Raw genomic sequence first — 141,919 nt, forward strand, 5'->3', positions numbered from 1 at the left:
CTACTCTACTATGCTGTACTGTACTCTACTCTACTATGCTGTACTGTACTCTATTCTACTATGCTGTACTGTACTCTACTCTACTATGCTGTACTGTACTATATTCTACTGTACTGTACTCTACTATATTCTACTATGCTGTACTGTACTATACTCTACTATGCTGTACTGTACTCTATTCTACTATGCTGTACTGTACTCTACTCTACTATGCTGTACTGTACTATATTCTACTGTACTGTACTCTACTATACTCTACTATGCTGTACTGTACTGTACTCTACTATGCTGTACTGTACTATATTCTACTGTACTGTACTGTACTATATTCTATTATGCTGTACTGTACTCTACTATATTCTATTGTACTCTATTCTACTATAATCTACTGTTCTGTACTGTACTCTACTATATTCTACTATACTCTATTCTACTATAATCTACTGTACTCTACTCTACTATATTCTACTGTACTGTTCTGTACTCTACCCTACTACACTGCTCAAAAAAATAAAAGGAACACTTAAATAACACATCCTAGATCTGAATGAATGAAATAATCTTATTAAATACTTTTTTTTTTACATAGTTGAATGTGCTGACAACAAAATCACACAAAAATAATCAATGGAAATCCAATTTATCAACCCATGGAGGTCTGGATTTGGAGTCGCACTCAAAATTATGCTCAATTGGATTCAGGTCTGGGGAACGGGCGGGCCAGTCCATAGCATCAATGCCTTCCTCTTGCAGGAACTGCTGACACACTCCAACCACATGAGGTCTAGCATTGTCTTGTATTAGGAGAAACCCAGGGCCAACCGCACCAGCATATGCTCTCACAAGGGGTCTGAGGATCTCATCTCGGTACCTAATGGCAGTCAGGCTACCTCTGGCGAGCACATGGAGGGCTGTGAAATGCCACCCCACACCATGACTGACCCACCGCCAAACCGGTCATGCTGAAGGATGTTGCAGGCAGCAGAACGTTCTCCACGGCGTCTCCAGACTCTGTCACGTCTGTCACATGTGTTCAGTGTGAACCTGCTTTCATCTGTGAAGAGCACAGGGCGCCAGTGGCGAATTTGCCAATCTTGGTGTTCTCTGGCAAATGCCAAACGTCCTGCACGGTGTTGGGCTGTAAGCACAACCCCCACCTGTGGACGTCGGGCCCTCATACCACCCTCATGGAGTCTGTTTCTGACCGTTTGAGCAGACACATGCACATTTGTGGCCTGCTGGAGGTCATTTTGCAGGGCTCTGGCAGTGCTCCTCCTCTGCTCCTCCTTGCACAAAGGCGGAGGTAGCGGTCCTGCTGCTGGGTTGTTGCCCTCCTACGGCCTCCTCCACGTCTCCTGATGTACTGGCCTGTCTCCTGGTAGCGCCTCCATGCTCTGGACACTACGCTGACAGACACAGCAAACCTTCTTGCCACAGCTCGCATTGATGTGCCATCCTGGATGAGCTGCACTACCTGAGCCACTTGTTTGGGTTGTAGACTCCGTCTCATGCAACCACTAGAGTGAAAGCACCGCCAGCATTCAAAAGTGACCAAAACATCAGCCAGGAAGCATAGGAACTGAGAAGTGGTCTGTGGTCACCACCTGCAGAACCACTCCTTTATTGGGGGTGTCTTGCTAATTGCCTATAATTTCCACCTGTTGTCTATTCCATTTGCACAACAGCATGTGAAATTGATTGTCAATCAGTGTTGCTTCCTAAGTGGACAGTTTGATTTCACAGAGGTGTGATTGACTTGGAGTTACATTGTGTTGTTTAAGTGTTCCCTTTATTTTTTTGAGCAGTGTATATTCTACTGTGCTGTACTGTACTCTACTCTACTATATTATACTGTGATGTACTGTACTATATTCTACTATACTCTACTGTGCTGTATTGTACCCTACACTACTATATTCTACTGTAATCTACTCTACTATATTCTACTGTACTCTACACTACTATAGGAGTCTACAGTCATGTCTCAGGGTAACAGTCAGACTTACCATTAGATACTATAGGAGTCTACAGTCATGTCTCAGGGTAACAGTCAGACTTACCATTAGATACTATAGGAGTCTACAGTCATGTCTCAGGGTAGAAAGCTAAAGGTCCTGCACTGCAGGAAATGCAAGCTTGTAGTAAAGCTTTAAAAAGGCTTTTTATTTTCCACTTAAAAATGTCAGACTTGATTTGCCATGACAAAAAAATGTATGTTAATTATATTCCAGAAAATAATTAGAATTTCCTGTTGCTGCAGGATTATTTTCCTGCTGTAGAAAATGAAGACACTACATCCATATGAGTCTACAGCCATGTCTCAGACTAGCTGATCATTAATGAGATGGCATCAGCATTGGCGGCATGGATGTTACATCATAACGTGTCTGTGTTTCCTCAGAACAGCTCTGGGACACCGTGGAGATCCATGAGAGCTGGGATTCCAACCCCATGGGTTGAAAGAGTATTTATATTCCTGCAAATCTTTGCTTGATTGGGCTTGTCTGGTGCAATGGAACTGAGAGAGCAAACCCTGTCCCTCCCTGACACTACTGGCAGGAGTAACCAAACACTAAAGTATTCTGAAGTAAACAGATACTATTTTAACCCAGGTCTGGTGTGAGGCGCTGTAGAAGGGTCATACATGGATCACTGTCATTAGGAGTGGACATCGGTGAAGTCAGTGTCAATATTAGCTTTACTGACGCAGAGGAGAACCCATTCACCCTGTCTGCACACTCTCTATCTCAGATCAGATCTTATCAAACCAGGATTGGGGTCAATTCGAATTGAAGGCTGTCAATTCAGTATGTGATTGGAATTTACATTTTAAAATTGGAAAAACATTTGAAATAAATAGCATTTGCTTTTAAGTTTATTGAGAAATCATTGAAAATATATGTTTTATTTTCTTCAATTATTGAATATGAATTTCAGTTTACTTCCTGAATGGACTGCCTTCAGATGTAGGATGTGGCACAGCGGTCTGAGCCACTGCCTCTCAGTGCTAGAGGTGTCACTACAGACCCTGGTTTGATTCCAAGCTGTTTCACAACTGACTGTAATTGGCAGTCCCATAGAGTGGTGCACAATTGGCCAAGTGTCGTTCGGCCGGGGTAGGATGTCATTGTAAATAAAAATGTGGTCTTAACTGACTGTTTAAATAAAGGTTAAATAAAACATTTTTGGAATTGGCCCGGCTGTAATAGACATGTGTAGTTTGAGAGAGAGAGAGAGAGAGAGAGAGAGAGAGAGAGAGAGAGAGAGAGGAGAGAGAGAGAGAGAGAGAGAGATGAGGCAGAGGAGAGAGAGAGAGAGAGAGGGAGAGAGAGAGAGAGAGAGAGAGAGAGAGGAGAGAGAGAGAGAGAGAGAGAGAGAGAGTGTCCAGCCGGGAAAAAGAAACAAAGCTAGTTAGCCATCCACTCCCTAGTAGAATTCTCCCCAGCACCTCCCCACAGCTACCAACCAGACATGGGTTTAAATAGTATCTAATTTATTTCAAATCATTTGAGTTGTTTGATTGATCCAGTCTGGACTGTTGGGACTATTCCCTTGGTTCCGTTGAGCCAGGCAAGCTCAATCAATCACAGATAAGTGTATAAATGTAAACCAGTACTAATTGAACCCATGTCTGCTACCGACCAACCAATCAGCCCCATCATGAAGAAGTCTGAGGCCACCAACGAGGTTGAAATAACATGGCCACTGTCTGTGTGTGTCCACTGTCTGACCCCTCATTGGCCCACAACAGTCATCCTTCATTTAATCAGCCAGTAGATGGATATCAGATCAGCCCAGTGTGTGTGTGTGTGTGTGTGTGTGGTAAACCGTTTGAGGAATAGAGTCAATCAAATCTCCCCCCATTACATGAAGACACCAGTCCTTCCTCACTGACCTCCTGACCCTGTGTACCCTCTCTAACCCCTCTCTAAGTGACAGTCTGACTGATGCATCCTGGGAACCATCCGTCCTGGCTCCTTTCAATGGGGACTGAGCGTTGAGCCAGAGTTAACAGTACTGCTATATTGTCATGAGAATGTGCTGTAGAAACAATGTAGATGTCACAGGTGGGATCTGATCCACGGTCTCCCACAGGTGGGATCTGATCCACGGTCTCCCACAGGTGGGATCTGATCCACGGTCTCCCACAGGTGGGATCTGATCCACGGTCTCCCACAGGTGGGATCTGATCCACGGTCTCCCACAGGTGGGATCTGATCCACAGTCTCCCACAGGTGGGATCTGAACCACGGTCTCCCACAGGTGGGATCTGAACCACGGTCTCCCACAGGTGGGATCTGATCCACGGTCTCCCACAGGTGGGATCTGATCCACGGTCTCCCACAAGGGGGATCTGATCCACGGTCTAACACAAGTGGGATCTGAACCACGGTCTCCCACAGGTGGGATCTGATCCACGGTCTCCCACCGGTGGGATCTGAACCACGGTCTCCCACAGGTGGGATCTGATTCACGGTCTCCCACAGGTGGGATCTGATCCACGGTCTCCCACAAGTGGGATCTAATCCACGGTCTCCCACAAATGGGATCTGAACCACGGTCTCCCACAGGTGGGATCTGATCCACGGTCTCCCACCGGTGGGATCTGAACCACGGTCTCCCACAGGTGGGATCTGATTCACGGTCTCCCACAGGTGGGATCTGATTCACGGTCTCCCACAGGTGGGATCTGATCCACAGTCTCCCACAGGTGGGATCTGATCCGCGGTCTCCCACAGGTGGGATCTGATCCGCGGTCTCCCACAGGTGGGATCTGATCCACGGTCTCCCACAGGTGGGATCTGATCAACGGTCTCCCACTGGTGGGATCTGATCAACGGTCTCCCACTGGTGGGATCTAAAGGAGAGGAGGAGGAAGAGAGACTGGAGAGGAGGAGGAGAAGGAGGAGATTGAGAGACTGGAGGAGAGGAGGAGGAGAGGGAGAGACTGGAGGGGAGGAGGAGGAGGAGAGGGAGACACTGGAGGAGAGGGGGAGGAGGAGAGGGAGACACTGGAGAGGAGGAGGAGGAGGAGAGGGAGACACTGGAGGAGAGGGGGAGGAGGAGAGGGAGACACTGGAGGAGAGGAGGAGGAGGAGAGGGAGACACTGGAGGAGAGGGGAGGAGGAGAGGGAGACACTGGAGGAGAGGAGGAGGAGGAGAGGGAGACACTGGAGGAGAGGGGGAGGAGGAGAGGGAGACACTGGAGGAGAGGAGGAGGAGGAGAGGGAGACACTGGAGGAGAGGGGGAGGAGGAGAGGGAGACACTGGAGGAGAGGAGGAGGAGGAGAGGGAGACACTGGAGGAGAGGGGGAGGAGGAGAGGGAGAGACTGGAGGAGAGGAGGAGGAGGAGAGGGAGACACTGGAGAGGAGGAGGAGGAGGAGGAGAGGGAGACACTGGAGGAGAGGGGGAGGAGGAGAGGGAGACACTGGAGAGGAGGAGGAGGAGGAGAGGGAGACACTGGAGGAGAGGGGGAGGAGGAGAGGGAGACACTGGAGGAGAGGAGGAGGAGGAGAGGGAGACACTGGAGAGGAGGAGGAGGAGGAGAGGGAGACACTGGAGGAGAGGAGGGAAATACTGGAGGAGGAAAGGAAGAGAGGGACACAGAGGAGAAGAAGCCCGTCTCATCAACCTGGACACACTAGCAAAGAAGCCCTTGTTAGCCCCCATGGTGACGATTAGAGAGAGGGCTCTGATGATCGGTTAGCGACAGAAGGACACAGAGGATTTTGACATTCCTTCACTGCTTTACTGTGTGTTAGAGGATATCTTGTTCTTTTTTAAGTGAAAAACATGGGTGAACATTTTATTTCATTTTCTTTCCCTCTCATTCGCTCCAGTTAAGCTCCGGATACAGAGGCATGGAACAACTGTTGCAGAAGCTCATCTGGAGCGACTGAGTGGGAAAGACAATGAAATAAAGAAAATATTCACCCTGGAGTCACTCCTGGTACTGAATAATTAATGAACACGTTGCTTCATCTTTTATACGATCAGGTTACTGTAACGACGATGCACCTCTGCTTCCTGATACACTGTTGGATCTGCATTCCAAATGGCAGCCTATTTCCTTTGTAGTGCACTACTTTCCCAGGGCTCTGGTCAAAATTTAGGACCTAGGATCACATGAGATGGACTGCATTATAAACACACACTGATCCAGCTTCATTGTTTTAAGATCAACATTTTTTAGGAGTTTGAACCTTGATGTGTTTTTTCTCACAGACTCAACCTTTACCACTGCTGTGACTAAACGTCACTGATTGTGTTCTAGCCACAGTGAGCGAGACTATAGTTGTCTTTGATGTGTGGTGAGGCTGGGGAGCTTTACTAGTCTTTGTGATTTATTAAATCCTGTTGACTGAGGATTGCTGAGGGTGTTAATATCACTTCATCACTCGTGGTGACAGACAGACTGAGTGTAAAAGGAAACATTATCTCCTCTCTGCCTTGCTCTATTCTACATGTCAACTAAACCCCAAAGAGGACTCAGAAACTATACGGCCCTGAATGGTACTGGTACTGTATATATATATATATATATATATATATATATATATATATATATATATATATACTGCTCCAAAAAATAAAGGGAACACTTAAACAACACATCCTAGATCTGAATGAAAGAAATAATCTTATTAAATACTTTTTTCTTTACATAGCTGAATGTGCTGACAACAAAATCACACAAAAATAATCAATGGAAATCCAATTTATCAACCCATGGAGGTCTGTATTTGGAGTCACACTCAAAATTAAAGTGGAAAACCACACTACAGGCTGATCCAACTTTGATGTAATGTCCTTAAAACAAGTCAAAATGAGGCTCAGTAGTGTGTGTGGCCTCCACGTGCCTGTATGACCTCCCTACAACGCCTGGGCAGGCTCCTGATGAGGTGGCGGATGGTCTCTTGAGGGATCTCCTCCCAGACCTGGACTAAAGCATCCGCCAACTCCTGGACAGTCTGTGGTGCAACGTGGCGTTGGTGGATGGAGCGAGACATGATGTCCCAGATGTGCACAATTGGATTCAGGTCTGGGGAACGGGCGGGCCAGTCCATAGCATCAATGCCTTCCTCTTGCAGGAACTGCTGACACACTCCAGCCACATGAGGTCTAGCATTGTCTTGCATTAGGAGGAACCCAGGGCCAACCGCACCAGCATATGGTCTCACAAGGGGTCTGAGGATCTCATCTCGGTACCAAATGGCAGTCAGGCTACCTCTGGTGAGCACATGGAGGGCTGTGCGGCCCCCCCAAAGAAATGCCACCCCACACCATGACTGACCCACCGCCAAACCGGTCATGCTGGAGGATGTTGCAGGCAGCAGAACGTTCTCCACGGCGTCTCCAGACTCTGTCACGTCTGTCACGTGCTCAGTGTGAACCTGCTTTCATCTGTGAAGAGCACAGGGCGCCAGTGGCGAATTTGCCAATCTTGGTGTTCTCTGGCAAATGCCAAACGTCTTGCACGGTGTTGGGCTGTAAGCACAACCCCCACCTGTGGACGTCGGGCCCTCATATCACCCTCATGGAGTCTGTTTCTGACCGTTTGAGCAGACACATGCACATTTGTGGCCTGCTGGAGGTCATTTTGCAGGGCTCTGGCAGTGCTTCTCCTGCTCCTCCTTGCACAAAGGCGGAGGTAGCGGTCCTGCTGCTGGGTTGTTGCCCTCCTACGGCCTCCTCCACGTCTCCTGATGTACTGGCCTGTCTCCTGGTAGCGCCTCCATGCTCTGGACACTACGCTGACAGACACAGCAAACCTTCTTGCCACAGCTCGCATTGATGTGCCATCCTGGATGAGCTGCACTACCTGAGCCACTTGTGTGGGTTGTAGACTCCGTCTCATGCTACCACTAGAGTGAAAGCCTCGCCAGCATTCAAAAGTGACCAAAACATCAGCCAGGAAGCATAGGAACTGAGAAGTGGTCTGTGGTTCCCACCTGCAGAACCACTCCTTTATTGGGGGTGTCTTGCTAATTGCCTATAATTTCCAGCTGTTGTCTATTCCATTTGCACAACAGCATGTGACATTTATTGTCAATCAGTGTTGCTTCCTAAGTGGACAGTTTGATTTCACAGAAGTGTGATTGACTTGGAGTTACATTGTGTTGTTTAAGTGTTCCCTTTATTTTTTTGAGCAGTGTATATGTATATATATATATTTGAATATATTTTGCTTTAATATTTTCCCCTAACCCTACCATCCCTCCCGAAATTGGGGAAAACCAATGGACAAAAACACTTAGGCTTCTACTTCCAGCTCATACATACTTTATACATTTTACAGAGACAGTATATGTTGCTATAGTTATCATTTGTTTGTTTTTATCCCATACTTCAGCTGCACTCAACCCCTCCCATCTATATCTGAACACTCTCCAGTTTTGATTTCTATTTGCCATATAATGTTCAACTGTGCTGTAATGTTTCACAAAAGTTCTGAACCTTTCCAATTCTCATAGATTATACATATTGTAAATTAACGACAAACATGTTTGATAAGAGTATTATCATATTACTCATCGATTGACTATGACTTTTTAACCTCTAGGGGCTAGGGGGCAGTATTTTCACGGCCGGATGAAAAACTTACCCAATTTAAACAGGTTACTACTCTGGCCCAGAAAATTGAATATGCATATTATTAGATTTGAATAGAAAACACTCTGAAGTTTCTAAAACTGTTTGAATGGTGTCTGTGAGTATAACAGAACTCATATGGCAGGCAAAAAACCTGAGAAAAATTGAATCAGGAAGTGGGAGAATTTAGAAATGTAGCTTTTGTTTAGAATCCCTTGGAAAACTACAGTGACATAGGATTTACGTTACACCTCCTAACTCTTCCATTGGCTGTCAACAATCTTTATGAACAGGTTTCAACCGTCATCTGTTACCGGACAGATCATTTTGGCTCAGTCAATCATTGGCCAGTCTGATGTCATCGTTTTTATATTTTTCTTCTGGGATGAATAGCTATTGCCCGGTTGTAAAATTATCGCAATTTTACGTAAAAAAATACCCTAAAGGATTATTTGTAAACATCGTTTGACGTGTTTCTACAAACGGTAATGGAACTTTGAACATTTCATCTATGGATTTGCGTCCACGCCACATGGCATTGTAAAGTGTTCTTGATGGGTCAACAAAACGGACGTATTTGGACATAAATTATGGACTTTGCAGAACAAATGAACATTTCTTGTGGAAGTGGGTGCCCATCCGAGTGCATTCCGCCGAAGATCAGCAAAGGTAAGTAAATATTTCGAACATATTGTTAGAGATTTGTTGATGCCGTGGTTGTAGGCTAACTGTATAGCTTAGCATTGAAGGCTAAGTTCTGTACTCAGAATATTGAACAATGTGCTTTTTCCGTAACGTTATTTTGAAATCTGACAAAGTGGTTGCATAAAGGAGTAGATTATCTCTAATTCTTTGAATAATTGTTCTAACATTTTTCAACGTTTATGAGTTCTTCCGTAAATTAAATGTGCCTTTTCACCGGAGTGTTATGGGGAGAAAACATTTTCTGAAAGTCACGCGCCAATGTAAAAATTGGGTTTTTGGATATAAATATAAACTTGATCGAACAACAAATGCATGTATTGTCTAACATGATGTCCTAGGAGTGTCATCTGATGAAGATTGTCAAAGGTTAGTGCTTAATTTTAGCTGTATATCTGGTTTTGTGTTGGCTATCGTGCTTGGAAAATTGCTTTTTTTTTTTTTTTTTTGCTGAGGTGCTATGCTAAAATAATCTAATGTTTTTCTTTCACTGTAAAGCCTTTTTGAAATAAGACAATGTGATTGGATTAACGAGTAGAGTATCTTTAAAATGCCGTATAATACTTGAATTTTAATTTTGAGATTATTTTGTTTTGAATATTGCGCCGTGCTATCTCACTGGTTGTTGTCCAACCAATCCCGTATCCTCGAGAGGTTTTAAATCACCCAGCAGAGCTATTTGCAGAGTTAGCTCAGGGTAAATGTTGTAATTCTTCAGCCATTTCTGAACCTGTGACTAAAAACAAGCTACATATGGGCAGCACCAAAACAAATCATCCAATTATTCTGTCTCTTTGCAGCAAAATCGGCAGAGCTTTTTTATGCTCATGCATTCCTATCCTTGCCGACTACTGTTTGTGTGAGTGTGTGAGTGTGTGAGATAGAGAATGCATGCCTGCATATATGAAAACAGAAAACAAAATCATAAAACGAATTGTCCCTATTTCCATTCTGTTTATGTCTCCCTTTCTCCCTCTCTTCTTCTCTTACTCTTAGTGACTATCAGATAACAACCCAGTGATCTGGGACAGGAGAGGAGGAGGAGAGGGGAGAGGAGGAGAGGAAGGGAGAAGAGGGGAGAGGAGGGGGGAGGGTTGGGAGAGGAGGGGAGATGAGAAGAGGAGAGCATTCCTTTCTCCCTCTCTCTCTCTTCTATCGTCTGTCATCCTCTACAACACCTATATACCTCTATATCTTGTCTGTAACAGGAAGCTGAGAAGTGGTGACATCCTGTGAGTTTCAGTGGGTTCCGGGGATCTGCATGCGGCAGGCAGGATGCTAGTGGCAGATTTAACTCCATTCCTGTGCGTTTTGGGGGTCGTCGGCTGTGTGTGTGTTTTGTGTGTGTGTGTGTGTGTGTGTGTGTGTGTGTGTGTGTGTGTGTGTGTGTGTGTGTGTGTGTGTGTGTGTGTGTGTGTGTGTGTGTGTGTGTGTGTGTGTGTGTGTGCAGGATGCTAGTGTTGGTTTTAACTCCAGGGTTCAAAGGTGCCTCCGGGTTCCGTGGGGTTCCACATCTGCAGCTCCTCAGCGCTCCTGTCCTGACTCCCGCAGACCCATCAAAGTGGCCAGTCAGCTGCACCCTAATGGGTATTACCAAGACAAAGGAGGAGTGGAGGGGCAGGGGAGGGGAAGAGTGGAGGAGAGGAGGAGGGGAGGGAAGGAGGGTTTAGGGCGTAAGACAGGCTTTGATATCTAGGAGATTTATGGGCGTGATGAAATCAGGTCTGAATACCCCCAGCTTCCCCTACCTCTCTATAGTTCAGCAACATCTAAAGGCCCGGGTTTGTTCCGGGAGGACAGACGCCTGGGATGAAAAAATAATAAATAGCAACAAATCTAAGAAGAGAAGAGAGGAGGGCGGTTCTGTCTCCTGGAGTAGGGGCTCTGAAGTCTCCTAATGTTCCATTCAACTGTCAGTCATCTGGCTTGGGCTATTGACTGTTACTACTGCTGCAGCAGAGAGAGAGGGGGAGAGTTATTCACTTCAGATTTACACACACACACACTGCACCCCCCCCCCCCCCGCACACACACACACACTCTCCACCACCACCCCCTTCCTTCATGTCCTGCAGTAAATATTAAGACCCATGACCTGTTTAGTGACAAATAACCCCAGAATGTTTACAGTGTCTGAAGTTGAGCTGGGGGACTCTGGCCCTCTGGAACTCCCCTCTCCTGACATCACCAATATGTTATCAGCACGTCCCTCAGGGCTTGACCAGACCAGACAAGATCAGGGCAGATCAGGGCAGACCAGACCAGACAAGCTCAGGGGCAGACCAGACAAGATCAGGGCAGATCAGGGCAGACCAGACCAGACCATGGCAAAGCTGACTGCAGGTATGTCTGTGTTGGAAACTAGGAAGTCCTAAAGTCAGGAAGAGGGGGTCTTTTAAACTATGGACCTGGGTTTGGCATATAAATGTGTTTGTTTGTTAGCTGTGTGTGCATGGCGACAACCCATTGATGGAATGCAGATATATCAGCCTATCAGCCGATGCCACCTCAATCCAAGACGGCATCACAAGACCCATTGAGTAAGGTAGTGGATCCTAATTCCCAACCTATTCAATAAATAATGTAGTGCACTACTTTCGACTTGCCCTATATACTGAATAGGGTGCCATTTGTGACTTGTTTCAGGAAATGAGGCGTATGGCGCATGCCACAACTCCACAGGAGTGGCATTTGAATGTCTTTAAAAACATTTTTTATCTAAATGCGTTTTTTGGGGGGGCAGAAATGTCTTCGGGACATATGAACTTTCATGTGCCTTAATAAAAAAATGGTATTTCATCCATAAATACAAATAAAATTGTTAAATTACGAGCCTAGTTGGTTTAGCCATGGAAAAAGTTAGGAACCTTCCCGCTAGCCATGATTGGCTGAGATAATGAATGGGCTGGACATTTAAAAAAAAAAATATATATATATATTTCACCTTTATTTAACCAGGTAGGCTAGTTGAGAACAAGTTCTCATTTGCAACTGCGACCTGGCCAAGATAAAGCATAGCAGTGTGACACATACAACAACACAGAGTTACACATGGAATAAACAAACATACAATCCATAATACAGTTGAAAAAAAAGTATATATATATATAGCGGGTGCAAATGAGGTGAGATAAGGGAGGTAAGGCAATAAATAGGCCATGGTGGTGAAATAATTACAAAATCGCAATTAAACACTGGAATGGTAGAATGTGCAGAAGATGAATGTGCAAGTAGAGATAGTGGGGTGCAAAGGAGCAAGATAAATAAATAAATACAGTATGGGGAGGAGGAAGTTGGATGGGCTATTTACAGATGGGCTATGCACAGGTGCAATGATCTGTGAGCTGCTCTGACAGCTGGTGCTTAGAGCTAGTGAGGGAGATAAGAGTCTCCAGCTGATTTTTGCAGTTTGTTCCAGTCATTGGCAGCAGAGAACTGGAAGGAGAGGTGGCCAAAGGAAGAATTGGCTTTGGGGGTGACCAGTGAGATATACCTGCTGGAGCGCGTGCTACGGGTGGGTGCTGCTATGGTGACCAGTGAGCTGAGATAAGGCTTGGCTTTACCTAGCAGAGACTTTTAAATGACCTGGAACCAGTGGGTTTGGCGACGAGTATGAAGCGAGGACCAGCCATCGAGAGCGTACAGGTCGCAGTGGTGGGTAGTATATGGGGCTTTGGTGACAAAACGGATGGCACTGTGATAGACTGCATCCAATTTGTTGAGTAGAGTGTTGGAGGCTATTTTATAAATTACATCGCCGAAGTCGAGGATCAGTAGAATGGTCAGTTTTACGAGGGTATGTTTGGCAGCATGAGTGAAGGAGGCTTGGTTGCGAAATAGAAAGCCGATTCTAGATTTAATTTTGGATTGGAGATGCTTAATATGAATCTGGAAGGAGAGTTTACAGTCTAACCAGACACCTAGGTATTTATAGTTGTCCACATATTCTAAGTCAGAACCGTCCAGAGTAGTGATGCTGGACGGGTGGGCAGGTGCGGGCAGCGATCGGTTGAAGAGCATGCATTTAGTTTCACTTGCATTTAAGAGCAGTTGGAGGCCACGGAAGGAGAGTTGTATGGAATTGAAGCTCGTCTGGAGGTTGCCGGGAGATGAGTTTGGATTGGTCTGGTCTGCCATGAAGCATGCTCCTGTCTATAACGTGAGCTGTGATTACGGCCATCTATTGTGTTTCATGTGTACATGTCTAGACAATAGTGAACCATCCACTTAGCAGGAGTTGGCTGGAGGTTGGTTGTAGCATTTCCTTCATATGACACATCAATTTAGACAAGTGTGTCGGGTAAGAGTCATCTAATAAAGATGAAATATTTATTAAATATTTGTATCTGGGCACTTTCTGTTTTTGTTGTTGGCCTTCCCTGTAGCTCAGTTGGTAGAGCATGGTGTTTGCAACACCAGGGTTGTGGGTTTGATTCCCACGGGGGGCCAGCACAGAAAAAAATGTATGAAATGTATGCATTCACTACTGTAAGTCGCTCTGGATAAGAGTGTCTGCTAAATGACTAAAATGTAAATGTAAAATGTTGTTGTTACTATGCAAGTAACTACTTCACTGTACCGTTTACACCTTTTGTATCCTGTGCATGTGACAAATAAACGTAGATTTGATTTAATATAGGATGTGTTTACCACATGGCCTCACGTGAATTCTGTTGAGGCCAGGGGGCAGGATCTTATCCCGGTATTGGGATTCATTGTCATGTGACCATGGCAGGGAATTCAAAACTGCAAGAGTAATCATTTCAAATAATCAAATAATCAACTATTTTCCTCCATTTGAAAGATATATCTCCTAAATCTAACCACGCTGTCCGATTTTCAGAGGCTTTACGGAGAATGCATAAAGTTAGGTTATGTGAGGAGAGTACATTGACAATAGCTGCATGTAATGTTTAGCCAATTCAAAGAAGGGCATCAACAGACAGAAAACTAGCTAGAATTATGCACTTACCTTTGACAATCTGCATCAGATGACACTCATAGGACATTATGTTAGACAATACATGCATTTTTAGTTCCATCAAGTTCCTATTTATATCCAAAAACAGCATTTACAGTCACGGTGAAATTCAGAATTTTTTTCGGCTCGAATGCTCCCAGTGAATCCAGCATTACAAATCACGGAATTACTATTCGAAAACATTGGTAAATTATAATATTGTCATTCAAAGAATAATATATTATCATCTCGTAATTGCTACCGAATGGCCAGATCTCAAAATAACTTTACTGGGAAATCACATTTTGCTATAAACTGGGTACTATGCTAACAACATAAGCTAAGCTATAAGCTAAGCTAAGCTATACCGTTAGCATTAGCATCATCTAATATCGATAATAACATTCTAAATATCCCCTTACCTTTGATTATCTCCATCAGAAGGCGCTGCCAGCGATCCCAGGTCCAGAACAAATGTGGTTTCTTTTGATAAAGTTCATAATTTATGTCCAAATAGTTAGCGTTCAGTAGGCTCCCACAAAATGAGGTGGGCAGTGTAAAGTCACGCCGAAAAGCTAAAAAAAACCTAGTAAATAATCTATTTATGTTTGTTCAAACATGTCAAACGTTGTTCAGCATTAATCTTTTGGTCCATTTTTAACGTGAAACATCAGTAAACATCAGTAATATTTTCACACAACCTATCAAGTGTCTAGAATAAACGATTATGACAAAGACACTCTTCTCAGATTCATGCGCAGGCGCAAAAAATGAAGTGATGACGTGTCAACTTGTAAGCATTCTAATTCGGTCTGTATTCATCACAGATGCTTCAAACAACTTTCTAAAGATCGTTGACATCTAGTGGAAGCAGTAGGAGTTGCGAACTGAATCCTTTCTCACTGTGGTATCTTTAAAACAATGACACTAAATAGTACAGTCACAAAATTCTCATTTTTTTTAAATCTATTTTTCACAGGTTTTTGCCTGCAATATGAGTTTTGTTATACTTACAGACACCATTCAAACTGTTTTAGAAAATTCAGAGTGTTTTCTATCCGAATGTGTTAATAATATGCATATCCTAGCTTCTGAGTTGGTGTAGGAGGCAGTTAAAAATGGGCACATATTTTTTTCAAAATTCTCAATACTGCCCCCGTGGCCCGTAGAGGTTAAAAACATGGGTGAGGCTAAAGCTTAAGAAGGCGTGAACGATGCTGAATGGGTGTAGACAATGAAGAGCTCTCCAGTAGGTCCCAAAACATTCAAGGATCATTTTCTCAAAAGTGCGGTTACAAGTTTATCAACTTTCAAAGCAGAAATACTTTCCCATTGTTCCTCAACTGCAGTGTGTGATATACCATTTTCTAGCTCTGAGTCTCTACATTTATCCATTGTAAAAAACACTTTCAAATGTTGCTACGTGAGACAACTAGAAAGTGTGGTGGGAGCATTCTAGAAGGCTACAGCAAGGTGTTATGTCACTTACACATTCCTACCCCTGCCCTCTATTTCCCATGGTTACAGTGTCATAAATCTGATCTCAACAGCACATAAAACTCTGCCCTCGGAGAGTAACAGAGATACTCATACATGCACATGCAGGAACAGAGAAACACAAACATCATGCAGGCACAGAACCTCACACATCCCACACAACAATAGACCAACTGTTTGTATTTTGCCACATGGTGTTTGACAATCTCTCTCTCTCTCTCTCTCTCTCTCTCTCTCTCTCTCTCTCTCTCTCTTTCTCTCCCTCTCTCTGTGTGTCTGGTAAAAATGGATGTGGGATTGTCAGTGGTGGCTGGTGGCACTTTTATTTGGAGGAGGAGCACAAAGTAATGGCTGGAACTGCAGGTACATCAAAAACATGGTTTACAGCCTCCTCTGGTGATTGGGCTGTTGCTGGGTTCTCCAGGACACCCAGCTGGAGTCAAGCCTCGAGATGCACTGATCCTTTAAGCACCAGCTGTCAGAGCAGCTCACAGATCACTGCACCTGTACATAGCCCATCTGTAAACAGCCCATCTATCTACCTACCTCATCCCCATACTGTATTTATTTATTTATCTTGCTCCTTTGCACCCCACTATCTCTACTTGCACATTCATCTTCTGCACATCTACCATTCCAGTGTTTAATTGCTATTTTGTAATTACTTCGCCACCATATCCTATTTATTGCCTTAACTTACCTCATTTGCACTGACTGTATTTAGACTTTTTGTTTTCTTTTGTTCTACTGTATTTTTGACTGTATGTTTGTTTATTCCATGTGTAACTCTGTGTTGTTGTATGTGTCGAATTGCTACGCTTTATCTTGGCCAGGTTGCAGTTGCAAATGAGAACTTGTTCTCAACTGTCCTACCTGGTTAAATAAAGGTGAAATAAATAAATAAATCCACAGCAGACCCACAGAGGAACGTACCACTACAGACCCACAGAGGAACGTACCACTACAGACAGACCCACAGAGGAACGTACCACTACAGACAGAACCACAGAGGAACGCACCACTACAGACAGACCCACAGAGGAACATACCACTACAGACCCACAGAGAAACGTACCACTACAGACCCACAGAGGAACGTACCACTACAGACCCACAGAGGAACGTACCACTACAGACCCACAGAGGAAAGTACCACTACAGACCCACAGAGGAACGTACCACTACAGACCCACAGAGGAACGTACCACTACAGACAGACCCACAGAGGAACATACCACTACAGACCCACAGAGGAACGTACCACTACAGACCCACAGAGGAATATACCACTACAGACCCACAGAGGAACATACCACTACAGACCCACAGAGGAACGTACCACTACAGACAGACCCACAGAGGAACGTACCACTACAGACAGACCCACAGAGGAACGTACCACTACGGACCCACAGAGGAACGTACCACTACAGACAGACCCACAGGGGAACGTACCACTACAGACCCACAGAGGAACATACCACTACAGACCCACAGAGGAACGTACCACTACAGACCCACAGAGGAATATACCACTACAGACCCACAGAGGAACATACCACTACAGACCCACAGAGGAACGTACCACTACAGACAGACCCACAGAGGAACGTACCACTACAGACAGACCCACAGAGGAACGTACCACTACGGACCCACAGAGGAACGTACCACTACAGACAGACCCACAGAGGAACGTACCACTACAGACCCACAGAGGAACATACCACTACAGACCCACAGAGGAACATACCACTACAGACCCACAGAGGAACGTACCACTACAGACCCACAGAGGAATGTACCACTACAGACCCACAGAGGAACTTACCACTACAGACCCACAGAGGAACGTACCACTACAGACAGACCCACAGAGGAACGTACCACTACAGACAGACCCACAGAGGAACGTACCACTACGGACCCACAGAGGAACGTACCACTACAGACAGACCCACAGAGGAACGTACCACTACAGACCCACAGAGGAACATACCACTACAGACCCACAGAGGAACATACCACTACAGACCCACAGAGGAACGTACCACTACAGACCCACAGAGGAATGTACCACTACAGATCCACAGAGGAACTTACCACTACAGACCCACAGAGGAACGTACCACTACAGACAGACCCATAGAGGAACGTACCACTACAGACAGACCCACAGAGGAACGTACCACTACAGACCCACAGAGGAACGTAGAACTACAGACAGACCCACAGAGGAACGTACCACTACAGACAGACCCACAGAGGAACGTACCACTACAGACAGACCCACAGAGGAACGCACCACTACAGACAGACCCACAGAGGAACGTACAACTACAGACGCACAGAGGAACGTACAACTACAGACAGACCCACAGAGGAACGTACCACTCCTCTCATGAATTGGTTGGGTCGGGTTTGGCACTAGTGAAGTCTCTCTTTCTCGCTCGGTGCATTCTTGTGGAGGGAAACAAGACAGTATAAAGGAAACAACACCGTATAAAGTTAGTCAGGTTTGTGTATTTTTTGAGTGTATGACCTGGAGTGTTCCTATTACAATGTGATAATTAGCTTCAACTCAGTTCAGAGGTCATATAGCCAGTCTCTATGCCCATCTACCACACAGACTAATACAGACACTTTTAGAGTCAGATTTGTATTATAGATCGTTGAATTAGCGTGGCAGCTACTTTTCCTAGCGCCACTGACTCCAATATGGGCTTTCACGGTGCCTGTCCTCCCCAGGGCCATGGGTCAGTGTGTGTGTGAGTGAGTGTGTGTGTGTGTGTGTGTGTGTGTGTGTGTGTGTGTGTGTGTGTGTGTGTGTGTGTGTGTGTGTGTGTGTGTGTGTGTGTGTGTGTGCATGCCAACGTGATGTGTCAGCCAAACTGACCCTGCCCTGTCCTGTATAATGACTGATGGTTGTCACCAAGTTAGCTTCATCAAATCTGGTTTCCGTGCTGCCCTGTACCCTGACATGGTCTCAAACTGGCGGGAAGAGAAGACATCAGAAGGAATAAGGTTTTGAAGTGTCTGTCCCATATCTAGGAGATGTAAGGAAGCTCAGGAAATATAAAACATTTTGTTAACGGTTTACCTTCAGATGAGTCCCGTGACACTTGTGAGGGTCGTAGAGCAAAAACGGACAACATCTAGTTGGTGAGAGTCTTCCCTTTCCAAAGTGGCAGCATATTAGTTTGTAGGCCAAACTGTTCGGACGCTACAGACGCTTGTGTGAGAAGACAGATTTTCGGCCTGTCTCTTGGTCTGACCAACAGGGCTATAGCTCTGTCACTTTCCACCGCTGATGCGGAAGGCCGACGGGGGGTGTGGTGGATTGAGACGAAGCCCATACTAAAAAAGATTAGTAAAGGTGATACACATTAGATTTTGGGGGATTTTTTGTATTGTAACTTCAGAAAATCCATGATATACCTGCTGTAACAATTGAATGATAGTGTTGTGATTGGCTGTGATATTGGTCTATTGATTTCTCCCGCTGGCGTAGCATCTGTTGTCTAAACCGGAAATCTGTTTGACTTTGTGGCTGTGTTATCTAGCGGAAATCAGGTCAAGCTGCCAATTTAGAAATCTCTCATTTCCTACACTGTTTCACTCAACTTCAATTTCTGTGAGAAAAAAAGCAGTGAATAGAGTAGGGAATCATTGTACCATCTAAACTGCTTTGAAATATATTTTCAATAACATAAAATATAGTTTTTTCAGCTGTTTGAAGCTGGTGGACCAAAGCCGAAAGTAAAAGGCTCAGGCATGAGTGTGTGCCATGTTAAGGGGAAATGGGATGCGGGGGAGAGGGAGATTTATTTTAAATGCAGCCTAGTGCTGTTTCAATTCACCTAGCTTCCACATCGGGGAGAAATTCGGAGAAATATGTGTAGCACCTTTAAACAGACAGATTTTGACAGGTGGCGTCAATCGACTCTTAAGGATTCTCAACGGGCTTAGATGGCTCCTTCTCAAAATGTGAAACTAGGGAAGTCAACACATCAACACCATCAACACCAAACAACTCACAGACAGGTAACATGGGCCTCGACGAATGGGAGGAAAAATCTACAGAAGACAGGAGAAGGTCTTTTCTACTGTATCTGTGATCACCGTGACCTAGATACAACAACTCTCCTGTGACAAAGAGATTAGATAGATGGAGCTTAAAGTATGATTCCTATCCAGACAGTCTTATCCCACTGAACTAAACTAAAGTATGATTCCTATCCAGACAGTCTTATCCCACTGAACTAAACTAAAGGATGATTCCTATCCAGACAGTCTTATCCCACTGAACTAAACTAAAGGATGATTCCTATCCATGACTGTCTTATCCCACTGAACTAAACTAAAGGATGATTCCTATCCAGACAGTCTTATCCCACTGAACTAAAGCATGATTCCTGGTCTCCTGAGTGGCGCAGTGATCTAAGACACTGCATCTCAGTGCAAGGGCTGTCACTGCAGTACCTGGTTCAAATCCAGGCTGCATCACATTTCGTGTTTGCAATGCTGTCATCAAGGCAAAGGGTGGCTATTTGAAGAAACTCAAATATTTTTTGGTTACTATATGTGTTGTTTCATAGTTTTGATGTCTTCACTATTATTCTACAATGTAGAAAATAGTAAAAATAAAGAACAACCCTTGAATGAGTAGGTGTTCTAAAACTTTTGATTGGTAGTGTAGATCTATTAATGATATAGATCTATTAATGATATAGATCTGTTAATTATATAGATCTGTTAATGATATAGATATGTTAATTATATAGATATGTTAGTGATATAGGTATGTTAATGATATAGATATGATATTGATCTGTTAATGATATAGATCTGTTAATGATATAAATCTGTTAATAATATTGATCTGTTAAAAACCTCTTAAGGATCGGCCCTTCTTTTTCAATTTTTGCCTAAAACGACAAAACAAAATCTAACTGCCTGTAGCTCAGGCCCTGAAGCAAGGATATGCATATTCTTGGTATCATTTGAACGGAATCACTTCGAAGTTTGTGGAAATGTGAAAGGAATGTATGAGAATATAACACATTCGATCTGGTAAAAGATAATACAAAGAAAAAAACCAAACTTTTTTTGTATTTTCTTTGTACCATCATTATTGAAATGCAAGAGAAAGGCCATAATGTATTATTCCAGCCCAGGTGAAATTTTGAATTTGGCCACTAGATGGCAGCAGTGTATGTGCAAAGTTTTAGACTGATCCAATGAACCATTGCATTTTGGCTCAAGCTTTTGTGTCAAGACTGCAAAAATGTGACTAATTTGTTTATTAATAACTTGTCATGTTCAAACTGTGCACTCTCCTCAAACAATAGCATGGTGAATACACCAACTTGTAAGTCGCTCTGGATAAGAGCGTCTGCTAAATGACGTAAATGTAAATGTAATGGTATTCCCTCACTGTAATAGCTACTGTAAATTGGACAGTGCATTTAGATTAACAAGAATTTAAGCTTTCTGCCAATGTAATATTTGTCTATGTCCTGGGAAACGTTCTTGTTACTTACAACCTCATGCTAATCACATTAGCCTACGTTAGCTCAACCGTCCCACAGGGGACCCACCAATCCTGAAGAAGTTTTTTAATTTTAAGAATATATTCATTATGGTCACAATCTAAGAATGAGAAAACATAACATTTAAGGCTCATGAAGCTTTATATCAAATCAAATCAAAAATCATATTTGTCACATGCGCCGAATACAACAGGTAGACCTTACAGTGAAATGCTTACTTAAGGGCTGTATAGATGCTTCATAAATCCTTCATTACCAATTATCATGCTATACAAAGGGTGGCAAAAGGGTTGAATTAATTTGTCTTATTATGAACTTTGGTCAATCCAGAGTGTGATGGAACACAGTCCCAGAGGTGAGGAGGAGTTGTGATTGTGATCAGATCTCTGTACACATGGTTCTATTTGGAGACCCCTGTCAACATGTTTGGAAGCTCATTGCCGTGGATACATATCACTTCGACAACAACAACAGAAAGAACAACAACCAACAAGAGCTACATCTTGAGATACAAAATGCAACAGAACGTAAGCTTTGATATGCTGCTTTACAGTGTGCTGTTTTGGGCCAAGGTCCAACCCTGTCAGAAGAAAACAGAGAAAGGACATGTGGAATATTCCAGGGGAAGATAGGGGTGTCTGGTGAATATGAATATGAGATGAACAGAGAGTAGAGAGGCATCTTGGGAAATCTGCCTGCTTGTCTCTGGCATGGCTTTAATTTCCCTTTAATCCCAGGAGCAGACATTTAACCAACCAATTAATTGCATCATCAGATTAAATCCTTTGGAGACTTGAAATTATCTTGGTGTATGCATCCCAAATTGCCCTATTGGCCCTGGTCAAAAGTAGTGCACTATATAGGGAATAGGGTGCCATTGGTAACGCTCACTGTGTTAAGTGTTTGGGGTCGCCCCAGGCACATATGAATATTATCTGCTAGGACTTTAGTTGTTACTGTACGATTTTGGTACGGTGTCCATATTAGGAAAGCCTAACTTCTGCTGAGACCGTCCCAGCAAGACAAAGGAGCTGATCGTGGGCTACAGGAAACATTCACATTGACAGGGTTGTAGTGGTGCGGGTCGAGAGCTTCAAGTTCTTAAGTGTGCACATCACTAAAGATCTATCATGGTCCAAACACACCAAAAAGTTGATAAGAGGGTACGACAATGCCTCATCCCCCTCAGGAGGCTGAAAAAAATTGGCATGGGCCCTCAGATGCTCAAAAAGGTTCTACAGCTGCACCATTGAGTGCATCTTGTCTGGCTGCATCACTGCATCTGACCGCAAGGCGCTACAGAGGGTAGTGCATACGGCCAAGTGTGGGTAGTGCGTATGGCCCAGAACATCACTGGGGACATGCTTCCTGCCTTCCAGAACCTCTATACCAGGTGGTGTCAGAGGAAGGCCCTAAAAATTGTCAAAGACTCCAGCCAAGACTGCTTCATAGTTAGTAAAATAGTTAACCTAGCCATAAGACTGCTTCATATTTTATTAAATAGTTAACCTAGCCATAAGACTGCTTCATAGTTAGTTAAATAGTTAACCTAGCCATAAGACTGCTTCATATTTTATTAAATAGTTAACCTAGCCATAAGACTGCTTCATAGTTAGTTAAATAGTTAACCTAGCCATAAGACTGCTTCATAGTTAGTTAAATAGTTAACCTAGCCATAAGACTGCTTCATAGTTAGTTAAATAGTTAACCTAGCCATAAGACTGCTTCATAGTTCATTAAACAGTTAACCTAGCCATAAGACTGCTTCCTAGTTAGTTAAATAGTTAACCTAGCCATAAGACTGCTTCCTAGTTAGTTAAATAGTTAACCTAGCCATAAGACTGCTTCCTAGTTAGTTAAATAGTTAACCTAGCCATAAGACTGCTTCATAGTTCATTAAATAGTTAACCTAGCCATAAGACTGCTTCATAGTTAGTTAAATAGTTAACCTAGCCATAAGACTGCTTCATAGTTAGTTAAATAGTTAACCTAGCCATAAGACTGCTTCATAGTTAGTTAAATAGTTAACCTAGCCATAAGACTGCTTCATAGTTAGTTAAATAGTTAACCTAGCCATTAGACTTCTTCATAGTTAGTTAAATAGTTAACCTAGCCATAAGACTGCTTCATATATTTAGTTAAACAAACAATTAAACAATTAGCAACATACTTAGTTAAACAACTAGCAACACATTTAGTTAAACAACTAGCAACTGCATTTAGTAAAACAACTAGCAACCATATTTAGGTAAACAATTAGCAACACATTTAGTTAAACAACTAGCAACATATTTAGTTAAACAAAAAGCAACTAGATGTAACTAAATAACTAGCAACTACCTCAGTTAAACAACTAGCAACTACATGTATTTAAACAAATAACAACACATTTAGTTGTAAACCAAGCAACTATATTAAGTTAAACAACTAGCAACTGCATTTAGTCAAACAACTAGAAATTACATTTAGTTAAACAACTAGCATCACGTTTTGTTATACAACTTGCAACATATTTAGTTAAACAACTAGCAACTATATTTAGTTAAACAACTAGCAACTACATTTAGCTAAACAACTAGCAACACATTTTGCTAAACAAAAAACAACACATTTAGTTATAAAACAAAAAGCAACTAGATTTCATTAAACAACTAGCAACTACTTTAGTTAAACAACTACCAAGTACATTTATTTAAACAAAAAACAACACGTTTAGTTATACAACTAGCAACTACATTTAGTTAAACAACTAGCAACTACATTTATGTACAAAACACTTTGATCAATGTTGAAATAAAAATAATTGCTTTGTGGTCATTCATGTATTGTCATTAATAACTGCTTCATGGTCGTTGGTCATTTATGTATTGTTTTTCACAGCAGCACACAGTAGTTTTATCTAAAAAAAAAAAAGAAATTCGCAAAATCACATTATATTTCAATTCCTCTTAGCAACACACATACAAGCAAAGATATGCGTTAGTGATTAGGTGTTGAAAAATACAAAAAGGATCTGATAAAAGTTTGGGAAGTAAAAAAAATGTAAATAGAATCGTTTCTTAGTAATTTATTTCTAATTATTTCTAAGTGATTTAAATACAACTATTTCTAAGTCATTTAAATAGGAATATTTCTAAACATGTTAAATAGTATTATTTCTAAGTAATTTAAATAGGGTTAATCTATGTAATTTAAATAGGATATTTCTAAGTAGTTGAAATAGGGTTATTTCTAAGTCATTTCAGACTAATCAGAAAAAGACACTCCAGATAAAGCATTTACAAGGACTTCATCAGAATTGTCTAAACGAATCTCAAATACAGGTAGACATTTTGTACCACAAGTTCAACACCTCAACATATGTGACCGACCGGCTCGATTCGGTCTTATGTAGCAAGTAATGCTAAAACAGGGACATAGAGCCTTTAACTTCAAAACAGAAACAGAAGCCAGTTGTCACGCCCTGACCAGGTGAACTCTTCTATTTTGGTCAGGGTGTGGCATTTCTATAGTTTATTTTTCTATGTTTTTGGTATAGCCTTGCTTTGGGGCGTAATTCTATGTTGGGTTCTGTTGATTCCCAATCAGAGACAGCTGTCGCTAGTTGCCTCTGATTGGGGAATCATATTTAAGTTCCTTTTCCCCCCACGATGTTTGTGGGTTGTTGTCTCTTTTTGTTTGAGCAGTAGCGATACGTTTATTCTCTGTTTTGACCGTGTTATTTCAGTCTGAAATAAATAACATGTGTTCGCTCCCAGCTGCGCCTTGGTCCACTTCTTCCTTCATGCACGACGATCGTTACAGAACAACCCACCAAACCAGGACCAAGCAGCGGGAGGAAAAGGAGCGCGAGAGATGGGCTCGCGAGGGGAAGGAGTTCTGGACCTGGGAGGAGATCATGTCGGGGAAAGGACCCTGGCGGACGGATTCCCAGGTCGAGGAGGAAAAGCCAGCCGGTAGACGGAGTCGCAGGCGGCGGTCGAGGAGGCCCGGAAAACAGCCCCAAGAATTTTTTTTGGGGGGGCTAATGGGGTGGTCCGGAAGGGCAGAGGAAGAGCCCAGACCACTGCTCTCGTGGGGGATGACGGCGGAGGAAGAGACGAAGATGATGAGGCAGTTGATTGAGGACCTGCAGAGGGAAGATCTGGAGGAGGAGCCATGGTATGCGGAGTTGCGCGCTGTGTCGCCAGTGCGCCCGCACAGCCCGGTGCGTCCGGTGGACATGCCCAGCACATGCCGTGCTAGGATGGGCATCCAGCCAGGACGAGTGGCTAAACCGGCTCCACGCTTCAGGTCACCAGTACGTGTTCACAGTCCTGTCTGGCCCGTCCCTGCTCCCCGCACCAGGTTAGTGGTGCGTGTCCCCAGTCCTGTCCGGCCCGTCCCTGCTCCCCGCACCAGGTTAGTGGTGCGTGTCCCCAGTCCTGTCCGGCCCGTCCTTGCTCCCCGCACCAGGTTAGTGGTGCGTGTCCCCAGTCCGGCCCGGCCCGTCCCTGCTCCCCGCACCAGGTTAGTGGTGCGTGTCCCCAGTCCTGTCCGGCCCGTCCCTGCTTGCCGCACCAGGTTAGTGGTGCGTGTCCCCAGTCCAGTCCGGCCCGTCCCTGCTCCCGGCACCAGGCCAGTGGTGCGTGTCCCCAGTCCAGTCCGGCCCGTCCCGGCTCCCCGCACCAGGTTAGTGGTGCGTGTCCCCAGTCCTGTCCGGCCCATTCCTGCTCCCCGCACCAGGTTAGTGGTGCGTGTCCCCAGTCCAGTCCGGCCCGTCCCTGCTCCCCGCACCAAGCCGGTGGTGCGTGTCCCCAGTCCAGTCCGGCCCGTCCCTGCTCCCCGCACCAGGTTGGTGGTGCGTGTCCCCAGGCCAGTCCGGCCCGTCCCTGCTCCCTGCACCAGGTTGGTGGTGCGTGTTCCCGGTCCTGTCCGGCCCGTCCCTGTTCCCCGCACCAGGCCCACGACGCGTGTCCACAGTCCGGCACGGCCTGTGTCCGGTCCACCGGTGACCAGTCCTGTTCCGGTCGGCGGCTCCGCTCCGGAGCCTGAGCATACCGCTCCACCGTGGTCCAGTCCGGGCCAGAGGGGTAGGGCTAGGGTGGAGGCAGGGGGAGAAACACGCCCGGGGCCAGAGCCTCCACCGAGGGTGAGGCGCCCACCCGGGTCCCCCCCCTAATAGACTTTAGGTTGGTGCGCCGGGAGTACGCACCGTTGGAGGGGGGTACTGTCACGCCCTGACCAGGTGAACTCTTCTATTTTGGTCAGGGTGTGGCATTTCTATAGTTTATTTTTCTATGTTTTTGGTATAGCCTTGCTTTGGGGCGTAATTCTATGTTGGGTTCTGTTGATTCCCAATCAGAGACAGCTGTCGCTAGTTGCCTCTGATTGGGGAATCATATTTAAGTTCCTTTTCCCCCCACGATGTTTGTGGGTTGTTGTCTCTTTTTGTTTGAGCAGTAGTGATACGTTTATTCTCTGTTTTGACCGTGTTATTTCAGTCTGAAATAAATAACATGTGTTCGCTCCCAGCTGCGCCTTGGTCCACTTCTTCCTTCATGCACGACGATCGTTACACCAGTTTCCAACATTTCAGCTGGATGCCTTTTTCAAGAGCATAAACAATTACCAAATAATACAACTAGGTTCGCTCCAACTCACAAATATTGTGCATTAATAAATTAATAAATTACTTTATTGGCCTGAAAGGGAGACACCTTCCCACGCCCATGAGTTAAAAAATGTGTAAGACACTATATACAGGCTACACTCAAGCAACATATTTAGTTAAACAACTAGCAACTCATTTAGTTCTAAAATATGGTAACTGCCTTCTGTTTCTGTTTTTAAATAAAATGTTATATGTCCCTGGTTTGTTTAGACAATTCTGATGAAATCCTTTTAAATGCTCTGTACTTTTTCTGGTTAATCTTCAACTACTTATATGTATATATATTCCTATTTAAATTGCTTAGAAATAATCCTATTAAATTTACTGAGGTAAAATCCAATTTTTTCGAATTCCAATTATTTATAATCCTATTTAAATGACTTGGAAAAAAGCCTACAATTTTTTTTTCTTTGCCAAATTTGATCATATCTTGTTTGTATTTTTCAACACCTAATCGCTAACATATATTTTTGCTTGTATATTTGTTGCTATGAGTAACTGAAATAGGGTTTGAATTTGCCAATTTCTGTTTTATTTCAGATACCAACTATCTGAATGCTGCTGTGGAAGACAATACATGAATGACCAATGACCATGAAGCAGTTAACAAATCAAATCAAATTCTACTGGTCACATACACATGATTAGCAGATGTTATTGCGAGTGTTATGAAATGCTTATGCTTCTAGATCTGACAATGCAGCAGTATCTAACAGGTAATATCTAACAATTCCACAACAAAACCTAATATCTAACACATTCCACAACAAAACCTTATACACCCAATCTAGTAAAGGAATGGGATGAGAATATATAAGTATAAAATATATGGATGAGCAGTGACAGAGCGGCTAAGATGCAATAGATAGTGCAGTATACAGTATTTTTTATTTAACCTTTAAGCCAGTTAAGAACAAATTCTTATTTACAATGACGGCCTACCAGGGAACAGTGATACAGACGTGACTGTACTGCCTTGTTCAGGGGCAGAATGGCAGATTTTTTCTTGTCAGCTGAGGGATTCAATCCAGCAACCTTTCGGTTACTGCCCCAACGCTCTAACCACTAGGCTACCTGCCGCACTATATGAGATGAGTAATGCGAGATATGTAAACATTTTTAAAGTGGCATTATTAAAGTGACTACTGTTCCATTTATTAAAGTGGTCAATGATATCAAGTCTGTAGTCAACCACCTTTTTGTGCTATTGGTGGCTGTTTAACAATCTGATGGCCTTGAGATAGAAGCTGTTTTTCAATCTCTCTGTCCCAGCATTGATGCACCTGTACTGACCTCGCCTTCTGGATGGAAGCGGGGTAAACAGGTAGTGGCTCGGGTGGTTATTGTCGTTGATGATCTTTTTGCGTTTTTGTCATGGACGGCAGGTAGTTTGTCCCCGGTGATGCATTGTGCAGACCGCACCACCCTCTGGAGAGCCCTGATGTTGTGGGCGGTGCAGTTGCTGCACCAGGCGGTGATACAGCCTGACAGGATGCTCTCAATTGTGCACCTGTAAAAGTTAGTGAGGGTTTTTGTTGACAAGACACATTTCTTCAGCCTCCTGAGGTTGAAGAGGCGCTGTTGCGCCTTCTTCACCATTCTGTCTGTGTGTGTGGACCATTTCAGTTTGTCGGTGATATGTACACCGAGGAACTTAAAACTTTCCACCTTCTCCTCTGCTGTCCCGTCGATCTGGATAGGGGGATGCTCCCTTTGCTGTTTCCTGAATCCACGATCATCTCTTTTGTTTTGCTGACATTGAGTGAGAGGTTATTTTCCTGAAACCACACTCTGAGGGCCCTCACCTCCTCTCTGTAAGCTGTCTCGTTGTTGTTAGTAATCAAGCTGTCGTCTGCAAACTTGATGATTGAGTTGGAGGTGTGCATGGCCACACAGTCGTGGGTGAACAGGGAGTAAAGGAAAGGGCTGAGAATGCACCCTTGTGGGGACCCAGTGTTGAGTATCAGCGGAGTGGAGATGTTTTTTCCTACCCTCACCACCTGGGGGCGGCCCGTCAGGAAGTCCAGGACCAAGTTGCACAGAGTGGGGTCGAGACCCAGGGTCTCAAGCTTAATTATGAGTTTGGAGGGTACTATGGTGTTGAATGCTGAGCTGTAGTCAACGAACAGGATTATTACATAGGTATTCCTCTTGTCCAGACGGGATAGGGCAATGCTCAGTGTGAAGGTGATTGCATCGTCTGTGGACATATTGGGGCGGTAAGCAAATTGGAGTAGGTCTAGGGTAACAGGTAGGGTGGAGGTGATATGATCCTAGTCTCTCAAATCACTTCATGATGACAGAAGTGAGTGCTACGGAGCGATAGTCATTTAGTTCAGTTACCTTAGCTTTCTTGGGAACAGGAACAATGGTGGCCATCTTGAAGCATGTGGGAACAGCAGACTGGGAAGGGGATTGATTGAATTTATCCGTAAACACACCAGCCAGCTGGTCTGCACATGCTCTGAGGACGCGGCTAGTGATGCCGTCTGGGCAGGCAGCCTTAACACATTTAAATGTTTTACTCACGTCGGCCACGGAGAAGGAGAGCTCACAGTCTTTGGTAGCAGGACGTGTCGGTGGCACTGTATTGTCCACAAAGCACGCAAAGAAGTTGTATAACTTGTCTGGGAGCAAGACGTTGATGTCCGTGACGGGGCTGGTTTTCTATTTGAAATATATGATTGTCAGTAGACCCTGCCACATACGTCTCGTGTTTGAGCCGTTGAATTGCGACTCCACTTTGTCTCTATACTAACACTTTGCATGTTTGATTGCTTTACAGAGGGAATACCTACACTGTTTGTTTGTATTTGGTCATGTTTCCATTCGCCTTGCCATGATTAAATGCGGTGGTACGTGCTTTCAGTTTTGCACGAATGCTGCCATCAATCCACGGTTTCTGGTTAGGGAAGGTTTTAATAGTCACAGTTGGTACAACATCTCCTATACACTTCCTTATAAACTCGCTCACCGAGTCAGAGTACACGTAAATGTTATTGTCTAGGGCTACCCGGAAAATATCCCAGTCCACGTGATTGAAGCAATCTTGAAGCGTGGAATCCGATTGGTCAGTCCAGCATTGGATAGACCTAAGCACGGGTGCTTCCTGTTTTAGTTTCTGCCTATAGGACGGGAGCAACAAGACAGAGTCATGGTCAGATTTGCCAAAGGGAGGGTGGGGGAGGGCCTTGTATGCATCGTGGAAGTTAGAGTAGCAGTGGTCGAGAGTGTTACTCGCTCGTGTACTGCAATCGATATGCTGATACAATTTAGGTTGCATTGTTCTCAGATAAGCTTTGTTAAAATACCCAGCTACAATAAATGCAGCCTCAGGATATATGGTTTCAAGTTTGCATAAGGTCCAGTGAAGTACTTGATGGCCGTCTTGGTATCCGCTTGACGGGGAATATGCACGACTGTGACGACAACCAAGCAGCGTTCTCTTGGGAGATAATACGGGCGGCATTTGATTGTGAGGAGTTCTAGGTCAGGTGAACAAAAGGAATTGATTTTTTTTACGTTGTTACAATTACTCCATGAGTCGTTAATCATGAACATACATCCCGCCCTTCTTCTTACCAGAGAGATGTTTTTTCCTGTCGGTGCCATGCACTGAAAATCTCGTTGGCTGTGCAGACTCCGACAGCACGTCCTCAGCTAGCCATGTCTCCGTGAAACAGAGTATGTTAACATCCAGGATATCTCTTTGGAAAGCAACTCTTTCCCTAATTTCGTTGACTTTGTTAACTAGGGAGTGGACATTAGCAAGTAATATACTCAGAAGCGGTGGGAGGTGTGCGCGCATCCAAAGCCTCACTGGAAGACCACTCCAGCACCCTCTCCTCCGACGCCGTTGTTTTGGGTCGGCCTCTGGAATCTGGAATTTCATTTCAACTTTGATCAAAGTGTTTTGTACAGCAATGTAGTTGCTAGTTGTTTAACTAAATGTGTTGCTAGTTTCTTTTAAGGATCCAGCCCTTCTTTTCATTTCCCCTCATAAAATGACATACCTAAATCTAACTGCCTGTATCTCAGGACTTGAAGCAAGGATATGCATATTCTTGATACCATTTGAAAGGAAACACTTTGAGGTTTGTGGAAATATGAAATTAATGCAGGACAGCACAACACAGTAGCTCTGGTAAAATATAATACAATGAAAAAAACATATGTTTTCTATTTTTATTTTTGTTGCACTATTTTTGACATGAAAAAGAAAAAAGCCACACATTCAGCTAGGAAGCTGGAGGTAATTTAGATGGTGTCCACAAGAGGGCAACAGTGTATGTGCAAAGTTTCAGACTGATAATTTCAAGATTGAGCAAGCTACATGACATTTAATATGGCACCAAAGAAGAAGGCTGACATTCTACGAGTCCCCAACCGATTGTGTTTTTTTGTTTGTTTGTAAGTTATTTTTAAACTTATTTTGTATATAATGTTGACGCTACCATCTCTTATGACCAAAAATAACTTCTGGACAACAGGACTGCGATTACTCACAACGGACTGGCAGAATCCTTTTTTTCCTTTAACCTCACTAGGGCAGGGGGTAGCTTTGCGATTTTGGATGAAAAGCATGCCCAAAGTAAACTGCCTGCTACTCAGGTCCAGAAGCTAGGACATGTATATAATTGGTAGATTTGGATAGAAAACACTCTAAAGTTTCGAACAAAACGAACATTTATTGTGTAACATGGAGTCTTCAGAGTGTAACCATATGAAGATCATCAAAGTAAGTGATACATTTTATTGCTATTCCTGACTTTTGTTACTCGTCTACTTGGCTGGTTACTGTTTGTAATGATTTGTTTGCTGGGCGCTGTTCTCAGATAATCGCATGGTTTGCTTTCGCCGTAAAGTCTTTTTGAAATCTGACTGTGGTTGGATTAACAAGAAGTTAATCTTTAAACCGATGTATAACACTTGTATGTTTCATTCATTTTTATAATGCAATTTCACTGGATGTTGGCCAGGTGGGACACTAGCGTCCCACACCCCCTAGACAGGTTAACGAGTCTGACGAGCCTGACGAGAATGATATATTGCTTTCTCGGGAACAGGCCCAGATCTCCGTGATTTGCGTGAAGAGGAGGCGGAGAAAAAGGGGCCAGAGGGCTGCCTTCTGAGAATTTGTAGGCGATTGAATAAACCTCCACTTTCTTCTATTCTGCTAGCAAACGTGCAATCTTTGGAGAATAAAATCGATGACCTACGCAGAAGATTAAACTACAAATGGGACATTCAAAACTGTAACAGTTTATGCTTCACGGAGTCATGACTGAACGACGACACTATCAACATACAGCTGGCTGGTTATACACTGTACCGGCAGGATAGAACAGCGGCATCTGGTAAGACGATGGGCAGCGGATTTTTTTTTATATATATAACAACTGGTGCACGATATCTGAGGAAGTCTCAAGCTATTGCTCACCTGAGGTAGAGGATCTCATGATACGCTGTAGACCACACTATCTACCTAGAGAGATTTCATCTGTATTTTTCGTAGCTATTTATATTCCACCACAGACAGAGGCTGGCACTTACACAGCATTGAATGAGCTGTATTCCACCAAAAGCAAAAAAGAAAACAAATTTACAGTTTAAGTCGGAAGTTTACATACACTTAGGTTGGAGTCATGAAAACTCATTTTTCAACCACCCCACAAATTTCTTGTTAACAAACTAGAGTTTTGGCAAGTTGGTTAGGAAATCTACTTTGTGCATGACACACGTAATTTTTCCAACAATTGTTTACACACAGATTATTTCACTTATAATTCACTGTATCACAATTCCAGTGGGTCAGCAGTTTACATACACTAAGTTGACTGTGCCTTTAAACAGCTTGGAAAATTCCAGAAAATTATGTCATGGCTTTAGAAGCTTCTGATAGGCTAATTGACATCATTTGTCAGTTGGAGGCGTACCTGTGGATGTATTTCAAGGCCTACCTTCAAACTCAGTGCCTCTTTGCTTGACATCATGGGAAAATCAAAAGAAATCAGCCAAGACTTCAGAAAAAAAATTGATGTCCTCCACAAGTCTTGTTCCACCTTGGGAGCAATTTCCAAACACCTGAAGGTATCACGTTCATCTGTACAAACAATAGTACGCAAGTATAAACACCATGGGACCACGCAGTAATCATATACCGCTCAGGAAGGAGACACATTCTGTCTCCTAGAGATTAAAATACTTTGGTGCGAAAAGTGCAAATCAATCCCAGAACAATAGCAAAGGACCTTGTGTAGATGCTGGAAGAAAAAGGTACAAAAGTATCTATATCCACTGTAGAACGAGTCCTATATCGACATAACCTGAAAGGCCGCTCAGCAAGGAAGAAGCCACTGCTCCAAAACTGCCATAAAAAGCCAGACTACGGTTTGCAACCTCACACGGGGACAAAGTTCATACTTTTTGGAGAAATGTCCTCTGGTCTGATGAAACAAAAATAGAACTGTTTGGTCATAATGACCATCGTCATGTTTGGTAGAAAAAGGGGGATGCTTGCAAGCTGAAGAACACCATTCCAACCGTGAAGCATGGGGGTGGCAGCATCATATTGTGGGAGAGCTTTGCTGCAGGAGGGACTGGTGCACTTCACAAAATAGATGACATCATGATGATGGAAAATTATGTGGATATATTGAAGCAACATCTCAAGACATCAGTCAGGAAGTTAAAGCTTGGTCGCAAATCGATCTTCCAAATGGACAATGACCCCAAGCATACTTCCAAAGTTGTGGCAAAATGGCTTAAGGACAACAATGTCAAGGTATTGGAGTGGCCATCACAAAGCCCTGACCTCAATCCTATAGAAAATGCATGGGCAGAACTGAAAAAGCGTGTGCGAGCAAGGAGGCCTACAAACCCAACTCAGTTACACCAGCTCTGTCAGGAGGAATGGGCCAAAACTCACCCAACTTATTGTGGGAAGCTTGTGGAAGGCTACCCAAAACATTTGACCCAAGTTAAATCATTTAAAGGCAATGTTACAAAATACTTATTGAGTGTATGTAAACTTCTGACCCACTGGGAATGTGATGAAAGAAATAAAAGCTGAAATAAATCATTCTCTCTACTATTATTCTGACATTTCACATTCTTAAAATAAAGTGGTGATCCTAACTGACCTGAAACAGGGAATTTTTACTGGGATTAAATGTCAGGAATTGTGAAAACTGAGTTTAAATGTATTCGGCTAAGGTGTATGTAAACTTCCGACTTCAACTGTACAAGCAAAGATATGTGTTAGCGGTTAGTTGTTGAAAAATACAAAAAGGATCTGATAAAATTTGGGAAGTAAAAAATGTATAGGCTTTTTTCTAAGTAATTTAAATATTAATAATAATAATAATTTAAATAAGATTATTTATATGTAATTTAAATAGGATTATTTATAAGTAGTTGAAATAGGATTATTTATAAGTAATTTCAGATGAATCAGAAAAAAATACACTCCCTATAAAGCATTTACAAGAACTTCATCAGAATTGTCAAAACAAATCTGTAATACTGGTAGACATTTCGAATGACAAATTTAATACCTCAACATATGTGACCGACCGGCTCGATTCGGTCTTATGTAGCAAGTAATGCTGAAACATGGACCAGGGATCTATAGTGTTTAACTTAAAAACAGAAACAGAAGTCAGTTTCCATATTTCGGCTGGATGCCTTGGTCAAGAGCATAAACAATTACCAAATCAAATCAAACTTTATTTGTCATGTACAAGTGTAGACCTTACCATGAAATGCTTACTTACAAGCCCTTAACCAACAGCGCAGTTCAAGAAGAGTTAAGTAAATATAAAAATGTAAAAAAGAAAGTAACACAATAACATAACAATAACGAGGCTGTACACAGGGTACCAAGACAGTGTGCAGGGGTACAGGTTAGTTAAGGTAATTTGTACATGTAGGTGGGGGTGAAGTGACTATGCATAGATAATAAACAGCGAGTAGCAGCAATGTACAAAACAAATGCCCCCCCCCATTTGGGGGGGGGGGGGTCAACATAATAGTCCGGTGGCCATTTGATTAATTGTTCAGCAGTCTTATGGCTTGGGGGTAGAAGCTGTTAAGGAGCCTTTTGGTCCTAGACTTGGCACTCTGGTACCGCTTGCCGTGCGGAAGCAGAGAAAGCATTCTATGACTTGGGTGACTGTAGTCTCTTACAATTTTATGGGCTTTCCTCTGACACAGCCTATTATATAGGTCCTGCATTGCAGGAAACTTGGCCCAAGTGATGTACTGGGCCGTATGCACTACCCTCTGTAGCGCCTTACAGTCAGATGCCGAGCAGTTGCCATATCAGGCAGTGATACAACCGGTCAGGATGCTCTCGATGGTACAGCTGTAGAACTAAAATTGGGGACCTATGCAACATCTTTTCAGTCTCCAGAAGGGGAAAAGGTTTTGTCGTGCCCTCTTCACGACTGACTTGGTGTATTTGGACCATCATAGATTGTTTATAATGCAGACACCAAGGAACTTTAAACTCTCGACCTGCTCCACTACAGCCCAGTTGATATTAACGGGGGCCTGTTCGGCCCGCCTTTTCCTGTAGTCCACGATCAGCTCCTTTGTCTTGCTCACATTAAGGGAGAGGCTGTTTTCCTGGCACCACACTGCCAGTTCTCTTACCTTCTCTTACCTTACCTCCCTATAGGCTGTCTTATTGTTGCTGGTGATCAGGCCTACCACTGTTGTGTCATCAGCAAACTTAATGATGGTGTTGGAGTCGTGTTTGGCCACGCAGTCGTGGGTGAACAGGGAATACAGGAGGGGACTAAGTACACACCCCTGAGGGCCCCAGTGTTCAGGATCAGCATGGCAGACGTGATGTTGCCTACCCTTACCACCTGTGGGCAGCCCATCAAGAAGTCCAGGATCCAGTTATAGAGGGAGGTGTTTAGTCCCAGGGTCCTTAGCTTAGTGATGACCTTCGTGGGCACTATTGTGTTGAACGCTAAGCTGTAGTCAATGAACAGCATTCTCACATATGTGTTCCTTTTGTCCAGGTGGGAAAGGGCCGTGTGGAGTGCGATTGAGATTGCGTCATCTGTGGATCTATTTGGGCGGTATGCTAATTTATCTGGGAGGATGCTGTTGATGTGAGCCATGACCTGCCTTTCAAAGCACTTCATGGCTACCAACGTGAGTGCTATGGGGTGGTAATTATTTCGGCAGGTTTCTTTTGCTTCTTTGGGCACCAGGGACTATGGTGGTCTGCTTGAAACATTACAGACTCAGCCAGGGGAGAGGTTGAAAATGTCAGTGAAGACGCTTGCCAGTTGGTCCGCACATGCTTTGAGTACACTTCCTGGTAATCCATCTGCCCCCGCTGCTTTGTGGATGTTGCCCTGTTTAACGCCACAGAAGGGAATTATGATGTGGGGAATCGATAACTGCACGTGGTGAAGATGGCATTATAGGAGTGGAGACACTGATTAGAGGGCGCGGAACTTCCGTTCATAGTGTGGACGGACCACAAGAACCTGGAATATTATCGCATCGCCAAGCGTCTCAACTCCAGGCAAGCTCAATGGGCCGGTTCAAATTCACCATCTCATGGACACAATTTCATTCCACTATAGCCCCGCATCTACACCCTCGGACCCAGAGACCATTCTTCCTACCTCAGATGCTGCCCGCTCCACGATCCTGGAATGGGCTCTTTCCTCCAGGCTTGCCTGTCACCCTGGTTCCCATCGGACCCTGGCCTTTGTGCGACAACGCTTCTGGCGGCCCACCATGGTCCCTGATGTCTCCGTGTTCGTCGCCGTCTTCACTGCCAGTGCTCAGAACAAGACTGATCCCGAGCATTTCTTCAGTTCTGTACCTTATGGACTCTGCCATGGATTACTGACCTCTGCCTGCCCTTGACCTTTCGTTTGCCTGCCCCCTGTTTTTGTAATAAACGTTTGTTATTATGAACTGTCTGCATCTGGGTCTTATCCTGAGGTCTGATAACTACAGCCCCAGAGTAATAATGTCATAATAGAAGCATGTCACAGGGCTCTGAAGAGGACTACAGCCCCAGAATAATAATGTCAATATAGAGGCATGTCACAGGGCTCTGAAGAGGACTACAGCCCCAGAGTAATAATGTAATTATAGAGACATGGGCTTTGAAGAGGACTACAGCCCCAGAGTAATAATGTAATTATAGAGACATGGGATCTGAAGAGGACAACAGCCCCAGAGTAATAATGTCATTATAGAGACATGTCACAGGGCTCTGAAGAGGACTACAGCCCCAGAGTAATAATGTCATTATAGAGACATGGGCTTTGAAGAGGACTACAGCCCCAGAGTAATAATGTAATTATAGAGACATGGGCTCTGAAGAGGACTACAGCCCCAGAGTAATAATGTCATTATAGAGACATGTCACAGGGCTCTGAAGAGGACTACAGCCCCAGAGTAATAATGTCATTATAGAGGCATGTCATAGGGCTCTGAAGAGGACAACAGCCCCAGAGTAATAATGTCATTATAGAGGCATGTCACAGGGCTCTGAAGAGGACTACAGCCCCAGAGTAATAATGTCATTATAGAGGCATGTCACAGGGCTCTGAAGAGGACTACAGCCCCAGAGTAATAATGTCATTATAGAGGCATGAGCTCTGAAGAGGACTACAGCCCCAGAGTAATAATGTCATTATAGAGTTTTGTCACAGGGCTCTGAAGAGGACTATAGCCCCAGAGTAATACAACTAATAATAATAATAATAATTAAAATAAAAAAAATAATAGTTAATAATGTTAACAGCACAAATACATTAAAGAGTTTACCCACCTCCTCTTTTGATATTTATATTTACATGTACAAGAGAATTCAATAAAGTTAAACTAAAATGAAGTACTGTACTCTAATTCATATTTCATTACAAACTGCTGATATTTTAGTGAGACTCAACAGTCTTCTGAAATCTATCATGTCCAAACAGGTCCTTCATGTAAATTATTTTTTTTATTGACTGTAAGTTTCTTTTCAGGAACTGAAAGAGAGACATGTAGAAACAGGTAAAAATAGACTTTCACAAGCTGTTTAACATACAGTGTGACTGTGCTGTACAAACAGGATGCTTCTCCTTCGATGCATTCAGACATCAACTGTGGCGGTCAGAGAACACGTTGCAGCTCTGCATTCTTTTCTTCATTGTCTGTGGGACATTTTATTGTTTCTTTACTTTTGGAACCAAACTAACCATTAAATATTTACTCCTGTTACCTTGAGATACAATTCAACTGCAGGGTGAAAGGGCAGACATTGGAACAACCAAAAGATATGAGCTGCTGTTAGTTACCAAGGAGGAACCCATCTGACAAACAACAAGAAGAAGAAAGACTCCATACTGTTTGCCATATTCCCAAGGATGTTACAATATCAAACCAATGCTCTACCGATATCCACCGGAACAAAACTATTCTGACAATTATCTCAGTAAATTGTACTGACGTTGGAAGAGATTAGAGCTAGGTTTTCCCACCCTGCCGTCCTGTTCCTGTGCATTCAGAGTACTAGTGGATGGATGCATCCTAAATGCCAGATTTATGACAGTGGTGAAGACTTGGGACACTTTCCCACCTGGATCTGCAGCTACCTACCTCGTCATGTAGAACATTACACTGCTGCCTGTGAAGATGTCACAGCCATCGAGGAGGATCTACTTGGACTTCCCCCTAATATCAATACCCTCTGCGTATGTATGACAGATGGCAAAAATAATTTGATGTCTCTGGGTTTTTTCTCTCAGTTTCAGGATCTGGACTACCTGTACATTAAGGGCTGTTTTACTCAAATCCTTCCATCTGGGAAAAGCCACCTTCCAAATCTGCAACATTTACATTTGGATGGAATGGGCTCTGGGTGCTGTGATTGTCATACTGGGCCTCATACATTCAGAGATCTAGTCAAGCTGAGTCATTTGACCATATGGGGTTATAGACTATCAGCAATGGCCCCAGATGTTTTCCATGGCATGACTCAGTTACAAAGTTTCATCATTATTGAACCCTGTGTACATGATTTGTCAGAGATACAATGCAGAGTAATGAATATAAAGTCACTTATAAAGCTAAATATAGAAGCACCAGAGATACAATCGTTAAACCAATCAAACTGCTCCATCTTAAACACCAACGAAAGCATGACACCTGTTTTTAACAATCTAGCAATCTCTGACTTGTCATTTGGTGAAATAACACATGTAGAGGAAGGTGCACTGGCTTGGCTCCAGAATGTGACAAGGTTAACAGGGGCTTTCAGCCAGGAAGTCCTACAGCGCCTTCCCCTGTCTGGGATTCAGCAAATCCGGTACTTCAGTTGCTCTGGTAGCAATGAAATAGATATTGAAAGTATCTGTAATGTGGTGTTTTTGCTTTCAATCAAGACATTATATTTATACAATGGCAATACAAGCAGCCTCTCCATGTCCAGTGTTGAATTGTGCATTGGGCTAGAATATATGTATTTAGGTGGACCTGGCTTTTTCCATTCAACTCTATATTTGGAATGGCATTTTATTTCCAGTCTAAAAAACCTTATTCAATTAACAATAGACGGCCTGAAAGACAACAGACTTGATATTTGCTCCTTCCAAAAACAACCAATAAAATCGTTAACAAAACTGACTTTAGAGTTGAACAATATAGAAATGCTTTTTGCAAAACAATTTATCTGTTTTGGTAACCTGCAGTATTTGGATTTAGCAGATAATTCAATTTCAAACATTGAAGACTTTGCTTTCCTGGGATTGACAAATCTGGAATCCTTAGACATTTCAAGAAATAAGATTACACAGATAAATACAAACACATTTTTTGGTTTACAACTGACCAAACTGACTTTAAGGTTGAACAAGCTACACATGCTTTTTGCTAAACAATTTAGCTGTCTTGTTAAGCTGCAGCATCTGGATTTAACACAGAATTTAATTTCAAACATTGAAGACTTTGCTTTCCATGGATTGACAAATCTGGTGTCCTTAGATATTACAAAAAATAAGATAACGCAGATAAATGCAAACACATTTTTTGGTTTACATAGTTTGACATGGTTAGACCTCAGGAACAATCCACTTATTCACAACATTGAGGCGATGTCTTTCACACACCTCACGTCTCTTAGACAAGTGTTTCTCGGGCAAGTGCACAATCCACTAACAGAACCTGTGATCAAGCTGAATCTGACACTTATATTTGGTGGCATTCTGAGTCAGCTGACCCATCTGTACATTAGTTCAGCTATGAGGCCAATGCAGCTGATTATCGGCAGTAACATCACATCTAAACAGAACCTGAGTCTCCAGCTCAAAGGCCAGACGGTGTCATTTCAGGACTGTGACAGACCCTTCTTTCAGTCTGTAACCCATCTTCATGCTGATGCTGAAGAATTCCTTTGTGGATCTGAATTCATGGGAAAGTACTTCACGTCTGTGGAGACATTTGACTACAGATCTAAGCTTTCAGCTACAAGTGTTGATTTAACATCAATTAATCAGCTGATTCACCTGAGGAAACTGACTCTACGACAGGTGGATCTTTTAATACAGCGTTCTGCCGACAACATTTTTCACAACTTGACCAAACTGGAGGTTTTGGAAATGTACCACTGCAGGATTTATTCTTTAGAGGGGAGTTTAACTAAAGACTTGAAATCTTTGAAAACATTGTATTTGCATATAGAGAACATTTATAATGTCTTCTACAGCTTTACTGAACCTCTCTCTAGCCTTAAGTATTTGATACTTCCTCAGATCCAGATCTTTTGCAGTTGTGACAATGCTTGGATCATTACATGGGCCAAAGTGTACAGGCAGGTTGAAGTGATCATGCTTACTCCGTATACTAATCCCGTTATGTATGCTTTGGAGGACTTGATATGCTTGTCGGACAATGGAATAGACACACCTAATTTTGTCAGGTACACAGAAGCCAACTGCACAACAGAGGTTGGCTTTGTGCTCTTTGCTGCGACTGGCCTGGGAGTCCTGTTCTTCATGCTGGTGGTGTTGGTCCATAACCTGGCCGGCCCCTACCTCCTCCCCCTCTACCACATCACCCTTGGCTGGCTGTCGGAGGCCATGCGATCCAATACCAGGGGGCGCTACCACTACGATGCGTTTGTCTCCTATAGCGGGAAGGACGAAAGTTGGGTGGTGGAGGAGCTGCTTCCCAATGTGGAGCAGAGGGGTCCTCCTTTCCTGCGCCTCTGTCTGCACAGCAGGGACTTCCAGCTGGGGAAGGACATTGTGGAGAACATCACAGACAGCCTCTACCGGAGCCGACACACCCTCTGCCTAGTCAGCCGCCACTACCTGCGCAGTAACTGGTGCTCCCTGGAGATGAAGCTGGCCACCTCCAGGCTGCAGGTGGAGCAAAGGGACATCCTCCTCCTTGTCTTCCTGGAGAAGATCCCCCCTCGCCGGCTGTCTGCACACCACAGGCTGGCTCGCCTGGTGAAGACCAGGACCTATCTGGACTGGCCCCAGGACCCTGATCAGCACCAGGCATTCTGGGACAGACTGTGGGCTAAACTGTCTGAAGCGTGAGATCAGAGGTTGACGTAGGACCTAGTGGACCAAAATGTGACATCAGAGGTTGATGTAGGACCTTGTAGAGTGAATTATGACATCAGAGGTTGATATAGGACCTTGTGGACTGAAGCTTGAGATCAGAGGTTGATGTAGGACCATGTGGACTGAAATGTGACATCAGAGGATGATGTAGGACCCTGTGGACTGAAATGTGAGATCAGAGGTTGATGTAGAACCTTATGGACTGAAATGTGACGTCAGAGGTTGATGTAGGACTATGTGGACTGAAATATGACATCAGAAGTTGATGTAGAACCTTGTGGACTGAAATGTGAGATCAGAGGTTGATGTAGAACCTTGTGCTAATGAAACTGTAATGTTGACACATATGTTGAGGTATTGAATTTGTCGTTAAAAGTCCTCCTTACAAAATGTCTTCCAGAATTTTAGATGTGTTTAGACAATTCTGATGAAGTCATTTTAAATGCTCTGTACTTTTTCTGATTAATCTTCAACTACTTATATGTATATATATTCCTATTTAAATTACATAGAAATAATCATATTTAAATTACTTAAAAATAACCCTTTTTAAATTTCATAAAATAATAATATTTAAATTACTTAGAAAAAATGTAATACATTTTTTTCCTTCCACGATTTTTATGATATCCGTTTTGTACTTTTTTTTATCACCAAATCGCTAACACATATCTTTGCTTGTATATTTCTTGCTGAGAGTAACTGAAAAAGGGTGTGAACGACAATACATGAATGAATGAAATACATACAATGAAATACATGAATGAAAGACCATGAAGCAGTAATTAATGACAATATGTGAATGACCACAAAGCATTCTTTTTATTTCAATATTGATCAAAGGGCTTTGTATTGAAATGTCGTTTTCAGTTGTTTAACTAAATGTAGACGCTTGTTGTTTAACTAAATGTAGTTACTAGTTGTTTAACTAAATGTGTTACTAGTTGTTTAACTAAATGTAGACGCTTGTTGTTTAACTAAATGTGTTACTAGTTGTTTAACTAAATGTAGACGCTTGTTGTTTAACTAAATGTGTTACTAGTTGTTTAACTAAATGTAGTTGTTAGTTGTTTAACTAAATAAAGTTGCTAGTTGTTTAACTAAATATAGTTGCTAATTGTTTAACTAAATGTGATGTTAGTTGTTGTAACGGCCGTCGTTGAAGAGAGAAGGGGACCAAGGCGCAGCGTGGTGAGTGTTCATATTAATGTTTTAATAATAAGAAACACTTCGAAACAAACAAGAAAATGAACGACAGCCAACAGTTCTGTCAGGTCACAAAATATTAAACAAAAAACATCTACCCACCAAACCCAAAAGGAAAAACATGCTGCCTAAGTATGACTCACAATCAGCAACAACGATGTACAGCTGTTCCTGATTGGGAGCCATACCCGGCCAAAACAAAGCAATCCCCAACATAGAAATACAGACATAGAGTGCCCACCCAAATCACACCCTGACCAAACCTAAATAGAGACATAAAAAGGCTCTCTCAGGTCAGGGCGTGACAGTTGTTTAATTAAATGTGTTGCTAGTTGTTTAACTACATGTCATGCTAGTTGTTTAACTAAATATAGTTGCTAGTTGTTTAACTAAATATAGTTGCTAGTTGTTTAACTAAATATAGTTGCTCGTTGTTTAACTAAATGTGTTGCTAGTTGTTTAACTAAATATAGTTGCTAGTTGTTTAACTAAATCTAGTTGCTCGTTGTATAACTAAATGTGATGTTAGTTGTTTAACTAAATGTGTTGCTAGTTGTTTAACTAAATGTATTGCTAGTTGTTTAACTTAAGGTGTTGCTTAACTGAAGGTGCTGCTTGAGTGTTGCCTGTATATGTTTCGTGACACATGCATTTGATACATGTCTTAACTCCTGGGCTCGGGGAGGTGTACCCCTTTCTGGACAATTAAGTAATTTCTGCGCAATATTGGAGGTAACATAGTTTAATTGTATTATTTCATTATGGTTTGTGCTCTTGACAAAGGCATACAGCCGAAATGTTGGAAACTGGCTTCTGTTTCTGTTTTTAGATAAAATGCTATATGTCCCTGGTCCCTGTCTTAGCATTACTCAGAACAAGTAATTTATATTTTCATATAAATTAATTGTATTTTCTAGAATGCTCCCATATTCTGTATTCTATATGTTCTTAGATCTGACACATGCTGAGCAGATAACTGTCCCTAACTGAGGCCAGCTTTCAGCATCTTGCCCAGGCTAGAAATGATCTATCTACAGTAGACCACAGAGTAGACCACAGAGTAGACCTGGTATGGCTGGTTAACCTCCATTATCATGGTGTCTGATGGAGACTACAGCCTTCTCAGTACCATCCACAAAGAAGCATCATCCCTCCAGCTAAATATCAGGTCTTCCCCGGTGGTAACCTTGCCCGACCCCTGAAGAATTCTGCTGCTTGAGGCCTACAGTAGGCTTGAGTTTTGTTTTTATTTAACACTTATTTTACCAGGTAAGTTGACAGAGAACACATTCTCTTTTAAAGCAACGACCTGGGGAATAGTTACCAGGGAGAGGATGGATGAGCTTGGTACGATTAGGTGGCCTTGATGGTACGAGGGTGGTAGGGGAGGGAGGGGGGTATGGGATTCAGGGTGGTATGGGATGAAGGGTGTAATGGGATGCAGGGTGGTATGGGATAGAGGGTGTGGATTGCAGGGTGGTATGGGATACAGGGTTATATGGGATGTAGGGTGGTATGGGATGCAGGGTGTGGATTGTAGGGTGGTATGGGATACAGGGTTATATGGGATGTAGGGTGGTATGGGATGCAGGGTGTGGATTGTAGGGTGGTATGGGATGCAGGGTGGTATGGGATGCAGGGTGGTTTTCTGCAGGCAACAAATGAAGGAGACCAGGGTACAAACCCAATGGCTGAAAGAACATCTCTCTAGGTCAAAGGTCAAGGCCTCCCAAGGTCTTCTGAACAGGTCAATGTAGGAGTAGGTGAAGGTCCCATACAGACAGCAGACAGACCAGTCTATAATCCCGCAGGGGTCACAGTCATTATCAAGGTGACTACGGGCTCCATAGAGAGCAGGGGGTACACAAACATGACATTGTCACAGGGAAAGCCAGGGGGGAGGAGACTGGAGATATCTGAGCTTCCTGGTTGGGTGGGTTTACAGCGGTGAGGGTGCGGAAGAAGAATCACAAGACTTCTGCTGTGTTTTCAACCACACAGTGTAGCTCTGTCATACTATACATTCCTATAGAGTGGAAGAGATAGCTTTTAGTGAGTACAGTAGGATATCTAACCAGAGTGGATAAGATAGCTTTTAGTGAGTACAGTAGGATATCGGACCAGAGTGGGTTCTCAAAGCATGCAGCCTCAGAGTAATAACCTTTTGGGGATAGGGGGCAGTATTGAGAATTTTGGAAAAAATATGTTCCCATTTTTAACTGCCTCCTACACCAACTCAGAAGCTAGAATATGCATATTATTGTTCAGGTTTGGATAGAAAACACTCTGAATTTTCTAAAACTGTTTGAATGGTGTCTGTGAGTATAACAGAACTCCTATGGCAGGCAAAAACCTGACAAGGTTTCAAGCAGGAAGTACCCTGTCTGACAAGGAGTCGTGCGTCTTGCATCTTTTTATTGAAAAGTAAGGATCTTAGCTGTAACGTGACAATTCCCAGGGCTCCAATAGGCTCTCAGAGCCCGGGAAATAACTGAAGGTTTACGAGGGAGCCTCAGGCTGAAACACATTATCACCTTTTGTAAGTGGCTGCTCAGAGGACCTTTGAATGAGGCGCGTGCACGATTCGCTCCTGAGGATAAATTTTATTCGGCTGTTTAGGCTCAATGCATATTCCCGGTCGGAATATTATCACTTATCTACGAGATAAATGGCATAAAAATTGGTTTTAAACAGCGGTTGACATGCTTCGAAGTACGGTAATGGAATATTTAGACATTTTTGACACGCCAATGCGCCATGCGCGACACCGTGATGAAGCATTCTGATAGTGTCTAGAACTCACGAACAAAACGTCGCTGTTTGGATATAACGATGGATTATTTGGGACCAAACCAACATTTGTTATTGAAGTAGAAGTCCTGGCAGTGTATTCTGACGAAGAACAAGCAAGGTAAGAACATTTTTCTTATAGGAAATGGGATTTTGGTGGAGGCTGACCTGGGTGGGTATCTAAATAGCTAGCCCTGTGATGCCGGGCTATGTACTTAGATTATTGCAAAATGTGCTTCATCCGAAAAGCTATTTTAAAATCGGACATATCGAGTGCATAGAGGAGTAATGTATCTATAATTCTTAAAATAATTGTTATGCTTTTTGTGAACGTTTATTGTGAGTAATTTAGCAAACTGTTAGTAAATTCCCCGGAAGTTTGCGGGGGTTATACTTTTTCTGAACGTCACATGCTAATGTAAAAAGCTGTTTTTTGATATAAATATGAACTTGATTGAACAGACATGCATGTATTGTATAACACAATGTCCTAGGTGTGTCATCTGATGAAGATCATAAAAGGTTAGTGCTGCATTTAGCTGTGGTTTGGGTTTATGTGACATGATATGCTAGCTTGAAAAATGGGTGTCTGATTTTTTCTGGCTGGGCACTCTGCTGACATAATCTAATGTTTTGCTTTCGTTGTAAAGCCTTTTTGAAATCGGACAGTGGGGTTAGATTAACGAGATTCTTGTCTTTAAATAGCTGTAAAATAGTCATATGTTTGAGAAATTGAAGTAATAGTATTTCTAACGATTCAAAAATCGCGCCACTGGATTTCAGTGGCTGTTACGTAGGTGGGACGAGTTCGTCCCACATGCGCCAGAGAGGATAACATCATTATAGAGGCATGTCACAGGGCTCTGAAGAGGACTACATCCCCAGAGTAATAATGTCATTATAGAGGCATGTGCTCTGAAGAGGACTACAGCCCCAGAGTAATAATGTCATTATAGAGGCATGTCACAGGGCTCTGAAGAGGACTACAGCCCCAGAGTAATAATGTCATAATAGAGGCATGGGCTCTGAAGAGGACTACATCCCAAGATAATGGTGACATACTGTAAGACAACAGAGGTACAAGGCAGGCGGGTCACGCCAGCAAACAGTCATGGTAGTTGTGGGACTGAGAACACAGAATAATATTAGTAATGGAACTGCCTTGACTGGTGGACACACACTCTGTCTCCTCCATTTTCACATGCGGTGTGTGTGTGTGTTTATTTGTTTTGTTTTATTTATTAACTAGGCAAGTCAGTCTTATTTACAATTGACTCCCAATCACGGCCGGATGTGATACAGCCTGGATGTTTTTGTGTCTGTGCAGAATTTTCAATGCACAGATGATTTCAAAGAACTTCCTCTATTTACAGCTTTCCTGTAGCTTTCCTGTAACGCTCTATTTATGTTGAAATGAATAAAAATCTGTTGAAATAATGTGTGTTCCGTAGGTGGGAAGCTGAGTTTAATCAGCGATGGAGATGGCAACACATTGGAAAGAAGAAGAAAAAATCAGAAAACTTTCCAACTTAAGGACCATTGAGTACCATATGTGAAGTCCTCTAAGCTCATTTGGCAAAGCCCCCAGACCTCAGCCCCCAGACCTCAGCCCTCAACCCCCAACCCCCAGCCCTCAACCCCCAACCCCCAGCCCTCAACCCCCAACCCCCAACCCCCAACCCCCAGCCCTCAGCCCTCAACCCCCAACCCCAGCCCTCAACCCTCAGCCCTCAGCCCCCAACCCCCAACCCCCAGCCCTCAGCCCTCAATCTCCAGACCTCAGCCCCCAGACCTCAGCCCTCAACCCCCAATCCCCAGCCCTCAGCCCTCAGCCCCAGACCTTAGCCCTCAGCCCCCAACCCCCAACCCTCAACCCTCAGCCCTCAACCCTCAGCCCCCAGACCTCAGCCCTCAGCCCCCAGCCCTCAGCCCTCAGCCCTCCCTTAGCCCTCAGCCCCCAACCCCCAACCCCCAACCCTCAACCCCCAATCCCCAGCCCTCAACCCTCAGCCCTCCCTTAGCCCTCAGCCCTCAGCCCCCAGCCCTCAGCCCTCCCTTAGCCCTCAGCCCCCAACCCCCAACCCTCAACCCTCAGCCCTTATCCCTCAGCCCCCAGCCCTCAACCCTCAACCCTCAGCCCTTATCCCTCAGTCCTCAACCCTCAGCCCTCCCTCAACCCTCAGCCCTTATCCCTCAACCCTCAGCCCTTATCCCTCAGCCCCCAGCCCTCAGCCCTCAGCCCCCAGACCTCAGCCCTCAGCCCCCAGCCCTCAGCCCTCAACCCTCAGCCCTCCCTCAGCCCTTATCCCTCAGCCCCAGCCCTTAGCCCTCAGCCCTCAGCCCCCAGCCCTCAACCCTCAACCCTCAGCCCTCAGCCCCCAGCCCTCAACCCTCAACCCTCAGCCCTCAGCCCCCAGCCCTCAGCCCCCAGCCCTCAGCCTTCATCTCTCAGCCCTCAGCCCTCCCTCAGCCCTTAGCACAACCCTGGCATGGCTACCATTAAAGACATGCAGTATACATTTTGGACTGAACAGTTAAAAGACAAAGAACAAAAGAGGAGATTTGTCTCATGGACAATGTGTTCCAGTAGGCGTGGCCTTGACACATGTATGGATCCTGTTGGATATCCTGAACTCATGATGATGATGATGATGTACATCCCAGATTAATGATATGTACTGTACATAGATACACTGTGCACTCTAATCTTCATCCAGATATGTAATAGGTATTTATTTCAGACGTTGACATAAGTTTATGAAAATGGTTATGTGCCACTTATCAATGTGCTATGCCTGGGTTATGAATGTGGTATCATGTGGGCCTAGGTACCCATCAAGTGTGAACCTAGGTACCCATCAAGTGTGGGCCTAGGCACCCATCAAGTGTGGGCCTAGGTACCCATCAAGTGTGGACCTAGGTACACATCAAGTGTGGGCCTAGGTACCCATCAAGTGTGGGCCTAGGTACCCATCAAGTGTGGACCTAGGTACCCATCAAGTGTGGGCCTAGGTACCCATCAAGTGTGGACCTAGGTACCCATCAAGTGTGGGCCTAGGTACCCATCAAGTGTGGGCCTAGGTACCCATCAAGTATGGGCCTAGGTACCCATCAAGTGAAGTATGACCTGCTGATTTTAAATATAATGGATGTTGGAATAACTCCCTGACATCAACAGCTTTAATAGAACTGTTGAATATTCACCTTATAAGGAGCGTAGGAGTAGTCTCAGTTTCTCACAGACATATTAAACAGATTTAATCACTCAAACACTAGCTTGTCTGTTGTAATGGTGTAAAACTCGATTGTAAAAAAGATTGTAACAGTCATCTTAAAAAGTAATATTATAAACCCAGTTATTAAATCTGTATGTCTGCACTCCGTAAACGGGAAGGAATCTCAAAGTACATTATTCACTTTGAGATTCCTTCCTGTTTAAGGAGTGCAGCCATACAGCTGTAATAACTGAGATTCCTTCCTGTTTAAGGAGTGCAGCCATACAGCTGTAATAACTGAGATTCCTTCCTGTTTAAGGAGTGCAGCCATACAGCTGTAATAACTGAGATTCCTTCCTGTTTAAAGAGTGCAGCCATACAGCTGTAATAACTGGCTTTAGGAAGTGTTGAATAGGAGGGCTGTGAGCTCATACGTGTTGTTAATTCAATGAGGACGACTTGTTGGGAACTCTTTCTATTATATGACACTTTTCCCTCACATTAGTGGCTGTCACATGACTTTTCTGGCAGGCTGAAGAACTGTCTGCACATCCAGGATCTACAAGGATAAAATGCTCAAACTTGACCAATAGAAAGGTGAGGTGGAGGGACTTGGTTCAACCATCCACCATGACAAAAACAATGAAAATATGGTGGGTGTTGTGTTCTCCCTGTTAGGCTAATTCACCTGCCAATCACTTATCATTCCTCCAGTGTATAACCCAGGGACTGTAAATTTAAATGTTAAAACCCCCTCGGGAAGTGAACATTCCAATCCCAAACCCTGCTGGTCCTAGACAATGGGCCTACTGGTCCTAGACAATGGGCCTACTGGTCCTAGACAATGGGCCTGCTGGTCCTAGACAATGGGCCTGCTGGTCCTAGACAATGGGCCTGCTGGTCCTAGACAATGGGCCTACTGGTCCTAGACAATGGGCCTGCTGGTGTTAGACAATGGGCCTGCTGGTCCTAGACAATGGGCCTACTGGTCCTAGACAATGGGCCTGCTGGTCCTAGACAATGGGCCTGCTGGTCCTAGACAATGGGCCTGCTGGTCCTAGACAATGGGCCTACTGGTCCTAGACAATGGGCCTACTGGTCCTAGACAATGGGCCTGCTGGTGTTAGACAATGGGCCTGCTGGTCCTAGACAATGGGCCTACTGGTCCTAGACAATGGGCCTGCTGGTCCTAGACAATGGGCCTACTGGTCCTAGACAATGGGCCTACTGGTCCTAGACAATGGGCCTGCTGGTGATAGACAATGTCAGCGGTCTGGCAGGATTAACAGGGATTAGGGCATGGCTATTCTCATTGGTTCAGCCATCAATCTTCAGTCACGTGATTCATTTAAAACCCAGAAGATTGTACATTTACATTTTAAAACCCATGTGCCTTGTCTTCTGAGGGAGTTACAGTAACATCCCAATCCCATTTCGTGCTAGTCCTAGACAATGTCTGCATCCCAAATGGCACCCCATTCCCTACATAGTGCACTGTGGCACTATGGGCCTTTTCAAACTATATAGGGAATAGGTTGTAATTTAATGCCAATGGGCCTGATGAATGAACAAGGATTAGGATTGGGATTAGCCTTGTCAGCACATATGTTACTGACACCCCCAGCGCACAACCCCTACTCAGATTAACACGGCATGGCCTTTCCTTCCAGATTAGGATTAGACCATTTAAACAATGGCAAGGACAAAAGAGGTGGAAGACAAAGCCCACAACACTGGGAGACAATGTCGAATTACTGTAACACTTGAAACTGTGTGTTCCTTTACCAGAGGGGGATGCATTTCTCTGTGTGAGAGAGTGAGTGATCATATCAGCCTCTCCTTGAAGAAATATGTGTTTTTCATTATAGAAAATGGGGGTGGGGGGTATAAACATTAAAAGTGGGTCATTCACCTGAGTTATTTTTTTCTATTATCTTTCCATTTACTTAAGATTCACCAGCTGATGAGTAAGATGAGGGGGTCTGGAAAGAGAACAGTCCTTTACTCTGTCTGGCTGATCAGTAAGATGAGGAGGTCTGGAAAGAGAACAGTCCTTTACTCTGCCTGGCTGATGAATAAAATGATGAGGGGGTGTGGAAAGAGAACAGTCCTTTATAGTACATTCTGAAAGTGATGGTTTGAGAGGGTTTTCAACACGTTCATGTCAGAAGAAAACCAGTGTTCCCTGGGCCAAGGACTCAAGACCTCCAGACTGAACCATGTAATCCTGCTCTCAGCTATTTTGTTCACGCTTAAGATTCTGTAGGAGAAGTGCACATTGAAGGTCATCAGCAAGCCTTACCTAACCTGTTGAATTGAGCAATAGAGTAGTTCTCAAAAGGACAAAGAGCGTTCATAAAACAGTTGTCAATACTTAACTCTGTTCAAGTTCTGCAGAAAACATGTATATCAAACATCTTCACCAACCCTTAACCTTACCTAACCTATTGATTCCATTGAATCAATATCTACAGATGTAGGATCTTAATTTCAGCCAGTTTGCTACAGCATGAAAATAATCCTGCAGCAACAAGAAATGTGAATTATTTTGTGGATTATAATGAATGGACATTTTAGTAGGGGGTGATACATTTTACGTTAGGTTAAATCAAGTCTGACACTTTAAAGTGAAAATTGCAAACTTTAGAAGCCACCTTAAACCTTGAATACACCTCAAGTTTTCAGCAACAAAAAAGTTATCAAATTATGATCCTACATCTGTGTAAAGCTGCACAGTGGCTCTTAAAGGGATGAAAACCGCAATAGAGCAGTCCTCAAAAGGTCAACAATGACAAGTACTTGAATGTGTCCATGAGCATCTACCAAAGCACTCAAGTATTCCCATTGCAGAATACTGTACATTGACCCAGCGAGCAAAGACAGGTTGCGATGACGTTATTCTGAGGTATTTGGTGAAATCATGGTCATGTTGTATAATAGTTGTATGAGGATGTTTTTTTTTTGTCACGTTGACAATGTCCAGGGATGTTCCACTCAAAATACAAACTCTGAACAATATCAGAGGTCCCCAGTATATTGATCTGTCTCTGCCTGTTATTAGTCAGCCACACACTACAAACCTTGTCAAGTCCTAAAGCACTGACAGACTACATGACATACTCCTGAAGACCACTGATCTCTCTCATCTCATTTCCTCTATCTTCTTTACTACTTACTTACTCTAAATCAGCTTCTTACCTGGTCCTTACCGTGCCATGACACAAACACTACCTTACCTGGTCCTTACCGTGTCATGACACAACACTACCTTACCTGGTCCTTACCGTGCCATGACACAAACACTACCTTACCTGGTCCTTACCATGTCATAACACAAACACTACCTTACCTGGTCCTTACCATGTCATGACACAAACACTACCTTACCTGGTCCTTACCGTGTCATAACACAAACACTACCTTACCTGGTCCTTACCATGTCATGACACAAACACTACCTTACCTGGTCCTTACCGTGTCATGACTAAAACACTACCTTACCTGGTCCTTACCGTGTCATAACACAAACACTACCTTACCTGGTCCTTACCGTGTCATGACACAACACTACCTTACCTGGTCCTTACCGTGCCATGACACAAACACTACCTTACCTGGTCCTTACCGTGCCATGACACCAACACTACCTTACCTGGTCCTTACCGTGTCATAACACCAACACTACCTTACCTGGTCCTTACCGTGCCATGACACCAACACTACCTTACCTGGTCCTTACCGTGCCATGACACCAACACTACCTTACCTGGTCCTTACCGTGCCATGGACCAACACTACCTTACCTGGTCCTTACCATGCTAGAACACCTGCTCTGCTCTACGACCTAACCAGATGGCCTCTGCCCTGTAGGCCTGTAATCTCTACATCTTAAGCCACTTTAGCTAAGTCAACTCTAATAAGGCCAAGTGTATTAAGGGACCTTGAGCATTCATTAAGTTACTAATTCCATTATACACTACCACTGGATTGGCCAACTTCCTTTGGCTCAGAGCCCATGTGACTTCAACAGAGAAGGGATGGAGAACCTACCCAAGTTGTCTGGAGGTAAGGAGTGTCATCAACCAAGATTCAAACCCTGGTCTCCTGCAGGCCATACAACCTGGGATAGAAGGCTTTAAAATGGATTTAAACCATAGGACTGTGTTTGTCCTCTGAGCTAAAGCCAAGGCAATTGCTCGGGAAGCTAACACCAGGCTTCAGATCTCAGCCTTCCATTTTAACAACAGAGACTTGTTTTTTAAAGTTTTAAAGTATTACAGTGTTAAAGTATTACAGTATTACAGTATTACAGTATCCCATAATATCAACAGCGTGTTCTGTTCTACTGGATTGCTCTGTTTCTCTGCTCTGAAGATACATCAGTCCTCCCTGGAAGGAAGTCATGCCAAGTGGTTGTCTTTCGTACTGCCAATCTGCCAGGTGTCTGTTCTGTATAGTGTGTGTCAATGTGTGTGCGTGTGGTTGTGTGTGTGTGTGTGTGTGTGTGTGTGTGTGTGTGTGTGTGTGTGTGTGTGTGTGTGTGTGTGTGTGTTGCCAGATTCTGTGGTTTCGATCCAACCCTTCGAACAACAGCCTGAAGGGATGTGTGTTAACAACAGTCTCTCAGCTGGGAGTACAGCAATTATACACACACATAACCCCTCCAATCAGTCACTCTCTCACACACACACACACACACACACACACACACACACACACACACACACACACACACACACACACACACACACACACACACACACACACACACACACACACACACACACACTGCACTTTCAGAATTGCAGAGGGGGGCTGCCTCCTAAAGGAACTGGCTGCTAGCCTAGTAACTGAGGTACCTGACAGACTTGCTGTTATTCCCTTGCTGCACAGTTGTGCGCACACACACACACACACACACACACACACACACACACACACACACACACACACACACACACACACAGGTTGTGTGAGAGGAACTGAACTGGTGTTTACCTCAACTAACATTCTCATTCAGTTCCTACAGGCCTCCAAAGCCCGCCTCTGGGTTCAGAGACAATGATATAGTATACATGCTGTACTCATCCATACACATACTGTATATATATATATATATACAATGTGACATATATATATATATATATATAATGAACTCATCCATACAGGTATTATATATATATACTGTACTCATCCATCATGTACTAGTACACTTACATACAGGTACTAGTACATGTTCAATTCACTCCAACACAAACCCATTCACAGGGAATTCGAAAAAATGATCGAACAACTGAACGGAGCTGTGAGGGGAACGGCACCTCCGTACCTTCAGGCTCTGATCAGGCCCTACACCCAAACAAGGGCACTGCGTTCATCCACCTCTGGCCTGCTCGCCTCCCTACCTCTGAGGAAGCACAGTTCCCGCTCAGCCCAGTCAAAACTGTTCGCTGCTCTGGCACCCCAATGGTGGAACAAGCTCCCTCACGACGCCAGGACAGCGGAGTCAATCACCACCTTCCGGAGACACCTGAAACCCCACCTCTTTAAGGAATACCTGGGATAGGATATAGTAATCCTTCTAACCCCCCCCCCCCCCCTTAATAGATTTAGATGCACTATTGTAAAGTGGTTGTTCCACTGGATATCATAAGGTGAATGCACCAATTTGTAAATCGCTCTGGATAAGAGCGTCTGCTAAATGACTTAAATGTAAATGTAACAATCATGTTGACCTGACGTTACTTCTTTACAGTGTCAGGTGTTATCAAATATCAGGCTCTCCTTCTTTACAGTGTCAGGTGTTATCAAATATCAGGCTCTCCTTTACAGTGTCAGGTGTTATCAAATATCAGGCTCTCCTTTTTTACAGTGTCAGGTAATACCAAATATCAGGCTCTCCTTTACAGTGTCAGGTGTTATCAAATATCAGGCTCTCCTTTACAGTGTCAGGTGTTATCAAATATCAGGCTCTCCTTTACAGTGTCAGGTGTTATCAAATATCAGGCTCTCCTTCTTTACAGTGTCAGGTAATACCAAATATCAGGCTCTCCTTTACAGTGTCAGGTGTTATCAAATATCAGGCTCTCCTTTACAGTGTCAGGTGCTATCAAATATCAGGCTCTCCTTCTTTACAGTGTCAGGTAATACCAAATATCAGGCTCTCCTTTACAGTGTCAGGTGTTATCAAATATCAGGGTCTCCTTCTTTACAGTGTCAGGTGTTATCAAATATCAGGCTCTCCTTTACAGTGTCAGGTGTTATCAAATATCAGGGTCTCCTTCTTTACAGTGTCAGGTGTTATCAAATATCAGGCTCTCCTTTACAGTGTCAGGTGTTATCAAATATCAGGCTCTCCTTCTTTACAGTGTCAGGTGTTATCAAATATCAGGCTCTCCTTTACAGTGTCAGGTGTTATCAAATATCAGGCTCTCCTTTTTTACAGTGTCAGGTAATACCAAATATCAGGCTCTCCTTTACAGTGTCAGGTGTTATCAAATATCAGGCTCTCCTTTACAGTGTCAGGTGTTATCAAATATCAGGCTCTCCTTTACAGTGTCAGGTGTTATCAAATATCAGGCTCTCCTTCTTTACAGTGTCAGGTAATACCAAATATCAGGCTCTCCTTTACAGTGTCAGGTGTTATCAAATATCAGGCTCTCCTTTACAGTGTCAGGTGCTATCAAATATCAGGCTCTCCTTCTTTACAGTGTCAGGTAATACCAAATATCAGGCTCTCCTTTACAGTGTCAGGTGTTATCAAATATCAGGGTCTCCTTCTTTACAGTGTCAGGTGTTATCAAATATCAGGCTCTCCTTTACAGTGTCAGGTGTTATCAAATATCAGGGTCTCCTTCTTTACAGTGTCAGGTGTTATCAAATATCAGGCTCTCCTTTACAGTGTCAGGTGTTATCAAATATCAGGGTCTCCTTCTTTACAGTGTCAGGTAATACCAAATATCAGGCTCTCCTTTACAGTGTCAGGTGTTATCAAATATCAGGCTCTCCTTCTTTACAGTGTCAGGTGTTATCAAATATCAGGCTCTTCTTTACAGTGTCAGGTGTTATCAAATATCAGGCTCTCCTTTACAGTGTCAGGTGTTATCAAATATCAGGCTCTCCTTCTTTACAGTGTCAGGTGTTATCAAATATCAGGGTCTCAGAGGAATGACAGTGTTTTGATCATCTGTCTCTTCTTCTTAGAGAGATACCTGTCAAATGGTGCTGTGACCATGGCGACAAGCATGGTAGTGTTCCATTGAGTCGCTAACGCTAACACTAATGATAACTGCGCTCATTAACCTGTCTGGCTAATGAGGTTCATGAAGCGTCAGACAACCCCTCTGGTACCACTGTGCTCAGTGCTAGGCCTCCAATGACATAGTCACTGAAGACAATGAGGAGAAATGACAGGGGCTTTATAAGCTGGTCATAAGACAGCATAATTTGTTTATAATGTAGTATGTCAAAGGTGTAGCGTAGTTTTATGACAATGTGACATTCAGAGGATCATTTGGTTTTGGTAAAATAGATATATTCCTTACTTCAAAGAAATAACAACAATAACGCTATTTTACTCACAATGGCCTCATTTACGTCTTTGTAAAATGGAAACTATACAGCAAAATAGTGGATTTGTTCATGTATGTATACAGATTTTTATCAATACATTATCATCATATTTGATGGGTAGAAACATTGTCATTGACGTATCTCTCTGTATAGGGATGAATAAAACTCACCCATACACAGACTTAGGAGAAAGGAATTGTGAGCCCTGAATAGCAAGACGTTGGTCACGATTCAATTCAAGGCTCGTTACAGCGCTGCACACTATCACAGAGGTAATGTTCCCGCTTTCGCAGAGGTGACATTCAAAGGTAAACGCTGCACATGTCGCTCCGCTGGAAATTACTTTTAAATGTCAAGCGCACTGCAACGCGCGATCGGATTGAATCGCAGCCTTTGAATTTCCCTTTCAACAGCAATAACACAACAATGCACCAAACTGAGTTCCCAATAAATGCGGTCTGATCCAACAGCAGTCCTGTTAACTTTACCTAACAGGACCACAGAGGGCTGTGATGATAACATCTGGTCCAACAGCAGTCCTGTTAACTTTACCTAACAGGACCACAGAGGGCTGTGATGATAACATCTGATCCAACAGCAGTCCTGTTAACATTACCTAACAGGACCACAGAGGACTGTGATGATAACATTATACTGTATCATGGTCAGCTCATCATCCCAGAATAGAGTCATCATATCATTACACAATCAAACCTCACTGCTAGCAAAGTATCGATTACAAACATGAAAAGGTGACAGCATCTCATCAAAAAGACTGCACATTTAAAGATTGTTTATGTTGGTCAACTGGCTTCGGCAAGCAGAGGAACTAGGAGGGGTGCTAATGACTATGACAGTAATGTAAAGCTTCCTAAATAGCTTGCCCCTTCAGAAGAGCCTTGAATCTGGTCACAAGGTCCCAACATACGTTGACTCCAAAGAACCTTTTGACGGATCCTTGTTTTATAGCAGGAGAGTCCAGACAGCACTGTGACATCACTCAGCTTTAATGTGACATCACTCACGTGTAATTGATGTGATGATGAGTTATTACTGTATTGATATAGCTGTCATAGTGACACTGGGAGGGCATCCAAAATGGTTCCTTGTTCCCTAAATGCCCCATGGGTCCTGGTCATAAGTAGTGAACGATTAAGGGAGCAGGGAGTCATATGGGACGCAGCCTGACTGGATCAGCTGGGGTTGTATATATTGATCTGGTGGATGAAGTGGGCCCACAGGCCTCTGGAGGTCAGGCTGATCTTAAGGAGGTAAATAATGGGTTGTTTTGGACTCCTTGACTGGTTTTGAACATCTTTTAAAGAAGAGGCTACAGAGATGTCTCCGTGTTCAATGACCCAACACTAATTCTCTGGTCGTTACAATATTTGTACATCCTCATTCTACCAACCTTTGTGATTGAACCATTTTTGCTGAGATGGTGTGGTATTCGTACAGCCATGTTAAAAACCAACGTGGTAAAGGTAGGGAGATTGAGCTAAAGCAGCATTATAAAGTCATTGCATGTATATAAAGGGAACAATAGCTCTAGCCTAACCCTGCTGGTCGAGTGCTGCTACCGTAACAGGATTGTGCTGTTATTCTTTCATTTCCACAATTCCTGCACATGTATTTTTCTGAGGTAATCTCAAGATTACAAAATGCCCTTCAAATGAAGATTTTAAAAACAGGAATGTAAAGATGTGTGATGATCGTCAACAAACATGGATAGGCAGCTCAGTGAGTTCCTAATATCCTATAAATAAATTATCATAAAATAGACTTCTGTACTTTTTACACACGCTGCCTTATATACACAGTATAACAATATCTCCAAAATGTTACAATTACAACCAAAAAACCCCTCAAAGAAAAACACGACATCTCTGTCTGAAAGGGCACCATAATACCTCAATAGTGCACTACATTTGAGCAGATTAGGGTACAACAACCTCAATAATGCACTACTATTGACCGGGGTAGTGCACTACATAGGGAATAGGGTGCCATTTTGTCCTATAATATAGTGCAGTACTATTGACCAGGGTAGTGCGCTACATAGGGAAAAGTGTGCCATTTTGTCCTATAATATAGTGTACTACTATTGACCAGGGTAGTGCACTACATAGGGAATAGGATGCCATTTTCTCCTATAATATAGTGTACTACTATTGACCAGGGTAGTGCGCTACATAGGGAAGAGGGAGCCATTTTGTCCAATATTATAGTGCACTACTATTGACCAGGGTAGTGCGCTACATAGGGAATAGGGTTCCATTTCGGATTCACTCAATGTCTCCGTCGCTCAGCTCCATGAACCCCATCCAAAGTCATGTCCCGTCATCTGATAAAACCTCCTGTTGAAAGGTTGATAAAACTCCCTCAGCCTCTGCACCACCTCAGGGTCAATATTAGGATGAGTCCTTCCTTTGGTCTTCCCCAGACAGTGAGGTTTACTATTCACCTCCGGCCTCTTCAGACAGGGGAAGCCCTTGGCTGGGTTGAAGTGAAAGTGTTTGTGACCGACCACCCTCCTGAGCCCCAGGAAGTCCTGTACGCGTGTCATCTCCCCGGCTGGGTCGGAGATCAACCTCTCCCCACTGATGAAGAGGAGCTGGTCCTTGGGGAAGTACTGCAGCCAGCGTTGTAGGTGCTTGGCATACATCCCAATCTGGACGGCGCTCCAGGACGTATCGATGAGACCCGTAGTCCTGTTCTTGAAGGCGAGGCTCTCAAAGGAGGGGATGTCAGGTTTCTTGGAGCGGGTCTGAGTGTAGTCTGAGATGGCCCTGGTAACGGGGTCTCGGACCACCACAATCAGCCTGGTGTCTGGGGACATGGTGTGGATACGGGCGGGGACGTCTTTAGTGATGTAGTAGCTGGGGGTCTTCTCCATGGTGATCTGACCCTCCTGGGTCTCAGGCATACGGTCTCTAAGGAGAGGAGAGATGGAGAGGTTTGTTATTATACACACAGGATAAAGACAGGACTGTGAAGCACTACATGAGATGAGGGATGGAGAGGAGATATGGAGAGGTGGAGAGATGGAGAGAGGAGAGGTGGAGAGGTGGAGACATGGAGACATGGTGACGTGGAGAGATGGAGAGATGGAGAGGTGGAGAGATGGAGACGTGGAGAGATGGAGAGGTGGAGAGATGGAGACGTGGAGAGATGGAGAGGGGGAGAGGTGGAGAGATGGAGAGGTGGAGAGGTGGTGACGTGGAGAGATGGAGAGGTGGAGAGATGGAGAGGTGGAGAGATGGAGAGGTGGAGAGATGGAGAGGTGGCGATGTGGAGAGGTGGAGAGGTGGAGACATGGAGAGATGGAGAGGTGGAGAGGTGGTGACGTGGAGTGATGGAGAGGTGGAGAGGTGGAGACATGGAGACATGGAGAGTTGGAGAGATGGAGAGGTGGAGACGTGGAGAGGTGGAGAGATGGAGAGGTGGAGAGGTAGAGAGGTGGAGAGATGGAGAGGTGGGGAGATAGAGAGATGGAGGGGTTAGTATTGGGCTAAGGCACATAGAGCACTGTGTGGTTCAGGAGTTACATTCTGGGACCATGCAGCAGCCAGGCTATAGTTCAGGAGTTACAGCCTGGGACCATGCAGCAGCCAGGCTATAGTTCAGGAGTTACAGCCTGGGACCATGGAGCAGCCAGGCTATAGTTCAGGAGTTACATTCTGGGACCACGCAGCAGCCAGGCTATAGTTCAGGAGTTACATTCTGGGACCACGCAGCAGCCAGGCTATAGTTCAGGAGTTACATTCTGGGACCATGCAGCAGCCAGGCTATAGTTCAGGAGTTACATTCTGGGACCATGCAGCAGCCAGGCTATAGTTCAGGAGTTACATTCTGGGACCATGCAGCAGCCAGGCTATTATTTCAGGAGTTACATTCTGGGACCATGCAGCAGCCAGGCTATTATTTCAGGAGTTACAGCCTGGGACCATGCAGCAGCCAGGCTATTAGTTCAGGAGTTATAGCCTGGGACCATGCAGCAGCCAGGCTATAGTTCAGGAGTTACAGCCTGGCACCATGCAGCAGCCAGGCTATAGTTCAGGAGTTACAGCCTGGGACCATGCAGCAGCCAGGCTATTAGTTCAGGAGTTACAGCCTGGGACCATGCAGCAGCCAGGCTATAGTTCAGGAGTTACAGCCTGGGACCATGCAGCAGCCAGGCTATAGTTCAGGAGTTACAGCCTGGGACCATGCAGCAGCCAGGCTATAGTTCAGGAGTTACAGCCTGGCACCATGCAGCAGCCAGGCTATAGTTCAGGAGTTACAGCCTGGGACCATGCAGCAGCCAGGCTATTAGTTCAGGAGTTACAGCCTGGGACCATGCAGCAGCCAGGCTATAGTTCAGGAGTTACAGCCTGGGACCATGCAGCAGCCAGGCTATAGTTCAGGAGTTACAGCCTGGGACCATGCAGCAGCCAGGCTATAGTTCAGGAGTTACAGCCTGGGACCATGCAGCAGCCAGGCTATAGTTCAGGAGTTACAGCCTGGGACCATGCAGCAGCCAGGCTATAGTTCAGGAGTTACAGCCTGGGACCATGCAGCAGCCAGGCTATAGTTCAGGAGTTACTGCCTGGGACCATGCGGCAGCCAGACAATTATTTCAGGAGTAGTCAGACTACGCATTCAGGTCAGATTACTCATGGAGACATAAAGGTTCAAGCGTTGTGGAATAGGAATGCTGATCTAGGATCAGATCCCCCTGTCCATGTAATCTTATTCATTATGATATAAAGGTCAAAACTGTTAGAGGTCTGTCTGTCTGTCTGTCTGTCTGTCTGTCTGTCTGTCTGTCTGTCTGTCTGTCTGTCTGTCTGTCTGTCTGTCTGTCTGTCCAGCCCCATGATGCCCCCTCTTACTGAGCTGACCTGACTCTTTTAGATAATAAATTAGCCAGTTAACTGCAACCTCAGACCGGGGTAATGACCAGGGCTCTGGGTAATGGCTAAAGTGGGCCACCAGCGATTTCGACTAAGCCTAAACACATAGGCATTAGGGGTAGTAATGCTTAGTGAGTGCTTAGTGAGTTAGAGGGGTTAGGGAGGAGGGAGGGTTGGAGGGAGGGGAGGAGGGAGTGGAGGAGGGAAGGTAGTGGAGAAAAGAGGAAGACAGATAACATTACATTAGTACAGTCACAAACATTAGGAGTTGGTTGGTAGTATATATCTATCACTACTTTAGTACAGTCATTAACATTAGGAGTTGGTTGGTAGTATATATCTATCACTACTTTAGTACAGTCACTAACAATAGGAGTTGGTTGGTAGTATATATCTATCACTACTTTAGTACAGTCACAAACATTAGGAGTTGGTTGGTAGTATATATCTATCACTACTTTAGTACAGTCACTAACATTAGGAGTTGGTTGGTTGGTAGTATATATCTATCACTACTTTAGTACAGTCACTAACATTAGGAGTTGGTTGGTAGTATATATCTATCACTACTTTAGTACAGTCACTAACAATAGGAGTTGGTTGGTAGTATATATCTATCACTACTTTAGTACAGTCACAAACAATAGGAGTTGGTTGGTAGTATATATCTAACACTACTTTAGTACAGTCACTAACATTAGGAGTTGGTTGGTAGTATATATCTATCACTACTTTAGTACAGTCATTAACATTAGGAGTTGGTTGGTAGTATATATCTAACACTACTTTAGTACAGTCATTAACATTAGGAGTTGGTTGGTAGTATATATCTAACACTACTTTAGTACAGTCACTAACAATAGGAGTTGGTTGGTAGTATATATCTATCACTACTTTAGTACAGTCACTAACATTAGGAGTTGGTTGGTAGTATATATCTATCACTACTTTAGTACAGTCACTAACATTAGGTGTTGGTTGGTAGTATATATCTAACACTACTTTAGTACAGTCACTAACAATAGGAGTTGGTTGGTAGTATATATCTAACACTACTTTAGTACAGTCACTAACATTAGGAGTTGGTTGGTAGTTTATATCTATCACTACTTTAGTACAGTCACTAACATTAGGAGTTGGTTGGTAGTATATATCTATCACTACTTTAGTACAGTCACTAACATTAGGTGTTGGTTGGTAGTATATATCTATCACTACTTTAGTACAGTCACTAACATTAGGTGTTGGTTGGTAGTATATATCTATCACTACTTTAGTACAGTCACTAACATTAGGTGTTGGTTGGTAGTATATATCTATCACTACTTTAGTACAGTCACTAACATTAGGTGTTGGTTGGTAGTATATATCTATCACTACTTTAGTACAGTCACTAACATTAGGTGTTGGTTGGTAGTATATATCTATCACTACTTTAGTACAGTCATTAACATTAGGAGTTGGTTGGTTGGTAGTATATATCTAACACTACTTTAGTACAGTCACTAACATTAGGTGTTGGTTGGTAGTATATATCTATCACTACTTTAGTACAGTCACTAACAATAGGAGTTGGTTGGTTGGTAGTATATATCTATCACTACTTTAGTACAGTCACTAACAATAGGAGTTGGTTGGTTGATAGCATATGTCTCGTAGGTTTTTTTTATTACTAGTTTTTTTAACAATGAATAACACAGTTCTAAATTCTACTAAACGACTACTTTGTCACAAATAAGGTATTTGCTGATCTCCTTCTGAACATGTGTAACCAACTACTGCAGAAACAGGCATGGTAAAGCCTTAGCTGAGCACTGCGGACTGGAGCCTTGGGGTGGGTCCTTGGTCTATGGGGAACGCTCCTTTTGGAAAGACCTCATTACTCCAATACAAACACACAGGGGGTTGCTCTTTCCTTCTGTCGCAATCACATAAACCAACAAAACCTCTTCCCCATTAGTCTCTCGATACATCTCTCTCCACTACACTCATACGTTCCATCTCCCTCTCTCCCTATTACTGTGTGAGGTGTGAACAAAACACCAACCACTACAGCTAGCAGCATCACTGCAACACTTCTGCAATTATCTGCCGTATCTCTTGGATACACAAGCGGAGTGCATTTTCTCAAGGCCCTGAGGGAGTCACAGAGAAACTTACTACCAATCAAAACGTACACTTTGTCCCAGAGCAAAACAAACCTGGATGGAAGATGGATGAATAATGCATTAGATAGATATGAGAGAGAGAGAGAGAGAGAGAGAGAGAGAGAGAGAGAGAGAGAGAGAGAGAGAGAGAGAGAGAGAGAGAGAGAGAGAGAAAGAAAGAAAGAAAGAAAGAAAGAAAGAAAGAAAGAAAGAGAGAAAGAAAGAGAGAAAGAGAGAGAGAGAGAGGGAGAGAGACAGAGAGAGAGAGGGAGAGAGACAGAGAGAGAGATATGAGGGTTTTCTATACAAATTGATTGAAAGCGGTGTTGGGGGAAAATCATACGACATTACAATATCCATGTACACACACAACAAGTGTTGTTAAAAAAGCCAAAAAACACATATTTCTTTCCACAGGGCTGTGGGGTGAGGCAGGTATGCAGCTCAACCTACTAATCTGAAATCAAATGTCTACTGTTTGCTGATGATCTGGTGTGTCTTTCCTCAACCAAGGAGGGCCTACAGCAGCACCTAGATCTTCTGCACAGATTCTGTCAGACCTGGGCCCTGACAGTAAATCTCAGTAAGACAAAAATAATGGTGTTCCAAAAAAGGTCCAGTTGCCAGGACGACAAATACAAATTCCATCTAGACACCGTTGCCCTAGATCACAAAAATATACATAAAAAGGAACATAAAATGTGACACACTAAATAGCATATGTCTAAAAACACTTGAATCAGTTATAGAGCCATTGCCCTTTACGTTTGTGAGGTCTGGGGTCCGCTCACTGACCAATAATTTACAAAATGTGACAAACACCAAATTGAGACTCCGCATGTAGAATTCTGAAAAAACATATCCGCAATGTACAATGTTAAACACCAAATAATGCATGCAGAGCAGAATTAGGCCAATATCTGCTAATTATCAAAATCCAGAAAAGAGCAATTCAATTCTACAACCACCTAAAAGGAAGTGATTCCTAAAACTTCCATAACAAAGCCATCACCTACAGAGAGATGAACCTAGAGAAGAGTCCCCTAAGCAAGCTGGTCCTGGGTCTCTGTTCACAAACACAAACAGACCCCACAGAGCCATCACCTACAGAGAGATGAACCTAGAGAAGAGTCCCCTAAGCAAGCTGGTCCTGGGTCTCTGTTCACAAACACAAACAGACCCCACAGAGCCATCACCTACAGAGAGATGAACCTAGAGAAGAGTCCCCTAAGCAAGCTGGTCCTGGGGCTCTGTTCACAAACACAAACAGACCCCACAGAGCCCTCACCTACAGAGAGATGAACCTAGAGAAGAGTCCCCTAAGCAAGCTGGTCCTGGGGCTCTGTTCACAAACACAAACAGACCCCACAGAGCCATCACCTACAGAGAGATGAACCTGGAGAAGAGTCCCCTAAGCAAGCTGGTCCTGGGACTCTGTTCACAAACACAAACAGACCCCACAGAGCCATCACCTACAGAGAGATGAACCTAGAGAAGAGTCCCCTAAGCAAGCTGGTCCTGGGGCTCTGTTCACAAACACAAACAGACCCCACAGAGCCATCACCTACAGAGAGATGAACCTGGAGAAGAGTCCCCTAAGCAAGCTGGTCCTGGGTCTCTGTTCACAAACACAAACAGAACCCCACAGAGCCATCACCTACAGAGAGATGAACCTAGAGAAGAGTCCCCTAAGCAAGCTGGTCCTGGGGCTCTGTTCACAAACACAAACAGAACCCCAGGACAGCAACACAATTAGACCCAACCAAATCATGAGAAAACGAAAAGATAATTACTTGACACATTGGAAAGAATTAACAAAAAAACAGAGCAAACTAAAATTATATTTGGCCCTAAACAGAGAGGACACAGTGGCAGAATACCGACCACTGAGACTGACCCAAAATGAAGGAAAGCTTTGACTATGTATAGACTCAGTGAGCTTAGCCTTGCTATTGAGAGAGGCTCCCGTAGGCAGACCTGGTTCTCAAGAGAAGACAGGCTATGTGCACACTGCCCACAAGGTGGAAACTGAGCTGCACTTCCTAACCTCCTGACAAATGTATGACCACATGTATGACCAAAAAAACTAGTAATAAAAATAACCTACGAGACATATGCTATCAACCAACCAACTCCTAATGTTAGTGACTGTACTAAAGTAGTGATAGATATATACTACCAACCAACTCCTAATGTTAGTGACTGTACTAAAGTAGTGATAGATATATACTACCAACCAACTCCTAATGTTAATGACTGTACTAAAGTAGTGATAGATATATACTACCAACCAACACCTATTGTTAGTGACTGTACTAAAGTAGTGATAGATATATACTACCAACCAACACCTAATGTTAGTGACTGTACTAAAGTAGTGATAGATATATACTACCAACCAACTCCTAATGTTAGTGACTGTACTAAAGTAGTGATAGATATATACTACCAACCAACTCCTAATGTTAGTGACTGTACTAAAGTAGTGATAGATATATACTACCAACCAACTCCTAATGTTAATGACTGTACTAAAGTAGTGATAGATATATACTACCAACCAACTCCTAATGTTAGTGACTGTACTAAAGTAGTGATAGATATATACTACCAACCAACTCCTAATGTTTGTGACTGTACTAATGTAATGTTAGATATATACTACCAACCAACTCCTAATGTTAGTGACTGTACTAAAGTAGTGATAGATATATACTACCAACCAACCAACTCCTATTGTTAGTGACTGTACTAAAGTAGTGATAGATATATACTATCAACCAACTCCTAATGTTAGTGACTGTACTAAAGTAGTGTTAGATATATACTACCAACAAACTCCTAATGTTAGTGACTGTACTAAAGTAGTGATAGATATATACTACCAACCAACTCCTATTGTTAGTGACTGTACTAAAGTAGTGATAGATATATACTACCAACCAACACCTATTGTTAGTGACTGTACTAAAGTAGTGATAGATATATACTACCAACCAACTCCTAATGTTAGTGACTGTACTAAAGTAGTGATAGATATATACTACCAACCAACTCCTATTGTTAGTGACTGTACTAAAGTAGTGATAGATATATACTACCAACCAACTCCTAATGTTAGTGACTGTACTAAAGTAGTGATAGATATATACTACCAACAAACTCCTAATGTTAATGACTGTACTAAAGTAGTGATAGATATATACTACCAACCAACTCCTAATGTTAGTGACTGTACTAAAGTAGTGATAGATATAAACTACCAACCAACTCCTAATGTTACATATTATGTATGACCACACATATTTCCCTCAGATTACAAAGACACCCAAATAAATCAAAAAAGCCCTTTGAATTAAATGTATTTGAGAGGGAGAGAAGAGAGAGTAAGAGAGAGGAGAGAAAAAGAGAGACAAAGAGAAAGCGAGAGAGAAGAACAGAGAGACAGAGAGGGAACAAGCTAGCTGAGTGAAGAAGAGTGCCCTTGGGGGCAGATGTAACAAGCTTTCACAATTGTTTCTGTGATAATAAACTAGATTGCCTGGAGGAACCAATAGGTTGCAAAGCATCTTCCTCTATCAACCAATAGAGATTTAACATACCCTTCCTGTCCTCCTCCTCCTCCTGCTCTTCCTCCTCCTCCTCTTCCTCCTCCTGAACCACTAGATATCTCTTAGCTCCAGCCACTAATCACTGTGTGAGCTGTGAAACTGCTGTGTTGTGTCTGTTGGTCTGTCAGGTGACTTCATTAACCAATCTCCTCCTAGACAGAGGCTGTTTGAAGCTGCTGGTCTGTCAGGTGACTTCATTAACCAATCTCCTCCTAGACAGAGGCTGTTTGAAGCTGCTGGTCTGTCAGGTGACTTCATTAACCAATCTCCTCCTAGACAGAGGCTGTTTGAAGCTGTTGGTCTGTCAGGTGACTTCATTAACCAATCTCCTCCTAGACAGAGGCTGTTTGAAGCTGCTGGTCTGTCAGGTGACTTCATTAACCAATCTCCTCCTAGACAGAGGCTGTTTGAAGCTGCTGGTCTGTCAGGTGCCTTCATTAACCAATCTCCTCCTAGACAGAGGCTGTTTGAAGCTGCTGGTCTGTCAGGTGACTTCATTAACCAATCTCCTCCTAGACAGAGGCTGTTTGAAGCTGCTGGTCTGTCAGGTGACTTCATTAACCAATCTCCTCCTAGACAGAGGCTGTTTGAGCTGCTGGTCAGTGTTGATATCTGTTGCTATAAGGGAACAGGTTGAAAGGAAGAAATGTACAACCCTGACTGACTGGCTGTATGGAGCTTGTTGTGCTTGGCTGTTGGTGTCGATGACTTGGGGGAGGAGTGTGGTGTATAGTCATGTACTTTAATCTCTACATTTATATCCAAATAAAACGTTACTTACATACCTGGTCCATTGTAATCAGATAAACTAATCCTTCTAACCCCCTCCCCCCCCTTAGATATAGATGTACTATTGTAAAGTGGTTGTTCCACTGGATATCATAAGGTGAATGCACCAATTTGTAAGTGGCTCTGGTTAAGAGCGTCTGCTAAATGACTTAAATGTAAAATGTAAATTAATGAGGTGAGCACAGGCTTTCAACAACTTATTAACAACAATCATGATTAGAATTTGAACAGAGAGAATTCACCAGGACTATAGTGTCCACTACTATCTATCAGCTCAGAGAGGAGGATTCACCAGGACTATAGTGTCCACTACTCTCTACCAGCTCAGAGAGGAGGATTCACCAGGACTATAGGGTCTACTACTATCTATCAGCTCAGAGAGGAGGATTCACCAGGACTATAGGGTCCACTACTATCTATCAGCTCAGAGAGGAGGATTCACCAGGACTATAAGGTCCACTACTCTCTACCAGCTCAGAGAGGAGGATTCACCAGGACTATAAGGTCCACTACTCTCTACCAGCTCAGAGAGGAGGATTCACCAGGACTATAAGGTCCACTACTCTCTACCAGCTCAGAGAGGAGGATTCACCAGGACTATAGGGTCTACTGCTATCTACCTGCTCAGAGAGGAGGATTCACCAGGACTATATGGTCTACTACCCTGGATTCACCAGGACTATAGGGTCCACTGCTATCTACCAGCTCAGAGAGGAGGATTCACCAGGACTATAGGGTCCATTACTCTCTACCAGCTCAGAGAGGAGGATTCACCAGGACTATAGTGTCCACTACTCTGGATTCACCAGGACTATAGGGTCCACTACTCTCTATCAGCTCAGAGCGGAGGATTCACCAGGACTATAGGGTCCATTACTCTCTACCAGCTCAGAGAGGAGGATTCACCAGGACTATAGGGTCCACTACTCTATACCAGCTCAGAGAGGAGGATTCACCAGGACTATATGGTCTACTACTATCTATCAGCTCAGAGAGGAGGATTCACCAGGACTATAGTGTCCACTACTCTGGATTCACCAGGACTATAGGGTCCACTACTCTCTACCAGCTCAGAGAGGAGGATTCACCAGGACTATAGTGTCCACTACTCTCTACCTGCTCAGAGAGGAGGATTCACCAGGACTATAGGGTCCACTGCTATCTACCAGCTCAGAGAGGAGGATTCACCAGGACTATATGGTCTACTACTCTCTACCAGCTCAGAGGGGAGGATTCACCAGGACTATAGGGTCTACTACTATCTACCACCTCAGAGGGGAGGATTCACCAGGACTATAGGGTCCACTACTATCTACCAGCTCAGAGAAGAGGATTCACCAGGACTATAGTGTCCACTACTATCTATCAGCTCAGAGAGGAGGATTCACCAGGACTATAGGGTCCACTGCTATCTATCAGCTCAGAGGGTAGGATTCACCAGGACTATAGGGTGTACTACTGTGGGAACCACTCCTCTCCTCAGACCACCAAACACTCGATAAGAGGTGATGGTATGCAGACACTCAGAATAATCTGGCAACATTTCTGTGAGACAAGTTCCAGACATGAATCAAAGAGAACAGCTTCTTAGAAGGAACGATGAGGCCGTTCTTTGGCCGTAGATACCGGTGGAACTTTCTCTTATCAACCGTGTAAAATACGTTCTCATCACTCTCTCTCTCTCTGTGCACTCAGTGCCTTCTTCACTGTGCTCTTATGTCCAATATCTCTACAGCATTCCTGTCAACACAGATAATGCAGAGAAAGGCTTTCCCATGCTCTCCTCCTCTCCTTTTCTATCCACTCCTCGACTCTTCTCATACCAGCAATATGCAGCAGCAGGAATCAAGGCCACCTGATTAACAGTTGGAAGAAGGCCCAGGTCTAGAGAGAAGATGAGAGGAGAAGGGCGGAGAATAGGCGTAATGTGTATGCACTCCTCTGGTTTTACATTTGAGTCATTTAACAGACGCTCTCATCCAGAGAGATTTACAGGAGCAATTAGGGTTAAGTTGCTCAAGGGCACATCAACAGATGTTTTACCTAGATGGCTGGGGATTCGAACCAGCAACCTTTCGGTTAGCTACTTGCCACCCATAGATCTGTCACTTTCAGCCTTGCACTACCACGTAGCAGTTTTATCACTCTCTGACTTCCTGCTGTTAACGGACCAACAGAACCAACACCTCTGTCAGGGTGGTAAGGATGGATAAATTACAGTTATACATTTTGATCATTTAGCAGACTGTCTTATCCAGAGCGATACACAGTCAGTAAAATAAATGTTTAGCAAAATGTGACAAAATATTCTGGGAAAGAAACTTCTTCCTGCCCAAAACGATATGTTTCCTGCTAGGTGATTTGTTTGATAAATTAATTTGGTAATCCAACTCATGGCTCTATCCTAGCTGCTGCAGGGATGTACAGGTCTACAGTCTGACAGGATCTGATCAGTAATGACATCAGAGATGTACCGGTCTACAGTCTGACAGGATCTGATCAGTAATAACATCAGAGATGTACAGGTCTACAGTCTGACAGGATCTGATCAGTAATAACATCAGAGATGTACAGGACTATAGTCTGAGAGGATCTGATCAGTAATAACATCAGAGATGTACAGGTCTACAGTCTGAGAGGATCTGATCAGTAATAACATCAGAGATGTACAGGTCTACAGTCTGACAGGATCTGATCAGTAATAACATCAGAGATGTACAGGACTATAGTCTGAGAGGATCTGATCAGTAATAACATCAGAGATGTACAGGACTACTGTCTGACAGGATCTGATCAGTAATAACATCAGAGATGTACAGGACTATAGTCTGAAAGGATCTGATCAGTAATAACATCAGAGATGTACAGGACTATAGTCTGAGAGGATCTGATCAGTAATAACATCAGAGATGTACAGGACTACTGTCTGAGAGGATCTGATCAGTAATAACATCAGAGATGTACAGGACTATAGTCTGAAAGGATCTGATCAGTAATAACATCAGAGATGTACAGGACTATAGTCTGAGAGGATCTGATCAGTAATAACATCAGAGATGTACAGGACTACTGTCTGACAGGATCTGATCAGTAATAAGAGGACAGAGAAGGAGAGAACTAAACAACAACTCCAGGAGGACAGAGAAGGAGAGAACTAAACAACTCCAGGAGGATAGAGAAGGAGAGAACTAAACAACAACTCCAGGAGGACAGAGAAGGAGATAACTAAACAACAACTCCAGGAGGATAGAGAAAGAGAGAACTAAACAACTCCAGGAGGATAGAGAACTAAACAACAACTCCAGGAGGACAAAGAAGGAGATAACTAAACAACAACTCCAGGAGGATAGAGAAAGAGAGAACTAAACAACTCCAGGAGGATAGAGAACTAAACAACAACTCCAGGAGGACAAAGAAGGAGAGAACTAAATATCAATTCCAGGAGGATAGAGAAGGAGAGAACTAAACAACTCCAGGAGAATAGAGAAGGCGAGAAATAAACTTCAACTCCTGGAGGATAGAGAAGGAGGGAACTAAAAATCTCCAGGAGAATAGAGAAGGAGTGAACTAAACAACTCCAGGAGGACAGAGAAGGAGGAACTAAACAACTGAACTGAACCACAATGTTTCCATGTTCTTCTAAGTGTCTGACAAAGTGCTGTGGTCTGATGACCTCCAATAAAACCCCTGGGTTTTACCACCTGAAATGACAGTTTCCATCCATTTACATTTACGTCATTTAGCAGACGCTCTTATCCAGAGCCACTTACAAATTGGTGCATTCACCTTATGATATCCAGTGGAACAACCACTTTACAATAGTACATCTATATCTTTTTTTTTTGGGGGGGGGGGGTTAGAAGGATTACTATATCCTATCCCAGGTATTCCTTAAAGAGGTGGGGTTTCAGGTGTCTCCGGAAGGTGGTGATTGACTCCGCTGTCCTGGCGTCGTGAGGGAGCTTGTTCCACCATTGGGGTGCCAGAGCAGCGAACAGTTTTGACTGGGCTGAGCGGGAACTGTGCTTCCGTAGCGGTAGGGGGGCCAGCAGGCCAGAGGTGGATGAACGCAGTGCCCTTGTTTGGGTGTAGGGCCTGATCAGAGCCTGAAGGTACGGAGGTGCCGTTCCCCTCACAGCTCCGTAGGCAAGCACCATGGTCTTGTAGCAGATGCGAGCTTCAACTGGAAGCCAGTGGAGAGAGCGGAGGAGCGGGGTGACGTGAGAGAACTTGGGAAGGTTGAACACCAGACGGGCTGCGGCGTTCTGGATGAGTTGTAGGGGTTTAATGGCACAGGCAGGGAGCCCCGCCAACAGGGAGTTGCAGTAATCCAGACGGGAGATGACAAGTGCCTGGATTAGGACCTGCGCCGCTTCCTGTGTAACGCAGGGTCGTACTCCCTGATTGATAATAGTTTGATGAGAGATTAACTTTAGTTTTCCAGCTATTGAACTTGGAGAAGTAAAAGTAGGTCTTAACCAATACCGTTCACACAGCTGAGTCAGCTAAAAGTCAACTATTTCGGGAATGTTCAGAAACAAATGTCAGCATATTTCAATACCTACTGTAGCCCTATACTGCCCCTTTGGGCCCTTTCCTCATTCTCAACAGATGTTCTGTTCTTTTCCTGCCTATCAATATGCTGATGCATTGAATTTAGCTCGGAAGAATCTACACGGATGGCTTTCCTGCTTCTTAAACCATTTTATTCCCCTGTGTCCATAAAAACTAATAAGGGTTTGTAGTCAGCAAAAAGAAAACCAAGTGGACTTGTATGAACTACCTGAAGGGAAATGCAACTTCTCCCTCTGAAAGACCTCAGGAGGAGAGTCAACTTTCAGAACAGAATAGAGAACACTGAGGCTTAGTGTTAACAATCTGTCCATCCTGCTAGCCTCAGAGTTCCAGAATCAAGAGTTCCATTTCCAGGCAACGTTCTGAAGGATTCAAGCTGTGTTCGTTGAAAAAGCAGTTCCCCGCTCCTGAGGGACATTTGCATACAACGTAAAGTGAAGAGAAACCACGTTTCACTCTAATGGCCCTGTTCTATTATCACTAGGGTTAATATAAACCCCAGGGGTTCCTCTGCTCCTCTTTCAGCTGTACACCCCCACCGCTGCTGCAGATTCTAAAGACTCACTTTCAATTTACTGCCCTCTCTCTGGCTGCGTCCCCGACGGCACTCTATTTCCTAGAAAAGGCACTACTTTTGACCAGGGCATATAAAGCTCTGGTCAAACGTAGTGCATTATATAGGGGATAGGGTGCTATTTGGGACTCAACCCCATCTTTCTCTATATATACCTATCCCAAACCCAGCTCCGACGCAGCTGCGACCAAGCTCCCACCCAGCTCCCACCCAGCTCCGACCCAGCTCCCACCAAGCTCCCACCCAGCTCCGACCCAGCTCCCACCCAGCTCCGACCCAGCTCCCACCCAGCTCCGACCCAGCTCCCACCAAGCTCCCACCCAGCTCCGACCCAGCTCCCACCAAGCTCCCACCCAGCCCCCACCAAGCTCCCACCCAGCTCCCACCAAGCTCCCACCAAGCTCCCACCCAGCCCCCACCAAGCTCCCACCCAGCTCCCACCAAGCTCCGACCCAGCTCCCACCAAGCTCCCACCCAGCCCCCACCAAGCTCCCACCCAGCTCCCACCAAGCTCCCACCCAGCTCCCACCAAGCTCCCACCCAGCTCCCACCCAGCTCCGACCCAGCTCCCACCAAGCTCCCACCAAGCTCCCACCCAGCTCCCACCAAGCTCCCACCCAGTCCCCACCAAGCTCCCACCCAGCTCCCACCAAGCTCCCACCCAGCTCCCACCAAGCTCCCACCCAGCCCCCACCAAGCTCCCACCCAGCTCCGACCCAGCTCCCACCCAGCTCCCACCAAGCTCCCACCCAGCTCCCACCCAGCTCCGACCCAGCTCCCACCAAGCTCCCACCAAGCTCCCACCCAGCTCCCACCAAGCTCCCACCCAGTCCCCACCAAGCTCCCACCCAGCTCCCACCAAGCTCCCACCCAGCTCCCACCAAGCTCCCACCCAGCCCCCACCAAGCTCCCACCCAGCTCCGACCCAGCTCCCACCCAGCTCCCACCAAGCTCCGACCCAGCTCCCACCCAGCTCCCACCCAGCTCCCACCCAGCTCCGACCCAGCTCCCACCCAGCTCCCACCCAGCCCCCACCAAGCTCCCACCCAGCTCCCACCAAGCTCCCACCCAGCTCCCACCAAGCTCCGACCCAGCTCCCACCCAGCTCCCACCAAGCTCCGACCCAGCTCCCATGCAGCTCTGTTTGGGGTTAGAATAACTGTTTCCCATCCTCTGACAATGTCAGTGAGATAGCAAGCAGAGGATTAGAATACAACCAATCATTGTTTCACAAAAAAGGAACTCTGGAAACTGACGAGAATAGAAAAACCCCACACTATCATATTTCAACAAAATGGGTTCATTTTCCAGGAATTTTTCATGTCATATTTCAAGAAAATGGGAACATTTTCCAGGATCACTTCATGTCACATTTCAACAAAATGGGTTCATTTTCCTGGAATTCTTCATGTCATATTTCATATCATAAGGTGAATGCACCAATTTGTAAGTCGCTCTGGATAAGAGCGTCTGCTAAATGACTTAAATGTAAATGTACAAATATTTCAAGAAAATGGGAAGATTTTCCAGGATCACTTCATGTCACATTTCAACAAAATGGGTCCATTTTCCAGGAATTCTTCATGTCACATTTCAACTGAATGGGTTCGTTTTCCAGGATCACTTCATGCCTTTTGATTCCAGCAGCATGTGGTGCCCAGATGTCCTCCTCTCTAAATTCATAGTATCAAGAAGAGAATAAGTCAAGAAATCTAACTGGGAAATAAAACAGTGACTTATAGAGAAAGGAGGAGGAAGGTTGGAATGGAAAAAAACATTCCCACAGCCTTTGGGAGTTCCCTCCTCCCGCGCTCCCTCCCTCCTGTATGAGTGAGCGTGCAGCCTACAATTTGTCTGGCAGATCCTGTCTTTCTGGCTCTTGGTGTAAGTATGTCTATATTCTGTGAAAGCGTGGCCAACTAGCTATATCTGTGGCCGGAGTCCCCGCTGCGCCAGGCCTTGGCCATAGAAATAGAAGGACTAGATGAGAATCCCCTTTCAAGGCGACCATATTGTGTGCTGTAGTTATTCTATGTGTATGGCCTCTCCTCTCTGTGTGGCTCTAGACTGCAGGGTGGGGGGCTTCTACAGCACTGTTGGACCAACAGTGTGGAGATGTGGGCAGCAGAGATCAATGCCTCCACAGGGGACAGGCCTGGACCAGGCCACCCAGCAGAGCTGCTCCTCAGCCCCCTCTCTCCCCTCCTCTGCACCTCCTCTCCCCAGGCAACTGACTGATAATTAGACAGTGGTGGAGGCTTTACGGGAGTTAGTCAAGCCACACCATACCCTCTCCCTGTCCATCCCCTCCTAAGGATAAAGTTAGGACCAACACTGAAATAACTAACCTCATGGTAAGAGGACTATCCTCCATGGTGAAAGAGTTGGGCCAGCTCAAGTAAGCACCGAATAACTGGCACCCTTTCTGATCATCTAGAATGTTTTAACAGTAAGTTTACTGGTTGGTATGTGGATAACCATGTGACCTCGGCCCTCCCTCCCTCCACTGTGACTTCACTAAAAGACAGAGTAGAGGGAAATGATTCTGTTGATCCAGGGTGGCGATGGTCACTAGTGATGGTCATTAGTACAGAGCCCTGTGGGGTTTCCCCTCCCTCCCTCCCTCCCGCCCTCCCTCCCTAGTCCCTGAACAGAAGCATCATTAAGGGGTGGTTGTAGTGTTCCTTGGCTGTCTGAGGTCATGGTGCTCTGGTCTGGCTGGGGTCTGAATGGTCTGGCTGGGGTCTGAATGGTCTGGCTGGGGTCTGAATGGTCTGGCTGGGGTCTGACTGGGTTCTGAATGGTCTGAATGGTCTGGCTGGGGTCTGACTGGGTTCTGAATGGTCTGAATGGTCTGGCTGGGGTCTGAATGGTCTGGCTGGAGTCTGAATGGTCTGGCTGGGGTCTGAATGGTCTGGCTGGGCTTAACTCAAGCTGAAGGGTTTTAATTAACCTAACAACCACTCCAGGGAATCAGCTACAGGGTTCTTTCATGACATCCTACAGAGACAACTGCACTGTGTTTCCCCACTGTGGATACTTACTGTAGGCCAACACAGTCATGAACCTGCAGCTCTAACGTGTTTAGAAATACCCGTTCTGAGCCAGAGGATGAGCTGTAGTCAGTTGTCATTCAGACGTTACTCATTCAGACGTTACTGTCTTCCAGCTCATTATCTCCGCCAATAGCCTCCAGCTTCTATGATCAACACAGATCATATTACATCAGTTTGCCGTTCTGATTGAACAGTGACTGATTGGGTTATGAAATATGATACTTATAGACTCCCTAAACCACCAGAGGAAGAAACTGTCCGTTCCTTGTTGAATGTGATTTTTTTTTTCAGTCAGTGAAGATGCACTAAAGACGTCCCCCCCCCCCCCCCCCCCGCCCCCTGCCCCGCCCCCTCTCACAGTGCGCTGGTCAACCTCACAACCTCAACACAAGTGTCCTAAAACTGTCTGGAGATTCTTGGAGCAGCTTAACCCAGAAGTCGTTTGAACGTTGCTCCCCTGACTACCTCCATTGTAGGGTTATGAAGAGAGTTTGATGAAGACAGCGTTGAACTAGTAGCATTAAGGAGCCATTGACATTGGCTGCTAATCTCCATGGCTCAAGTCCTTTTACATGGCTCCTCAAAGAAACCAAAGGTACACGTTTCAATGTTGATGAAGTGGCTCATCTGCTGTTTTTCTATCTTCAATCAAAACCACAGAATTCCTGAAACTATTTGACTCTACATATCACTCTGATACTTTACAGAGGTCATGTCAGGGATTGAATCAGGAACAGGTTATAGTTGTTTAGAACAGATGCTGTGGGTTACAACAGGTCTAGCTAACACTGGGAACTCACAGAGATATTGATCATTACAACCACACATTGTTGAACACTGGGCTAACTGTTCACTGTTCCTATAGCTTTGGATCACTGGAACTTGAAATTAACTCATTGTCTGTGTCCCAAGTGGCACCCTATGACCTACATAGTGTGATATGAGCTCTATGAGCTTCGATCAGAAGTAGTGCACTATATAGGGAATAGGGTGCCATTCGGGAACCAGGCATGGTTAAAGCTGTGTTGTCGTAAAGGGAATTACAGTCTAAGAATCAATACCTGGAACCGGGAGCACTCAATTGAAATAGGATGCTTCTGGCTGCTAGGGGATGATGTCATGATTTAGTCTGTTGACTCCTGGCAGTAAACCATGTGCTGTTTGGGTCTAAACTCCAGAAGAAAAACTGAATAGAAGCTCTATAATGTTTTTCTGAGCTCCAGAAGGAACTGTCAAGCTGAATGGAAGCGGCAGGTAGCCTAGTGGTTAGCGCAATGGACCAACAACCGAAAGGCTGCAAGATCAAATCCCCGAGCTGACAAGGTAAAAACTGTCGTTCAGCCCCTGAACAAGGCAGTTAAAACCCACTGTTCCTAAGCTGTCATTGTAAATAAGAATTTGTTCTTTACTGACTTGCCTAGGGAGCTCCGGAAGGAACTGTCAAACAAGTCAGTTTCTATGTGTCATTTAAGGTGCATAATTGAATTGGGGCCCTTTTATTAGGCCAATGTAGCCCGCGTCCCAAATGGCACCCACTTCTTTTGACCAGAGCCTATGGGTGCCATTTGGGACTCTACCTATGACTCAGGACTATACTTTATATGGGCTCTTTTATTACACCAAGGTGGTATTTAGATTTGTTTGAGTTGGTAGTCAGCTGTTAGAGTGATACATTCCTCAGTTCACACTTATCACACTGTGAGGAGAGACTTCTAGCTTCATTATAACTTTATTATAGCTTTATTATAGCTTTATTATAGCTTTATTATAGCTTTACCGGCCCAATGAGAATGTGTTTTATTTTCACCTTGAACAGGATATACATTCATAAACACATTCCATTGGATACCCATAGTGTCTGCACATTCATGTTACAGTTTTTCAGAACTACTGTAGGCCTATATTCACCAACCACACGAGCCACAATGAATGGTCACTACTTTAATTAACTTAACTTAGCTACAGGCACTGATTACTTTAACTAATTGTTACCATTGTGTGGAGTAGGCCTATTTCTATTCTATGTGTGTGTGGTGTGTGTGTGGGTGTGGGTGTGTGGGTGTGTGTGTGTGAGTGTGAGTGTGTGTGTGTGTGTGTTTAAATCCATGCTAATCAATCTGGTTATTTTTTTCACTCAGCACAATGGCCATATGCCCATCTAATCTTAGTGTTGCATGTTATCTTAGAGGCGTGTTTAAAGACACTGTATGAATTCGTCCTCCATCAGCTATGTGAAGAGATATAGAGGCCAGCAAACATACTATTCTAAAGGGAGATATTCTTCCCTGACAGCCTTGAGGTTTTGTTTGTGTTTCTCAGAAACCCATTAATCGACAAGCCAACCTGTGACATATGTTTGTGTTATAGACTGAATAGTAGCCTAGAAATGAAGATGGATACAAAATAAATAAAATAAAATAGATGGGCTCAATTAAATGGCAAATTATGAATTATTTTAGTAGTATATACATAATTCGTTTGTATTCTAATCAGTTAACGTTATTAAGTGTATGAAATGTACCTGTACCACTCCAGTCCCTTGTCATAGTTCCGATCAAAGAAGTGTGGCTCGGCCCCAACAGCTCTGATATCTGGATGCACCCGGAGGAACTCCAGCAGCGCCCGTGTGCCTCCCTTCTTCACCCCGATGATAATCGCCTGGGGCAACTTCTTACTCTCCACCGGTCCTGACTCGTTGAAGAGACTTGACATGACATTATTATCCAACGTCCTCTGCTCGCTTCGAATCTCATCCCAGTCCTCCCCTCCTCTGCTGTCCAAATCATTCTCATTATTGAACAAGTCCCTGGATGAAGCGCCGAATAACGGATCTAAAGAATCTAACGGGTCTTCTTGGTGTTCGGATTCCAAGTCCCCTTCGTTTTGGAGTCGGGGTTGAGTTCTGTTAGGGTCAACTTTTTCGAGATGTTGTGAATGTTTACTGCTGGCTGTACTGACCATCAGACTTGGCATGGTTGAGCAGTATCCGACGCAGCAATATATCATATACACCCACAGGGACAACATGATGCAGAAAACAAAGAGTTTATTCTTCACGGGGGATGACGAGACAACATGCAGGTTCTGATATATTGGGCTATATTCCATAGGACAGTCGGACGAGACGAGTCATAATCCAAAAACGCATATTGGCTAAAGTTATTCGCTCCTCTTCCACTGCAAAAATCCTGGTGAAATTGACATAATTCCACAACTTGCCTACACGCTGCTTATAACGGACTTATTATTATTTAGTGATGAACGCATCTTCTTTCCAGCTCCATTCATACGGAATTCCAAACGAAACGAAAAGATACTCGGGTCAGGTGTGTCCGCGCCCTGTGCGTAAAAAGAAAGTCTCGGTGATTGTTTCCCATCACTTGGCCAACAGGCTTGTGAGCGAGAGGGAGCGCACTACGGCGAATAGATGAGCAGGCTACATCCCATTCATCCCGTTTAGACTTGGGGCTTATGATTGACAGTAGAGCCGACCAATCCTAGAAGACTATAGTGAGAGATAATTATCTGTTGCTTTATTTCCAATGAGGAGTTATAGGCCTATAAACCCTTCACACATCATGGCTACGTGCGTAATAGTCACCTTATAATATAGGCTGATTATAACTTTAGGTTTTCACCACAAGTGTTTTGTGTTTAATATTTAAAACGTGAAAATATGATAGACTTTTTTTTACATAAAATAATTTTTAAAAATCTACATTTCAATAGTTATTTCTTTACTTTAACAAACTGGAATTGTTGGAGGAAATCAACTTTTGTCACTGAAGTGTGCCTGTTGGCGAAGTAGCCGAATCCTCTATCCAACCCGCTGAAATGCAAAAGCAAATATTATGATAGTGTTTTAAACATCCTTTTATACACCTCAGACACATAGATAACATGGCAGCTTCAACACAACATCTGTTTACTGCCATTGGAATTAGCATCAGAATATCTACCGCTAGAACAAGTGCTTTTCTGCATGACCAGACAAGACAATAGTCTAATGCGGAGAGATCAGCACGAGCACACGACGTTCTGAAAGGACGTGGTACGACGCGGGCAGATGTCCTGAATCTCCTGCGGTTCCAGGGTGAATGGCTAGTTTGTAAAGTTGCATTCTTTCACTGCGCAACAGCGGTAGGGTGTCACGGGTTGTGACTACTCGACTTAAGGCGGTTTCTGTACTCCTGCCAGCCGGTAGTCAAGATGCGCTTGTAATGTACAGTATAACAAGTATAGGCTACAAGTGGTGTGTGTGCAAGCCTTTGTCCACGTGCCTGCGCCAGTGAGTCTGTCTGTGTGTGTGTGTGTGTGTGTAGTGTGTGTGTGTACCCCTTCTTGTGTGTGTGTGTGTGTGTGTGTGTGTGTGTGTGGTGTGTGTGTGTGTGTGTGTGTGTGTGTAGTGTGTGTGTGTGTGGTGTGTGTGTGTGTGTAGTGTGTAGTGTGTGTGGTGTGTGTGTGTGTACCCCTTCTTGTGTGTGTGGGCCAGGGAAGGTCAGGGGGCAGACATTGTGTTCAGATGGATTATGAGGATTACTGAAGAGCTTTCCATGTTGGTCAGTCTCACCAGAACCACCACACTGACACTGTAATCCCCTTATCTCATCACACACACTCACACACAAGGCTAGATATGGGGAGGGCTTGTGTGTCCTTGTGTGCGTGTGTGTGTGTGCTCTGTGTTTATCTGAATCCATACACCCAGGCATGTTCCAACAGAAAACCCATTTTCTTCAGAAAGTTGGAGACAGTTTTCTCAGCAGGCCTACTGGAGATGGCTTTGACTGTTATAAAGCAGGAGTCAGACATTTATATGGTATACGTTTTATAATGGCCCCAAAAAAACTGAGTTAGTCCTTTACATTTTCAATCAGATTACAGTAACTGGACACATTAAATGAGTCCTGGTCCTTCACATCTTCAATCAGATTACAGTAACTGGACACATTAAATGAGTCCTGGTCCTTCACATCTTCAATCAGATTACAGTAACTGGACACATTAAAGGAGTCCTGGTCCTTCACATCTTCAATCAGATTACAGTAACTGGACACATTAAATGAGTCCTGGTCCTTCACATCTTCAATCAGATTACAGTAACTGGACACATTAAATGAGTCCTGGTCCTTCACATCTTCAATCAGATTACAGTAACTGGACACATTAAATGAGTCCTGGTCCTTCACATCTTCAATCAGATTACAGTAACTGGACACATTAAATGAGTCCTGGTCCTTCACATCTTCAATCAGATTACAGTAACTGGACACATTAAATGAGTCCTGGTCCTTCACATCTTCAATCAGATTACAGTAACTGGACACATTAAATGAGTCCTGGTCCTTCACATCTTCAATCAGATTACAGTAACTGGACACATTAAAGGAGTCCTGGTCCTTCACATCTTCAATCAGATTACAGTAACTGGACACATTAAATGAGTCCTGGTCCTTCACACCTTCAATCAGATTACAGTAACTGGACACATTAAATGAGTCCTGGTCCTTCACATCTTCAATCAGATTACAGTAACTGGACACATTAAATGAGTCCTGGTCCTTCACATCTTCAATCAGATTACAGTAACTGGACACATTAAATGAGTCCTGGTCCTTCACATCTTCAATCAGATTACAGTAACTGGACACATTAAATGAGTCCTGGTCCTTCACATCTTCAATCAGATTACAGTAACTGGACACATTAAATGAGTCCTGGTCCTTCACATCTTCAATCAGATTACAGTAACTGGACACATTAAAGGAGTCCTGGTCCTTCACATCTTCAATCAGATTACAGTAACTGGACACATTAAAGGAGTCCTGGTCCTTCACATCTTCAATCAGATTACAGTAACTGGACACATTAAATGAGTCCTGGTCCTTCACATCTTCAATCAGATTACAGTAACTGGACACATTAAAGGAGTCCTGGTCCTTCACATCTTCAATCAGATTACAGTAACTGGACACATTAAATGAGTCCTGGTCCTTCACATCTTCAATCAGATTACAGTAACTGGACACATTAAATGAGTCCTGGTCCTTCACATCTTCAATCAGATTACAGTAACTGGACACATTAAAGGAGTCCTGGTCCTTCACATCTTCAATCAGATTACAGTAACTGGACACATTAAAGGAGTCCTGGTCCTTCACATCTTCAATCAGATTACAGTAACTGGACACATTAAAGGAGTCCTGGTCCTTCACATCTTCAATCAGATTACAGTAACTGGACACATTAAATGAGTCCTGGTCCTTCACATCTTCAATCAGATTACAGTAACTGGACACATTAAAGGAGTCCTGGGGCTTCACATCTTCAATCAGATTACAGTAACTGGACACATTAAAGGAGTCCTGGTCCTTCACATCTTCAATCAGATTACAGTAACTGGACACATTAAATGAGTCCTGGTCCTTCACATCTTCAATCAGATTACAGTAACTGGACACATTAAATGAGTCCTGGTCCTTCACATCTTCAATCAGATTACAGTAACTGGACACATTAAAGGAGTCCTGGTCCTTCACATCTTCAATCAGATTACAGTAACTGGACACATTAAAGGAGTCCTGGTCCTTCACATCTTCAATCAGATTACAGTAACTGGACACATTAAATGAGTCCTGGTCCTTCACATCTTCAATCAGATTACAGTAACTGGACACATTAAATGAGTCCTGGTCCTTCACATCTTCAATCAGATTACAGTAACTGGACACATTAAAGGAGTCCTGGTCCTTCACATCTTCAATCAGATTACAGTAACTGGACACATTAAAGGAGTCCTGGTCCTTCACATCTTCAATCAGATTACAGTAACTGGACACATTAAATGAGTCCTGGTCCTTCACATCTTCAATCAGATTACAGTAACTGGACACATTAAATGAGTCCTGGTCCTTCACATCTTCAATCAGATTACAGTAACTGGACACATTAAATGAGTCCTGGTCCTTCACATCTTCAATCAGATTACAGTAACTGGACACATTAAATGAGTCCTGGTCCTTCACATCTTCAATCAGATTACAGTAACTGGACACATTAAAGGAGTCCTGGTCCTCTTAACACGTAACTGTACTTCTTTTCTTCTCTCACCTGTTCATATCAGTCACCATGACACACACAAGAAAAAATAATCAACTCAAACTACAAGTACATGAATGATCATTTCAAGACCTCATCAGTATGAACAGAAAAGTGGAACATTTGTTTTTGAGGGAATTGTATGAGGTTCCGTTATTGCATTGTTCCAGTTTTTCCCATCTGTTTACACACTAAAACTGGCCCATGAGGCACAATGACACAAACTGTAACTTATTTATCAGAACCATACAGCAAACCTGCAATACTACTGGCATGTTTTGCTTTACATTCAGATTGCAATTCTTTAACAAACATTTGGCAGAACCTTCACAACTAAAATCTCATGGGCAAATGAAAAGCAACACTGTTCAACAAGCTAAGATCAATTATCAATTGACCACTTTCACTCTTCACATGTGCAAACACTAAATGTTGCGTAAATGTTCACTTTGCAGTCAGACCTTTGGAATGGATAAAGGTGAGCACTCCTGTGTTTTGAGAACAATGGAAGCAAACTTGTCAGAGAGAGGGAGAGGTGGAGGTAGAGGTGGAGGTGGGGGTACCGGTGGAGGTAGAGGTGGAGGTGGGGGTACCGGTGGAGGTAGAGGTGGAGGTAGAGGTGGAGGTGGGGGTACCGGTGGAGGTAGAGGTGGAGGTAGAGGTGGAGGTGGGGGTACCGGTGGAGGTAGAGGTAGAGGTGGGGTACCGGTGGAGGTAGAGGTGGGGGTACCGGTGGAGGTAGAGGTAGAGGTGGGGGTACCGGTGGAGGTAGAGGTAGAGGTGGGGGTACCGGTGGAGGTAGAGGTGGGGGTGGGAATACCGGTGGAGGTAGAGGTGGAGGTGGGGGTACCGGTGGAGGTAGAGGTGGAGGTGGAGGAAGACCAAGAACAAGGAGAGTGATCTCTGATGAAATTCGGGCGACTGTGGTGGACCATGAGGTCAACCGTGGTTTGACATTGAGTGAGGCTGGGCAGAGAGTGCAGCCCAATCTGAGCCACTTCACTATAGCATCCATCAGCCGGACGTTCCAAAATGAGAATAGATATGTACTGCAGACATTGGACCTCTCTACTACTTTTACTACTTGACAGTAGTACAACATAAAGCACAGTAAAGACTGTAGTTTCCAATACATACTGGAAGGGGAAACAAAGTCACTGTTTCATGTATTAATGTATGTATGAAATTGGGAGCTATACTATTTTGTAACATGTTTATCTTGCATACTGTATTAATGTAGCGTTTACTGTACTGGATGCTATTTTGTGTTTGTAGAACTGAAAGACGACCACCACGTGGTGGTAGAACACGTCTGTTTCCAGACCAACAGGAGGCTGCCATTGTGCAAATGGTAGATGAAAATAATGCCATAAGACCGCGGGAAATTAAAAAATTCAATTTAGTGAAGACGAGAAGGGGGGGAAGGAACATCATTGGTCAACGGGCCATCATTGAGGTACCCGGCCAGCGCAGGGAAATGTCATCATATGCGCAGCTATGAGCCACAATGGAATCCTCCACATCCATGCCACCCTTGGACCATACAAAACTACCCATCTCCTTCATTTCCTGAACACCTTACATGACAATCTTTTTCAGCCAGAGCAGAGAAGGCCAGGTGATCCTGAGCAGGAAATGTATGTTCTAATTTGGGACAACGTGAGTTTCCATCGGGCTGCTCAGGTACGGAACTGGTTCCATGACCATCCCAGGTTTACGATTCTCTATCTCCCACCATATTCCCCTTTTCTCAACGCCACTGAGGAGTTTTCAGCATGGCGGTGGAAGGTGTATGATCACAAACCCTATGAACGTGTGGCCCTTCTCCAGGCAATGGAGGCCTGTGGTGCCATTCCAGCAGAGTCCTGTCAGGGGTGGATGTGTCATGGCAGGAGATATTTCCCTGCTGTCTGGCCAAGGAGAATATCACCTGTGATGTTGATGAAAATCTGTGGCCGGACCAAAACATCAAACATGACTGATTTTGTTTTCTCAATGGAGTATTTGTTTCTTGACTTATGATTTAGATTTGACAGTTTCTTTATAAAAAAAATGTTTGTGGTAAACCTCTGTCATTATCTCTTCCATACAATTGATGGAACATACAGTACAGTAGTACAAATAGGACAATTTTTCTTCCTTTGCATATGCAAAATATGTATTTACTGTATGTTTTCATTTTTAATGTATGTGTGCTTACAGTATGCTGTTTGACATGTATTGAGTCATGTTGAAATATAAAACAGACATTTTTACATTTGTGTTCCTTTCTTGTTTGAGTACACACAAACAATATACACTATAACAACAAAAGTCTTTACACTGAAATAGGTTCTGAGAGTAGTGTTTTGAATATGTCACATCAGTGGGATCTCGGTTGTCACTAAGTTAGATTCATTTGATGTGTGTGTGTGTGTGTGTGTGTGTGTGTGTGTGTGTGTGTGTGTGTGTGTGTGTGTGTGTGTGTGTGTGTGTGTGTGTGTGTGCTTGTGTCTCATTTGTATGCAGAGTTTCATTTTGAGCAGGGAGTACATGATTTTGATTACTGTGTTTCATTTTGAGCAGGCAGTACATGATTGATTACTGTGTTTCATTTTGAAAGACATCTGTGGTGTTTGGGGAAATTGGCTAAAATGTTTTGTGTTTTACTGTTTTGAGTACCTGAGATTTAGTTTCAGAAAATGTGTGTTAAAAGCTGGGAAAAACCGTTAAGGGGGAAAGCATACAACCACAAAGTTTTGTTCGTCTTCCTTTAAATATAGCGATGCCGCGACTGCCTAACCATCTGGGCTTTCTTATCACCTCATCCTGGCAACACATTATTGTGGCAGAGTGCAGATTTCAGCACCTCACAGGATTTTGACAGGCTTTCCCACAGTGTTCAAATGATAGAGGTTTACCACATGGTTACAGATGTATTAATGACAGAGGTTTACTACATGGTTACAGATGTATTAATGACAGAGGGTTACCACATGGTTACAGATGTATTAATGACAGAGTGTTACCACATGGTTACAGATGTATTAATGACAGAGTGTTACCACATGGTTACAGATGTATTAATGACAGAGGTTTACTACATGGTTACAGATGTATTAATGACAGAGGTTTACCACATGGTTACAGATGTATTAATGACAGAGGGTTACCACATGGTTACAGATGTATTAATGACAGAGGGTTACTACATGGTTACAGATGTATTAATGACAGAGGTTTACTACATGGTTACAGATGTATTAATGACAGGGGTTTACCACATGGTTACAGATGTATTAATGACAGAGGGTTACCACATGGTTACAGATGTATTAATGACAGAGGGTTACCACATGGTTATAGATGTATTAATGACAGAGGTTTACTACATGGTTACAGATGTATTAATGACAGAGGGTTACCACATGGTTACAGATGTATTAATGACAGAGGTTTACTACATGGTTACAGATGTATTGATGACAGAGGGTTACCACGTGGTTACAGATGTATTAATGACAGAGGGTTACCACATGGTTACAGATGTATTAATGACAGAGGTTTACCACATGGTTACAGATGTATTGATGACAGAGGGTTACCACGTGGTTACAGATGTATTAATGACAGAGGGTTACCACATGGTTACAGATGTATTAATGACATAGGTTTACCACAGGGTTACAGATGTATTAATGACAGAGGGTTACCACAGGGTTACAGATGTATTAATGACAGAGGTTTACCACATGGTTACAGATGTATTAATGACAGAGGTTTACTACATGGTTACAGATGTATTAATGACAGAGGTTTACCACATGGTTACAGATGTATTAATGACAGAGGTTTACTACATGGTTACAGATGTATTAATGATAGAGGTTTACTACATGGTTACAGATGTATTAATGACAGAGGGTTACCACATGGTTACAGATGTATTAATGACAGAGGTTTACTACATGGTTACAGATGTATTAATGACAGAGGTTTACTACATGGTTACAGATGTATTAATGACAGAGGTTTACTACATGGTTACAGATATATTAATGACAGAGGTTTACCACATGGTTACAGATGTATTGATGACAGAGGGTTACCACGTGGTTACAGATGTATTAATGACAGAGGTTTACCACAGGGTTACAGATGTATTAATGACAGAGGTTTACTACATGGTTACAGATGTATTAATGACAGAGGTTTACCACATGGTTACAGATGTATTAATGACAGAGGGTTACCACATGGTTACAGATGTATTAATGACAGAGGTTTACCACATGGTTACAGATGTATTAATGACAGAGGTTTACCACATGGTTACAGATGTATTAATGACAGAGGTTTACCACATGGTTACAGATGTATTAATGACAGAGGTTTACCACATGGTTACAGATGTATTAATGACAGGGTAAACAGGGTAATTCCTAGTGAGGTGCTTCATTCAATCATTCTCTATTAACATCATACCTTTTCTCATTTTAAATACACAGACACACAATCTCTCTCTCTCTCTCTCACACACACACACACACACACACACACACACACACACACACACACACACACACACACACACACACACACACACACACACACACACACACACACACACACACACACACTGAGGACATAGGAGATCTCAGATGATGAGACAGTTCAAGAGGACTGGTTAATGACCTCATCTTTCACATCCAAAACACTTCCAACAAACCAAAACAACTCAATGAGAAATACACACGACACACCATCAGGACTAGACATGCTTAGAACTGCAGTGATGACCGACACACTGCCACACATACACACACATAAATACATACTCACAGACACGCACTAGAAACAAAGTGTATAAACGCTAAGCCCTCACAGTAATGACAGGGCTATAAGACATGCCAAAACAGCAGATCAAGACACTGCTCGGCATGCTTTAAGTCCTCCTAAGTCTCTCTCTCTCTACTTATCTCTCTTTCCCTCTCTCTCTACTTATCTATCTCTCTTTCCCTCTCTCTCTACTTATCTCTCTTTCCCTCTCTCTCTACTTATATCTCTCTTTCCCTCTCTCTCTACTTATATCTCTCTTTCCCTCTCTCTCTCTACTTATCTATCTCTCTCTCTCTCTCTCTCTCTCTCTCTCTCTCTCTCTATTCAATTTAAAGGGCTTTCTTGTCATGGGAAACACATGTTTACATTGCCAAATCAAGTGAAATAGATAATAAACAAAAGGTGAAATAAACAATGTAAAATCAACAATAAACATTACACTCACAAAGGTTCCAAAAGAATACAGACATTTCAAATGTCATATCATGTCTATGTACAGTGTTGTAACGACATGCAAATAGTTTTATTTACAGTGGTGTTTGTTCACTGGTTGCCCTTTTCTTGAGGCAGCAGATCACAAAACGTGCTGCTGTGATGGCAGACTGTGATGTTTCGCCCAGTAGATCCTTTTTATTTATTTAACTAGGCAAGTCAGTTAAAACTTCTTAGGGATCGACGTCCCGTTAACGGGACAGTTGTAAATCATGCAGCGCCTTGTGTCACGATCACAGATTTTAGAGAAACAACAAATGTCGGTACATATAAGTGTCTTATATTGGCTGAAAGCTTGAATTATTGTTAATTTAACTGCACTGTCCAATTTACTGTAACTATTACTACGAAAAAATGCCATGCTATTGTTTGAGGAGAGTTCCAAAGCGTCCCAGAGATTACATGAAGTGTCGTTTTGTTAGATAAAATCCTTTTTCATATCCTAAAAAGGTCCATATAGCATGCACCATCGATTTTGTATTTCCACTCGTTCAATTTGCAAAGAAAGGAATCTGTGAAAATCTAACCCTAAACGTTGTTTCAACCAGTCACATCCCGTTCGTATGTATTCCTCAGAGATCCTAGAATGTAACCAGACTTCACTATATCATTAGGGGTGTAGTATATCCTATAGGACACCAAATTAGGTCTTCATTTGATGGACAGTATCTTTGTCAAATAAGCACCAATCGGGGTCAAACAAAGCTAGCTAGATAGCCAATGAGCTGGGCTTTTCAACTGAGCCACTCCACAGACTCTCCTAAAACTGAGGCTGCGCACCAAAAGGCACTATTGGTCAAAAGTTGTGCACTACTACCCATAGAGCTCTGGTCAAAAGTAGTGCACTATATAGGGAATAGGGAGCTATTTGTGTCATGCCCTGACCATAGAGAACCATTGTTTCTCTATGGTGAAGTGGTTCAGGGCGTGACTGGGGGTGATCTAGTTTATTTATTTCTATGTGGGGTTCTAGGTTTGATTTTCTATGTTGGTGATTTGTATGATTCCCAATTAGAGGCAGCTGGTAATCGTTGTCTCTAATTGGGGATCATATTTAAGTAGCTGTTTTTCCCACCTGTGTTTATGGGATATTGTTTTGTGTAGGTGCCTATTTGCCCTTCACTGTCTTCACGTTTCGTTTATTCATTTATTGTTTTTGTATTTTGCTAAGTTTCACTTTATAAAAAAGATGTGGAACGCTACTCACGCTGCGCCTTGGTCCAATCATTACGACGATCGTGACAGAATATCTTATCAAACCAGGACCAAGCAGCGTGTTCATCAGGTGAAGGATTTCTGGACATCGGAAGGAGATAATGGAGGACAGCGACGATGACAGGGTTCGCGGCTACAGAAAGCCCAAGGACAACCACAAGTTTTTTTTTTTGGGGGGGGGCACATGGAGCTGGCGACTGAGCAGAGGGAAGAGCCAGAGACTGTCAGGGAGGCAATGGCGAAGTTGGGAGAGAGTGAGATGGGAGAGATGTTGTGCAAGTGTGTTCTGCTCAACATCCGACCAGAGGATCCGGTTAGCAGTCTGGTGCAACCTGTGCCGGTTCCACGCTTCTGCCCTCAAGTGCGCCTCTCCAGTCCGGTATGTCATGTGTCTCCTCCTCGCACTCTCCCTCAAGTGCGCCTCCACAGCCCAGTACGTCCTGTGCTAGCTCCTCACACTCACCATGCGAAGTGTGTTATCGAACCGGTACCATTGATGCAGGCTATACGCACCAGGTCTCCGGTGCGCCTTCACAGCCCAGTACGTCCTGTTCCTTCTCCCCGCACTCGCCCTGAAGTGCGTGTCCCCTGTCCGGTGCGTCCTGTGCCTGCTCCTCGCACTCTCCCTGAAGTGCGTGTCCCCAGTCCGGTACGTTCTGTGCCTGCTCCTCACACTCGCCCTCAAGTGTGCCTTCCCAGTCCAGTACGTCCTGTGCCTGCTCCTCGCACTCTCCCTGAAGTGCGTGTTCCCAGTCAGGTACGTCCTGTGCCTGCTCCTGGCACTCGCCCTGAGGTGCGTGTCACCAGTCCGGTGCCACCTGTGCCGGCCCCACGCATCAGGCCTCCAGTGCGCCTTCCCGTACCAGAGCTTCCGGCAATGGTCCCCAGTCCAGAGCTTCCGGCGACAGTTCCCAGTCCAGAGCTTCCGGCGACAGTTTCCAGTCCAGAGCTTCCGGCGACAGTTTCCAGTCCAGAGCTTCCAGCGACAGTTTTCAGTCCAGAGCCTCCGGCGACAGTTTTCAGTCCAGAGCTTCCGGCGACAGTTTTCAGTCCAGAGCTTCAGGCTACAGTTTCCAGTCCAGAGCTTCCGGTGACAATTTTCAGTCCAGAGCTTCTGGCGACAGTTTCCAGTCCAGAGCTTCCGGTGACGTTTCACAGTCCGGAACCTCCAACAACGGTTCACAGTCTGGAACCTCCAACAACGGTCCACAGTCTGGAACCTCCAGAGACGGTCCACAGTCCGGAACCTCCAACGATGGTCCACAGTCTGGAACCTCCAGAGACAGAACCATTGTTTCTCTATGGTGAAGTGGTTCAGGGTGTGACTGGGGGTGATCTAGTTTATTTATTTCTATGTGGGGTTCTAGGTTTGATTTTCTATGTTGGTGATTTGCATGACTCCCAATTAGAGGCAGCTGGTAATCGTTGTCTCTAATTGGGGATCATATTTAAGTAGCTGTTTTTCATACCTGTGTTTATGGGATATTGTTTTGTGTAGGTGCGTATTTGCCCTTCACTGTCTTCACTTTTTGTTTATTCATTTATTGTTTTGTATTTTGCTAAGTTTCACTTTATAATAAAGATGTGGAACGCTACTCACGCTGCGCCTTGGTTCAATCATTACGACGATCGTGACAATTTGAGACTTCAGAACACATCCAGGCTATGTAAACACATTATCTAATTGGGGGATTGCACTTAAATCTCTTCTAATTTGTCTGGATAGAAGTTGGACTGTTTGCTTTTTAGCTATTTTTATTCAATATGAGCAAATGTAACAACAGAAGAACAGGCTAAGTTGTTATATCCACAGTATGATATATTTCTGTGAAATCTTTCTGCTATGTGGACAGTAGATATATTGGTGGTGCTGAGAGTGGCAACATCAAAGACATTACCAATTCCTGTTGATAAGATATCTGCTAAGTTATGATACAACCCCCACTAGTTAACAGTTTTGGGACCGTTCATCTCAAAGCATGAACGGTCACTAACCTCAAGTTGAGCAATGGACTCAAGAACCGCGTTATAATGACGCCAAGCCTCAGTACTACTGACCAACATTATTCAATACTACTGACCAACATTACTCAATACTACTGACTAACTAACCATACCTGTATTACTCAATACCACTGACTAACATTACTCAATACTACTGACTAACATTACTCAATACTACTGACTAACATTACTAAATACTACTGATTAACATTACTCAATACTACTGACTAACTAACCATACCTGTGCCAGAAATCAAGGGCCAGAAATCAAGGGTCAGAAATCAAGTGCTAGAAACCAGGTGCCAAAAATCAAAGGGCCAGAAAATCAAGAGCCAGAAATCAAGGGCCAGAAATCAAAGGTCAGAAATCAAGTGCCAGAAACCAGTGGCCAAAAATCAAAGGGCCAGAAAATCAAGGCCCTGAAAATCAAGGTCCAGAAGTCAAGGGCCAAAAAACAGGGGCAAGAAATCAAGGAGGAAGAAGGAGAAGAATAAGGAGAAGAAGGAGAAGGTGAAGAAGAAGAAGAAGGAGAAGGAGAAGAAGGAGACGGTGAAGAAGAAGGAGGAGAAGGAGAAAGTTAAGAAGAAGAAGAAGGTTAAGAAGAAGAAGAAGAAGAAGAAGAAGGAGAAGGAGGAGAATGTCACGATTTCCGCCAAAGTCGGCCCCTCTCCTTGTTCGGGCGGCATTCGGCGGTCGACGTCACCAGTCTTCTAGCCATCGCCGATCCACTTTTCATTTTCCATTTGTTTTGTCTTTGTTTTCTACAAACCTGATTTCAATTCCCCAATTACATGTTCATTATTTAACCCTCTGTTTCCCCCATGTTTGTGTGCGTGTTTGATTGTTACTGACGGCTGGTTATTTGTTGCCGGGTTTTGTTATTATGCCCGTTTATTTCGTGGTACGGTATATTCCCGCACCGTTTTATTGATTATACTGGTGTTTTCTTGTATTAAATACCTTGTCCATGCATCTCAGCTCTCCTGCGCCTGATTCCTTTCACCAGTTAGGTGCCCCTGCAGTAGGGGTTGAGGAGCGAGTCCAGCAGCACGCTGCCATGCTTCAGCATCTCAGCAGCGCCATGGATCGCGTTCTGCAAACCATGGAGCTCTGGGAGAGAAGAGAAGTTCCTCCAGCGTCTCCACCAGCACCACCAGAGTCACCATTACTCACCCCTCCTTCACCCGGTCCCAATGGGATTCAGCTCGCCCTCCCAAGGGAGTATGATGAAACGGCGGCGGGATGTCAGGGGTTCTTGCTCCAGCTAGAGCTCTACCTGGCAACCATCCACCTGGCTCCTTCGGGCCGTGAGAGCGTGGCCGACCTCGTCTCCTGCCTCTCAGGGAAAGCCCTAGAGTGGGCCAATGCCGTATGGGGGGAAGAAGAAGCAGCGTTGGACCACTTCGAGGAGTTCACCTGCTGCTTCCGGGCAGTCTTCGACCACCCGCCTGAGGTTAGAGCAGCGGGTGAACGTCTCGTCCACCTGAGGCAAGGGACGAGGAGCGCAAAGGAGTTCACGTTGGACTTTCGGACCCTGGCCGCTGGCGCGGGATGGAACGACAGGGCCCTGATCGATCACTACCGGTGCAGTCTGTTCGAGGACGTCCGTCGGGAGTTGGCCTGCAGGGCCACCATTCTCACATTCAACCAGCTGGTGGACCTGTCCATCCGGCTGGATAACCTGCTGGCTACCCGCGGACGTCCAGATCGGGGTCTGTCTGTTCCATCCCCCAGCGCCACCACTCCGACGCCCATGGAGCTTGGAGGTGCTGCACTTAGGGCGACCGGAGGAGGGGCCGGTCCATGCACCATCCGTGACCGCAGAGGACACACTGCCGGTCGGTGCTGGGGAGGTTCCTCTGGAAGTCGAGGCAGCAGGCAGGGCACTCTCGTATCACCCCAGGTGAGTCGGCACCAGGCTCATCCAGAGCCCCCTGTTGCTCACATGTTTTTGTTTATTAATTTTCCTGAGTTTTCCTCGCATTCCCAGCATAAGGCGCTCGTAGATTCAGGCACAGCTGGGAATTTTATTGACAGATCATTTGCCCATAGCTTAGGGATCCCCATTGTTCCTGTGGATATGCCTTTCCTTGTGCGCGCCCTAGATAGTCGACCATTAGGGTCAGGGCTAATTAGTGAGGCCACCGCTCCACTGGGCATGGTTACGCAGGAGGGTCACTAGGAGAGAATCAGTCTTTTCCTTGTTGATTCTCCTGCGTTCCCCGTGGTGCTGGGCCTACCCTGGTTGGCCTGTCATGACCCATGTATTTCGTGGCAACAGAGGGCTCTCAAGGGGTGGTCACGAAAGTGCTCGGGGAGGTGTTTAGGGGTTTCTGTCGGTGCTACTACGGTGGAAAGTCCAGACCAGGTCTCTACCGTGCGCATCCCCCTGAATATGCCGATTTGGCTCTCGCCTTCTGTAAAAAGAAGGCGACTCAATTACCACCCCATCGACGGGGGGAATGTGCGATAAATCTCCTGGTGGACGCAGCACTTCCCAGGAGTCACATGTATCCCCTGTCGCAAGAGGAGACGGTGGCTATGGAAACATATGTCTCCGAATCTCTGGGGCAGGGGTACATTCGGCCCTCCACTTCACCTGCCTCCTCGAGTTTCTTTTTTGTGAAGAAGAAGGATGGAGGTCTGCGCCCGTGTAGTGACTATCGAGGCATCAACCAAATCCCTGTGAGGTACAGTTACCCACTGCCTCTCATATCCAGTGCGATCGAGTCAATGCACGGGGCGCGCTTCTTCACAAAATTGGATCTCAGGAGCGCTTACAACCTGGTGCATATCCAGGAGGGGGGCGCGTGGAAGACAGCATTTAGTACCACCTCACGGCACTATGAGTACCTCGTCATGCCATATGGGTTGATGAATGCTCCATCAGTCTTCCAGGCCTTTGTTGACGAGATTTTCTGGGACCTGCATGGGCAGGGTGTAGTGGTGTATATCGACGACATACTGATATACTCCGCTACAAGCGCCAAGCATGTGTCCATGGTGCGCAAGGTGCTTGGTCGACTGTTGGAGTACCAGGTTGTAAGCGTCAAGGCTGAGAATTGCCTCTTCTTCCAACAGTCCGTCTCCTTCCTAGGGTACCGCATTTCCACTTCAGGGGTGGAGATGGAGAGTGACCGAATTTCAGCTGTGCGTAATTGGCCGACTCCCACCACATTAAAGGAAGTACAGCGTTTTTTAGGGTTTGCCAACTACTACCGGAGATTTATCCGGGGTTTTGCTCAGGTAGCGGCTCCCATTACCTCACTGCTAAAGGGAGGACCGGTGCGTTTGAAGTGGTCGGCTGAGGCGGACAGGGCTTTTGGTGACCTGATGGCTCTGTTTACCTCGGCTCCCATGCTGGCTCATCCGGATCCCTCTTTGGCGTTCATAGTGGAGGTGGACGCGTCCAAGGCTGGGATAGGAGCCATGCTCTCTCAGCGCTCGGGTACGTCACCAAAACTCCGCCCCTGTGCTTTCTTTTTGAAGAAGCTCAGCCCGGCGGAGCGAAACTATGATGTGGGGGACCGGGAGCTGTTGGCTGTTTTCAAGGCTCTGAAGGCGTGGAGACATTGGCTTGAGGGGGCTAAACACCCTTTTCTCATCTGGACTGACCACCACAATCTGGAGTACATCCGGGCAGCGAGGAGACTGAACCCTCGCCAGACAAGGTGGGCCATGTTCTTTACTCGTTTTGTTTTCACCCTTTCCTACAGACCAGGTTCCCAGAACGCTAAGGCAGACGCACTGTCCCGGATGTATGACACAGAGAAGCGGTCCATGGATCACACTCCCATACTTCCGGCCTCTTGCCTGATGGCACCGGTGGTGTGGGAGCTGGATGTGGACATTGAGCGGGCGTTACGTACAGAGCCCACTCCCCTCCAGTGTCCAGCTGGGCGTCTGTACGTTCCGTCTGCTGTCCGTGACCATTTGATCTATTGGGCACACACGTCACCCTCCTCTGGTCATCCTGGCATCGGTCGGACAGTGCGCTGTCTTACTGGGAAGCACTGGTGGCCCACCTTGGCCAAGGACGTGAGGGTTTATGTTTCCTCCTGCTCGGTGTGCGCCCAGTGCAAGGCCCCTAGGCACCTGCCCAGAGGGAAGTTACAGCCCTTACCCGTTCCACAACGGCCGTGGTCGCACCTGTCGGTGGACTTCCTCACGGATCTTCCTCCCTCACAGGGTAACTCCATGATCCTGGTCGTTGTGGATCGGTTCTCTAAGTCCTGCCGTCTCCTTCCTTTGCCCGGTCTCCCTACAGTCGTACAGACTGCAGAGACCGTCTTCTGGCACTACGGGGTGCCTGAGGATATAGTGTCTGATCGAGGTCCCCAGTTCACGTCAAGGGTCTGGAGGGCGTTCATGGAACGTCTGGGGGTCTTACCTCGGGTTTTCACCCGAGAGTAACGGGCAGGTGGAGAGAGTAAACCAGGATGTGGGTAGGTTTCTGCGGTCTTATTGCCAGGACCGGCCGGGGGAGTGGGCGGCGTTCATCCCCTGGGCAGAGATGGCCCAAAACTCGCACCGCCACTCCTCCACTAACCTCTCCCCCTTCCAGTGCATACTGGGGTATCAGCCAGTTCTGGCACCTTGGTATCAGAGCTAGATCAAGCCTCCAGCGGTGGACGAATGGTTTAAGCGCTCGGAGGAGACCTGGGACGCCGCTCATGTACACCTGCAACGGGCCGTGAGGCGTCAGAAGGCGAGCGCCGACCGCCACCGCAGTGAGGCCTGGGTCTGGCTCTCGACCCGAAACCTGCCCCTCTGCCTGCCCTGCCAGAAGTCCTGAGGAGACTGAACGAGGTTTGCTACAGGTTACAGCTTCCCCCAGATTACCGTATTAACCCCTCATTCCTTTTGTCTCTCCTCATGCCGGTGGTGGCTGGTCCACTCCAGGTGTCTGAGGTGCGGGAGGTCCCTCCGCCCTCTCTGGACATCGAGGGGGCTCCGGTGTATGCAGTTCGAGCCATACTGGACTCGAGGTGTCGGGCAAGGGGCCTTCAGTACCTCTTGGAGTGGGAGGGGTACGGTCCGGAGGAGAGATGCTGGGTGCCGGTGGAGGACGTATTGGACCCTTCGATGCTGCGGGAGTTCAACCGTCTCCATCCGGATCGCCCTGCGCCTCATCCTCCGGGTCGTCCACGAGGCCGGTGTCGGCGCGCTGCTGGAGCCGCGCATCAAGGGGGGGGGTACTGTCACGACTTCCACCGAAGTCGGCCCCTCTCCTTGTTCGGGCGGCATTCGGCGGTTGACGTCACTGGTCTTCTAGCCATCGCCGATCCACTTTTCATTTTCCATTTGTTTTGTATTTGTTTTCTACACACCTGGTTTCAATTCCCCAATTACATGTTCATTATTTAACCCTCTGTTTCCCCCATGTTTGTGTGCGTGTTTGATTGTTACTGACGGCTGGTTATTTGTTGCCGGGTTTTGTTATTATGCCCGTTTATTTCGTGGTACCGGTATATTCCCGCACCGCTGTATTGATTATACTGGTGTTTTCTTGTATTAAATACCTCAGCTCTCCTGCGCCTGACTCCTTTCACCAGTTACCCACAGCATTGACAGAGAAGAAGAAGCAGAAGGAGAAGGAGAAGAAGATTCCTACCATAGTTGCCGGGAATGTAATTATTGAACAAGCAGAGGAACATATTGCAGGAACATAAATTTGTGTGCAAACTTTTTACTGTAGGCTACAATTTGGCACCAGTTGTAAAATTAATTAGTTGTATGCCTACAATCAAAATGTTATTTTGAGTCTCTGACATTTATGACTGATTTCGTTAATTACAGTATGTCAATTGGCCAACTTGTTTCTAGATGTTGTGATGCTGGTTTTAGCTGGGGGGGTTTGCAAATGTTTGCCTCATTATATAACATGGGTAGTACTGTTGACTATATCTTATTCTCTGAATATGTTATTAACAAAACCACGGTTCCTAAATGACCAAATATTTTGTCTCAACTAAGCGACAATCTCCACCCAGTACTCTGGTTTGCTGACTTTAAATATCTCTCCTGCATTAGGCAGAAACTTTGAGTAATATTAAACCAGAAATATGCCAGTGTTATCGACATACCGGTTCCTCTTAAAACCCATACAGTGAGGTAGTCTGCAGACACCTAAATGTCAGAAGTGGTTCCAGGTATGTATTGTTGGAGAGTGATACCATGTCAGAAGTGGTTCTAGGTATGTATTGTTGGAGAGAGTGATACCACGTCAGAAGTCGTTCTAGGTATGTATTGTTGGAGAGAGTGATACCATGTCAGAAGTGGTTCTAGGTATGTATTGTTGGAGAGAGTGATACCATGTCAGAAGTGGTTCTAGGTATGTATTGTTGGAGAGAGTGATACCACGTCAGAAGTGGTTCTAGGTATGTATTGTTGGAGAGAGTGATACCATGTCAGAAGTGGTTCTAGGTATGTATTGTTGGAGAGAGTGATACCATGTCAGAAGTGGTTCTAGGTATGTATTGTTAGAGTGATACCACGTCAGAAGTGGTTCTAGGTATGTATTGTTAGAGTGATACCACGTCAGAAGTGGTTCTAGGTATGTATTGTTGGAGAGAGTGATACCATGTCAGAAGTGGTTCTAGGTATGTATTGTTGGAGAGAGTGATACCATGTCAGAAGTGGTTCTAGGTATGTATTGTTAGAGTGATACCACATCAGAAGTGGTTCTAGGTATGTATTGTTGGAGAGAGTGATACCACGTCAGAAGTGGTTCTAGGTATGTATTGTTGGAGAGAGTGATACCACATCAGAAGTGGTTCTAGGTATGTATTGTTGTAGAGAGTGATACCACGTCAGAAGTGGTTCTAGGTATGTATTGTTGGAGAGAGTGATACCACGTCAGAAGTGGTTCTAGGTATGTATTGTTGGAGAGTGATACCACGTCAGAAGTGGTTCTAGGTATGTATTGTTGGAGAGTGATACCACGTCAGAAGTGGTTCTAGGTATGTATGGTTGGAGAGAGTGATACCATGTCAGAAGTGGTTCTAGGTATGTATGGTTGGAGAGAGTGATACCACGTCAGAAGTGGTTCTAGGTATGTATTGTTGGAGAGAGTGATACCATGTCAGAAGTGGTTCTAGGTATGTATTGTTGGAGAGAGTGATACCATGTCAGAAGTGGTTCTAGGTATGTATTGTTAGAGTGATACCACGTCAGAAGTGGTTCTAGGTATGTATTGTTAGAGTGATACCACGTCAGAAGTGGTTCTAGGTATGTATTGTTGGAGAGAGTGATACCACATCAGAAGTGGTTCTAGGTATGTATTGTTGTAGAGAGTGATACCACGTCAGAAGTGGTTCTAGGTATGTATTGTTGGAGAGAGTGATACCACGTCAGAAGTGGTTCTAGGTATGTATTGTTGGAGAGTGATACCACGTCAGAAGTGGTTCTAGGTATGTATTGTTGGAGAGTGATACCACGTCAGAAGTGGTTCTAGGTATGTATTGTTGGAGAGTGATACCATGTCAGAAGTGGTTCTAGGTATGTATTGTTGGAGAGAGTGATACCATGTCAGAAGTGGTTCTAGGTATGTATTGTTGGAGAGAGTGATACCACGTCAGAAGTGGTTCTAGGTATGTATTGTTGGAGAGAGTGATACCATGTCAGAAGTGGTTCTAGGTATGTATTGTTGGAGAGAGTGATACCATGTCAGAAGTGGTTCTAGGTATGTATTGTTGGAGAGAGTGATACCATGTCAGAAGTGCTTCTAGGTATGTATTGTTGGAGAGAGTGATACCATGTCAGAAGTGCTTCTAGGTATGTATTGTTGGAGAGAGTGATACCACGTCAGAAGTGGTTCTAGGTATGTATTGTTGGAGAGAGTGATACCATGTCAGAAGTGGTTCTAGGTATGTATTGTTGGAGAGAGTGATACCATGTCAGAAGTGGTTCTAGGTATGTATTGTTAGAGTGATACCACGTCAGAAGTGGTTCTAGGTATGTATTGTTAGAGTGATACCACGTCAGAAGTGGTTCTAGGTATGTATTGTTGGAGAGTGATACCACGTCAGAAGTGGTTCTAGGTATGTATTGTTGGAGAGAGTGATACCATGTCAGAAGTGGTTCTAGGTATGTATGGTTGGAGAGAGTGATACCATGTCAGAAGTGCTTCTAGGTATGTATTGTTGTAGAGAGTGATACCACGTCAGAAGTGGTTCTAGGTATGTATTGTTGGAGAGTGATACCACGTCAGAAGTGGTTCTAGGTATGTATTGTTGGAGAGTGATACCACGTCAGAAGTGGTTCTAGGTATGTATTGTTGGAGAGTGATACCACGTCAGAAGTGGTTCTAGGTATGTATTGTTGGAGAGTGATACCACGTCAGAAGTGGTTCTAGGTATGTATTGTTGGAGAGTGATACCATGTCAGAAGTGGTTCTAGGTATGTATTGTTGGAGAGAGTGATACCATGTCAGAAGTGGTTCTAGGTATGTATTGTTAGAGTGATACCACGTCAGAAGTGGTTCTAGGTATGTATTGTTAGAGTGATACCACGTCAGAAGTGGTTCTAGGTATGTATTGTTGGAGAGAGTGATACCATGTCAGAAGTGGTTCTAGGTATGTATTGTTGGAGAGAGTGATACCATGTCAGAAGTGGTTCTAGGTATGTATTGTTAGAGTGATACCACGTCAGAAGTGGTTCTAGGTATGTATTGTTAGAGTGATACCACGTCAGAAGTGGTTCTAGGTATGTATTGTTAGAGTGATACCACGTCAGAAGTGGTTCTAGGTATGTATTGTTGGAGAGAGTGATACCACGTCAGAAGTGGTTCTAGGTATGTATTGTTGGAGAGTGATACCACGTCAGAAGTGGTTCTAGGTATGTATTGTTGGAGAGTGATACCACGTCAGAAGTGGTTCTAGGTATGTATTGTTGGAGAGTGATACCATGTCAGAAGTGGTTCTAGGTATGTATTGTTGGAGAGAGTGATACCATGTCAGAAGTGGTTCTAGGTATGTATTGTTGGAGAGAGTGATACCATGTCAGAAGTGGTTCTAGGTATGTATTGTTGGAGAGAGTGATACCATGTCAGAAGTGGTTCTAGGTATGTATTGTTGGAGAGAGTGATACCATGTCAGAAGTGCTTCTAGGTATGTATTGTTGGAGAGAGTGATACCATGTCAGAAGTGCTTCTAGGTATGTATTGTTGGAGAGAGTGATACCACGTCAGAAGTGGTTCTAGGTATGTATTGTTGGAGAGAGTGATACCATGTCAGAAGTGGTTCTAGGTATGTATTGTTGGAGAGAGTGATACCATGTCAGAAGTGGTTCTAGGTATGTATTGTTGGAGAGTGATACCACGTCAGAAGTGGTTCTAGGTATGTATGGTTGGAGAGAGTGATACCACGTCAGAAGTGGTTCTAGGTATGTATTGTTGGAGAGAGTGATACCACGTCAGAAGTGGTTCTAGGTATGTATGGTTGGAGAGAGTGATACCATGTCGGAAGTGGTTCTAGGTATGTATGGTTGGAGAGAGTGATACCATGTCAGAAGTGGTTCTAGGTATGTATGGTTGGAGAGAGCGATACCATGTCAGAAGTGGTTCTAGGTATGTATTGTTGGAGAGAGTGATACCATGTCAGAAGTGCTTCTAGGTATGTATGGTTGGAGAGAGCGATACCATGTCAGAAGTGGTTCTAGGTATGTATTGTTGGAGAGAGTGATACCACGTCAGAAGTGGTTCTAGGTATGTATTGTTGGAGAGAGTGATACCATGTCAGAAGTGGTTCTAGGTATGTATTGTTGGAGAGAGTGATACCATGTCAGAAGTGGTTCTAGGTATGTATTGTTGGAGAGAGTGATACCATGTCAGAAGTGGTTCTAGGTATGTATTGTTGGAGACATTGATACCATGTCAGAAGTGGTTCTAGGTATGTATTGTTGGAGAGTGATACCATGTCAGAAGTGGTTCTAGGTATGTATTGTTGGAGAGAGTGATACCATGTCAGAAGTGGTTCTAGGTATGTATTGTTGGAGAGTGATACCACGTCAGAAGTGGTTCTAGGTATGTATGGTTGGAGAGAGCGATACCATGTCAGAAGTGGTTCTAGGTATGTATTGTTGGAGACATTGATACCATGTCAGAAGTGGTTCTAGGTATGTATTGTTGGAGAGTGATACCATGTCAGAAGTGGTTCTAGGTATGTATTGTTGGAGAGTGATACCATGTCAGAAGTGGTTCTAGGTATGTATTGTTGGAGAGCGATACCATGTCAGAAGTGGTTCTAGGTATGTATTGTTGGAGAGCGATACCATGTCAGAAGTGGTTCTAGGTATGTATTGTTGGAGAGAGTGATACCATGTCAGAAGTGGTTCTAGGTATGTATTGTTGGAGAGTGATACCATGTCAGAAGTGGTTCTAGGTATGTATTGTTGGAGAGCGATACCATGTCAGAAGTGGTTCTAGGTATGTATTGTTGGAGAGAGTGATACCATGTCAGAAGTGGTTCTAGGTATGGATTGTTGGAGAGAGTGATACCACGTCAGAAGTGGTTCTAGGTATGTATGGTTGGAGAGAGCGATACCATGTCAGAAGTGGTTCTAGGTATGTATTGTTGGAGAGAGTGATACCATGTCAGAAGTGGTTCTAGGTATGTATTGTTGGAGAGAGTGATACCATGTCAGAAGTGGTTCTAGGTATGTATGGTTGGAGAGAGTGATACCATGTCAGAAGTGGTTCTAGGTATGTATTGTTAGAGTGATACCATGTCAGAAGTGGTTCTAGGTATGTATTGTTGGAGAGAGTGATACCATGTCAGAAGTGGTTCTAGGTATGTATGGTTGGAGAGAGCGATACCATGTCAGAAGTGGTTCTAGGTATGTATGGTTGGAGAGAGCGATACCATGTCAGAAGTGGTTCTAGGTATGTATGGTTGGAGAGAGTGATACCATGTCAGAAGTGGTTCTAGGTATGTATTGTTAGAGAGTGATACCATGCTTATCTGAAGTGTTTACAGGTCAGAGGTCATAGGACCACTAAGGGCTGAGGCCTAGATAAGACACCCAGGGACCCTAGTCCATAGTAATGCCACCCTAGACACCCAGGGACCCTAGTCCATAGTAATGCTACCCTAGACACCCAGGGACCCTGGTCCATAGTAATGCCACCCTAGACACCCAGGGACCCTGGTCCATAGTAATGCCACCCTAGACACCCAGGGACCCTGGTCCATAGTAATGCCACCCTAGACACCCAGGGACCCTGGTCCATAGTAATGCCACCCTAGACACCCAGGTACCCTAGTCCATAGTAATGCTACCCTAGACACCCAGGGACCCTGGTCCATAGTAATGCCACCCTAGACACCCAGGGACCCTAGTCCATAGTAATGCCACCCTAGACACCCAGGGACCCTGGTCCATAGTAATGCTACCCTAGACACCCAGGGACCCTGGTCCATAGTAATGCCACCCTAGACACCCAGGGACCCTCGTCCATAGTAATGCCACCCTAGACACCCAGGGACCCTGGTCCATAGTAATGCCACCCTAGACACCCAGGGACCCTGGTCCATAGTAATGCCACCCTAGACACCCAGGGACCCTGGTCCATAGTAATGCCACCCTAGACACCCAGGGACCCTGGTCCATAGTAATGCCACCCTAGACACCCAGGGACCCTGGTCCATAGTAATGCTACCCTAGACACCCAGGGACCCTGGTCCATAGTAATGCCACCCTAGACACCCAGGGACCCTGGTCCATAGTAATGCCACCCTAGACACCCAGGGACCCTGGTCCATAGTAATGCCACCCTAGACACCCAGGGACCCTGGTCCATAGTAATGCCACCCTAGACACCCAGGGACCCTGGTCCATAGTAATGCCACCCTAGACACCCAGGGACCCTGGTCCATAGTAATGCCACCCTAGACACCCAGGGACCCTGGTCCATAGTAATGCCACCCTAGACACCCAGGTACCCTAGTCCATAGTAATGCCACCCTAGACACCCAGGGACCCTAGTCCATAGTAATGCCACCCTAGACACCCAGGGACCCTGGTCCATAGTAATGCCACCCTAGACACCCAGGGACCCTGGTCCATAGTAATGCCACCCTAGACACCCAGGGACCCTGGTCCTTAGTAATGCCCTATATAGGGAGAAGGGTTCCATTTGGGACACAGAGCCTAAGTCTCAGTCTGGGTGGAGGTCCTCAAAGATACATTATACAGTCCACATTGTGTGGTCGTTTGTGCTTTTTTTTCAGACATTCCTGAGATGTTTTACCTCTCATACCTCTTTTGTCTCGCTGGCCGGTCTACATTAGACAGATCTAGAATAACAACTAGCTATGCATAAATCTGAAGAATTTGAAACTTTATATTATCAAACTGATGTTCTGTGTATATCTATTTAAGTCACACCTCTTCTACTGTCCTCTCCTTCATCCACGATGACCTGATAACACAGGATGTAGATATGCACACATGAAGGAAAGGAGACAAGGAGAGGAAGCCACTTTAGAATATTGACATGCTCTCCAGGTCTCATACTGATCATCCTCTACAATAGACTAGGATGGCTCTCTCTCTCCATCTCAAATCAAATCAAATCAAATTTATTTATATAGCCCTTCGTATATCAGCTGAAATCTCAAAGTGCTGTACAGAAACCCAGCCTAAAACCCCAAACAGCAAGCAATGCATGAGAAAGAAGCACGGTGGCTAGGAAAAACTCCCTAGGAAAAACTCCCTAGAAAGGCCAAAAACCTAGGAAGAAACCTAGAGAGGAACCAGGCTATGAGGGGTGGCCAGTCCTCTTCTGTCTGTGCCGGGTGGATATTATAACAGAACATGGTCAAGATGTTAAAATGTTCATAAATGACCAGCATGGTCAAATAATAATAATCATAGTAGTTGTCGAGGGTGCAACAAGCACGTCCGGTGAACAAGTCAGGGTTCCGTAGCCGCAGGCAGAACAGTGGGAACTGGAGCAGCAGCATGGACAGGTGGACTGGGGACAGCAAGGAGTCATCATGCCAGGTAGTCCCGAGGCATGGTCCTAGGGCTCAGGTCCTCCGAGAGAAAGAAAGAAAGAAAGAGAGAAAGAGAGAATTAGAGAGAGCATATTTAAATTCACACTCCAGATGTAACAGACTGACCCTAGCCCCCCGACACATAAACTACTGCAGCATAAATACTGGAGGCTGAGACAGGAGGGATCAGAAGACACTGTGGCCCCATCCGATGATACCCCCGGACAGGGCCATCTCCTTTCCTTGTCTCTTCTCCTCCCCTTCAACCTCTGCCAGCAGACTCACCTCTACCTCCACCAGGCTCCTCTCCTGACAGGCCTGGGCTGCACTGCTGTAAGGGCTGTCGTGAGAGAGAGTAGACCAATGTGCAGCGGAGTTAGTGTTCATCATTGAATATTTAATCACAGAAAGAACACTATACAAACAAACAAAACAAGAAAACTGACAGCCAAACAGTCCTGTCAGGTGCAAACACTAACAGAAACAATTACCCACAAAACCCAAAGGAAAAACATGCTCCTTATGTGTGACTCCTAATCAACAACAACGAACTTCAGCTGTGCCTGATTGGGAGCCACACACGGCCCAAAACACAGAAATACAAAAACCTAGAAAAAGAACATTGGGTGGGCGTTCTATGTAACACCCTGGCCTATCCAAAATAAAGAACAAAAAAAACCTCTCTATGGCCAAGGCGTTACAACTGCTTTGATCTGGGCTGAGTTGACAAGGCTGTGTGGTCTGCCTGGCTGCCCCAGGCCCCTACAGTCTCCTCATCCCCTTGTGGCAAGGTAATGTCCTGGGGAGGGAGACAGAGGGACATATCGTCTCCAGCACCACTGCACTTCGAGCTCTGGGAACATACAGTCAGGAAGGGACAACCTGCAGGAGATGCCTCAGCCCAGCAACTAAAGAATGTGGTTATAACATCACCTTGTCCATGTCACTTTCAAGGCACAAGAACAACTGCTATGAGACATGAGACTAATGAAACTAGAACGTTTGGTTGATTATTTTTATTATACAACGGGTGGGTCTAATCCTGGATGCTGATTGGTTATAACATGTTTAATAGAACACAAGCAGGCCTAAGATAACGCTGGCCCGAAGATAACGCTGCCCCCCCCTCTGAACAGACCCCAGGTATCAGGTTGCAGCCAAGTGGAGGGGCCAGCCTGCTGAACTAAGCTGAGCTACACTTGGTCACTAGGTGAGGTTAGTTGAGGTGGAGGGGCAGCCTGCTGAAATAAGCTGAGCTACACTTGGTCACTAGGTGAGTTTAGTTGAGGTGGAGGGGCCAGCCTGCTGAACTAAGCTGAGCTACACTTGGTCACTAGGTGAGGTTAGTTGAGGTGGAGGGGCCAGCCTGCTGAACTAAGCTGAGCTACACTTGGTCACTAGGTGAGGTTAGTTGAGATGGAGGGGCCAGCCTGCTGAAATAAGCTGAGCTACACTTGGTCACTAGGTGAGGTTAGTTGAGGTGGAGGGGCCAGCCTGCTGAAATAAGCTGAGCTACACTTGGTCACTAGGTGAGGTTAGTTGAGGTGGAGGGGCCAGCCTGCTGAAATAAGCTGAGCTACACTTGGTCACTAGGTGAGGTTAGTTGAGGTGGAGGGGCCAGCCTGCTGAAATAAGCTGAGCTACACTTGGTCACTAGGTGAGGTTAGTTGAGGTGGAGGGGCCAGCCTGCTGAACTAAGCTGAGCTACACTTGGTCACTAGGTGAGGTTAGTTGAGGTGGAGGGGCCAGCCTGCTGAAATAAGCTGAGCTACACTTGGTCACTAGGTGAGGTTAGTTGAGGTGGAGGGGCCAGCCTGCTGAACTAAGCTGAGCTACACTTGGTCACTAGGTGAGGTTAGTTGAGGTGGAGGGGCCAGCCTGCTGAAATAAGCTGAGCTACACTTGGTCACTAGGTGAGGTTAGTTGAGGTGGAGGGGCCAGCCTGCTGAAATAAGCTGAGCTACACTTGGTCACTAGGTGAGGTTAGTTGAGGTGGAGGGGCCAGCCTGCTGAACTAAGCTGAGCTACACTTGGTCACTAGGTGAGGTTAGTTGAGGTGGAGGGGCCAGCCTGCTGAAATAAGCTGAGCTACACTTGGTCACTAGGTGAGGTTAGTTGAGGGGGAGGGGCCAGCCTGCTGAACTAAGCTGAGCTACACTTGGTCACTAGGTGAGGTTAGTTGAGGTGGAGGGGCCAGCCTGCTGAAATAAGCTGAGCTACACTTGGTCACTAGGTGAGGTTAGTTGAGGTGGAGGGGCCAGCCTGCTGAAATAAGCTGAGCTACACTTGGTCACTAGGTGAGGTTAGTTGAGGTGGAGGGGCCAGCCTGCTGAAATAAGCTGAGCTACACTTGGTCACTAGGTGAGGTTAGTTGAGGTGGAGGGGCCAGCCTGCTGAACTAAGCTGAGCTACACTTGGTCACTAGGTGAGGTTAGTTGAGGTGGAGGGGCCAGCCTGCTGAAATAAGCTGAGCTACACTTGGTCACTAGGTGAGGTTAGTTGAGGTGGAGGGGCCAGCCTGCTGAACTAAGCTGAGCTACACTTGGTCACTAGGTGAGGTTAGTTGAGGTGGAGGGGCCAGCCTGCTGAAATAAGCTGAGCTACACTTGGTCACTAGGTGAGGTTAGTTGAGGTGGAGGGGCCAGCCTGCTGAAATAAGCTGAGCTACACTTGGTCACTAGGTGAGGTTAGTTGAGGTGGAGGGGCCAGCCTGCTGAAATAAGCTGAGCTACACTTGGTCACTAGGTGAGGTTAGTTGAGGCCCTGAGCACCAGACAGAGGAGGATGATGATCTATATGAATAGTTCTGTAACGTCGCACCCCTTGAACAGACTCCTGGTTTCAGGTTTCAACGGGAGAGGACATGTTGGTCATTACTGGGTGAGGTGATGCATCTGTCTGAGAGTGAGAGAGAGAGAGAGAGAGAGAGAGAGAGAGAGAGAGAGAGAGAGAGAGAGAGAGAGAGAATGAAATACCACAGTGTGCCATCACAGCAGCAAGATTTGTGACCTGTTGCCACAACAAAAGGGCAGCCAGTGAAGAACAAACACCATTTTAAATACAACCCATATTTATGTTTATTTATTTTCCCTTTTGTACTTTAACTATTTGCACATCGTTACAACACTGTATATAGACATAATATGACATTTGAAATGTCTTTATTCTTTTGGAACTTTTGTGAGTGTAATGCTTACTGTTCATTTTTTTATTGTTTATTTCACATTTGTTTATTATCGATTTCACTTTTCTTTATTATCTATTTCACTTGCTTTGGCAATGTAAACATTACATGTTTCCCATGCCAAGGAAGCCCCTTAAATTGAAATTGAATGGAAAGAGAGAGAGCGAGCTAGAGAGAGAGCCAGAGAGATAGAGAGAGAGCTAGAGAGAGAGAGAGAGAGAGAGAGAAAGAGAGAGAGGGCTAGAGAGAGAGAGCGAGAGAGAGGGATGGATGGATGAATGGAGGCAGGCCAGACTGAGGAAGATGAGAGAGAGAGTGGCTCTGTGTAAATGACAGACTGCAGACACAACCTAATGGGGTTCCAGCCAGGGCACAGGGAAGGAAGTAAGGTTAGGTCAAACACTAGATTCTGTCAGAGCTGAGGCCTGCATTCTCCACCATCAATGTCAACAGGAAGAGAGGTTTATTACCAGATACAGACAAAGCCTTTGTGAAGACAACCAGCACAGTCTACCATCAACCCTAGACCAACACACCAGTCAGACCACACCACTGTACACAGTACCGTCAACCCTTGACAAAGTTACCATGGGTTGTTAAAGTAGGCTATGCATAGTTGTAAATTGTAAATGAGAACAAATTCTCATTTACAATTGCGACCTGGCCAAGATAAAGCAAAGCAGTTCGACACATACAACAATACAGAGTTACACATGGAGTAAAACAAACATACAGTCAATAACACAGTAGAAAAAATAAGTCTATATACAATGTGAGCAAATGAGGTGAGGTAAGGTAGGTAAAGGCAAAAAAGGCCATGGTGGCAAAGTAAATACAATATAGTAAGTAAAACACTGGAATGGTAGATTTGTAGTGGAAGAAAGTGCAAAGTAGAAATAGAAATAATGGGGTGCAAAGGAGCAAAATAAATACATTAATAAATACAGTAGGGGTAGGGGTAGTTGTTTAGGCTAAATTATAGATGGGCTATGTACAGGTGCAGTGATCTGTGAGCTGCTCTGACAGCTGGTGCTTAAAGCTAGTGAGGGAGATAAGTGTTTCCAGTTTCAGAGATTTTTGTAGTTCGTTCCAGTCATTGGCAGCAGAGAACTGGAAGGAGAGACAGCCAAAGGAGGAATTGGCTTTGGGGGTGACCAGAGAGATATACCTGCTGGAGCGCGTGCTACAGGTGGGTGCTGCTATGGTGACCAGTGAGCTGAGATAAGGGGGGACTTTAGCTAGCAGGGTCTTGTAGATGACCTGGAGCCAGTGGGTTTGGCGACGAGTATGAAGCGAGGGCCAGCCAACGAGAGCGTACAGGTCGCAGTGGTGGGTAGTATATGGGGCTTTGGTGACAAAACGGATGGCACTGTGATAGACTGCATCCAGTTTATTGAGTAGGGTATAGGAGGCTATTTTGTAAATGACATCGCCGAAGTCGAGGATCGGTAGGATGGTCAGTTTAACAAGGGTATGTTTGGCAGCATGAGTGAAGGATGCTTTGTTGTGAAATAGGAAGCAAATTCTAGATTTAATTTTGGATTGGAGATGTTTGATGTGAGTCTGGAAGGAGAGTTTACAGTCTAACCAGACACCCAGGTATTTGTAGTTGTCCACATATTCTAAGTCAGAACCGTCCAGAGTAGCGATGCTGGACGGGCGGGCAGGTGTGGGCAGCGATCGGTTGAAGAGCATGCATTTATTTTTACTTGTATTTAAGAGCAGTTGGAGGCCACGGAAGGAGAGTTGTATGGCATTGAAGCTCGTCTAGAGGGTTGTTAACACAGTGTCCAAAGAAGGGCAAGAAGTATACAGAATGGTGTCGTCTGCGTAGAGGTGGATCAGAGACTCACCAGCAGCAAGAGCGACATCAGTGATGTATACAGAGAAAAGGGTTGGCCCAAGAATTGAACCCTGTGGCACCCACATAGAGACTGCCAGAGGCCCAGACAACAGGCCATCCGATTTGACACATTGAACTCTATCAGAGAAGTAGTTGGTGAACCAGGCGAGGCAATCATTTGAGAAACCAAGGCTACTGAGTCTGCCGATGCGGATGTGGTGATTGACAGAGTCGAAAGCCTTGGCCAGGTCAATGAATACGGCAGCACAGTATTGTTTCTTATCGATGGCGGTTACGAAATCGTTTAGGACCTTGAGCGTGGCTGAGGTGCACCCATGACCAGCTCTGAAACCAGATTGCATAGCGGAGAAGGTGCGGTGGGATTTGAAATGGTCGGTAATCTGTTTGTGGACTTGGCTTTTGAAGACCTTCGAAATGCAGGGTAGGATAGATATAGGTTTGTAGCAGTTTGGGTCAAGAGTGTCCCCCCTTTGAAGAGGGGGATGACAGCAGCTGCTTTCCAATCTTTGGGAATCTCAGACGACATGAAAGAGAGGTTGAACAGGCTAGTAATAGGGGTTGCAACAATTTCGGCAGATAATTTTAGAAAGAAAGGGTCCAGATTGTCTAGCCCAGCTGATTTGTAGGGGTCCAGATTTTGCAGCTCTTTCAGAACATCAGCTGACTGGATTTGGGAGAAGGAGAAATGGGGAAGGCTTGGGCGAGTAGCTGTGGGTGGTGCAGTGCTGTTGACCACGGTAGAGGAAGCCAGGTGGAAAACATGGCCAGCCGTAGAAAAATGCTTATTGAAATTCTCAATTATAGTGGATTTATCGGTGGTGACAGAATTTCCTATCCTCAGTGCTGTGGGCAGCTGGGAAGAGGTGTTCTTATTCTCCATGGACTTTACAGTGTTCCAGAACTTTTTTGAGTTTGTGTTGCATGAAGCATTTTCTGCTTGAAAAAGCTAGCCTTGGCTTTTTTAACTGCCTGTGTATATTGGTTTCTAACTTCCCTGAAAAGATGCATATCACGGGGGCTGTTCGATGCTAATGCAGAACGCCACAGTATGTTTTTGTGTTGGTTAAGGGCAGTCAGGTCTGGGGAGAACCAAGGGCTATATCTGTTCCTGGATCTACATTTCTTGAATGGGGCATGCTTATTTAAGATGGTGAGGAAGGCATTTAAAAAAAATAACCAGGCATCCTCTACTGATGGGATGAGGTCAATGTCGTTCCAGGATACCCGGGCCAGGTCGATTAGAAAGGCTTGCTCTCTGAAGTGTTTCAGGGAGCGTTTGACAGTGATGAGTGGAGGTCGTTTGACCGCTGACCCATTACGGATGCAGGCAATGAGGCAGTGATCGCTGAGATCTTGGTTGAAAACAGCAGAGGTGTATTTAGAGGGCAAGTTGGTTAGGATGATATCTATGAGGGTGCCCGTGTTTACGGCTTTGGGGTGGTACCTGGTACGTTCATTGATAATTTGTGTGAGATTGAGGGCATCAAGCTTAGATTGTAGGATGGCTGGGGTGTTAAGCATGTCCCAGTTTAGGTCACCTAGCAGCCCGAGCTCTGAAGATAGATGGGAGGCAATCAGTTCACATATGGTGTCCAGAGCACAGCTGGGGGCAGAGGGTGGTCTATAGCAGGCGGCAACGGTGAGAGACTTGTTTTTAGAGAGGTGGATTTTTAAAAGTAGAAGTTCAAATTGTTTGGGTACAGACCTGGATAGTAGGACAGAACTCTGCAGGCTATCTCTGCAGTAGATTGCAACACCGCCCCCTTTGGCCGTTCTATCTTGTCTGAAAATGTTGTAGTTAGGGATGAAGATTTCAGAGTTTTTGGTGTTCTTCCTAAGCCAGCATTCAGACACGGCTAGGACATCCGGGTTGGCAGAGTGTGCTAAAGCAGTGAATAATGTTAACATGCATGAAACCAAGGCTATTACGGTTACAGAAGTCATCAAAAGAGAGCGCCTGGGGAATAGAAGTGGAGCTAGGCACTGCAGGGCCTGGATTCACCTCTACATCACCAGAGGAACAGAGGAGGAGCAGGATAAGGGTACGGCTAAAAGCTATGAGAATTGGTCGTCTATGAGGAGCAGGTTTAAAAGGAGCAGGTTTCTGGGGGCGATACAATGGGTACCATGAGTTACCATGGGTTGTGACAGCAGGCTATGCATAGTTACCATGGGTTGTTCACATCGATGTATACATCACGGACAAACTGAAATGGTACACCACACTGATGGTGTGGTGAAGAAGGCGCAACAGCGCCTCTTCAACCTCAGGAGGCTGAAGAAATTTGGCTTGTCACCTAAAATCCTCACAAACTTTTACAGATGCACAATTTAGAGCATCCTGTCGGGCTGTCTCACCGCCTGGTACGGCAACTGCACCGCCCACAACCGCAGGGCTCTCCAGAGGGTGGTGTGGTCTGCACAACGCATCGCCGGAGGCAAACTACCTGCCCTCCAGGACACTTACAGTACCCGATGTCACAGGAAGGCCAAAAAGATCATCAAGGACAACAACCACCCGAGCCACTGCCTGATCACCCCATTACCATCCAGAAGGCGAGGCCAGTACAGGTGCATCATAGCTGGGACCGAGAGACTGAAAAACAGCTTCTATCTCAAGGCCATCAGACTGTTAAACAGCCATCACTAACACTGAGAGGCTGCTGCCAACATACAGACTTGAAATCATTGGCCACTTTAATAAATGGATCACTAGTCACTTTAATAATGTTTACATATCTTGCATTACTCATCTCATATGTATATACTGTATTTTATACCATCTATTGCATCTTAGACTATGCCGCTCTGTCATTGCTCATCCATATATTTATATTTATATATTCTTAATCCATTCTTTTACTTAGATTTGTGTGTATAAGGTAGTTGTTGAGGAATTGTTAGATATTACTTGTTAGATATTGCTGTACTGTCGGAACTAGAAGCACAAGCATTTCACTACATTCGCATTAACATCTGTAACCATGTGTATGTGACCAATAAAATTTTATTTGATTTGATTTGTGACAGCAGGCGATGTATAGTTACCATGGGTTGCGACAACAAATACACACTCTAATATTTGTTCTTTACCAAGGGATTCCAAGTACTGTCCACACATTATGATTCATATACCTTTAGCTTGTTCAATGTCGCCAAACCACACATGGAGTCAGGGTCTTGATGCATTAGAGGGTGGAACTAAAGTTAGGGGAACCATTCAGTCCCATAGGTAAAGGAGAATGTGCCTTACAATACAGTAGGAGCTCTCCCTCCATATGATTTCTCCTGTTCTTTCTACATACCATGTTTCCCATGGTCAGGATGCAATCTACTGTGATATCCTGGATGGTAAATCTCACTTTCAGCACTGTGTGTGTGTATGTGTGTGTGTGTGTGTGTGTGTGTGTGTGTGTGTGTGTGTGTGTGTGTGTGTGTGTGTGTGTGCGCACGTGCGTGTGTGTGTGTGTGCGTCTGTGTGTGTTTGTGGATCTTGGCGCGATGAGGAGTTGGCTTGTTACTCAACCACACTGCCATGTTGTAAATTCTGTTTTTCAGAGTACAGGGATACCAAGGCTATCTCAAGGCCTCCGCGGCCCCTAGGAAGAATATAGTCACGTAACATTATAATTCCCCTCTTAGCAGTGAACCGTGGCTTCTTCCAGTATTCCAGTTAAATACCCACTGAACATGTTATACAACCACCTCTCAGTGTAAAGGCAGTATCTCAGCTTGTTCTCTTCAACCACCATTTAATCTGACAGAGAGAGAGAGAGAGAGAGAGACAAAGAGAGAGAACGACAGAGAGAGAGAGGGAGAGAGACAGACAGACAGACAGACAGACAGACAGACAGACAGACAGACAGACAGACAGACAGACAGACAGACAGACAGACAGACAGTGTGTGTGTGTGTGTTACACGGTTAGTTGTGTTTCCACTTGCCACTGCAGAAATATGTATTCAATGTTTATGTATTACAATTGGTTGGTTGAATTAGAAAAATTGGTTACATTTGCAGATAGGGGGAGATCGCTAAAGTCAATTCATCCCAGTCTGATATTGACATGCAAGCTGTAGGTCACGTTCTGAAATACTGTATTGTCATATTTACAATGTGTACGAGTTCACTAGGTACATGTCCTGATGTACATGTACTATATGTTACCTGTTAGATATTGGGGGGCATCCTGGGATGTGCTTTTGTATGATATTGCTGTAAGAGCGAGTTAGCTAACTGCTAATTCACAGTTTTTTCCATTCTAACAGACTAATCATGAATCTACAGCCATCAACATACTGTTGTCCTGCACAGCTAATGTCCTTCTGTCTATCATCAGAATCAACACCAATCAAATGGGATCGCTGGCTGGAAAGTCCTTTCTTTGCTGTAAGAGTGTGTTTCTGTTGTGTTTGTGTGTTTTTGTGTGTGTGGGTGGATGGGTGTGTGTGTGTCTCTGTGTGTGTGTGTGTTTGTGTTTGTGTGTGTCCTCAGACGGAGCAGACGGAGCAGCCATCCCAATCTGATGACTTTGAGAAAAGTTACTGTTTCAGGTAAAAGATGTGCCATGGAAGGACTATTCTAGGATAAAAGTAGTTAGCTACTCCTCTCAACTCAAAGAGTTAGTATCAAGTCAAGTCCATCTTCCTGCCCTGCATTTAGTGTCTGGGCGGTGTAGTCAGGCGTTGTGATAACCATCACTTGCTGCCACTGGATCCCTGTTGAAACAACCCCTCTAGTTCAGCTTAGACCTATAATATGCCTCACTCTGTCTGCATCCCACATGGCACTCTATTCCCTACGTAGTGCACTACTTTAGACCAGAGCCCCATGGGTCCTGATCAAAAGTAGTGCACTAAATAGGGAATAGGGTGCCATTTGGGACGCAACCTGTGCCTGCTTCAGATGTCAGGTCAACGTTTTCATTAGGTCTGTAAGGACTGGCGCTGTAGGGATCATTATGGTCTCAGCTTGCCCTTCAAAGACACAACAACATTAGTCTGGACGCCGTACACTTCTATAGCTCAGGGCCTACCTAAAAGACCTGCCTTATTAAATACCTGCCTTAAATACCTGCCTTAAAAACCTGCCTTAAAAACCTACCTAAAAGACCTGCCTTATTAAATAACTGCCTTAAAGACCTGCCTTAAAAACCTGCCTTAAAGACCTGCCTTAAAGACCTGCCTTAAAGACCTGCCTAAAAGATCTGTCTTAAAGACCTGCCTAAAAGATCTGTCTTAAAGACCTGCCTAAAAGATCTGTCTTAAAGACCTGCTGTCACGACTTCCTCCAAAGTCGGTCCCTCTCCTTGTTCGGGCGACGTTCAGGGGTCGATGTCACCGGTCTTCTAGCCATCGCCGATCCACCTTTCATTTTCCATTTGTTTTGTCTTGTCTTCCCACACACCTGGTTTCAATTCCATCAATTACATGTTGTGTATTTAACCCTCTGTTCCCCCCATGTCCTTGTCTGAGTGAACGAGGTTTGTTATAGGTTACAGCTTCCCCCTGATTACCGTATTAACCCCTCTTTCCATGTGTCTCTCCTCAGACCGGTGGTGGCTGGTCCGCTCCAGGAGTCTGAGGTGCGGGAGGTTCCTCCGCCCCCTCGAGGGGCCCCGGCGTACTCCGTTCGCTCCATACTGGATTTGAGAAGTCGGGCGAGGGGCCTTCAGTATCTCGTGGAGTGGGAGGGGTACGGTCCGGAGGAAAGGTGCTGGGTTCTGGTCGAGGACGTGTTGGACCCTTTAATGCTGCAGGAGTTCCACCGTCTGCGTCCGGATCGCCCTGCGCCTCGCCCTCCGGGTCGTCGCCGAGGCCGGTGTCGACACGCTGCTGGAGCCGCATGTCAAAGGGGGGGTACTGTCACGACTTCCTCCGAAGTTGGTCCCTCTCCTTGTTCGGGCGACGTTCGGGGGTCGACATCACCGGTCTTCTAGCCATCGCCGAGCCACCGTTCATCTTCCATTTGTTTTGTCTTGTCTTCCCACACACCTGGTTTCAATTCCATCAATTGCATGTTGTGTATGTAACCCTCTGTTCCCCCCATGTCCTTGTCCGGTATTGTTTATTGTAGTGCTTGTGCACGTTATGTCTGGTGTGCGTCGGGTTTTGGTTCTGGTTTCCGGTGGGTTTTTATTATTAACCTGCGGCGTTGGAAACAGTTTTTGCTCTCCTGCGTCTGACTTCTCTGCCGCCAGTACGCACCCCTTACACCTGCCTAAAAGACCTGCCTAAAATACCTGCCTTAATAAAGACCTGCCTAAAAGACCTGCCTTAAAGACCTGCCTTAAAGACCTGCCTTAAAGACCTGCCTAAAATACATGCCTTAATAACCTCTATGGGCTAGGTGGGACGCTTGCATCCCACCTACTCAACAGCCAGTGCAATCCCGTGGCACGATATTCAAATACCTTAGAAATGCTATTACTTCAATTTCTCAAACATTTGACTATTTTACACCATTTTAAAGACAAGACTCTCGTTAATCTAACCACACTGTCCGATTTCAAAAAGGCTTTACAACAAAAGCAAAACATTAGATTATGTCAGCAGAGTACCCAGCCAGAAATAATCAGACACCCATTTTTCAAGCTAGCATATAATGTCACAAAAACCAAAACCACAGCTAAATGCAGCACTAACCTTTGATGATCTTCATCAGACAACACTCCTAGGACATTATGTTATACAACACATGCATGTTTTGTTCAATCAAGTTCATATTTACATCAAAAACCAGCTTTTTACATTAGCATGTGACTAGCATGTGACTAGCATTCCCACCGAAACTTCTGGTGAATTTACTAAATTACTCACGATAAACGTTCACAAAAAACATAACAATTATTTTAAGAATTATAGATACAGAACTCCTTTATGCACTCGCTATGTCCGATTTTAAAATAGCTTTTCGGTGAAAGCACATTTTGCAATATTCTGAGTAGATAGCTCGCCATCACGGGCTAGCTATTTAGACACCCACCAAGTTTAGCCCTCACCAAAGTCAGATTTACTATAAGAAAAATTGGATTACCTTTGCTGTTCTTCGTCAGAATGCACTCCCATTTTGTTCCTGCGTTCAAGACACTATCCGAAGGGTAAAGAAGGGTGATGCGCCCGACGCGTTTCGTGACAAAAAATGTCAAAATATTCCATTACCGTACTTCGAAGCATGTCAAACGCTGTTTAAAATCAATTTTTATGCGATTTTTCTCGTAAAAAAGTGATAATATTCCGACCGGGAGTCGTTGTTTTCATTCAAAGAGAGAGAAAGTAAACATGGTGTCGGCTCGTGCACGCGCCTCCAGTCTCATTGTCCTCAGATCGACCACTATCCAAATGCGCTAATGTTTTTCAGCCATGGCCTGCAAAGTCACCATTCATCGTTCTGGCGCCTTCTGAGAGCCTATGGGAGCGTTAGAAAATGTCACGCTATGCCAGAGATCCCCTGTTTTGGTTAGAGATGATCAAGAAGGCACAGAAATAGTCAGAGAGAGTGCTTCCTGTTTGGAATCTTCTCAGGTTTTGGCCTGCCAAATGAGTTCTGTTATACTCACAGACACCATTCAAACAGTTTTAGAAACTTTAGGGTGTTTTCTATCCAAATCAAACAATTATATGCATATTCTAGTTACTGGGCAGGAGTAGTAACCAGATTAAATTGGGTACGTTTTTTATCCGGATGTGCAAATACTGCCCCCTATTCCCAACAAGTTAAAGACCTGCCTAAAATACCTGCCTCAAAGACCTGCCTTAAAGACCTGCCTTGACCTGCCTTAATGACCTGCCTTAAAGGAGTTAAAGCCAATAATGCTGCCTCTTTACCTACTTAAAAGGACTTAAAGCCAGTAACGCTTCCTCTTTACCTACTCAAAAGGACTTAAAGCCAGTAATCCTCTCCACACCCAGTTTGATGGTTATGGACTGTATTTGACCATGAACTAGTTAGCTGTTATGAGCATCTATAGTGGCTCTCTTAAGGTAGATGTTGAGATGTTTCCACAGGCCACATCAGTGTCATGGTCTATGTCTGAGTATTGGAGCACATACATGTAACACCATTGGACACATATTATTATTTATATGTATTATTACTTTTCTTAACTGCATGTCACTGTAAGGTCTACACCTGTTTTATTCAGCGCATGTGACAAATACAATTTGATTTGATTTGAACATTGTTGGATATTTCAGATAGCCCCATACAGCAACCCGTAGAATGTATTTATGCTGAAACAGAAAAAGCTCTTTACTGTCTGACGCCTGCCCTGCACTCAGGACCATAATGAAGATGTTGCTGTTTCTTAATGACAGACCAAAGGGCTTGCCCCGGCAGTCTCAAAACTCTTGAGGGACTGAACCTACCGTTAACATTTACCTTAACCCTTTGTTGTTACCATGATTCTCTATATACTAACTTCACTCTGTAGTGACGGACCTTCCCCTAACAATAACCTTAACCCTCTGTTGTTACCATGATTCTCTATATACTAACTTCCCTCTGTAGTGATGGACCTTCCCTTAACCTTAACCCTCTGCTGTTACCATGATTCTCTATATACTAACTACACTCTGTAGTGATGGACCTTCCCCTAACATTTACCTTAACCCTCTGTTGTTACCATGACTCTCTATATACTAACTTCCCTCTGTAGTGACGGACCTTCCCCTAACATTAACCCACTGTTGATCATGATTATTTCTAACACAAACTCAGGGGTCCCCAAGATTGCGTAGCAGTCAGACATCTTTGTCCTTCGTCCTGTCGTGTCCCATGTATATATATATTTTTCTTTGCATATCTTTTTATATTTTTCTAACCCCTTACTTCAAAATACTCTCCTGCAACCCGCCTCACCCAATGTGGTGTGGACCTGCTTTTTCTCTAAAGTATTTTTCTCTACCTCTATTACTGGGATCTCCAACATAAGCAAGCCAGCTAATGGTCATCAGCTAACCGTTAGCTCGGAAAGCTCTCGGCAGTTTGTACAACGCGATTCAACCAGAGCATACCGGACCTATTTTTCTCTCCATATCCCCGGATTCCTACCGCAAGCTCTGAACCTTCTCATCTTCCGACCTTTGCAGCTAACGTCCCCTGAATGCTAGCTGTCTAGAGCACAATGGACTGTTAGCTTACGAGGCCCATCGAATACATTCCGAAGCTACTAGCTAGCAGTCAGCTATCCTTTGCTAGCGGTCATCAGCTACCTTCATCCCGGACAACTCTCGCCAGTCTGTACAGCGCGACTCAAACCAGAGCTAGTCGGACTTATTCTTCTCCATATCTCTGGATTCCTACCGCAAGCTCTGAACCTATATATTTATTATATATATATATATATATATAATTTTTATTTTTTTCCACCTAGAATTATAGCAGCTAAAGTCCTCTGAACGCACAGCCGCTAATCCGCGGCCTGCTAGCTATCTAAAGCACATTGGACTGCTAGCTTTCTAAAGCACATTGGCCTGCTAGCTATCTAAAGCACATTGGCCTGCTAGCTATCTAAAGCACATTGGACTGCTAGCTATCTAAAGCACATTGGACTGCTAGCTATCTAAAGCACATTGGACTGCTAGCTTTCTAAAGCACATTGGACTGCTGGCTTAAGAGGCCCTTCGGACATATTTCTTTGGCCACTATACACATTTTGCCAATTGGCCTGGTTTACCACACAGAGCCCTGCTGATCCGTCCGCTGATGTAACTGCACGAGGAGGCCACAACAGACTTTCCTCCGTCGCGTCGCCCCTCTAAGGCCTTTCTGTTAGACTGCTAGCCCGCCGCTAGCTGCCTGAAGCCACGCACTGGACTCTTATGATCACCCGGCTACGCATGCCTCTCCCTAACGTCACCATGCCACACCAAGTCCATTGCTGTTATGGTTTGTAACTATTGTTTCATTTCACTGTAGAGTCTCTAGCACTGCTCAAAACGCCTCGGCTAACAATTTAGTTCCACCTCCCACACACGCAGTGACATCACCTGGTTTAAATGCTATTTCTAGAGACAATATCTCTTTCATTATCACTACATGCACAGGCTTACCCCCACTGTATTCACATCCTACTATACCTTTGTCTGTACATTATGCCTTGAATATATTCTACCGTGCCCAGAAATCTGCTCCTTTTACTCTCTGTTCTGAACGTGCTAGACGTCCAGTTCTGTTAGCCTTTAGCCGTACCCTTATCCTATACCTCCTCTGTTCCTCTGGTGATGTAGAGGTTAATCCAGGCCCTGCAGTGTCTAGCTCCACTCCCATCCCCCAGGCTCTCTCATTTGTTGACTTCTGCAACCGTAAAAGCCTTGGTTTCATGCATGTTAACATTAGAAGCCTCCTACCTAAGTTTGTTTTATTCACTGACCTAGCACACTCCACCAATCCAGATGTCCTAGCCGTGTCTGAATCCTGGCTTAGGAAGACCACCAAAAACCTTGACATTTCCATCCCTAACTATAACATTTTCCGACAAGATAGAACTGCCAAAGGGGGCGGTGTTGCAATCTACTGCAAAGATAACCTGCAGAGTTCTGTCTTACTATCCAGGTCTGTACCCAAACAATTCGAGCTCCTACTTCTAAAAATTAACCTTTCCAGAAACAAGTCTCTCACCGTTGCCGCTTGCTATAGACCATCCTCTGCCCCCGGCTGTGCCCTCAACACCATATGTGATTTGATTGCCCCCCATCTATCTTCTGAGCTCGTGCTGCTAGGTGACTTAAACTGGGACATGCTTAACACCCCGGCCATCCTACAATCTAAGCTTGATGCCCTCAACCTCACACAACTTATCAATGAACCTACCAGATATAACCCCAAATCCGTAAACACGGGCACCCTCATAGATATCATCCTAACTAACTTGCCCTCCAAATACACCTCTGCTGTTTTCAACCAAGATCTCAGCGATCACTGCCTCATTGCCTGCATCCGAAATGGGTCTGCGATCAAACGACCACCCCTCATCACTGTCAAACGCTCCCTAAAACACTTCTGCGAGCAGGCCTTCCAGCCAGGATCTCCTCCCATGTGTAGGATCCTTTTCCTTCCAAAATGTCATCCCAAGTCCAGTACTCCTGGTAGTCCACCTGCTGCTCCTTCCTCCGCTGCTTGGTCCGTTGGTGGTGGGAAGTTCTGTAACGGTCGTCGTATGTAGTGGACCAAGGCGCAGCGGGTTGAGTGCTCATAATGACTTTTATTGAACACAAACAAAACAAGAAAACGATCGAACGAACTGGATTGCAGGCTAAAACACACAGCTATGCAACCACAACTTCCCACAAAGGGACAGGTGAAACAGGGCTACCTAAGTATGACTCTCAATCAGCAACAACGATGTACAGCTGTTCCTGATTGAGAGCCATACCAGGCCAACACAAAGAAATACACAACATAGAAAACCATAGAAATACAAAACAAGAACATTATCTCGACACCATGGCTCTGTTTAGTAAAAGGTCAAATTAACCAATTAAAACAAACAAAACAAAAAGATCATGAACACATGTAGGATAAAGATCTATAGTGGTCTATGTCTAACCATGATCAGATAAAGTTATATAGTGGTCTATGTCTAACCATGATCAGATAAAGTTATATAGTGGTCTATGTCTAACCATGGTCAGATAAAGTTATATAGTGGTCTATGTCTAACCATGATCAGATAAAGTTATATAGTGGTCTATGTCTAACCATGATCAGATAAAGTTATATAGTGGTCTATGTCTAACCATGATCAGATAAAGTTATATAGTGGTGTATGTCTAACCACGATCAGATAAAGTTATATAGTGGTCTATGTCTAACCATGATCAGATACAGTTATATAGTGGTCTATGTCTAACCATAGTTAGATAAAGTTATATAGTGGTCTATGTCTAACCATGGTCAGATAAAGTTATATAGTGGTCTATGTCTAACCATGATCAGATAAAGTTATATAGTGGTCTATGTCTAACCACGATCAGATACAGTTATATAGTGGTCTATGTCTAACCATGATCAGATACAGTTATATAGTGGTCTATGTCTAACCATAGTTAGATAAAGTTATATAGTGGTCTATGTCTAACCATGATCAGATATAGTTATATAGTGGTCTATGTCTAACCACAATCAGATAAAGTTATTAGTGGTCTATGTTTACCCTCTCTAGGGCAGGTGGCACCAAATCGTCCCACCTACTCAACAGCCAGTTGAATCCTGTGGCGCGATTTTCAAATACCTTAGAAATGCTATTACTTCAATTTCTCAAACATATGACTATTTTACACCATTTTAAAGACAAGACTCTCGTTAATCTAACCACACTGTCCGATTTCAAAAAGGCTTTACAACGAAAGCAAAACATTAGATTATGTCAGCAGAGTACCCAGCCAGAAATAATCAGACACCCATTTTTCAAGCTAGCATATAATGTCACAAAAACCCAGAAGACAGCTAAATGCAGCACTAACCTTTGATGATCTTCATCAGATGACAACCCTAGGACATTATGTTATACAATACATGCATGTTTTGTTCAATCAAGTTCATATTTATATCAAAAACCAGCTTTTTACATTAGCATGTGACGTTCAGAACTAGCATACCCCCCGCAAACTTCCGATGAATTTACTAACAATTTACTAAATTACTCACGATAAACGTTCACAAAAAGCATAACAATTATTTTAAGAATTATAGATACAGAACTCCTCTATGCACTCGCTATGTCCGATTTTAAAATAGCTTTTCGGTGAAAGCACATTTTGCAATATTCTAAGTAGATAGCCCGGCATCACAGGGCTAGCTATTTAGACACCCAGCAAGTTTAACACTCACCAAAGTCAGATTTACTATAAGAAAAGTTTGATTACCTTTCCTGTTCTTCGTCAGAATGCACTCCCAGGACTTCTACTTCAATAACAAATGTAGGTTTCGTCCAAAATAATCCATAGTTATGTTCCAACAGCGACGTTTTGTTCGTGCGTTCAAGACACTATCCCAATGGTAAATAAGGGTCAAGCGCACGGCGCATTTCGTGACAAAAGATTTCTAAATATTTCATTACCGTACTTCGAAGCATGTCAACCGCTGCTTAAAATCAATTTTTATGCAATTTTTCTCGTAAAAAAGCGATAATATTCCGACCGGGAATCTGCAATTAGGTAAACAGCCAAAAGAAAATACAGCTCGGGGTCGACTCGGGCACGCGCCTAATTCATTTGTCCTCTTATCGGCCACTTGGCAAAGGCGATAATGTGTTTCAGCCTGGGGCTGCCTCGATATCGTTCAGCTTTTTCCCGGGCTCTGAGAGCCTATGGAAGCCGTAGGAAGTGTCACGTTACAGCTAAGATCCCCACTCTTCAATAAACAGAGACAAGAAGAACGACTCCTTGTCAGACAGGCCACTTCCTGCATGAAATCTTCTCAGGTTTTTGCCTGCCATATGAGTTCTGTTATACTCACAGACACCATTCAAACAGTTTTAGAAACTTTTGGGTGTTTTCTATCCAAAGCCAATAATTATATGCATATTCTAGTTACTGGGCAGGAGTAGTAACCAGATTAAATTGGGTACGTTTTTTATCCGGCCGTGTAAATACTGCCCCCTAGCCCTAACAGGCTAACCATGATCAGATACAGTTATATAGTGGTCTATGTCTAACCATAGTTAGATAAAGTTATATAGTGGTCTATGTCTAACCATGGTCAGATAAAGTTATATAGTGGTCTATGTCTAACCATGGTCAGATAAAATTATATAGTGGTCTATGTCTAACCACGATCAGATACAGTTATATAGTGGTCTATGTCTAACCATGATCAGATACAGTTATATTGTGGTCTATGTCTAACCATAGTTAGATAAAGTTATATAGTGGTCTATGTCTAACCATGATCAGATAAAGTTATATAGTGGTCTATGTCTAACCATAGTTAGATAAAGTTATATAGTGGTCTATGTCTAACCATGATCAGATATAGTTATATAGTGGTCTATGTCTAACCATGGTCTGAGAGCCACAACTACCATCCAAAGTCTCTGTAGGTAAATTACCCTTTGATGTATGTTGTTGTATGTCCAAGCTGGTCACTGTCAAAGTTCACCACCTCATATCAGTGTCATTAGAGGTCATTAGAGGTCATTAGGGGTCATTAGGGGTCATTGGGCTTCACAGGTCATAGCCCTGGGTGAAATGTCTTTATTAGCCTCCCTGCAGGTCTGCAATGAGACAATTACTCCACAGCTGGCCTGAGAGAGGAAGGAGGTAACACCACTGTCACTACTCTGTAGGAGGACCAATCGGGAGAGAGAGGAAGGAGGTAACACCACTGTCACTACTATGTAGGAGGACCAATAGGGAGAGAGAGGAAGGATGTAACACCACTGTCACTACTCTGTAGAGAGGAAGGAGTTAACACCGCTGTCACTACTCTGTAGGAGGACCAATAGGGAGAGAGAGGAAGGAGGTAACACCACTGTCACTACTCTGTAGGAGGACCAATAGGGAGAGAGAGGAAGGAGTTAACACCACTGTCACTACTGTGGGACATCAAACAGCAGGACACCAGATGAATGCAGGACAATGTCATCCTACAATGTTGTTGTTGTTGTTTTCATAAAGCACACAGCATAACAGCTGCTGTTACATCTAAATGGTGGGGTTGCTGGGATCTGACCAGTTACACACACACACACGACACAACACCTTTGTTATAAAAACACACACAGCACAAACAGACTTCACCTTGAGTGAACTCAGCGAAGAAGAAGTTAAGTATTCAACTCTGATGCACTATCCTCCTGGTATATATTTCACGTGCTAGCCAGCTAGATACACTTGAACTGACGTGGCCTTCCTGCTTCTCTGTGAGAGGGCATACCTTTCATTGTGGAGGGATTAAGAGAGAGAAGACTGCAGATGTGAGGATTCATCCAGGCTGATTTAGAAGTGTCCAGAGACTCTTCACTGCTTCAGTGCTGCTGCAGGTTCTAGAAGAGGGGAGAAGAGGGGAGGAGGAAGGAGGAAGGGAGAGGGGGGAGAGAGAGTTGAGAAATACCTCAGAGATTGTTTCAGAAATGCTTGCACTAAAAGGATAAGAAGGCGAGGGGTGTTAGGGGGGTCACTGGGGCCGGTCGTCTAGTGGGGGGGACTAACGAAAACAAATGAGAGAACGAGGTCAAGGGTCAGGGGGGTTGAGATCAAGGCACACACACACACACACACACACACACACACACACACACACACACACACACACACACACACACACACACACACACACACACACACACACATACTGACCCCCCCAACCCTTGTAAGTTTGATGAATCCTCAGTGATAGAGGCCCAGAGAGAAGCCAGTTCTCAGTATCACTTACCCACTGAGGCCTCTGAACCCTGAGGACAGCTAACCTAGCCGTTAGGAGCAAACCTGGGTTCAAATACTATTCAAAACGTTTCATATACTGTGACCGTTTGCTGCGTTTACCTTTGCCAGCCTGGAGGGCCAGGAGGGAGGGATTTACAAAAGTTGGGACTTTTCTACGGGGTCCAATGCAACCGGCTTCCTCCATCAGGCACAGAGGAAGTATTTGAACCCAGGTCTGGCTATCAGCTAGTGGTGTGCTGCCCTGCCTCTGCCCCAGACCACCTGTTGGCCCATTAGGTCTTAATGGACCTGGTAATGTAGAGGCCTGTGACCTGGGGACACGTTGACCTGACTGGAGGCAGGAGGGCTGGATACAGACAGTCAACAACAAGGTTAAGGAAAGCTTCTGCCATCCATGACTAGAGCAGCACCACTACATCTGCCTCCTCAGTACTTTAACCTGTTGGGGCTAGGGGGCAGTATTTGCACGGCCGGATAAAAAACGTACCCGATTTAATCTGGTTACTACTCCTGCCCAGTAACTAGAATATGCATATAATTGTTTGATTAGGATAGAAAACACCCTGTTTGAATGGTGTCTGTGAGTATAACAGAACTCATTTGGCAGGCCAAAACCTGAGAAGATTCCAAACAGGAAGCGCTCTCTCTGACCATTTCATGGCCTTCTTGATCATCTCTAACCAAAACAGGGGATCTCTGGCATGACGTGACATTTTCTAACGCTCCCATAGGCTCTCAGAAGGCGCCAGAAAGCTGAATCGTGGCTTTGCAGGCCCTGGCTGAAAAACATTAGCTCATTTTGTAAGTGGTCGATCTGAGAACAAAGATACTGGAGGCGCGTGCCCGAGTCGACGCCATGTTTACTTTCTATAAAAATTGATTTTAAACAGTGGTTGACATGCTTCGAAGTACGCGTCGGGCACGTAACCCTTATTTACCCTTCGGATAGTGTCTTGAACGCACGAACAAAACGCCGCTATTTGGATATAACTATGGATTATTTGGACCAAACCAACATTTGTTATTGAAGTAGAAGTCCTGGGAGTGCATTCTGACGAAGAACAGAAAAGGTAATAACATTTTTCTTATAGTAAATCTGACTTTGGTGAGGGCTAAACTTGGTGGGTGTCTAAATAGCTAGCCCTGTGATGCCGGGCTATCTACTTAGAATATTGCAAAATGTGCTTTCACCGAAAAGCTATTTTAAAATCGGACATAGCGAGTGCATAAAGGAGTTCTGTATCTATAATTCTTAAAATAATTGTTATGTTTTTTGTGAACGTTTATCGTGAGTAATTTAGTAAATTCATCGGAAATGCTAGTCACATGCTAGTCACATGCTAATGTAAAAAGCTGGTTTTTGATATAAATATGAACTTGATTGAACAAAACATGCATGTATTGTATAACATAATGTCCTAGGTGTGTCATCTGATGAAGATCATCAAAGGTTAGTGCTGCATTTAGCTGTGGTTTGGGTTTATGTGACATTATATGCTAGCTTGAAAAATGGGTGTCTGATTATTTCTGGCTGGGTACTCTGCTGACATAATCTAATGTTTTGCTTTCGTTGTAAAGCCTTTTTGAAATCGGACAGTGTGGTTAGATTAACGAGAGTCTTGTCTTTAAAATGGTGTAAAATAGTCATATGTTTGAGAAATTGAAGTAATAGCATTTCTAAGGTATTTGAATATCGCGCCACAGGATTACACTGGCTGTTGAGTAGGTGGGACGCAAGCGTCCCACTGGCCCTAGAGAGGTTAATGCCTCGTGTTCAGGAAAAGCAATAGATGAAGGATTGAGGGCTGGATACAGACAGTCAACACCAAGGTTAAGAATAACTACAGACACCCCTTAGACTATAAGACTAACGTGGATACTAATGCCTCCTATGCTTGTGTCATAGGACCACCAACAGACTGGGAGAAGGCTAGATAGACTTCCTGTTCTCTCTCTGATATTAACATGTAGAAAATACCTGTTCTCTCTCTGATATTAACATGTAGAAAATACCTGTTCTCTCTCTGATATTAACATGTAGAAAATACCTGTTCTCTCTCTGATAATAACATGTAGAAAATACCTGTTCTCTCTCTGATATTAACATGTAGAAAATACCTGTTCTCTCTCTGATATTAACATGTAGAAAATACCTGTTCTCTCTGACATTAACATGTAGAAAATACCTGTTCTCTCTCTGATATTAACATGTAGAAAATACCTGTTCTCTCTCTGACATTAACATGTAGAAAATACCTGTTCTCTCTCTGATATTAACATGTAGAAAATACCTGTTCTCTCTCTGATATTAACATGTAGAAAATACCTGTTCTCTCTCTGACATTAACATGTAGAAAATACCTGTTCTCTCTCTGATATTAACATGTAGAAAATACCTGTTCTCTCTCTGATATTAACATGTAGAAAATACCTGTTCTCTCTCTGATATTAACATGTAGAAAATACCTGTTCTCTCTCTGATATTAACATGTAGAAAATACCTGTTCTCTCTCTGACATTAACATGTAGAAAATACCTGTTCTCTCTCTGATATTAACATGTAGAAAATACCTGTTCTCTCTCTGATATTAACATGTAGAAAATACCTGTTCTCTCTCTGATATTAACATGTAGAAAATACCTGTTCTCTCTCTGATATTAACATGTAGAAAATACCTGTTCTCTCTCTGACATTAACATGTAGAAAATACCTGTTCTCTCTCTGATAATAACATGTAGAAAATACCTGTTCTCTCTCTGATATTAACATGTAGAAAATACCTGTTCTCTCTCTGATATTAACATGTAGAAAATACCTGTTCTCTCTCTGACATTAACATGTAGAAAATACCTGTTCTCTCTCTGATAATAACATGTAGAAAATACCTGTTCTCTCTCTGATATTAACATGTAGAAAATACCTGTTCTCTCTCTGATATTAACATGTAGAAAATACCTGTTCTCTCTGACATTAACATGTAGAAAATACCTGTTCTCTCTCTGATATTAACATGTAGAAAATACCTGTTCTCTCTGACATTAACATGTAGAAAATACCTGTTCTCTCTGATATTAACATGTAGAAAATACCTGTTCTCTCTCTGATATTAACATGTAGAAAATACCTGTTCTCTCTCTGATATTAACATGTAGAAAATACCTGTTCTCTCTCTGACATTAACATGTAGAAAATACCTGTTCTCTCTCTGATAATAACATGTAGAAAATACCTGTTCTCTCTCTGATATTAACATGTAGAAAATACCTGTTCTCTCTCTGATATTAACATGTAGAAAATACCTGTTCTCTCTCTGATATTAACATGTAGAAAATACCTGTTCTCTCTCTGATATTAACATGTAGAAAATACCTGTTCTCTCTGATATTAACATGTAGAAAATACCTGTTCTCTCTGATATTAACATGTAGAAAATACCTGTTCTCTCTCTGATATTAACATGTAGAAAATACCTGTTCTCTCTCTGATATTAACATGTAGAAAATACCTGTTCTCTCTCTGATATTAACATGTAGAAAATACCTGTTCTCTCTCTGATATTAACATGTAGAAAATACCTGTTCTCTCTCTGATATTAACATGTAGAAAATACCTGTTCTCTCTGATATTAACATGTAGAAAATACCTGTTCTCTCTCTGATATTAACATGTAGAAAATACCTGTTCTCTCTGACATTAACATGTAGAAAATACCTGTTCTCTCTGATATTAACATGTAGAAAATACCTGTTCTCTCTCTGATATTAACATGTAGAAAATACCTGTTCTCTCTGACATTAACATGTAGAAAATACCTGTTCTCTCTCTGATATTAACATGTAGAAAATACCTGTTCTCTCTCTGATATTAACATGTAGAAAAGAAGAAGATGGATCTGGGTTGAACCTGATGATGTCAGAACCTGACTGAGGTTCTGATAGAGCGACAGCTACGGGGGATATACTGACCAATAGCTGAATGACTGGGAAGCTCAGAGACGACACATGTTTAATAGGAAGTGGATTTCGCAGGATGTTTAGTGGTATCTGAAGCAAGGCTGTCCTCTACTGGAGAATCAACATACAACAGTATCCAGGGTATAAAACACACACACACACACACACACACACACACACACACACACACACACACACACACACACACGCACAGACAGACACACAGACACACACAGACAGACACGCACACACACACACACAGACACAGACAGACACGCACACACACAGACACAGACAGACACGCACACACACACACATTCACACACACACAAACACAGACCAGAGACACACACACGCACACGCACGCACACACACACACACGCACAGACACGCACCACGCACCACACACACAGAGACACACACACACACGGGCGCACACACGCACGCACACAGTCACATAGAACCACACGGACCAGATGGGGTTATTAAAAATGTAGAGTTTAATATATATATATTTTTATTCTTGACATTCTGATAAGGATTGCGGTAGGCTTCACAGTACACACTGACTGTGTTCCACTTTATATGCTAAGCAGAGGAAAAGGGGTAGGCGGGGCTTAGCGTTGTGGAGGCGGGGCGTGGCGGTGGTCTTGCCGAGCAGGAGGGACAGCAGGTTTGTTTCTAGACTAGTTGTGAAAAGCAGAAGAAGGGAGGAGGCAGTACATCCAATGGGCAACAGCTCCCATGAAGGTGAAGATTCCCCTAGGTACAGGATACTGATGTAGGATCAGCTTCCCTTCCCCCATTCCTAGTATTAACCATAAGTGGGGGAAATGTTAAACTGACCCAGGGTCAGCGTCTAATGGCAACTTCACTCTCCTCCCTCTCCAGGGCAACAGCCATTCCTCTTTCAACCCATGACGCCCTCATCATCATGAACTCATCTTGACCAATCAAAGCACATCAATCAATTTCCACATTCCATCTATAATATCACATTGCATCTTGTAGGTAGATCATAACTATATCCCTAAGAAGACAGTGATTGACATGTCATAGATTATCAAAAGACTTTCCCCTCTTTCCATAAATCAGAATAAACCTCAAAAACGAAATGTAAACAAGTTGATCTGTAACAGCAAAACAGACTGGATGAACTGACATGAGGTTTGGGGTTGGTAGTTAAAACAGACTGGATGAACTGACATGAGGTTTGGGGTTGGTAGTTAAAACAGACTGGATGAACTGACATGAGGTTTGGGGTTGGTAGTTAAAACAGACTGGATGAACTGACATGAGGTTTGGGGTTGGTAGTTAAAACAGACTGGATGAACTGACATGAGGTTTGGGTTGGTAGTTAAAACAGACTGGATGAGCTGACATGAGGTTTGGGTTGGTAGTTAAAACAGACTGGATGAACTGACATGAGGTTTGGGGTTGGTAGTTAAAACAGACTGGATGAACTGACATGAGGTTTGGGGTTGGTAGTTAAAACAGACTGGATGAACTGACATGCCCCTGCATCCTCCCAGAAAATATATGAAGCCAACACAGACAGTAAACCCTTCAAAACACATACAATTCAATTATCCGCTTATAAATTCAAAACATAAATAACCGATGTGAGGGCACTTGCAAATTGTCATACTGTATAAATAACCACCAGTATCAATATAACTCAGTGTTTATCACCAAGATCTACATAAACATCGTAGTTCTTTGACAAGAACACATACTGACTGAGGCATACCACACAACAACACTGCAGGGGTATTCAACCAGGGGTTCACCCCCCCCCCCCCCACACCCAGGGGTTCATGGAGGTGCTGCAGTAGAAAATAGTAGAATATTTTCTTTCTAATGATGGCAACTTCATTCCTCAACTCCAAATATTGAGCTCATTAAACTTATTGGAGCAAATTACATTCACTGGAGCATCTGAAATAGGATTTGAAAAAGCACCCCGCGAGTACCGGTCGCAGCAAGTGCTGCTGTGTAGGGTGAGGGTAGGTTGGGGTCTATACTGTAGGGTAGGGTGGGGTCTATACTGTAGGGTAGGGTGGGGTCTATACTGTAGGGTAGAGTGGGGTCTATACTGTAGGGTAGGGTAGGGTCTATACTGTAGGGTAGGGTGGGGTGTATACTGTAGGGTAGGGTAGGGTCTATAGTAGACCCTACCCTACCCTACAGTATAGACCCCACCCTACCCTACAGTATAGACTCTATACTGTAGGGTAGGGTGGGGTCTATACTGTTGGGTAGAGTGGGGTCTATACTGTAGGGTAGGGTGGGGTCTATACTGTAGGGTAGAGTGGGGTCTTTACTGTAAGGTAGGGTGGGTCTATACTGTAGGGTAGGGTGGGGTCTATACTGTAGGGTAGGGTGGGGTCTATACTGTAGGGTAGACTGGGGGTAAGTTTGGGGTCTTTACTGTAGGGTAGGGTAGGGGTCTATACTGTAAGGTAGGTTGGGGTCTATACTGTAGGGTAGGGTTTATACTGTAGGGTAGGGTAGGGTATTTACTGTAGGGTAGGGTCTATACTGTAGGGTAGGGTGGGTCTATACTGTAGGGTAGATGGGATCTATACTGTAGGGTAGGGTGGGGTCTATACTGTAGGGTAGAGTGGGGTCTACACTGTAGGGTAGGGTGGGGTCTTTACTGTAGGGTAGGGTGGGATCTATACTGTAGGGTAGGGTGGGGTCTATACTGTAGGGTAGGGTGGGGTCTATACTGTAGGGTAGGTTGGGGTCTATACTGTAGTTTAGGTGGGGGTCTATACTGTAGTGTAGGGTGGGGTCTATACTGTAGGGTAGGTTGGGGTCTTTACTGTAGGGTAGATTGGTGTCTTTACTGTAGGGTAGGGTGGTGTCTATACTGTAGGGTAGGGTGGGGTCTATACTGTAGGGTAGGGTTGGGTCTATACTGTAGGGTAGGGTGGGGTCTTTACTGTAGGGTACGGGTAGGGTCTATACTGTAGGGTAGGGTGGGGTCTATACTGTAGGGTAGGGTAGGGTCTATACTGTAGGGTAGGTTGGGGTCTATACTGTAGGGTAGGGTGGGGTCTATACTGTAGGGTAGGGTGGGGTCTATACTGTGGGGTACGGTGGATCTATACTGTAGGGTAGGGTGGGATCTATACTGTAGGGTAGAGTGGGGTCTATACTGTAGGGTAGGGTGGGGTCTTTACTGTAGGGTAGGGTGGGATCTATACTGTAGGGTAGGGTGGGGTCTATACTGTAGGGTAGGGTGGGGTCTTTACTGTAGGGTAGGGTGGTCTATACTGTAGTGTAGGGTGGGGTCTATACTGTAGGGTAGGGTGGGGTCTTTACTGTAGGGTAGATGGGGTCTATACTGTAGGGTAGATGGTGTCTTTACTGTAGGGTAGGGTGGGGTCTATACTGTAGGGTAGGGTGGGGTCTATACTGTAGGGTAGGCTGGGGGTAAGTTTGGGGTCTTTACTGTAGGGTAGGGTGGGGTCTATACTGTAAGGTAGAGTGGGGTCTATACTGTAGGGTAGGGTGGGGTATATACTGTAGTTTGGGGTCTATACTGTAGGGTAGGGTGGGGTCTATACTGTAGGGTAGGGTGGGATCTATACTGTAGGGTAGGGTGGGGTCTATACTGTAGGGTAGAGTGGGGTCTATACTGTAGGGTAGGGTGGGGTCTTTACTGTAGGGTAGGGTGGGATCTATACTGTAGGGTAGGGTGGGTCTATACTGTAGGGTAGGGTGGCGTCTATACTGTAGGGTATGGTGGGTCTTTACTGTAGGGTAGGGTGGGGTCTATACTGTAGGGTAGGGTGGGGTCTATACTGTAGGGTATGGTGGGTCTTTACTGTAGGGTAGGGTGGGGTAGGGCTGGGCTGGGCGATAAATCAGCATCAATAATTATCGAGGTAATTACTTCCCTCAATAGCAATATAAAAACGTTGAGATTCATTTTGGATCGTGTCGATACAGAATAATTAGGTACAGCAGTCCATTTCCCCTCTGTGACGCAGCAGGAACGTGCGGAGAAGTGACAAAATGCACGTGGAGAGGTATACGCCCACTAAAAACCACTTAGCACCTCGAGTGATGGAGTAGCCACTATTAACCACGAAAAATGTGTGATGTAGGCAAAAACAGTGGCAGTGATAGCCATGTAGAAGGAGCAGCTTCCAACGAATAAATTATTGATAAAAAATGGTTAAACTGTTTCAGTAATTTGCAAGGTGTTTGGCTTTTTGAAGTCCGACAAAGAGCAGAGCAATGTTCGGTGCAAATTGTGCCGTAGACAGGTGGTTACGAAGTCTGGTAATACGACAAACCTTTTTCAACATCTGAAGCAAAATCACTCTTTGGAACATGCAGGAAGTTTGAGTTTGCGCCACGGAATTGATAAACGCCCCTCAAGCACCAGCCAATCTAGGGATGTTTGCACAAAGAAGTCAACACTCACAGCGTTTATGCCCTACAAGCAAACATCGAAAAGACAAAGACATCACAAATGCTATTATGCATTGCATTGCTATAAGGACATGCTCCCAATTAGCATAGTAGAAAAGGGAAGTTTCAAGAGGCTTATCAATTTAATTGACCCCAGGTACGTGCTCCCTGGCTGCAAACATGGAACAATTTTCCTTCAAGAATAATTTTATGTGTAGCTCACATAACAAAAAAATGATGTAACCTTTATTTAACAAGGCAAGTCATTTAAGAACAACTTCTAATTTACAATGACAGTCTTTCGGGGAACAGTGGGTTAACTGCCTTGTTCAGGTGTAGAACGACAGATTTTTACCTTGTCAGCTCGGGGATTCGATCTAGCAACCTATCGGTTACTGGCCCAACGCTCTAACCACGGTTTGTTCAGGCATTCTTGAGTTTGAAACAGATATGCACCTTTTAAACATTATTTGATTAATATCGTGATAATTATCGTTATCGAATGAAAAAATATTGTGATAATTTATTTGCCATATCGCCCAGCCCCATAGTGGGATCGATAAGCCCTAGAGTGGGATCGATACCGTAGGGTAGGGTGGGGTCTATACTGTAGGGTAGGGTGGTGTATTTACTGTAGGGTAGGGTGGAGTCTATACTGTAGGGTAGGGTGGTGTATTTACTGTAGGTTAGGGTGGAGTCTATACTGTAGGGCAGGGTGGAGTCTATACTGTAGGGTAGGTTGGGGTCTATACTGTAGGGTAGGGTGGGGTCAATACTGTAGGTTAAGGTGGAGTCTATACTGTAGGGTAGGGTGGGTCTATACTGTAGGGTAGGGTGGTGTATTTACCGTAGGGTAGAGTGGGGTCTATACTGTAGGGTAGGGTGGAGTCTATACTGTAGGGTAGAGTGGGTCTATACTGTAGGGTAGGGTGGTGTATTTACTGTAGGGTAGGGTGGAGTCTATACTGTAGGGTAGGGTGGTGTATTTACTGTAGGGTAGAGTGGGGTCTATACTGTAGGGTAGGGTGGTGTATTTACTGTAGGGTAGGGTGGAGTCTATACTGTAGGGCAGGGTGGGGACTATACTGTAGGGTAGGGTGGGGACTATACTGTAGGGTAGGGTTGGGTCTATACTGTAGGGTAGGGTAGGGTCTTTACTGTAGGGTAGGGTAGGGTCTATACTGTAGGGTAGGGTGGGGTCAATACTGTAGGGTAGGGTGGGGTCTATACTGTAGGGTAGGGTAGTGTATTTACTGTAGGGTAGAGTGGGGTCTATACTGTAGGGTAGGGTAGGGTCTATACTGTAGGGTAGGTTGGGGTCTATACTGTAGGGTAGATTGGGGTCTATACTGTAGGGTAGGGTGGGGTCTATACTGTAGGGTAGGTTGGGGTCTATACTGTAGGGTAGGTTGGGGTCTATACTGTAGGGTAGGGTGGGGTCTATACTGTAGGGTAGGGTGTGGTCTATACTGTAGGGTAGGGTAGGGTCTATACTGTAGGGTAGGGTGGGGTCTATACTGTAGGGTAGGGTAGAGTCTATACTGTAGGGTAGGTTGGGGTCTATACTGTAGGGTAGGGTGGGTCTATACTGTAGGGTAGGGTGGGGTCTATACTGTAGGGTAGGGTGGGGTCTATACTGTAGGGTAGGTTGGGGTCTATACTGTAGGGTAGGTTGGGGTCTATACTGTAGGGTAGGTTGGGGTCTATACTGTAGGGTAGGGTAGGGTCTATACTGTAGGGTAGGGTGGGGACTATACTGTAGGGTAGGGTAGGGTATATACTGTAGGGTAGGTTGGGGTCTATACTGTAGGGTAGGGTGGGGTCTATACTGTAGGGTAGGGTGGGGTCTATACTGTAGGGTAGGTTGGGGTCTATACTGTAGGGTAGGGTGGTGTATTTACTGTAGGGTAGGGTGGGGTCTATACTGTAGGGTAGGGTGGGGTCTATACTGTAGGGTAGGGAGGGGTCTATACTGTAGGGTAGGTTGGGGTCTATACTGTAGGGTAGGTTGGGGTCTATGGTGTAGGGTAGGTTGGGGTCTTTACTGTAAGGTATGGTAGCGTATATACTGTAGGGTAGGGTGGGGTCTTTACTGTAGGGTAGAGTGGGGTCTATACTGTAGGGTGGGGTCTTTACTGTAGGGTGGGGTCTTTACTGTAGGGTAGGGTGGGGTATATACTGTAGGGTGGGGTCTATACTGTAGGGTAGGTTGGGGTGTATACTGTAGAGTAGGGTGTGGTCTATACTGTAGGGTAGGTTGGGGTCTATACTGTAGGGTAGGGTGGGATCTATACTGTAGGGTAGGGTGGGGTCTATACTGTAGGGTAGGGTGGGATCTATACCGTAGGGTAGGTTGGGGTCTATACTGTAGGGTAGGTTGGGGTCTATACTGTAGGGTAGGGTGGGATCTATACTGTAGGGTAGAGTGGGGTCTATACTGTAGGGTAGGGTAGGGTCTTTACTGTAGGGTAGGGTCTATACTGTAGGGAAGGGTGGGGTCTATACTGTAGGGTAGGGTGGGGTCTTTACTGTAGGGTAGGGTGGGTCTATACTGTAGTGTAGGGTGGGGTCTATACTGTAGGGTAGGGTGGGGTCTTTACTGTAGGGTAGGGTGGGTCTATACTGTAGGGTAGGGTGGGTCTATACTGTAGGGTAGGGTGGGTCTATATTGTAGGGTAGGGTGGGGTCTATACTGTAGGGTAGGGTGTGGTCTATACTGTAGGGTAGGGTAGGGTCTATACTGTAGGGTAGTGTGGGTCTATACTGTAGGGTAGGGTGTGGTCTATACTGTAGGGTAGGGTAGGGTCTATACTGTAGGGTAGTGTGGGTCTATACTGTAGGGTAGGGTGATGTTGGTCTGGCCACTGTTTTTGATTCTGAGGTTATTTTTAATGTAAACAACATAATTGCACTTTGATTGAGGAAATGTATGTCGTGTGAATGTCATAGCAGCTGTCTGTGACTGTTCTCTCCAAGCAGTCAAGGTGGTTGTTTAAAAGACCCAGAGGAATCTAAGATAACAGGCTGAATGTTTAATTTCCAATGTTCGGCGTGCACTTTGTCAAATACAACTGGGCTGTTCCACGGAAAGAGTGCCTTTTGGCCCCTTGGTTAAATGAAGTAGAGAGATTGTGCACCAATATTGAATTTTAAAAGCCTCTCATATTAAATGAAGTGCCCTTTAATATAGACCACATTGATCATTTAATAAAATCACTATTTGGACAGGTCCCTCCATCAACCCTGTGTCACCTTTAGAAAGATTTTAACCAGTTTAATCGTCAAATTTCTCAAAGTTTCAACATCATTGTAAAGCCTTAGTTTAATTTGTTACTTTGACAAGGTCATTTCTGAAAAGTATTGTTATGTGATTCATTTACATATGTCCCTAATTTTTAAAGTCAAGCCTGTTACGTGAACTGAACTCTCGTTTTAATATTGGTGAAACGGTTCATTTTGAAATATTTTTTTTTGGGGGGGGGGGAAGAAACATTGAACATCTAATAGTAAAATCATTGAGTCAAAGCAGGTTGTACCCCTTTCTGGTCATCATCTGGTGTTCTGTGTTGGGAAACTGAGCCGGTCCAGCAGAACACCCTGTTACCCACAGATAGACACGTTTGAAATGTTTTAACAATTTCAAATTGTTTAACTTACATTCAATTGCCCCTCCCTCCCTGTTGCACACAACAAGCTTCCATTCCGCCCTGTCACAAGGGGATTTATGGCTGATCTAAGAAGAAATCGTCAGCCCTGTTACTTTACTTGGCACGGAATAGGCACTTACTATCGTAATGTTTTTTATTTAACCTCTTGAGATGGGAAAATGTGTTTTTCATGACAGAATGTGAAAATTAGGTCAGATCAAAAGTTTCCTTTGACCAAGTTACACTTCTCAAAAGGCACCAAATTGGTGGAACGACTAACCTATCCGTCACCATCTCTGATTGATTCCTCATATTATCTGGACTATCCTTGGCAACATGTCTTCCAAAAACCAAATCAGTAAACCGCTACTTCTTCCTCTATATGAGTATAGTGTACAAATGCAGGGTATTTTTCTGTTCATATCGTGTTTGTTTTGAGTAAACAGGTTAAGTATATAACTGAATGATAACTTTTATAAAGATGGATTTTTTGACCGAGCATTTCTTGGTGTTTTACTCAGGGGCCCTCCCAGACAGTAATATCTTTCTTCACTCATGTTTCTGCAGCGTCATGTCTGTTGTGTTGTTGTGTGTGAATCTGGTAATAATCGTCTGTTGTGTTGTTGTGTGTGAATCTGGTAATAATCGTCTGTTGTGTTGTTGTGTGTGAATCTGGTAATAATCGTCTGTTGTGCTGTTGTGTGTGAATCAGGGTAATAATCGTTTGTTGTGTTGTTGTGTGTGAATCTGGAAATAATCGTCTGTTGTGTTGTGTGTGAATCTGGTAATAATCGTCTGTTGTGTTGTTGTGTGTGAATCTGGTAATAATCGTCTGTTGTGTTGTTGTGTGTGAATCTGGTAATAATCGTCTGTTGTGCTGTTGTGTGTGAATCTGGTAATAATCGTTTGTTGTGTTGTTGTGTGTGAATCTGGAAATAATCGTCTGTTGTGTTGTGTGTGAATCTGGTAATAATCGTCTGTTGTGTTGTTGTGTGTGAATCTGGTAATAATCGTCTGTTGTGTTGTTGTGTGTGAATCTGGTAATAATCGTCTGTTGTGCTGTTGTGTGTGAATCAGGGTAATAATCGTTTGTTGTGTTGTTGTGTGTGAATCTGGAAATAATCGTCTGTTGTGTTGTGTGTGAATCTGGTAATAATCGTCTGTTGTGTTGTTGTGTGTGAATCTGGTAATAATCGTCTGTTGTGTTGTTGTGTGTGAATCTGGTAATAATCGTCTGTTGTGCTGTTGTGTGTGAATCTGGTAATAATCGTTTGTTGTGTTGTTGTGTGTGAATCTGGAAATAATCGTCTGTTGTGTTGTGTGTGAATCTGGTAATAATCGTCTGTTGTGTTGTTGTGTGTGAATCTGGTAATAATCGTCTGTTGTGTTGTTGTGTGTGAATCTGGTAATAATCGTCTGTTGTGCTGTTGTGTGTGAATCAGGGTAATAATCGTTTGTTGTGTTGTTGTGTGTGAATCTGGAAATAATCGTCTGTTGTGTTGTGTGTGAATCTGGTAATAATCGTCTGTTGTGTTGTTGTGTGTGAATCTGGTAATAATCGTCTGTTGTGTTGTTGTGTGTGAATCTGGTAATAATCGTCTGTTGTGCTGTTGTGTGTGAATCTGGTAATAATCGTTTGTTGTGTTGTTGTGTGTGAATCTGGAAATAATCGTCTGTTGTGTTGTGTGTGAATCTGGTAATAATCGTCTGTTGTGTTGTTGTGTGTGAATCTGGTAATAATCGTCTGTTGTGTTGTTGTGTGTGAATCTGGTAATAATCGTCTGTTGTGTTGTTGTGTGTGAATCTGGTAATAATCGTCTGTTGTGTTGTTGTGCGTGAATCTGGTAATAATCGTGTGCCGGGGACAAAAATAAACATCACATTATTTATCATATAATTTCTCTACACATTATAAATATATCATCACATATATTAATATATATGTATAATGAAGATTTGCCTTTACATTAAGCTTTACCTCTTATGTTTATACACATATTAATGTACAGTTCTTTGTATTTACACTATACGGTCGAAGATCACAGAGCCTGAAATACAGAGCCTGGACAACAGAGCTTGAACTACAGAGCCTGAACTACAAATCCTGAAATACAGAGCCTGAAATGCAGAGCCTGGACTACAGATCCTGAAATACAGAGCCTGAACGACATAGCCTGAACTCCAGAGCCTGAACTACAGAGCCTGGATTACAGAGTCCGAACTACATAGCCTGAAATACAGAGCCTGAACTACAGAGCCTGAAATACAGAGCCAGAAATACAGAGCCTGGACTATAGAGCCTGAAATACACAGCCTGGACTACAGAGCCTGAAATACACAGCCTGGACTACAGAGCCTGAAATACAGAGCCTGAACTACAGAGCCTGAAATACAGAGCCTGGACTACATAGCCTGAAATACAGAGACTGGAATACATAGCCTAGAATACAGATCCTGGACCACATAGCCTGAAATACAGATCCTGAAATACAGATTCTAGACTACATAGCCTGAAATACAGATCCTGAAATACAGAGCCTGAAATACAGAGCCTGGAATACAGAGCCTGAAATACAGATCCTGGAATACAGAGCCTGGAGTTAAGAGAGAAACATCTTTAGAACCTGAAGCAGCCTTTGTAACTTTTGGATCTGATTGGTTGTTTTATGAGCAGTTTTGAGGAGGAACATAATTGGTCCTCTGAGACTGACCCCTCTGTATCAAGCTCTAATACCTATTTCACACTATCTTGCAAACCCAAACAGTACTGTGCTGGCTTGGATACTTTCCTTTTAAAAGGTTCTTTCCAGCATGGACCAAGCAGATTTAGTGGAGGAGTAACCAGGCCAGAACAAAACAGCTTGGTTCTGCTCAGCTCAGAAGTGTGAAAAAGGTAACATTTCTCTCCCCAGTCTGAAAGGTATGATGTCACTCCCCAGTCTGAAAGGTATGATGTCACTCCCCAGTCTGAAAGGCATGATGTCTCTCCCCAGTCAGAAAGGTATGATGTCACTCCCCAGTCTGAAAGGTTAGATGTCTCTCCCCAGTCTGAAAGGTATGATGTCACTCCCCAGTCTGAAAGGTATGATGTCACTCCCCAGTCTGAAAGGTAAGATGTCTCTCCCCAGTCTGAAAGGTATGATGTCTCTCCCCAGTCTGAAAGGTATGATGTCTCTCCCCAGTCTGAAAGGTATGATGTCACTCCCCAGTCTGAAAGGTATGATGTCACTCCCCAGTCTGAAAGGTATGATGTCACTCCCCAGTCTGAAAGTGTCACACCCTGATCTGTTTCACCTGTCCTTGTGATTGTCTCCACCCCCTCCAGGTGTTGCTGATTTTCCACAGTGTATTTATCCCTGTGTTTCCTGTCTCTCTGTCCCAGTTTGTCTGTATGTTTTTTTCAAGTCAACCAACGTTTTTCCCGTTCTCCTGGTTTTTGCTTTTCTCCTTTTTCTAGTCCTCCCGGTTTTGACCCTTGCCTGATTCTGGACTCTGTACCCGCCTGCCTGACAATTCTGCCTGCCTTGACCACGAGCCTGTCTGCCACTCTGTAAGTCCTGGACTCTGATCTGGTTTTGACATTTTGCCTGTCCACGACCATTCTCTTGCCTACTCCTTTTGGATTAATAAACATTTTAAGACTCCAACCATCTGCCTCCTGTGTCTGCATCTGGGTCTCGCCTTGTGTCATGATAGAAAGGTAGGATGTAACTCCTCAGTCTGAAAGGTATGATGTCACTCCTCAGTCTGAAAGGTATGATGTCACTCCTCAGTCTGAAAGGTATGATGTCACTCCCCAGTCTGAAAGGTATGATGTCACTCCTCAGTCTGAAAGGTATGATGTCACTCCTCAGTCTGAAAGGTATGATGTCACTCCCCAGTCTGAAAGGTATGATGTCACTCCTCAGTCTGAAAGGTATGATGTCACTCCTCAGTCTGAAAGGTATGATGTCACTCCCCAGTCTGAAAGGTATGATGTCACTCCTCAGTCTGAAAGGTATGATGTCACTCCTCAGTCTGAAAGGTATGATGTCACTCCCCAGTCTGAAAGGTATGATGTCACTCCCCAGTCTGAAAGGTATGATGTCACTCCCCAGTCTGAAAGGTATGATGTCACTCCCCAGTCTGAAAGGTATGATGTCACTCCTCAGCCTCTGTGAGCACAGCTCTGCTATTGGATCCAGAAAGGTTTTAAGCAATAAGGGGCCTTCATTTTGGGGACATAAATCAAATGGCTAGTTAGTATTCTGGACCCAACTCGAAAACATATTTCATGTGCAACATTATTGTCTAACGATACAGTTTGATAGTTTAAAACCCCTTCTGAGAACAGCAACAATGCACTATATTCTATTCCAAAGACATTATAATGCTGTGCTGGTGAAAATATGTGCATGAATTCAACTTTAACCCTGTACAAATAAATTATTGCTACTTACAAAGCAATCCTACAGATGTCTCCTAACTGTGTATCAATTCAGATATGTGTACATGGGGGCGACGCGGGCATAATAGGGACTGCGGCCAGGAGTGACACAGACATCAGGGTTGGGGTCCATTCCATTTCAATTCAATCATTCAGAAAGTAAACAGTTTACTTCCTAAATTGACTGAATTGAAATGGAATGGACCCAAACCCTCCCCAGAATAGGGTTAGTTATGCACTTCATACTACAGTTCATACTGCAGTTCATACTGCATTCATACTGCATTCATACTGCATTATTCAATAGTTCATCATCATCTCTATAGTGTGCAGGAAACTAGGACTAATAACTCTCTCATCATATTACCCTGTTAGGAATACAGTACACTACACACAATGACCCTGAAGACCCACTTTACC

The 141,919-nt window shown here is 44.3% G+C and overlaps 2 protein-coding genes across 2 annotated transcripts; one reads left to right on the forward strand and one right to left on the reverse strand.

Moving 5' to 3' along the window:
- Positions 1–11,416: 11,416 nt before the first annotated feature.
- Positions 11,417–42,025, forward strand: LOC115170515 (toll-like receptor 13). The gene is made up of 2 exons (XM_029726728.1): positions 11,417–11,639; positions 38,443–42,025. The coding sequence occupies exons 1-2, from the start codon at positions 11,417–11,419 to the stop codon at positions 41,526–41,528; spliced, it is 3,309 nt and encodes a 1,102-aa protein (XP_029582588.1). The 3' UTR covers positions 41,529–42,025.
- Positions 42,026–56,183: 14,158 nt separating this feature from the next.
- Positions 56,184–79,383, reverse strand: hs3st3b1a (heparan sulfate (glucosamine) 3-O-sulfotransferase 3B1a). The gene is made up of 2 exons (XM_029729092.1): positions 78,507–79,383; positions 56,184–59,271 (listed from the first exon to the last, which is right to left on the reverse strand). Exons 1-2 carry the CDS (start codon positions 79,091–79,093, stop codon positions 58,644–58,646), a joined length of 1,215 nt encoding a protein of 404 aa, XP_029584952.1. The 5' UTR covers positions 79,094–79,383; the 3' UTR covers positions 56,184–58,643.
- Between the last annotated feature and the right edge of the window lie 62,536 nt (positions 79,384–141,919).

This window comes from Salmo trutta, chromosome 32 (assembly GCF_901001165.1).
Source record: "Salmo trutta chromosome 32, fSalTru1.1, whole genome shotgun sequence".
NCBI classification, from domain to species: domain Eukaryota; kingdom Metazoa; phylum Chordata; class Actinopteri; order Salmoniformes; family Salmonidae; genus Salmo; species Salmo trutta.

Coding starts and splice junctions, on each gene's coding strand:
- hs3st3b1a (XM_029729092.1), bottom strand. CDS start 79,093: ATGGAATATAGCCCAATATATCAGAACCTGCATGTTGTCTCGTCATCC. Junction 59,272..78,506: donor AAGGGACTGGAGTGGTACAG/GTACATTTCATA, acceptor TCCTCTCCTTAG/AGACCGTATGCCTGAGACCC.
- LOC115170515 (XM_029726728.1), top strand. CDS start 11,417: ATGTTTACAGTGTCTGAAGTTGAGCTGGGGGACTCTGGCCCTCTGGAA. Junction 11,640..38,442: donor CATGGCAAAGCTGACTGCAG/GTATGTCTGTGT, acceptor TGACGTTGGAAG/AGATTAGAGCTAGGTTTTCC.